At 35.3% G+C, this 139,258-nt stretch overlaps 30 protein-coding genes, 1 non-coding gene and 1 pseudogene across 31 annotated transcripts; 25 read left to right on the top strand and 7 right to left on the bottom strand.

The window, feature by feature from the left end:
* Positions 1-2,032: 2,032 nt before the first annotated feature.
* On the bottom strand, positions 2,033-3,649 carry LOC142973092 (uncharacterized). The gene is made up of 4 exons (XM_076114648.1): positions 3,531-3,649; positions 2,792-3,448; positions 2,467-2,633; positions 2,033-2,214 (listed from the first exon to the last, which is right to left on the bottom strand). Exons 1-4 carry the CDS (start codon positions 3,594-3,596, stop codon positions 2,145-2,147), a joined length of 960 nt encoding a protein of 319 aa, XP_075970763.1. The 5' UTR covers positions 3,597-3,649; the 3' UTR covers positions 2,033-2,144.
* Positions 3,650-9,448: 5,799 nt separating this feature from the next.
* LOC142973288 (uncharacterized) lies at positions 9,449-13,411 on the top strand. The gene is made up of 6 exons (XM_076114925.1): positions 9,449-9,519; positions 9,697-9,879; positions 10,263-10,429; positions 10,710-10,782; positions 12,835-13,095; positions 13,175-13,411. The coding sequence occupies exons 1-6, from the start codon at positions 9,508-9,510 to the stop codon at positions 13,409-13,411; spliced, it is 933 nt and encodes a 310-aa protein (XP_075971040.1). The 5' UTR covers positions 9,449-9,507.
* Positions 13,412-13,891: 480 nt separating this feature from the next.
* On the top strand, positions 13,892-16,367 carry LOC142973103 (uncharacterized). The gene is made up of 5 exons (XM_076114658.1): positions 13,892-13,976; positions 14,327-14,518; positions 15,071-15,204; positions 15,695-15,759; positions 16,235-16,367. The coding sequence occupies exons 1-4, from the start codon at positions 13,965-13,967 to the stop codon at positions 15,735-15,737; spliced, it is 381 nt and encodes a 126-aa protein (XP_075970773.1). The 5' UTR covers positions 13,892-13,964; the 3' UTR covers positions 15,738-15,759; positions 16,235-16,367.
* A 1,174-nt stretch (positions 16,368-17,541) lies between these two features.
* LOC142973287 (uncharacterized) lies at positions 17,542-18,576 on the top strand. Its single transcript, XM_076114924.1, has 5 exons — positions 17,542-17,553; positions 17,728-17,964; positions 18,082-18,096; positions 18,178-18,344; positions 18,504-18,576. Exons 1-5 carry the CDS (start codon positions 17,542-17,544, stop codon positions 18,574-18,576), a joined length of 504 nt encoding a protein of 167 aa, XP_075971039.1.
* An 852-nt stretch (positions 18,577-19,428) lies between these two features.
* LOC142973101 (uncharacterized) lies at positions 19,429-20,839 on the top strand. Its single transcript, XM_076114657.1, has 4 exons — positions 19,429-19,562; positions 19,975-20,205; positions 20,445-20,598; positions 20,676-20,839. The coding sequence occupies exons 1-3, from the start codon at positions 19,551-19,553 to the stop codon at positions 20,586-20,588; spliced, it is 387 nt and encodes a 128-aa protein (XP_075970772.1). The 5' UTR covers positions 19,429-19,550; the 3' UTR covers positions 20,589-20,598; positions 20,676-20,839.
* A 357-nt stretch (positions 20,840-21,196) lies between these two features.
* On the bottom strand, positions 21,197-23,528 carry LOC142973087 (uncharacterized). Its single transcript, XM_076114642.1, has 4 exons — positions 23,445-23,528; positions 21,765-23,360; positions 21,413-21,579; positions 21,197-21,325 (listed from the first exon to the last, which is right to left on the bottom strand). The coding sequence occupies exons 1-4, from the start codon at positions 23,454-23,456 to the stop codon at positions 21,256-21,258; spliced, it is 1,845 nt and encodes a 614-aa protein (XP_075970757.1). The 5' UTR covers positions 23,457-23,528; the 3' UTR covers positions 21,197-21,255.
* A 1,056-nt stretch (positions 23,529-24,584) lies between these two features.
* LOC142973094 (uncharacterized) lies at positions 24,585-25,585 on the top strand. The gene is made up of 4 exons (XM_076114649.1): positions 24,585-24,634; positions 24,721-25,119; positions 25,203-25,369; positions 25,463-25,585. The coding sequence occupies exons 1-4, from the start codon at positions 24,623-24,625 to the stop codon at positions 25,500-25,502; spliced, it is 618 nt and encodes a 205-aa protein (XP_075970764.1). The 5' UTR covers positions 24,585-24,622; the 3' UTR covers positions 25,503-25,585.
* Positions 25,586-27,300: 1,715 nt separating this feature from the next.
* Positions 27,301-28,286, top strand: LOC142973099 (cuticle protein 19-like). Its single transcript, XM_076114655.1, has 3 exons — positions 27,301-27,340; positions 27,646-27,810; positions 28,050-28,286. The coding sequence occupies exons 1-3, from the start codon at positions 27,329-27,331 to the stop codon at positions 28,284-28,286; spliced, it is 414 nt and encodes a 137-aa protein (XP_075970770.1). The 5' UTR covers positions 27,301-27,328.
* Positions 28,287-30,223: 1,937 nt separating this feature from the next.
* LOC142973093 (uncharacterized) lies at positions 30,224-34,548 on the top strand (annotated as a pseudogene).
* A 2,440-nt stretch (positions 34,549-36,988) lies between these two features.
* LOC142973104 (uncharacterized) lies at positions 36,989-37,710 on the bottom strand. The gene is made up of 4 exons (XM_076114659.1): positions 37,674-37,710; positions 37,441-37,578; positions 37,196-37,362; positions 36,989-37,111 (listed from the first exon to the last, which is right to left on the bottom strand). The coding sequence occupies exons 1-4, from the start codon at positions 37,683-37,685 to the stop codon at positions 37,051-37,053; spliced, it is 378 nt and encodes a 125-aa protein (XP_075970774.1). The 5' UTR covers positions 37,686-37,710; the 3' UTR covers positions 36,989-37,050.
* Positions 37,711-38,629: 919 nt separating this feature from the next.
* On the top strand, positions 38,630-42,496 carry LOC142973108 (uncharacterized). The gene is made up of 7 exons (XM_076114664.1): positions 38,630-38,692; positions 38,805-38,942; positions 39,021-39,187; positions 39,272-39,308; positions 41,865-42,005; positions 42,084-42,250; positions 42,341-42,496. The coding sequence occupies exons 1-7, from the start codon at positions 38,681-38,683 to the stop codon at positions 42,399-42,401; spliced, it is 723 nt and encodes a 240-aa protein (XP_075970779.1). The 5' UTR covers positions 38,630-38,680; the 3' UTR covers positions 42,402-42,496.
* A 5,290-nt stretch (positions 42,497-47,786) lies between these two features.
* Positions 47,787-48,336, bottom strand: LOC142973106 (uncharacterized). The gene is made up of 3 exons (XM_076114662.1): positions 48,281-48,336; positions 48,057-48,194; positions 47,787-47,983 (listed from the first exon to the last, which is right to left on the bottom strand). Exons 1-3 carry the CDS (start codon positions 48,290-48,292, stop codon positions 47,837-47,839), a joined length of 297 nt encoding a protein of 98 aa, XP_075970777.1. The 5' UTR covers positions 48,293-48,336; the 3' UTR covers positions 47,787-47,836.
* Positions 48,337-60,830: 12,494 nt separating this feature from the next.
* On the top strand, positions 60,831-61,346 carry LOC142973105 (uncharacterized). Its single transcript, XM_076114660.1, has 3 exons — positions 60,831-60,878; positions 60,968-61,105; positions 61,179-61,346. Exons 1-3 carry the CDS (start codon positions 60,867-60,869, stop codon positions 61,323-61,325), a joined length of 297 nt encoding a protein of 98 aa, XP_075970775.1. The 5' UTR covers positions 60,831-60,866; the 3' UTR covers positions 61,326-61,346.
* A 5,479-nt stretch (positions 61,347-66,825) lies between these two features.
* On the top strand, positions 66,826-71,390 carry LOC142973286 (uncharacterized; the record flags this gene model as incomplete). The annotated part of the gene is made up of 6 exons (XM_076114923.1): positions 66,826-66,972; positions 67,197-67,363; positions 67,632-67,668; positions 70,029-70,196; positions 70,427-70,593; positions 71,318-71,390. Coding segments are annotated over 6 exons (759 nt in total), but the record flags the coding sequence as incomplete, so codon positions are not given.
* Positions 71,391-73,777: 2,387 nt separating this feature from the next.
* LOC142973284 (cuticle protein 19-like) lies at positions 73,778-74,436 on the top strand. The gene is made up of 4 exons (XM_076114922.1): positions 73,778-73,789; positions 73,868-74,008; positions 74,106-74,272; positions 74,367-74,436. The coding sequence occupies exons 1-4, from the start codon at positions 73,778-73,780 to the stop codon at positions 74,434-74,436; spliced, it is 390 nt and encodes a 129-aa protein (XP_075971037.1).
* A 2,242-nt stretch (positions 74,437-76,678) lies between these two features.
* On the bottom strand, positions 76,679-77,338 carry LOC142973283 (cuticle protein 19-like). Its single transcript, XM_076114921.1, has 4 exons — positions 77,327-77,338; positions 77,085-77,225; positions 76,840-77,006; positions 76,679-76,748 (listed from the first exon to the last, which is right to left on the bottom strand). Exons 1-4 carry the CDS (start codon positions 77,336-77,338, stop codon positions 76,679-76,681), a joined length of 390 nt encoding a protein of 129 aa, XP_075971036.1.
* A 670-nt stretch (positions 77,339-78,008) lies between these two features.
* On the top strand, positions 78,009-78,721 carry LOC142973282 (cuticle protein 19-like). Its single transcript, XM_076114920.1, has 4 exons — positions 78,009-78,020; positions 78,174-78,314; positions 78,396-78,562; positions 78,652-78,721. The coding sequence occupies exons 1-4, from the start codon at positions 78,009-78,011 to the stop codon at positions 78,719-78,721; spliced, it is 390 nt and encodes a 129-aa protein (XP_075971035.1).
* Positions 78,722-80,380: 1,659 nt separating this feature from the next.
* On the bottom strand, positions 80,381-80,546 carry LOC142973415 (U1 spliceosomal RNA). The gene has a single exon (XR_012959501.1). It is a non-coding gene; the product is annotated as a U1 spliceosomal RNA (small nuclear RNA).
* A 537-nt stretch (positions 80,547-81,083) lies between these two features.
* LOC142973281 (cuticle protein 19-like) lies at positions 81,084-81,805 on the top strand. Its single transcript, XM_076114919.1, has 4 exons — positions 81,084-81,095; positions 81,257-81,397; positions 81,481-81,647; positions 81,736-81,805. Exons 1-4 carry the CDS (start codon positions 81,084-81,086, stop codon positions 81,803-81,805), a joined length of 390 nt encoding a protein of 129 aa, XP_075971034.1.
* Positions 81,806-84,601: 2,796 nt separating this feature from the next.
* LOC142973280 (cuticle protein 19-like) lies at positions 84,602-85,409 on the top strand. Its single transcript, XM_076114918.1, has 4 exons — positions 84,602-84,613; positions 84,787-84,927; positions 85,039-85,205; positions 85,295-85,409. The coding sequence occupies exons 1-4, from the start codon at positions 84,602-84,604 to the stop codon at positions 85,362-85,364; spliced, it is 390 nt and encodes a 129-aa protein (XP_075971033.1). The 3' UTR covers positions 85,365-85,409.
* A 1,746-nt stretch (positions 85,410-87,155) lies between these two features.
* On the top strand, positions 87,156-90,008 carry LOC142973279 (uncharacterized). The gene is made up of 7 exons (XM_076114917.1): positions 87,156-87,192; positions 87,350-87,490; positions 87,878-88,044; positions 88,423-88,497; positions 89,292-89,343; positions 89,449-89,553; positions 89,772-90,008. The coding sequence occupies exons 1-7, from the start codon at positions 87,181-87,183 to the stop codon at positions 90,006-90,008; spliced, it is 789 nt and encodes a 262-aa protein (XP_075971032.1). The 5' UTR covers positions 87,156-87,180.
* A 3,784-nt stretch (positions 90,009-93,792) lies between these two features.
* LOC142973278 (uncharacterized) lies at positions 93,793-100,418 on the top strand. Its single transcript, XM_076114916.1, has 5 exons — positions 93,793-93,804; positions 93,885-93,989; positions 94,080-94,310; positions 99,995-100,099; positions 100,182-100,418. Exons 1-5 carry the CDS (start codon positions 93,793-93,795, stop codon positions 100,416-100,418), a joined length of 690 nt encoding a protein of 229 aa, XP_075971031.1.
* Positions 100,419-102,233: 1,815 nt separating this feature from the next.
* On the top strand, positions 102,234-105,411 carry LOC142973277 (uncharacterized). The gene is made up of 5 exons (XM_076114914.1): positions 102,234-102,245; positions 102,323-102,427; positions 102,510-102,740; positions 104,985-105,089; positions 105,163-105,411. Exons 1-5 carry the CDS (start codon positions 102,234-102,236, stop codon positions 105,409-105,411), a joined length of 702 nt encoding a protein of 233 aa, XP_075971029.1.
* Positions 105,412-105,916: 505 nt separating this feature from the next.
* On the top strand, positions 105,917-110,782 carry LOC142973276 (uncharacterized). Its single transcript, XM_076114913.1, has 8 exons — positions 105,917-105,973; positions 106,460-106,585; positions 106,668-106,834; positions 106,933-106,993; positions 109,645-109,719; positions 110,178-110,303; positions 110,385-110,551; positions 110,641-110,782. The coding sequence occupies exons 1-8, from the start codon at positions 105,962-105,964 to the stop codon at positions 110,702-110,704; spliced, it is 798 nt and encodes a 265-aa protein (XP_075971028.1). The 5' UTR covers positions 105,917-105,961; the 3' UTR covers positions 110,705-110,782.
* A 3,771-nt stretch (positions 110,783-114,553) lies between these two features.
* LOC142973275 (uncharacterized) lies at positions 114,554-117,628 on the top strand. Its single transcript, XM_076114912.1, has 6 exons — positions 114,554-114,592; positions 114,692-114,817; positions 115,062-115,228; positions 115,845-115,908; positions 116,975-117,177; positions 117,379-117,628. Exons 1-6 carry the CDS (start codon positions 114,581-114,583, stop codon positions 117,626-117,628), a joined length of 822 nt encoding a protein of 273 aa, XP_075971027.1. The 5' UTR covers positions 114,554-114,580.
* A 1,337-nt stretch (positions 117,629-118,965) lies between these two features.
* Positions 118,966-123,415, top strand: LOC142973107 (uncharacterized). The gene is made up of 7 exons (XM_076114663.1): positions 118,966-119,029; positions 119,151-119,276; positions 119,360-119,526; positions 119,686-119,722; positions 122,800-122,925; positions 123,009-123,175; positions 123,256-123,415. The coding sequence occupies exons 1-7, from the start codon at positions 119,018-119,020 to the stop codon at positions 123,332-123,334; spliced, it is 714 nt and encodes a 237-aa protein (XP_075970778.1). The 5' UTR covers positions 118,966-119,017; the 3' UTR covers positions 123,335-123,415.
* Positions 120,502-121,093, top strand: LOC142973231 (cuticle protein 19-like). Its single transcript, XM_076114869.1, has 3 exons — positions 120,502-120,513; positions 120,622-120,771; positions 120,857-121,093. The coding sequence occupies exons 1-3, from the start codon at positions 120,502-120,504 to the stop codon at positions 121,091-121,093; spliced, it is 399 nt and encodes a 132-aa protein (XP_075970984.1).
* A 473-nt stretch (positions 123,416-123,888) lies between the features above and the next one.
* LOC142973273 (cuticle protein 19-like) lies at positions 123,889-125,616 on the top strand. The gene is made up of 3 exons (XM_076114911.1): positions 123,889-123,900; positions 125,144-125,293; positions 125,377-125,616. The coding sequence occupies exons 1-3, from the start codon at positions 123,889-123,891 to the stop codon at positions 125,614-125,616; spliced, it is 402 nt and encodes a 133-aa protein (XP_075971026.1).
* Positions 125,617-127,614: 1,998 nt separating this feature from the next.
* LOC142973272 (uncharacterized) lies at positions 127,615-128,964 on the top strand. Its single transcript, XM_076114910.1, has 3 exons — positions 127,615-127,626; positions 128,234-128,575; positions 128,668-128,964. The coding sequence occupies exons 1-3, from the start codon at positions 127,615-127,617 to the stop codon at positions 128,902-128,904; spliced, it is 591 nt and encodes a 196-aa protein (XP_075971025.1). The 3' UTR covers positions 128,905-128,964.
* A 3,248-nt stretch (positions 128,965-132,212) lies between these two features.
* On the bottom strand, positions 132,213-133,843 carry LOC142973100 (larval cuticle protein A2B-like). The gene is made up of 4 exons (XM_076114656.1): positions 133,809-133,843; positions 133,281-133,433; positions 132,790-132,956; positions 132,213-132,291 (listed from the first exon to the last, which is right to left on the bottom strand). Exons 1-4 carry the CDS (start codon positions 133,818-133,820, stop codon positions 132,228-132,230), a joined length of 396 nt encoding a protein of 131 aa, XP_075970771.1. The 5' UTR covers positions 133,821-133,843; the 3' UTR covers positions 132,213-132,227.
* A 1,489-nt stretch (positions 133,844-135,332) lies between these two features.
* On the top strand, positions 135,333-137,290 carry LOC142973271 (uncharacterized). Its single transcript, XM_076114909.1, has 4 exons — positions 135,333-135,399; positions 135,515-136,279; positions 136,440-136,609; positions 137,186-137,290. Exons 1-4 carry the CDS (start codon positions 135,388-135,390, stop codon positions 137,241-137,243), a joined length of 1,005 nt encoding a protein of 334 aa, XP_075971024.1. The 5' UTR covers positions 135,333-135,387; the 3' UTR covers positions 137,244-137,290.
* A 776-nt stretch (positions 137,291-138,066) lies between these two features.
* LOC142973096 (larval cuticle protein A2B-like) lies at positions 138,067-138,975 on the top strand. The gene is made up of 3 exons (XM_076114652.1): positions 138,067-138,105; positions 138,207-138,494; positions 138,622-138,975. The coding sequence occupies exons 1-3, from the start codon at positions 138,094-138,096 to the stop codon at positions 138,874-138,876; spliced, it is 555 nt and encodes a 184-aa protein (XP_075970767.1). The 5' UTR covers positions 138,067-138,093; the 3' UTR covers positions 138,877-138,975.
* The last annotated feature ends 283 nt before the right edge of the window (positions 138,976-139,258 follow it).

Here is a 139,258-nt window from a genome sequence, read left to right as displayed (position 1 = left end):
TCAGGAGCATTAACTTCTCGTCGTGCTGTGTTGTGTGATACATACTAATAATCAAATCATGCGATGGCCAGGTCGGTCTATTTGTTTTAAAGGTATTTTTTTTAAATTGGCATGATAATAACATACGTAATAACTTAAGACAGAAGGTCCTTTAAGTAGAGACTAAATAGATTAATCGACTTGGTATTATATAGATCTCACAACTTTTTACGGCGAGACTTGAGGTTTTTACAGAATGTTTTTGATCGCATTGTATTTAGCAAGAGAAATTCAGATGCACTTTGTATATAAGTTTAAGTAACTACAGCCGTAGTGTATTTTTATTTTAGTCTTAATGTATAATAGAATACGGTAATGAATTCCTACATTCTATTATACATTAATTTTCGCGTTAATTCCCGTATTTTATTATACATGAGACATGCAACGCGAGAGTTTAAAAGTTATGATTATTTTGGTCTTGATAACGTAACCCGTCATAAAATAGGCTTTAACGTTCGCTTTTAAGATGTCATAGAAAAAAAGACATGGTTTCGTTGTGTAAGAATACAAAATCCTTAGAACTAGAACGAACTTTAATCCAGACACGAACTCTTGAGCAATTAATGCAAAAACACACATAATAAAGAAATTGGTTATTCAACCAACAGTTCGTGATCAAAAGTCGTAAATTAAGAAATGCTAGTATGTAAACAGTTAATTACCTATTTATACAGTATTTTTCTTGGTTCTTAACATGATGACCTCATTTGGTTAGTTAGGTTTAATCATTTCATAAATTTTAAGAAAGATTCAAGCTTTCTATTTTTTATTTTAATGGTGATGTACTGTACATCATTTGCCACCCGTTTCTGAGTACATTTAGCGGTAGTTTATCTATTCAATAGCGTTTTTTTGTATGAGTTTAAACGCTATTAAATAGATAAACAACCGGTAAATGTACCTCAGAGACCGGGGGATCAGAAGCAGTTAATAGAAGCTTTATTTAGCATTAAGTAGTCGGTTTTAAATATCACGCGCACCTGTTATAGTGTAAATGAAAAATTTAGGTATTTAGTAATCCTAACATTCTTTTTTAATATTAATGTAAGTAAGCGTGCGGTGCAATTTCTTTACATATTAAATTTAGGACATCGCATAACAGTGCAGTAAACACAACCAAGAATCAAGTGCTGTATCAGATCGACTTTTAATTATAACTACATTACTTTCATTAAAATTACACCGACTTAAAACAAGCCACTTCCTGCACGAAATAAATACCTTCTCACAGCAATTATATTCATTAGTACCTATCGTATCAAGTATTGTGTAACGATTTTAACAAAACGCAAATCTACTGATTCGTGATCGACATCTAGGCCAGCAATGTCAAAAGTGATTAATCATAAATAATATTATAGTACATAGGTACTTGTATAACAATATTTCGAAACTAGAAACTCTCACTATCACTTGCCGCAATCGTAATAAGTCTATATTGTCTTGATTGACGAACCAAAGCACGGGGCTACTCGTTTATTATTAAAACCGTAGCAGCAATCGACGCCAGAATGTAGGCTTCCCCATAGAATAAGAATGTTGAAATTGATGTAACTGTCGTAATCGTGCGGTTTTCTTACTATGTTAATGGTCGTATTATAACAAATTACTAAGAATTTGTTTAACATCTGTATAGATTATGTTTATGGTTTTGCTTTTTCTTTTATAAATTACTTTTTTTCATCCTACCAGCGTTTTAAATACGAACGTTTGGAATTATGGTTCTATGTGTATGTGTTACTCTTTTACTAATAACGATTTGACCGATTTGTATGAAATTGAGTACATAAATTGTTTATAACCTAGATTAACTCACAGGATACTTTTGACCACGGCAAATCTCTTTACCTTGACGAAGTCGCAAGTGGAAGCTAGTGGTTTATTAAATCAGTTTATTATTCTAGCTGTCAAATCAGTTCATTTGCCTGCTTTTCCAATTACTTTCTATATAAGTGTTTAAATTTAAGTAATAAAATCAAGTGTTATATCATAGAATTAAATAAGTTTTATTATAGTTCAATAAGGGCAAGTACACATCTAGTAACAACATAGCAACCATAAAGACTAAAGATACAACAGGATAAAATGTTCAGTCTTCACATTTAGTTGTGATGATGGCTCTCGATATGTACATGTTGGCCGGGGGCAGAGTGTTTCACGACGGCACTGAACCTGCAAGTGAAAGAACATTAGAACAATACCAATATACATTGAAATAGAAAGCAAGTACTAGTACAAAGACAATGCATGACGAAATGCATCAGGACGGGTAAAATGTTTTGTGCTATTTGTCGTTTAAACTGATAAACATCGGTATTTAGTTTTACTGTATTGTTGTTACAAAAATATCCAGGAACTCTTATTGATTTATTGTTTTCGATAGGCGTTTTTGTAGTTAGTATAATATTGTCTTATTGTTCTTACCCGTTGTGCTTGTCGGAACTATATTCAACAGTCCTCACGGAGCCATCGGCTTCTTGAAGACTGTAGACTCCCTTCACGACATCACCGTCGCGGTACTCATGCTGGAACTTGTTGTCACCGGTGTGGGGGTCCTCTACTTTGTACTCATACTGGTATTTGGGGTACGCCTAGAATAATAAAAGCTCTTAATACTCTACTTTAAATGCGTCTATCCGTCTAACGTGATTTAAACGGTTCAATTTGTGATCTGAATAAATGAATGGAAAGTTAGCTTAAAATGTTAAATATAAAATGTGTGTTTATTATTCTAATGTTGGACACTTACGTAATAGTCAACGGGCTCGTCATGGGAAGCGTGAGCATGAGCTTCCTCATGATGAGCGTGGTGGACGGGGATGGCGTGATGGACAGGGGCAGCGTGATGGACGGGAGCAGCGTGATGGACGGGAGCAGCGTGATGAACGGGCGCCTCATGGTGAGCGGGGGCAGCGTGATGGTAGCTATAATCCTCGTGACCATGAGCATATTGAGGTTGAGCATGAACAACATGAGGCCTAGAAACGTGAATAGCAGCGTGGGGCTGAGGAGCGTGCACAGCCACATGCTCGTGGTGGACTGGAGCAGGTGCTGGGTAGTGAACTGATTGGTAGTGTTTCACAGGAGCAGCGTGGTGAACCGGAGCTTCCTCCTCTTCGTTTACATATTGATACACGGGAGCAACATGTTCTTCATGGGATTCCTGGGATCCCTCCTGACCACCAAGAGCACCGTGATGGATAACACTCTGTGAGGAGTACGCATGTCCGTGACCTTCAGGAGCAACGTTGTAGTGAGCCTCATGAGAAGGTTCTTGTTCCTCGTGAACTCTTACAGGAACGTGCTCGTAATGATGTCTGTATTCCTGGTGTGGTTCATGAACAGCCTTCAGCGTATAGCCGTGATCCTCGCATGACGCAACAGCCACAAAGGCAAGCACTAAAACCTAGAATATAAAATAGCCCAATTACAAACAATGAAACACAAAACAAAATCTATTGTTTACACATATGATAACAAACACCCACTTTAGCTAACATGTTGTTCTTTCTTCTAAGACTTCCGTGGTGGAACTGATGAATTAACATAGTCATTAGCTCAATATATACCGGAGACGTTACGAGAGAGTATTGAATCAATTTGCTGCCGCTCGGGGCGTCATGTTTGTAACCCGCGGCGCGCGCGGATCTATGACGTAACTTACGTAACCAATGTGAAGGTTGTCAATCTGCTAAATTAGATCATTACATATTAAACAATAGTAATTGTTATACATTTTTGCCCTAAGCCTACAAGGTAATTAAATACATTATAAGTTAATAGACATTTGGTACCTTACATTCTGAAGAGAAATCAGTATAGTTAGTATTCTAGTCTAGTGCATTAGTTTCCTTACATAAAATTCGATTAAAAGTACGATTTCACTCTTAAAATAATGGTAAAAATTTGCAAATCTAGCCCATACTTTGGTATTCCGTGACAATCTGTTGGGAAACATCACATTTGAAAATTAGATCGAAACGCAAATCTGAATATGAAGCAAGAAGGATTGAGTTATATTCGCAATATATTACGAATCTATTTGTAATATTATAAAATAAGCTCATCTCATAGATTATTATATAATTTGTATAATTTGAATAGATTATAATAATCAGATAACTTTATTTTGTTTGCCATTTAAGAGACGCAATATTTGTTTTCATAAGTAGCATTTTTATGGCATTGTTTTTGTTTTTGTAAATATGTTACTAGTTCAAATTTTAGCTATTTTTATAGCTAACAATAAACCGATCAATCATAAGAAAATTACAGTCTGCTAAATATACGCATACGCATATTAAATAAAATTGATCATTAAATCTATACTAATATTATAAAGCTGAAGAGTTTGTTTGTTTGTTTGTTTGTTTGTTTGAACGCGCTAATCTCAAGAACTACTGGTCCGATTTGAAAAATTCTTTCAGTGTTAGATAGCCTATTTATCGAGGAAGGCTATAGGCTATATAACATCACGCTACGGTCATTAGGAGCGGAGTAGCAACGAAAAATGATACGAAAACGGGGAAAACTTGACCCATTCACTTCAGTGACGCAAGCGAAGTTGCGCGGGTCGGCTAGTGTGATAATATGACTAATATTACGAAGCGTATCATTACGATTAAATTTATCAATACGGCGATCGAATCTTTTTATACAAAACCAATAACGTTTTTTACACCAAGCTCGTCACTCGTGACAATGGAAAGTGACCTTAACAGTGTCATTGTCATTCATTCTCTATGAAAATTAGGTGAACTCAAACTACTTACGCATTTAATATCTTCATTGTGAAACCATGAACTGAATTCGAATATTATCGTTATTTCACAACTTCCTTTTGCCTTCCCATTAAATAGTTTTTACTTGTTCAAATCATTTTTTTTATCTGTAACCGTCCCAGTGCTGGACAGGGGTCTCCTCTCTCGAGAAAGGAGTTAGGCCTTGAGTCCAACACGCGGGCCAAGTGCAGTTTTGGGACTCTGCATCAAATATGTGCTTAAATCTTTTTTAGGCATCCAAGGTTTCATCGCGATATTTTTCTTTCAATCTATAAATATTCGAATACAATCCAGTTTTACTAAAAACAGGAAGATGATTGAAATGTTTATATATTGACTCAGTTTAAATAGCCACCACATTGGTATTACTTCGGTTTATAGAGATTGATACCTTCCTTATTGCTTTGGTAGGCATGTTTTTGTATGTAATAGCGATGCGAGTAACTTTCTATGATGTAAGCGGTCAGTTTACGGTACTAATACGGATTTCTTTAACTTATCTAAAAATCTGTGTCACGAGTGCATTTTAATTTTTGTCTATTTGTGTTCTATTATATGATGTCACTGTGTGTTTGTATGCTGTGTTGTGTCACATTCTAGACAAAGGTTTATTCTGCTTTGAAATACTTAATCTACACTTGTAGAGGAACCAATACTACAAAAAGACAATATGGTTACAAAGTGATTGGGTATTATAATAGATATATTTCAATCTATTGTTGTAAAAGCTGCAATTAACGTTAATTTTGTTTAGTTAGTTTGATTTTGATTACTTTTTATAACTAAAGTTTTTCTTGTTTCAATCTGAAATTAATGAAAACACAGAATTCTGATTTAAATAAGTGTATATTTAACGACTTAGATTATTGAACACATGTTTATATATAAGCTAACTATTAATGGTGGTAATGGTGAGGTATGATATGTTCCGTGTGGCCCTTGTGTGTGACTTCAGCGTTGAATCTGATGACAAACAAAGAAATTCGTTAGTTGATTAAAATATGTTACTTAGTGAAGTTATTGTGTATCAGAAATAATAGATCAAATAAAATAGTTTCATAAAACAGAATGAATCGTTTCACACTTTTGCATTTTTTGTGAGACATATGTTCTATTTGGGTGGCTTTGCTATGATAACATTGACAGATTTCGAATTGCATTTAGACGAAAACTACACTCTCCTGGTCAAACTGTTAAGTCCTCCCGGGTCTGATATATTTCATATTATACAAGTTTTACTCACCCAGTCTTCTTATCAGAACCATATTTGACAGTTCTGATGGAACCATCAGGCTCATGTAGACTGTAGATTCCTTTCACGACATCACCGTCACGAGTCTCGTGTTGGTACTTCTGGTCATGGGTGTGAGGGTCCTTTACTTCGTACGCGAATTCGTATTTAGGATAAGCCTGTAACACAAATTATAAACACTGAAGAGTGTTTCCAATAGGTTTACTATAGAATTACAACTGTGGTTCTATAGTTTCATAATCAAGTTCAGGTTGAACACTTTGAACAGTTTTTAAAACTTACATAGTAATCTACGTAATGTCCATGATAATGTTTTCCGTGAGATTCTTCATGATGTGATTCTCCATGTGACTCTGTGTGGTAGGATTCTCCATGATGGGATTCTGTGTGATGATCTTCTTCGTGATGAGACTCTGTATGATGAGTTTCCTCATGATGGCTCACAGGTGCATGGGATACTTCAACGAAATGGTGCGGCTCTGGTGCCTTGTAAGACACCGGCGCGTGAGCTACTGATACATGGTTTTGGACAGGAGCAGGTTGGGATACTTGGACTGTATGGTCTTGAACAGCAGCGTGGTATCTGATCACAGGAGCGATAGCTGCTTGGTGGATTACAGGCGCTATAGCAGGTTGGTGGTTAACAGGACCTATACCAGAATGATGAATCACTGGAGAGATAGCAGCTTGGTGAATAATTGGGGTAACTGAAGCAACATGTAGGACTGGAGCTTTTATAGGGACCTGGTGAACGACTTGAACCACACGATGCTGAGCAGGAGCATGGGCAGCACCGGGCTGTTCAACAATTTTTAGCTGGACAGGAGCTCGGACGGGCTCAGAAGACTCGTAAACAGGGGCAGGTTCATGTGGGATAAAATAAACCCTCTTGGGGTCTTCTTGGTAGATAGTGCCTACTTGAGCACGTAAATCTTTGTCAGAAAGGCTTTCAGATGATACCGATTGGCTCTGCTTGGGAACAACACGAACTTCATGTACAACATTGTGAACTGGAGCTGCTTTGGGTGCGGGTTCGTGGAAATGGTGTTCTACTTTCTTTGGCACTTCATGCGTCACAAGAGTTTGAAGTGAGAAAGAGTGACCATAATGTTCGTCTTGGCAGTAGGCCGCTGCCATTAACACTATTAATGCGAGTATCTGTAAAAGATGATCATGATGTTAGCACATCAAGTACTACAAATAAAACTTAGCCTTGCATTTTTTTCGAATATTTTAATTAGCCGCAATAGTGAATGGTCCGTATTATGTAATATTTGCCATCAGCAGACAGTTACAATTAAAAACATATCATGATTATAATGATGAGATAGTGTTCTAATAATAAAACAATACGTATCCGCTTAGCTCAATGCAATTCGCGAAACAAAGTATCTAAAATTCCCAGAGGCAATAGTTTCGAAGCACTTACAATATTTTACTTTCACCCGTAAATATTATCACAGTTAATACCTTCGCAAACATATTGCTGTTGTTTTCACAAAAGCTCTCGCAAATCTGGTAGGGTAAATGGGAAGCTTTGAGTTTTATACACAAAAATAAACGATACCAAAACTGGTTTTTTGAAATGTCACACTGATGCAATTTGGATGAACGCAAATTCTTACAAGCCACTGAAAAACTGGTTCATACGAGCAATGTGACCACCGGATGACATCATTATTTGCGCAAGAATTAATTTCTTCAAAACTCAATCAGTCATATTAAACAAAGGTCTAGACAGTTTAAACGGGTTTTTGAAAGCTTTAGTACATTTCAACATTACGACCTTCGTCGAAAGTTGCCCGTAAACTCTTTCGCCGTTTTTTTTATTCAAATATTTTTATTTTTTGTGGAAGCATAATGCTACATTTACATTAGTGACCGTTAAAAAAATGCTAAATGTGAACTATAATAAAAATTTGCTAATAAGGATTTCTCAGTATTTAATAAAACGGTTTTAGCATCGACTAGGATATAATAAAATTTTGATTCGGCTGATTTGGTTTTTTCTCGTAATAAAATCTCATTAAATTAGCAAAACAAAAGATATTGTACCTGAACGTATATTTTTGGTTGTACGAAGTATTAGACCGTAGTAACGGTACGAGTACAAACACAAGGTGATTGTTTTTTGTTGTATTGTATCTACATGTTCTTATACAATGTTTCAGGTCAAGCAAACATCAATAGGTAAACAAGAAGATCTATGTACTAGTTTTACAATACCAACTTTAAAGAAGTGTTTTAGCAGTTTTATTCTAAATAGAAAAGGACATTAGTACCGAAATATCTATTGAAACAGTAAATATTTTAGTCATCCTATTATTGGATCACTAAAAAAATTGATAAAATCGTAAAAAAGTATGTAATAATGTAAGTATGATTCATTTTTAGAAATATGCGGAACATACATACTTAAAATAAATTATTCACATAGCCACCCACTCTGCATCAATTAAAGAGGTTGTTAATATTTTGTTATTAAAATTCCTAGACTGGGAGCTTGAACATTTTTGTTTGAAGTGTAAGCATTTCATCCACTTCAAATCAATTTTACGGAATTTCACGCTTCTTTATCGTAATTTATTATCAAACTATCAGTGACAAAATATTTGTCACGTGGATTGATGTAACACTTGCGGGTCAATGTATTGACTAATGTTTCAACTCATTTAAAACTACTGGTCTGAAATTATGTGAATTCATTTTAGTTTTTTTTTTGTTAATATACATTCGAAGAATTAATTCCACTACACACTTTTTTTCACTTCATTGATGCAGTTTTAAAATACATATTATATGTACATTGGTATCCAAAAAAAAAATTATGGATCTCATGATCTTTTTTTCAAATGACTACTACTAGCAATGGTTTCAGTAGATATTCGTAGGCCTATTGGGCAGCTTATTAGGCATATTTCCTAGTTACGGAAATCTATCTAAGAAAAAGTAACAAGAAAAAATATCGGCCCACATGTGCTAAACACACGTGCATAGAAGTCACCTCACGCGACGCGCGTTCGACAAAAAAGCTGCCGGTTTCAGTAAAATTCGAGAACTTGACTCTCAACCAATCATTTTTTTTTACCATTAGCGAAGCCGCTGCAACTGCGTACCATGTGTTTTTTGCTTATTTAGATTTGTGTCAATATTAAACAGTTCTTGCGAAATTTACCTACAACCAACTGTGGCAATGTCACACTGCAAAGTGTACGTTGACATTCCGAACAAACGCTTTTACGAAATTATTTCTAACGCTGCATACTGAAGTTTGATAATGACTTGGACAGCCTGTACCTTAAAGTGAAATCAATATTACCTTGGCTAGTTTTAATATTGATATAAAAGACGTTGAAACTTATCATAATGTATCAGTTCACTACTGGTGTTAGAAACATTAGTACATCAGCTAATACAAACAAATTACCAAAAATGTTCTCCAAGGTAAATATAGTTAAAAAGTGTTTTGTGACAGTGTTAAGTGAATCAGTGTTTTAAAAATTGACCCTTGGATTATATTGGAGACCCTAGCTCACATCGGAAGTTTTGGACATAACATAACACCCAAAGGGACCATTCTTGCCTTTGCACTAAATGGCTTAATGATCTTTTTATCCTCAGGTTCTCTGCTTCGCCGCTCTGGTAGCTTCATTGGAGGTGGTCTACGGCCATGGCCACGGCTTCTCCTCCCAGTTCATCCACCGTCATGACGGCCCAGCCCATGTTGTGCCCGTCCATGGCGGACACGATGGCTACGGGCATGACGGTCACGGACACGGTCATGGACACGCTGTTGACTATTATGTGAGTATTGAGGTTTTTATGCTGTACTTGAAAGATTGGAAATATTCTGTGGTTTTACTTTACTAGCATTTTGTGCTAATCATTTTGGATTTAGCTAAATTGTCTGCAGGATTTTTGGACCTTATTATCTGTGTTTTAATTTGTGGTACTTACTAACTAATAAATGTCTTGTACTAAAAAAACATTGAAACAACAATACGAAATAGCAACAGATTAACAAATTCCTAATCCCGCCACAAAGGACATAAGCATCCAACTGGATATACAATTTTGCCATAATTAACTGTGGAGTTTTTTAAATATGTTATCAAATCCTTTAGTAACTTCTTTGTATTAACCGCTTCACCATCAATTGTAATGAAAACAATAATACAATTTTCCAGGCTTACCCCAAATACGAGTTCGGCTACAAGGTAGAAGACCCTCACACCGGAGATATCAAGTCCCAGCACGAGCACCGTGATGGTGACCAGGTCCATGGATACTACGCCCTGCACCAGCCCGATGGCTCTGTCAGACATGTCGACTACCACGGTGACAAGCACACCGGGTATGTATATAAATATTTACAATAGGTCTTCTGAAGTAATAATACCTTATACATTTTTGAAGATTGACTCTGCTGAGACTGTGACGCTAAAAAAATAAGGTATATAGTTTCTGTCGGACGTTTTACATTAAAGTATTCAGCTACCCTCAAATTTTGCTAGGACTTCAAAAGAAGGGTACACACAGCCGTAACAAAATGTAGTTTTTTAAAGTCAATCTGAGTTATGTAGTCAATTCACTGAGACACTGGTACATTTTTCAAATATTTTTGTTTTCCACAGTTTCCATGCTGACGTGAAACACAGCACCCACCACATCGTGCCCCACCACAACCCTCACCATGGACACCACTACTGAGCTGACCACCAAAAATTGTTACCTGTTACACATGTACCTTCTGTGATCTAATGTTGTTATTTCTCATTTTTTCATACTTTACAATATATTGAACGATTTTTACGAATTATATGTGAATTTTTATTTAACCAATCAAAATGTGTGACTCAAATTAGCATAGCACCCACAAATATAAACGTTTTATTTCTATTACTAGAAAGTGACTACATCAAGAAAAACCAAGTTTAAAAAAAAACACATTTATATATCTAATAATACCTATGTAGCAAACAAATATAGAGAAAAAAGAAATGAGAATAATTAATTAAATTGAGTCACGTAATAAGATATCAGAAAATAATAAGATACACAAACTTTATTAATAAATAATAAGCTTTACAATTAACACCTTACACCACAAACATAACAAAAATTAAATTATAACACTCAATGAGGTTTCTAACCAAATTATATAAAAAAATTGGGCCATAGTATTGTATGAAAATGAGTTTTACGCCATGTCAATCAGAGCTTAGAACCAAACCAATATTGCACGACCGTGACCGCGCGTCAATGGCTCGTTCATTCTGGAGTAAATACCTTATAGTCAAAACAACAACAACAAGTATTAATTAATTATTTTGTTTTTAAAACCACATACATTTTAAAATCAATTTTTCTTTTTTTAATGGGTTGTTCGAGGTTATACATACAAAAGAAATGGCATTAAGGGACAAAGATTTTAACTACGTGTATGCACACGGTAATAATTGCTTAGATTTTGTTTGGAAGAACAGAATTTTAAAGATGTAAGCATTAATTTCAGAGGTTTTTAGATACTTTCTCAAATTTTCTGCAATATAGATATATTAGTATAAATATTGCAGGTTGATTTGATCTCAAGCGTGGTGAATTGTGACACAATAGTAATAAAAATAGAAAGTAGAAAAGAAAATCTAGTAGACTTCTGGCCTTAGGAGAACTTAGGGCTCCTCTTAAGAAAATAAAGACTGAGAAAACAAGCCAAGTTTTATCTTGTAATTGAGCTAAAGCAATTTCACACAATTCATATTAGAATCATATCGCACGCTATTATAGTATTGCTAAATTTAAAGATCGTAACGAATCATAACAATCTTTACATAAAAATAATCTACCGTAACGATATTAATACGTTGACTAAAGTTTATGCTTGTTTTTCTTTATTTCATCCAATTAAGATTATTTTAGTTACTATTGTTCGACTATTTAGGAACGCCTTTGATGCAAGCTCGGCTCATTGGCTCTATTTTCCGAACTAGTAGTTTAATAACTGTAATGACTATGACGAAGTTATACATGTATACGTCAATATTACAAGAATGTTTTACAGAATCTACGTAGGTACAGCGAACACGTGTATTAAAAAAAATATGTGTGAACCGTAATCAATATTATTTTAGACATTTGTACATGTATTTGACAACCAAAAAACACCAAACTAAGATATATGTGTTAGACTAGCGTAACGACAGGATGATTTTGCAAATATTCTTTGCGTTTAGGAATTTTTTTTTTAATTTCTTTAAAAAGCTACATCAGAACTAAATATACGAATTCAATACCGTATGAAGTCTTAATAATGAAGGGACTTTAATGATCAGCGTACTCGGAGAACGAAAGTGATTTACAATCCTGCCTTTCCCAAGGTCAGATTAAATTGCCAAAACTTGACATATGATCGGAACAGGTTTAACATTTTTGAGATATATTGCGAAAAACTGTCTCACCGTACTTTTAAAGTTGTATAAAAAGAAAAATTGTGTACCTGGAAATTATCAGTTGCTGTTCAGTACTACAGGAGTCAAAGCAAAATATCAAAATGTACAAGGTATTAAACTAATATCAGTTAAACGCAAAATTTCATATCAATACGTTTAAATCCATTTTTAGTAAAAGTAAATCTGTAGCATTAGCTAATACAATACAGATAATTAAAATGATAATACAATAACAATTATTGTCTCAAATAGACACAAACTAACCATTCAGCCACTAGAAATTTGTAAAACCAATATTTTCGATTCGCAGATTTTCTTAATCGCCGCTGTCATCGCGATGGCCGCCGCACGGCCGCAAGAAGGTCACGGACATGAACATCACGGTCACGGCCACGCTTACTCATCGCAGAGCATTGTACTGCATCAATCTCATGAAACCAAGCACGAGCCCCACCACGAACATCACCATGAGCACCATGAGAAGAAACATGAAGTCCACCACGAGAAGGAACACCATAAACAAGAACATCACAAAGAAGAACACCACGGTCATCACCACGTCGACTACTACGTGAGTACTTCAGGTTTATAATACCATTTGAATATTTTATCGAGATAGTACCCATATCTAACGATATTTTTTCCCACAGGCCCACCCTAAATACGAGTTCGCCTATGAAGTCAAGGACCCTCACACTCACGACATGAAGCACCAGCACGAGCACCGCGACGGTGATGTGGTGAAGGGCGAGTACGCCTTGCACCAGCCCGATGGTACCGTCAGGATCGTCAAGTACCACGCCGACAAGAAGACCGGATTCCACGCTGACGTCAAGTACGAGGGACACGCTAAACACATCGTTCCTGAACATCACCACCATCATTGATCTCCTCTTCTAGTCTAATTTGTTACCTTAACTCTAAGCTTGTTGATTGTTGCATGTGTCTGAGATGTAAATATTGAAAATAAAATTTTTACCACTGTATTTTGACTTTGATTCATTACACATTCATTTATTTTAACTAAAAATTTTTAAGCTCATTTTAAAGCAGTAAATCCCTGTCCACAACAAGTACACGTAAGTTGATATTATCTTAACAGCTACATAAGTAACTGTTACATAAAAAAATTTACACATCAGTTCCAGTTTTTCAGAAAAAGTATATTTAAATACCTACTCAAAAAAATACGATCAATATTCTAACGGCATGTAGTCTCGAATTCACAGGTACGTAGTTTTAGTGCTTTTGCGTGTAAAATAACTACTAATCTATTCTTGCTTACTCTTTCGTGAATAATTCTACATACAATAGTAATATAATAAAATCGATTTAGATGCGGTAGTATTTGTTTTTATTATAAAAGAATTCGATTTTACTCTTAGCGAAATAGTAATAACTTGAGTCTTGATTGAACAACTCGTAAATAAGAAGATAGCAATGACGTCACAGGTAAACGAAATAAATATTTTAAAGTAAATTGTTGGATTAACTGAAGACGTCTAAAGTGATCAAAAAATTTTCGTTACTGAGTTAGCCGTGGTAAAATAGAGTGCATTATGTTCAAGTGGAAATAGCTGGGTGTAGTTCTACCCGGGACATGCAAGTTCTTGGACACTTAAATTAATAAAGTATAATCATATTCGTGGTTAACTTTGTTATAAGCATCCAAAAAATCTTACGAGATAATTAACTAATAATTTGATTATGCAACTTTAGTTGTTTCTTCTGAAGTACACTTAGAGAAGAATAGAATATTGTTTTATTGGAACTTTTTGGAAACTAAAATGTTTGTATTTCAGATAGTTTGTTTGGTCATTATGACCCTAGTAGCAGTGTCATACGGGTATAGCCACATTTACCCATACGCATCTCAACCAATAGCACAACAAGTTGATCCTGATCAACTTATGTACTTCCCTAAGCACGACTATAGCGTCAGCCAAAGGGGTCCTCATAATCTTGGCCATGGAAAACACAAGATTCGCTTTTATGTAAGTAACGTGATTTTGCGAGATAGTTGTACTTTTCTAATTTTACCTAGTTTTCCATTTCTTAATCTATGATTGAGTTCATAAAAAGATAGAACAGAAGAATATAAATAATGTGTGCAATTGTGCATAATTGGTAACAATAAGAGCAGTGATAGCTGATTGGTTAAGGTTGCGCCTCCGACGTCAGGGTGCGTACCCGAGGCAACATACCAATGACTTTTCGAAGTTATGTATGTATAAGAAATTATTATCACTTGTTCCAACTGTGAAGGAAAACATCGTGAAGCGTCCTTGCATGCTTGAGAGTTCTTTAGAACAGTTCTTGAAGGTATGTAAAGTCGCCAACTCACACTTGGCCAGCGTGGTAGACTCAACGCCTAACCCCTTCCTAATTTTCGGTAGAAGACCCTTGCTCAGCAGTGGGACATTAATGGGTAAATTCATTCATTTATTTTTAATTGGTAACAAATACTTATGAAAAGCAAACGCAAGGCATTTTAGTTGAGTTCAGTGTCAATATTGTGTGTTTTAAGCATTGTATTTAATTTTCAGAAAGTGCTTCCAAGAAACGACGTTGGTACACAACAAGAAGAGCGTGAGGGAGATGCTTTCAGAGGTTTTTATGACCTGAACCAACCGGACGACGGTGTGATTAGACGGGTAAAGTACCCCGTCAATGGGCCACGGTAAGATTTTGGTGATATTTGATTTTAGGGGTAATTTATTATTCTTGAGGGGGGTACTGACGATAAATAAACTACTTCCATGATAAACGATATATTTCCTGGGACCAGCGGGCTTATCACGTTTCTCAGTTGACAGCTTGTAAATGTCAAATTGATGGTCACTATTCAGTACATCGCTGTTTTGAAGTAACATCATAATCACGATGATCTAAGGGAGAAAACAATGTACAGCGTAGTGGCTCTCAAATAGTTGTCAACTGAGATACGTGATAGCCCCCTAGATTATTATATACGACTACATATTAGTTACTAAATATATGACTTAACTAAATGAGTACGCGGAGACAACTGCCGCGCTGGGCCATCACAGGCGTGCGTCTGACTTCACATTATTGTAGCAGTGTCCCTAGTGTCCCTACATTGATGAAACGTTCATTTATATGAAATAATAAAACCTAAAGTACTAATGATTAATTTATTTCCTATACAGACCCATTCCGTTGCAGTTTTTACAGGGAAGAATGTTCAAGTAAATTATCGTGGAAAGATACAGGGGTAAAAATATATTGTTAATTATTACCATCAACATTGTTACTTTATTTACTCTTTGCTTATTCTTCATCTTATTATCACAATTAATAAATTATATTATTACTAGCTGACCCGCGCAACTTCGCTTGCGTCACATAAGAGAGAATGGGTCAAAATTTTCCCCGTTATTGTAACATTTTTTACTGCTGCTCTGCTCCTATTGGTCGTAGCGTGATGATATATAGCCTATAGCCTTCCTCGATAAATGGGCTATCTAACACTGAAAATTTTTTTCAAATCGGACCAGTAGTTCCTGAGATTAGCGCGTTCAAACAAACAAACAAACTCTTCAGCTTTATAATATTAGTATAGATATTCATAGTTAAAAATTGCTAATGACATTGTTTCGCCAGTCACAAAAACAAAAATATTAATTATCCACAATTAATGACTTATAAAAATATTGGAGGATATTTTCTTATGTCATTTAAATTTTCAGATTCCACGCAACAGTTGAAGTTCGTTAAGGATCACATCGTATAAGGGCATCACCATTTTTGAGCATCTTTCAGAATTGGCTTCGATTCTTCTTCTGTATCTACAATAAAGTAATTAAATGATTGCCATATCAATGTGTTTTTAATTAACAACAATAAAACTATCTACCCTGAACGCTTATTATTCATAAGCATAATAAAGTCTTCAAAAACAGTATCAAAGAACTCTAAGGTATATCACGATGTTTTTTTTTATTGTCCGACTTCAAGTGTGAGAAATTGGGTTTGAAAAATTTATCACTTGCGTCGGAAGCAAATATTTGGAGCATTTGCTTCAACTACATCGCCGCTAATGAACTATTTATAATATTTGATACGACACTGACTGCCTCATAGTATCTTAACGAAGTTTAGTAATATGAGTAAAAATACCTATGTAAACAAAATAAAAGCTAATAATAAACAAACTACACTGCACATAGTGCACATGTTTATGTTTCACTTGGTCACCTTACCACAATAATCGACCTTTGTTGTAAGTTCAAATCCATACTTCTTTGAATTTGTATGATGAGTACGAGTATTTGTTCTGAGGCCGATAGTAAAATTTATACATTATAGGTATGTATAAATTGCTATAAAAAATCTACATACGGTAGAATTTAGATGAAGAGAAAAGCAATAAGAGTTGAAGAAAAATGCAGAAGCGTTAAAAATGTATCGCTTCTGCATTTTCCTACAGAAATTCTATAGAAATCTACACACAGTTACATATAAGTCCATCAGTTAGATGGTTACCATAGTACAAGATCTGTTAAGTTTGGCATCCAATGACTAGAATCAAATGCTTGCCCCGTTGCGTAAATATTAAACAAAAAAATCGCACATAGAAAAAAGACATCTCCTATTGAATGATTTTCTTTATGGAAAGGAGTAATACGTAGATCACATTATAGATATAATTTTTAGCATTTTCCTGACAATATATTATTATAATAAATATTTTTTTATACTATTATGAAATAAACAAAATTTGTTTATTATGCGTTGAAAGGTAACCGTTGGTCGTAACATAACAATTAATACTTTTACTGTATCGCCAGTAAAATTATTTTTCAAGGGCATTTATCTAGATTAAGTACAACAACAGCAAGTTTTCTTAAAACTTGACATTTCATAGTATAATTCAATACTACAATACAACAAACTTGTTTTGTGATCGTAAGTATATAAAAAGTGCGAAAAGTTTAATTGAAATATCATTCAGTGCTCAACCCTTCGAGTTAACGAATTACAAGAAAGGTTCAACATGTTCGCAAAGGTAAAATAAAACAAACTTTAGAAAACAACGGACAAATCCTCTCAACCTACATAAAAGTTAAATAAATTAGTATAACGATAATAATATTCCCTTCCCGTTTAATATTTTTCACGAGATATACAACAACATAAACAAAACACAGCAAATTGGACTTAGCAATTTTTTTCTATTCAGATTCTCCTTGTGGCTGTAGCGCTTGCTGCGGTTGCAGCTCAACATCATCATCATGGTCATGAACATGGCCCCGCATACTCCTCTCAGAGTATAGTACTCCATCACACTCATCACAAGCAAGCTCCGGCCCATCACGAGGAAGATCACCACGGACATTATGAACATCACGGACATCAAGAGCATCACGGACATCATGAGCATCACGGACATCATGAACATCACGGACATCAAGAGCATCACGGACATCATGAGCATCATGGCCATTATGAACAACATGGACATCACGAACATCACGGACATCATGCTCACTCTTCCCAGAACATCAAACAGTATCATGATGGACACGTGACCAAGCACGTTGAATATTATGTATGACGTCACTTTATTGAGTATACTTAATTTCTTTTACGTTTAGTATGATATCCTCACTGTAATTTGTGTATGGTACAGGGTCATCCCAAATACGAGTTCGCGTATGAAGTCAAGGACCCTCACACCCACGACCACAAGTACCAGCGCGAGCACCGTGATGGTGATGTTGTGAAGGGCGAGTACAGACTGGACCAGCCCGACGGTACCGTCAGGATTGTGAAATACTATGCTGACAAGAAGAGCGGGTACGTAATTTGAAAATAATTCTAAGCTATGATTTGAAACTAAAGGAATCATCATATTATTTCAAACCCTCACAAGCCTAGTTAAAGTTTCTTGCAGCATAGGCAGTTATATTTTATACTATTATATTTTTTCTCAATCAATTACATTTTTCTTTGCAGATTCAATGCTGACGTGAAATACGAAGGTCACGCCAAACACATTGTTCCTGAACACCACCACTATCATCACTGATCTCAAACTGCACCACGTTGTTGTCGATTTAGCACTGTTTTTGTTGATCTATTTTTAATTTATTTAAAGCAAATGTGTTAATAAACATAATTACCAGTCAAAGTTTATGTTTTTGTTTGTCATCATTATTTTTAATTAATACCTACCTGGATAGTAATGTATATGGATAGGATACATTAAACTTTGTGTGCCCCAAACCTATTAATATCTCTACCGTATAAATGTATGTTAAAATGGACGAGTGCGTAAATTCCCTAAAAAATACTATTACAACAAGCAAAAACAGACGACAGGTTAAGTTAATTTAAAATAAATTTGATATGGCTATAAATAAATTTATTAATTTATGGCTTAAAACCTCGCTTATACGTAAAGAGTATTATTGTGCCAGGAAATCTAATACAAATGGGAAATCAATAACAGAAAGAAGCAATCTAGTTACTATATTATATAATAAATATAATCAGTCATTAGTTATAAGAAAAAATATTTTCTATAAGAAATCTCTCTAGGTACTACTATTTTAAATGCTAAAGAATAAAATAAAATAAAAATGGGTAATACGACGTCATTCACGATAGGTAAAAACCTATCGTGAATGACGTCGTATTACCCATTTTCTTGGATTTTCTTAGATGTGACGTTTTTCGAGTTAAATAACTACGTCATTGTGAAAAATTGCTGGGAGATTTTCCATGTTACGGTAAATTCCTTTCATTCAACAAGTTTTTAATATATTTTGTATTATCGCAGCGTTTATAATCAGAATCAACTGATTAACTATTGTATTGTCAAATATTTTCCATCGATTTAGTAGCAGGGTAACTAATGAAATGATTAAAAGTAAAGAACAAAATCGCCTGGTTGCCATTCGAACAAGTTAGATTGTTATAAAAAGGTTTCTCGTAGCCCGAAAAAAGTACCTGCGAGTGGAGTCATAATTTTTAAAATACCTTTAGATCTTTCTATCAATCATGATAACAAAGGTAAGCGTAGATTTACGTATTGTTTAATACCATATACTGTTTTAAAATGTTAAAATTTTATTCAACAATATAGTAAATTTATTCCATTGTTGTCCCACTGCTGGGCAAGGGTCTCCTGTAATGAAAGAGGAGTTAGGCCTTGAGTCCAACACGCTGGCCAAGTGGAGAGAGAGATTGGGACCTTGCATACCTTCAAGAACTGTTCTAAAGAACTCTCAAGCATGCAAGGTAGCATCACGATGTTTTCTTTCACGCTTGAAACAAGTGATAATTATTTCTAATACCCATATAACTTCGAAAACTCATTGGTGTGTTGCTTCGGATAGGAACCCCCGACCAATTGCGTGGGAGACGCAACTTAAACCACTCGGTTATCACTAAATATAATTTAGGCATAATTATTTACTTTCAGTTACTCCTAGCAACTGTTGTGATAGCAGCTGTAAGTGCTCAGTACTATATGCACCACCCACACCATGAACACCACGCACACCACCCGCACCACCAGCATCACCCTCATCATCGTCACCACAGACACAGCAGTCACAAACGTCATGAGCGGCGCGGTAAATATTATATTTACCCCCTCCCAGACGGTAGCATCCCGCAAGATGAAAGCTTCGCAAGATTTCTTAACAATCAAGTAAGTGTTCATTATTTTATAAACGTCTAACACTTAAAGCATTTAGAGGCTGAATTTTGCCAAAAATAGGTAGCTTATGTTTGATCAGTCATCAAAATATTAGAATCAATTTGGTTGTTCAAAGATACAGGCAAAAAGACTGAAGGACAATTTTTTACACAAAGATTAATATAGTTCGGATCTTTGTTTGATTGGGATTTGATCCCAAGCTATCACTCACTTTTTTAAATATTTTTCAGGGATATCCAGGTTACATGCCTGAATTTATGAACCCTGCAGCCCTTGAAAACACGAACCAACCAGATTTAATACCGGGCGATATCGTGCAAGAAGGGTCAGACCCGGGCAGGGCCGAGGGTAAAGACAAAAGCAAGACAGGCTAACGCAAACCAAGTAAGAGATTCTGAAGAACTTTGTAAATTACTTTGTAATTATTTTTGTGTTGTTCTTACAAGTTCTTTTCTTTGCAGATAAGTCTGGATAAATTATTAAGGACCATGTCAAGTGTATAGTTTTATTGCGAGTGTAGTTTTTTTTATTATAATATAGATTTTTTTTTATAATCTGTCGTAGATGAATTGCTATTATTGTGATCATTGATTCAATATGTTCATAAAGTGAATATTTTACTTATTATGTTGTGTTTCATTGTTTAATAAGTTACTGTACTGAAGTTACTGTACACTGTTTAAATCTAATGATTAAGCTTGACCTAACTCGTGTTAGCCTGAGGTCTAATTTTCGGCTCTATGATGTTATAATTAACTGTATAAAGCCATTTAATGAATTAGATCAATTTTCTTATGAAATTGCCGTAAGCGTAAGGTTCGTTTTTATATACCCATTAATAAGTGGATGAATATGCTAAACTCTTTCTTAGATGCTTTTAAATGTGTACTTTGATAAATTCTTAGGTTGGATTTCTGAGAATAAAAATAAATATATACTCGGTAATAAGTTTATTTACATTTCATATAAAAATTTAAATAAGAAAAACTTCAAACAATAACAGTTAAAAAACTTCAACAATGAGATGTAACTATTCCGAGATTAGTGATGATGGTGATGTTCGGGAATAATGTGCTTGGCATGTCCCTCGTACTTCACTTCAGCGTTGAAACTGTAACACAGACAAAACGTTTAAGATTACACTCGAAAGTGGGTAAATATCTAGTAACAAATAAATGTTTTTCTGTAAGGCACTTACCCGCTCTTCTTGTCAGCGTGGTACTTGACGATCCTGACGGTGCCATCAGGCTGGTCCAGACCGTACTCGCCCTTCACAACGTATCCATCACGGTGCTCGTGCTGGTACTTGTGGTCGTGGGTGTGAGGGTCCTTGACTTCATACGCGAACTCGTATTTGGGATGGCTCTGCGGTAAAAACAATGGACTTAATAAATGATAGCCAAAAATGCGCTGTATCTTTACAGTATCGAGAGCCAATGTAACAGCTTAGGTATAGGAGTCGGATAACCTAATGTATTAAAAGATATACAAAGTTGATCATGGTATTACGAATAAAAGGTTAGATTAATCGTATAATACTTGTAACTTACGTAGTATTCAACGTGCTTGGTCAAGTGTCCATCATGGTGCTGGTGGATGTTTTGAGAGGAATAAGCGTGTTCATAGTGGCCGTGGTGTTCGCTCTGGTGTTCATGATGACCATAATGTTCTTCGTGGTGGCCGTGCTGGCTGGCTGCCTCCTCATGTCCATGAGCTTGAACAAGCACGATATTCTGAGCGGAATGAGCGTGACCATGGTTTTCATGGTGACCATGGCTTTGTACTTGATGTCCATAGTGGCTATTTTCTTGTTGTTCTTGATGATGTTCTTCGTGATGGTTAGCTGCCTGTTCATGTCCGTGAGCCTGGTGAAGTACAATGTTTTGAGAGGAATAAGCATGACCGTGGTTTTCTTGGTGTCCGTGCTGTTCAGCGTGGTGTCCGTGGCTGGCAGCCTGTTCGTGTTCTTGAGCGTGGTGGAGCACGACATTTTGGGAGGAATAAGCATGACCATGGTTTTCCTGGTGTCCGTGGTGCTCAGCCTGGTGTCCGTTGTAGTGGCTCTCGTGAATATTAGCTGCTTGCTCGTGTCCATGGCCTTGGTGAAGAACAATATTTTGGGAAGAATAAGCGTGACCGTGATTTTCCTGATGGCCGTGTTGTTCTACGTGGTGGTTATCCTCGTGATGGGCGGACGCCTGTTCGTGTCCATGGGCTTGGTGAAGTACAACATTCTGAGAGGAATAAGCATGACCATGGTTTTCTTGGTGGCCATGTTGTTCTTCATGGTGTCCGTGGCTGGCAGCCTGGTTGTGTCCCTGAGCGTGATGGAGCACGATGTTTTGGGAGGAATAAGCATGACCATGGTTTTCTTGATGTCCGTGATGACTGGCGGCCTGTTTGTGTTCCTGTGCATGGTGGAGTACAATATTCTGAGAGGAATGAGCGTGGCCGTAGTTTTCCTGGTGACCATGGCTTTCTTCATGAGAGTGTCCATGAGATTCCTGCTGGTGGTTAGCAGACTGTTCGTGTCCGTGAGCAAGTTGGAGTACGATGTTCTGAGAAGAATAAGCATGACCATGATTTTCCTGATGTCCATGTTGTTCTTCATGGTGTCCGTGATGGGCAGACGCCTGCTCATGTCCATGACCTTGGTGAAGTACAATATTTTGAGAAGAGTAAGCATGACCGTGGCTCTCCTGATGGCCACTCTGTTCTACATTGTTTCCATGGCTATTTTCTTTGTGTTGTTCGACGTAATGTACCTCATGATGTACAGGTGCCTCGTGTTGTTGGGCGTGGTGGAGCACGATGTTCTGAGAAGAGTAAGCATGTCCGTGGTTTTCTTCGTGACCGTGATGTTCTTCGTGGTGGCCGTGGTTGTTGGCGGACTGCTCATGACCGTGGGCGTGATGAAGAACGATGTTCTGGGAGGAATAAGCGTGACCATGGCCGTGTTCCTCGTGACCGTGTTCCTCATGGCCTTGTTCTACGATTTTTCCATAATGATAGTCTTCGTGGTGAGCCTCCGCTTGCTTGTGGCCGCCGGTGTGATGAAGCACGATACTTTGAGAAGAGTAAGCATGGCCATGATGATGGTCTTGAGCGTACACCGCTGCTGCGACCGCAACGGTAACAAAGAAAATCTGCAATAATAATACAAAACAGTTTAAATTGTATTTCTTCGTAAAATAACTTTATTATTTATTAAATTTTATTAATGAATATACCTTTGTAAACATGATTTCTTTAATCTTTCCTTATTAAAAGTTAAACGTTAACTGATGCTTTCATAAGAAACTCGCAGGTTTTATATACTACAAAGAACAAGTTTAAAAATACCTATAATGTGAATGCGTGGTTTTGGTGATAAAGCAAGTTTTTATTTTAAACCTGCTGATCTCATTTAGCGCACTGACCTTTCCGTACTAACTGAATGTATGTTCATGACCCTAATGATTTTAGGTCTAAATACAAAAATAGGCATAATTAAATTGAACCAATGACATATTTTTATAGATTCTTTTGAAGCGATTTTTATAAGTTTCTTAATTAATTTTGCACCCAATGAATAATTCTCAGAATAAACAGCTTTTATCAAAACTTACTAACCTTTGAAATATATACATAGCACTAAAATAAATGATGGTTTAAGATACCGTTTCTACATAGCTAAATAGAAGTTAGTTAGTTTCCCGTTTCATATAAATTCACCTTTTAGTACACTTTTTCCGTTTCGGTTATTTACTAGTTGCTTAACTGCACGCTTGGTGCAGCGGTTAAAGTGGTCACCTTGCCGCAATAACCGTAGCGCCGCGTGTGGCGGGTTCAAATCCCACCCGGGACAAATGTTTGTGTGATGAGCACGAGTATTTGTTCTGAGCCTAGTTGTAAATGTATCTATATAGTTATGACCTATTAATAAGTTTATAAGTTTGTTTATCAGTTGCCTTGTTACATAAATACCTAGTACAAGCTCTGCTTAATTAGGAATCAGATGACTATCAGTGAGATATCTGTAAAAATATTTAATATTTGTCCAAAAAAAAAAAAAATTACTAATATTCTGTATATTATTATGCGTTAAGTAACTTAACTCATACTACAAAATTATATGATGTGAAGTGATGTGACAAAACTTTTTTTAACCATAAATTTACTCAGAACAACCATAAAATACAATATTTACTATATTAATGTGTATTATGTAATACTATGCATTAAACTGATCAATGAGAATAGGTGTGAAATAATCCGGTTAAAAACTTGATTTTCTTAATATAAAGTTCAATTTTATCCACTTGTTACTTACAAACTTGTTCTTTGGCTTGTATATAAAAATCTGAATTTCTTTTTCGAGTTATCAGTCAGCAGTCTACTTTTGTAAAGAAAACAAATAAACAGCAATATGTTTACCAAGGTATAATCTAATAAAAAAAAATACGATACATTATTAAATACTCTACGTGAAAAATATTAAATCACCATCTTTTTTTACTTTCACAGATCCTCTTAGTCACTGTTGCTCTTGCGGCAGCCGCCGCTCAACACCACCACGGTCACGGTCATGACCATGCTTACTCCTCTCAAAGCATTGTCCTCCACCATACCACGGAACACAAACACGAGCCTACCCATCATCACGAACACCATGAATCCCATGGATATCATGAGCACCACGGTCATAATGAGCATCACGGTCATATTGAGCATCACGGACATGAAGAGCATCACGGACATAGTGTGCATCACGAACATCACGGACATCAGGAACATCACGGACATCAGGAACATCACGGACATCAGGAACATCACGGACATCATGAACACCACGGTCATGCCTCCTCTTCCCAAAGCTTCAGTCAGCACCATGATGGACATGTGACCAAGCACATTGAATACTATGTATGATCATTCGTCAGTACTTCTTTCAATCGAACTATAAGGCATAAGTTCTTCATCTAATGTTATTGCTTTGTAATCTACAGGGTCATCCCAAATACGAGTTCGCTTATGAAGTCAAGGACCCTCACACCCACGACCACAAGTACCAGCATGAGCACCGCGACGGATACGTTGTGAAGGGCGAGTACGGTCTGGACCAGCCTGATGGCTCCGTCAGGATCGTCAAGTACTACGCTGACAAGAAGAATGGGTAAGGGTCTACGATACTATTGAAATAAATTCTAGAGTTTGTATAAATTTATCTAATTGAAAAGTGTCTCATAAAATTTTGTTTTGATTACAGATTCAACGCTGAAGTGAAATACGCGCACCACCATCATTGATCGAGTTCTGTCTAGTCTGTTGAAACTTTGTTACCGTTATTGAAATTGTTGAACCTAGTTTGTAAATAATGTGAATAAACAAGAAAGAAAAATATTTGACAAGTTTTAATTACTTTATTTTAGATCCTAAATGAAAATGTAGTAGACTTGATCCTTGTGACTGAATATTTTTTGCCCAGTTTGAAATATTCTGACTGATTAATAAATTGCCAGCTCCAAGCTGCAAGTTAGTTAATTAAATGACAATTCAATATATATTTTTTTATTCTACCTATGGCGTATACCGAATGCCAGGTGAATCACGAGGCAAAATAACAAAAAATGGTACACCAATTGGGAGATTGCAGCAAGATAGGTCCCGTGAAAATATGTAAACTCAAACTGGTAACTACCATTTAGGGTGTACGTGTTCACCACCAGAGGCATGCTATATATAAAATATAGGGGGAAGGTTTTTGCCCAGCTGTGGTTCCATAGAGGCCAGTAATAATAAATTATAGCAACCAACAACCTCATAACATAATTAACTAATAGATCTAGGACCTCATAAAATAATTGGACTATTCTAAAATACTTTTTACTAAGATAGTAGTTCCAACAAAATTGATAAATTTGTTCTTCGTAAACATCATGCTATTACCATTTTTTTTAACAGGAACAGTACAACTATTTTGTACAAAGAAACGTGATAATTGTAAATCAATAGTCGTTGAAAATACAAACAATAACATTTTCAAGCTTGTGTAATATTGAACTGAATTCAAGATTAGAGTATTTTAATGTTTATTTAAAAAATAGAACTTGTTTCATTCACAATTTACTCAAAATAAAAACAGATGAACACGACTACTAAAAGATGAAGATGCTGTTTGCTGATAACTTTAACGCCGAGTTCACAATTAACGTTTAAATGTCAGATAAGCTAACAGCTAAATGGAGTAAACGGCTGTCAATTCCTTCTCTGATACTATGTAACAGAAATTTAGAAGTGCCTTAGTGGCGCCAATCAAAATGAAAAAAAAAAATCAGTTTCTCCGTTTCCGATACTGCCAATGGGGTTATTCGTTTTATCAAATTTATAAACACTATACACCCTTTCGACTTTACTCATCAGCTTAAAGTGATCACTGTGCTGCTGCTTCGGCACTAAGAGAACATGAATTAGGTAACAGACGGAAAAATATACAAAGAAATCATGTTGGGACGAATTTCGTTTATTCATAAAGAGTTTCAGTGCCACAAGTCATTTGCCTATATTGCAAATAGTAGTAAAGACTTTAGTAAAGACGTTCTTTTGTATCCGTGATGATGGAAATGCACCGTCCAGGTACCAGAATTTATCACATCATAGCAATTTTATGCTTAAATCCTTAAATAAAATTGGCTACATTACGAGTCAATAACGTCTATCCAGTCTTAATTGTTCTTTGATGATTTTATGAAAAAAAGCATGTATACTGTATGATACAAAATCGTTCGTAAAGTAATACAACAATAAAAGTTCGATATTGATAAAGATATTAATATTCAATGACCTTAAATCGTACTACTTTTAAGGGATTTTACAATTGTACACGTAATTCGCGCACGTGCTGCACCGGTTGCTCCAAATAAAGTCGGTGACGCGTAAGTTATGTGAACTCGCACCTTACACAAGGTCGGCAAGCCTTCAACACTAATTTTACTTAATCGACTGGTTTAAAATAACACTCTTTAGGGACTTAATCAACTTGTTTTTTCGTTGTATATAAAAACGACGAAATTGTTTACTTAAATATCAGTTAGCTCAAAGCTTAACACGAAAGCACAACTTAAAATCAGTCATTATGTTCACAAAGGTAAATTTAATAAACAAAATCTCAAAAGCGGTCCTTGTAAATTGTTATCGTATCAATTTATATTCAAAAGTATACAAATAGTCGAAGCTTAATTTGACCGACTTCAGGGCAACAGCATCTATTAGCACGCATACCAAATTTTTGGTTAGCCCTTACCACCGTTCTATGGAATTTGAGACTGGATCTCGGCTATGTGCCGATAGATCCAAATTATAACACGTCTCGGCAACTTAGAATCAGTAATTGCAGCTTATATTTTTACAGGAGTTAATCATTTTAAACAAACTAATAAGTTCTTTGCACAGGTAATTCTGCTCGCGGTCGCCCTCACAGCGGTGGCAGCCATTCCTCAAGACTACCATCACGTCCATGGACACGCCTCCGGACACATTGAACATCACAAGGAACACGTGGAACACAAACATGAGGAGCACAAAGGACATCATGAACATCATCACGTTGATTATTATGTAAGATCTACAAATTATACTAGTTGCGAATTCAAATAAAGCAACGCAATAAGTTAGATGAAACTCATACAACTCTAGACAACTCAATTAGTAAGCTTAGAACCCAAGCCTAGCTTCAATAATAGTCATGCAATTTTCGATTTCGATCTATATATAGCTTAAACAATATTTAATTCCATTACCCTGATAAATCTAAATCAGCCTGTTTCTTTTGCTTAATATTGTTCTTTATTTTAAAGGCCCATCCCAAATACGAATTCGCGTACGAGATCAAGGACCCTCACACTCACGACATGAAGCACCAGCACGAGCACCGCGACGGTGATGTGGTGAAGGGCGAGTACGCCTTGCACCAGCCCGACGGTACCGTCAGGATCGTCAAGTACCACGCCGACAAGAAGACCGGATTCCACGCTGACGTCAAGTACGAGGGTCACGCCAAGCACATCGTTCCTGAACATCACCACCATCACTAAACGTTAACGAACTCGCTCTTTAGAAATTAATCATGAAAACCTCATTGTTGATTTTGTTGTTGACTATTTTGTAAAATAAAATGATTGTACTGCAGTTTACGTTCTTCATTTCATCGTTTTATTAATATTAATCGAAGAGCACTTTGAAAAACGTAAATCAAATCAAAAAGTAACAGAAGTTTCTGTCTTCTTCAATTAACTTTTTATCAAGAAGTGGATCAATCTCCCAAATCTAATAAAGATTTGGTATAAATGCAAAATATGTGGCGACATTATAGCTCAATACCTCTTACCCTATTCCTAATTAACCGAACTATACATCCAGGTCATATAAAATATAAGAATAATATGGCTGTATATGAGAAAAGTCATTGCAGCATCGAAATAAAAAAAATCGTAATACTGTTTCAAGAACAAGTAAAATATTCGAATCAGTCCTCAACTACAAAATCTAAATATTTTTTTAGAAGACTATTCACAAGCAAAATATGCTGTCACCTACATAATGTGTGATATTTAGATAGTGGTGTTAATATCGATCCGTATATTTGACGTCAATGAATTACGCTTGAAAATATTGTTCTGGAATTGCCAAGTACAGATTTTATGAAAAAAGTTACGTAGACTGGTTTGTGTTCGTCGTGACATTTATGTCCAGACTCACTTCACTTAAAAAATATCATTTCTGCAGGATAAAAAATACTCTTACGATAAATAAGCAATAATTTCTAATGTAGCGTGAATCTCTACTGTCGATACTTTTATAGTAGAGAGAGAGTTTGATTTTTGAAATACTGCAAAAATCGTTCCTACGGCGCCCGCTAGAGGCGCCGATAGCTAACTAGTTGTCGATAGTCCATACTTGATAGTAGCAGAGAATCACGTTACAGATAACATGGTCAAATAAAATATATTTATGAATACAGCTTTTTTGTAAACAAGTAAATCTGTAATTTGCATTGCATGCAAAGTTCACGACGGCTTGTTGCATTTACCTTCACAAAATTATGAGATGGGAGCCGGTTACTTCATTACAGAAAATACAGACGAGCCGAGCCCTTGACAATGAATGAGAGTCAACGATCGTAAAACCTACGTCACTAGCAGCATTCCGTTCCGGTTAAAGGTGAAACATCTTTATTATGAAGGAGTGATAAATAAGGTAGCGTAGGTCATGTGCTGTATTTACAAGTCGATAGTACTGACTTTCTTGGTTTGTGTATGACATACTGTAGACTTTTTTACTAGATTTTTCGATGTGCTTTTTAATGTAAAGGTGATTTCAACGTTCTAAATAGGCTGGATCAGTTTATTTGTTTTACGTGTACCTGACGGCATCTACAATAGTCAGGTATGGCAAGAAGTATTATTTAGCAGTAAAAGACAAAAAATATCATGAAGTTAAGGGCTCTAACGGATTAGCAGTTAGTTGTGGAAACGGCTAGCTTCACGGCGAATCCTTTCTACAGTTTTATATGCAACCGCCTGAGATTTCATGACGTTTAAATGCGTACTATCACATGCCGTTATATATTAAACTAAAAAAGTGTAAGCCGCAACTGCGGCTAACCACTGGTGCGTTAAGTAAAGTCACATACGTGTCTTACCTACATATTGATAGTGTGTACAATGAAGACTAAAAGACCCTACCGGTCTGAAAAAATTCTAACAACTGTTCTAAGCAAAGTTGATTACCTCTTATAACAAGATCATTACGCTATCACCACGTTACGTAGACAACCGTTGTACCGCGATTACAAAAGTAAACTGTCACAAAGGCAATTACAGACGCCTGTTTAAAAGTAGATAATGACTTTACGACATTATTACAAATACAATATATTAAATATTTAACTGCCTGTCGTTTGATTGAATCAATGTTACCTTGATCACTTTTGTTTTCTATATAAAAGACATGCTCGAGACTGCTAGATATCAGTTTTCTGACAAACGTGGTTTAGTGTCAAACAAAATGTGTTCTAAGGTAAAGCATTATTTGGAAAAAAAGATTAGTTTTAAAAAATAAATGTGATAAAAATTAAACACTTTTGATGTAGGAGATAAGGATAAAGTCATCCTTCCATATATACGCATTTTATTAAGCTGAAAATGTCAAATAATTTACCTTATCAAAAATATTCTCAAACACCGTAAAACTATTTTCAAATACCAAGCAACTGCTTGCTTCTAGAAATAAATGTCTGACATACTTATAACATTTTGTCTTTACAGGTACTTTGTGTTTTGGCTGTGGTAGTCGCAGTGGTGGCGGCTGAATACGCTCACTCGTCGCAACATATCCACAGGCACGATGGCCACCCTCAGGAAGTAACCGTCCACGACAAACTTGGTCACCATCGCGTTGATTACTATGTAAGTAACAGTGTTACTATATCAAAGTTAGAAATTAGCAGGAACTCCCTGGATCTTTATCTTTTTTTAGATTATTATATTGTAGCATCAAAAAGAATCTGAAAAGTTAAATATTGTCGATTAAGAGGTTCTCAATGGAAGTGGAACTGAAAATGTACTTAATTAAATTTTGGATTAGAAGTCAATAGAACATTTACATTCTATTGTATAGTGTTGGTGAAGGACGCAACTATGTATGTAAAAAGGAATCCCCAACTTTTTGTATAATTAACACTACAATAATCGCTATCACTTCCTCCCAGGCCCATCCTAAATACGACTTCAAATATGAAGTGAAGGACCCGCACACCCACGACCAAAAGACCCATCATGAGGAGCGCGACGGTGACGTCGTCAAGGGATACTACTCCCTGCATGAACCTGATGGCACCGTCAGACACGTGCATTACCATGCTGATAAGCATACCGGGTAAGATAATTTATCAAAACAGTTACAACTTTATTTACGGTTCAGAATAAATTAGTAGAAGAAACAATTAGAGACATAATCTATAAAATTCAATAAGCAGCTCTTGGATATTTAATTTTTAATTTAAATTGGATAAATAAAATTTGCATTTACCAGTCTTGGGCCAATTGCGATTGAATAGTAGACTCCAGTCGCCAACCAATTTTATTGGTGTTTATAAAATTTTGTTTTTTTTTACAGATTCCACGCTGACGTGAAGCACAGCACCCACCATATTGTTCCTCATCACCATCACCACTGAATTGAATGTTAGCTAGATACCTAATGAAATGTTGTTTTCTATTGATTATAATAAATATTTAATTTTGTTATACCTATTGACTTTTATTAATTTCAACATTAGTGAAAAAAACAATTAATCCGATTCTCCAAACACAAGAACATACTATAACCTACTTATTTGTATTTACCCAATATTGTTTAGAAAACCACTGTAGTCTAACATAATAATATTGACATAACAATGCAAAATAGATTCTTAAAATAGGTTTCAAATGACATCTTCTTCATAGATGTTATTTCAACTTAGCCAAAACTACAAACAATTTTGGCTCTACGAAAGACTTTCTTATGATTTTTATGTAAAGATTCCCCGTCACGTTTATTAGTGAGCTAGGTAATGGTTTATTGTCGCATTGTTTACTTAGATAACTAAGAAAATAAAATATAAAGGTACATCTAAAACACAAATTATTACTTCCCAATGCTTGCAAGGATCTCTTCCCGGAACGACAGAGTTAGTCTATGAGTCCACCACGCATGCTAAGTGCGAGTCGATAACTTTACATTCCTCAAGTTTTTGCAACGTTAGAACAAATGATGATTATTTCTCATGCACGCATAATTTTGATAAGTTTTTGGTGTTGCCTTGGATTCCAATTATCTTGTGGGAGACAAACGCTTAGACTATTCAGGTACCACTACTGTGGAAGAATCTATAAATAAAAAAAAACAAATCGATATTTTTTTAAATGATAACATTGAAACTGTTATTCATCAAATGTTACAAAATTTGCATATCGGACAAAAAGTAAAATCCGAAAATTAAACACAAGTCACAAAATTTTTTGATGCTTTTCAAATCGAACCCAAGATGATAAAGTTGGTTTGAAATATTGCTTAAAAAAGTATATTGATAGATTCGATCAAGATAAATTCAATGCAGATTCAGCAAGCCCTATATTGTTTTTAAAAGCACCACTAATCAAAAGACTTATTCACTTGACCTGCTTATAGTAAATGTGAATTTTATTAATTGTACTTAAGAAAACAAGAAAAATAACTGAATAAAATTTATTTTAAACCACATCTTTTCATGCAAACGTTTTCCTTCCTTGAAATAAATAGTATTATCAGTATGACGTTATTGTGCTACTAACCGATACGCTAGAAGTCGATACCGTCCTCGAACCCGAGACCTCGTGTTCATCAGTCGGATACACCGCACATTAGAATTTTAAATGAACAAATAAGAAGAGATAATCTATTAAAATCAAAACTGAAAATTTATTTATTTAAAGTCTGTAGGTCTGTCTAAACTGTAGGTCAAATATGACACTTAAGATAGTCATCTTAAGTGTCATATTTGACCTACAGTTACAGTTACTGAATCTACCTCTACCTCGAAAAGGGGGTAGAGCCTTATGAGAAGAGCTAGCAAGAAACTCACGGCCACTCCTTTCAATCGCCAAAAGATTTACAATGTGGTTGATACAATAATTAACCATGCGAGGAGCTGCCAACAATCAGCGATACAGACTAAACGTCAATTATGTGTAATGAAAACAAGTGCACACGTAAATGTGTGGATTTGCGAAAATATAGCCAAGTTACTTATTCTACCTACTAACATGACAATGTGGCTTTAGTTACAGTATACAAAACGCACCGCCCAAACCACTGGATGGATCGAGCTGAAATTTGGCACGCATATTATGACGTAGGCACCACCCTTAAGGGAATCAAATAGGGGATGAAACTTTGTCAATTTTAAACCGATCGGTCTAAGACTGCAAGCATCGAGTTACTATGACGTAAGCATCCCCTAAGATAGGATTTTGATAAATTTCTTCCCTATAGGGATAAAATAAGGAAGAAAAAAGTGACAGATTTAATTATTATCATCAAGTTATACACAATATCACGTGTATGCATCACTAATTGCCCATATTTATATCAAATAATACGAAAAAAAATGCGTCAGACGTCATATGCAAGTGTTTGACTTCTCCTTAAAAAGTAATTAATTTAACTGAATTTTTAATACCATACTAACACAGTCCAAAAAAATACGTTCTGCCTTTATTAATATCTTTAACACATTATTCAGAAGAAACTCTAGCAAACAGTTTGTAATCTTTTGTAACACAAACATTCGTGTTATCAATATTCCCAAAAATTGGTTAAGAGCACCAAATTGTATAATTTCCAATAACAACAGATAACACATTACGTGCATGCAAGATTTGCATAAACAATATGACGCTTTTGTCGGCATTCCAACCGTTAGTGCAAGTGCACACGTGAATGTGTAGATTTGCGAAATTATTGCAAACGTAATAATATCGTATCGTAAAATTTTAATTTTCTCCGTATCAGGGAGAAATCCATATCACCTTGAAGCTTTACTTTTATTATAAAAGCAGTGTTTTTTTCTAGATAGGTATCAGTACACTCATAGGCTAAGTAACAGCAGTACGAAAGCGAAGCTAAAAAATGTTCACCAAGGTAACAATAAAAAAAATCTCATCTTTTCACGCATTACCTAAGAAACAACGAAACGTATTAGATATGATATGATCGTTTTTCTTGTGCCCTCCAGGTATTGTGCATGGTGGCCGCAGTAGCCGCAGTTGCAGTGTCAGCTGAGCACGCTCACTCGTCGCAGCACATCCACAAACACGACGGACACGCCACAGAAGTAACGTTCAAAGACCATCACGGACATCACCACCACGACTACTATGTAAGTAACATCTACTAAGTGTTGACATCATCACACTATGTTCAACTCAGTACTAACGATGTCGTTGTGTTGTAACAGACTCACCCCAAGTACCACTTCAAGTACGAGGTGAAGGACCCGCACACACACGACCACAAGTCGCAGCACGAGGAGCGCGACGGTGACCACGTCAAGGGATACTACTCCCTGCATGAGCCTGACGGTCATGAGAGACACGTGCACTATCACTCTGACAAACACACCGGGTAAGAATTTCATACAGAAGCATTTATAGTTTTAAGAACTATTTAAAAACCGCAAACAGTTTTATTAATCGTTTTCTGCTTTGTTACAGTTTCCACGCTGACGTGAAACACGGCACTCACCACATCGTACCTCACCATCATCATCATTAAAATATTTTGTGTTGCAAAAGACTACTAGTGTACTGTGATTTACATTTATAATGTTATTTTAAATAAAAATGTGATATTATACTTTTTAAATTTTATTTAACTTCAACCTCATAAGTTTATTTTGTTTATTTTCCATTAAAACAATATGCGGCAAATATGCTTATGAATTAGTAAATAAGCACATTTCCAGCAGTGGCCAGCATGTCGTAAACACAATATTACATGTAGAATACCGTCTTACTCATCATCATAAGCAAAGTGCTATAGAAGTAATATAGTCTTATGTATTTCGCAAAAACAATTTGTTCTATTAAAAAATATGTCAAATGCTCACTAGTTGACAGTATCGACTATAAAAAATTGTGCTACAGCTTTAACTTTTCTATAACCAATAATAATAATAATAATGTCCTTCTGGCCGATATTCAGCTTCGTATAAAGTGAAAAGCACAATAAATAAACAGGTGCACTCCCGACTCCATAAATCTCATAGCGTGATAGACCGGCTGGTGAGAACTCAGGGCCGATTGCTTTACGTGACTCAACTTCCTAACTTCGGGCAATTCCTGAGTGTTTTTAAGTTATTCTGTTAATCCTTAACAGGAAAACTCAGAAAAGACTTTTTATCGCCATTCAGAATTCTAAACCGAGACGCCGAATCATATACATACTAACATGAATGCGATACAGATTGTATTTTAGAGATAAATAATATTTTTTTACCAAAAAGCGGTGCTCACGCATATTTTTTTCAGTTAAAAGTAGTAACGAGGGCTAGCTAAAAACAGTGGCGGGAGCATGTCTTTATCCAAAAAAATTTACACAGCACCGAAAATATGAAAACTATGATAACATCGGCATTTCTTTGTATAAATACAACAAAAACAGGAAAGTAAAGCGAGGATCTCTGTATTCTGTATTTACTTTTAACATGCTGTGTCCCATGTCCCGAGCCCAGTTTTTATTTTTCCGTGGTGTACAACGCAACCTAATAGTTTCGCCACATACATCCGTACGCCTGTATAGCTCATAGCTTTAAGAATAAAAAGCTGGTATTTAGAACGAATTTTGTCACACCGACAAAAATATGTGCATATATTGAAAAACGATATACGATACCTTCACACGTGGGGATACATTTGTTTTTTTTTGCGTCCGCATCATAATATGGTATAATAAATTTAACTCATTAACTGCTGGGCAAGGGTCTCCTCCCGTAATGAGGGAGGGGTTAGACCTTGAGTCTACGCTGGCCAATTCCGGATTGGGGACTTTGCATACCTTCAAGAACTGTTATAATGAACTCTCCGGCATGCAAGAATGCATCACGTTGTATTCCTTCAACGTTGGAAAAAGTGATAATTATTTCTAATACACGTATATCTTTGAAAAGTAATTGTTGTGTTGCCGCGGGTTCGAACCTGCGACCACTTGCGAGGAAGGTACCAACTTATAGCATTCGGCTTTCACTATTCTCTCGGCTATCATGTGGTATACCGTTAAAAAAGTATTTTGAAACTTGACGGCTTTCTGAAACTTTTTTCTGGATACATGAAGAAAATAACGATAGTGGTATACCAATAGCAAAAATAAAAAGGAAAATTAGACAAATAAGCAGGCTTTTTTAATTTATAAATACTAAGCGACAAACTTCAAAAATCTTTACTGTAATTTTGTTGTTTACATTTCAAAATTCTAAGCTCTACAAGTCTTGACCTAAATCAATAAAAATAGGAACTTGGATGAAATAAAATTACTTTTACGTTCTAAAGTAAGTTTATACACCCACTAGCTGACCCGCGCAACTTCGCTTGCGTCACTTAAGAGAATGAGTCAAAATTTTCCCCGTTTTTGTAACATTTTTCGTTGCTACTCCGCTCCTTATGACCGTAGCGTGATGTTATATAGCCTATAGCCTTCCTCGATAAATAGGCTATCTAACACTGAAAGAATTTTTCAAATCGGACCAGTAGTTCCCGAGATTAGCGCGTTCAAACAAACAAACAAACAAACAAACAAACAAACAAACAATCAAACAAACAAACAAACTCTTCAGCTTTATAATATTAGTATAGATTAGTATAGATTTAGAACTATTACTTATGAGACTAGTCATTTAATAGTTTTAAGTCAATTATAGCTGTACTTCATACCTCTCGACACCTAGAAAACTTATTGCTCGATAGAAAAGCAATGGATTTCACAGCAATTAACATTACATTATAGATGTTGTTATAATCATAATTAATGCACCATAAAACTTATGGTGTAATAATATATGGTATGTCATAGTTCATGGTATCATAACAGTCATAATCCATGAAACATTTATGGCATAAAAGTTTTATGGGTAATGAATGACTGTTATTGATGTTATATGTATAAGTATTAGATAATAAAATTATAGTTTTAGGAAATCAAGCTTTTATTTACATTGTAGGTACGTTTACATATTTAAATACAAAATAACAATCACAATGAGAGGGTTAACAATATAACAGTCTAGTGATGATGATGATGAGGCACAATGTGATGAGTGCTGTGCTTCACGTCAGCGTGGAAACTGTAGAACAAACAAAACATGATAAGTACATCATTCAGATAGTACCATAACCTATAATAAAATATACTCAGTATAGATACGCACCCGGTGTGTTTGTCAGAGTGATAGTGCACGTGTCTCTCATGACCGTCAGGCTCATGCAGGGAGTAGTATCCCTTGACGTGGTCACCGTCGCGCTCCTCGTGCTGCGACTTGTGGTCGTGTGTGTGCGGGTCCTTCACCTCGTACTTGAAGTGGTACTTGGGGTGAGTCTGTTACAACACAACGACATCGTTAGTACTGAGTAGAACATAGTGTGATGATGTCAACACTTAGTAGATGTTACTCACATAGTAGTCATGGTGGTGATGTCCGTGATGGTCTTTGAACGTTACTTCTGTGGCGTGTCCGTCGTGTTTGTGGATGTGCTGCGAGGAGTGAGCGTGCTCCGCTGACACTGCTGCCACTAGGGCTAGCATAGCTACTACCTGAAGATGATACATATTATTAATGAGTAAGAAAGTACTTAATTAATTTAGCAATAAGGAATATATTTTATTGGGCAATTATTCATTATTTTTACCTTGATGAACATTTTTGTTTTTGTATATACTTGTTGTACTGAGTGTAGGAATTGAATGATGCATGAACAAAACAATCAAGGCTTTATATATTGATCAAAACAAAACACTCCCAAGGTAAAGCTAATTTCACTTCGCGATTTTTGGCAGTTAGCGCTTTCATTGGAATGTTCTTACTCGTAATAGTTTCGTAAATTCTACACGCAAGAGAAGTTGATAACATTATTATGATTGTTGCATTGTTTGTGTAGGCATATAGAGACAATTGAATGCAATCACTGGAAATTACTAGTTCACTTAGTATCAGTTCATATAATACCGTTACTGCTCTACCGAGGTTTAATAATTGCTTCGAAAGGATGATTGATGAGCACAAGGACTCGGCTAACCGAAATTATTTATTTATTTTAAATTAATTATTTATTTCAATTTGGAGTTCGTTCGTACGTAAAAATACAAATATTTGAAAGCAAAATAAACTAACAAATTCGGAAAGTAAACTAAACTCCAAACAAACAGATTTCCCGTTAGTATAAATAGAAATGGCGACAAAATTCAGTTAATTTATTAAAACTATTAAACCTATCCGTTGAAAGATAAACTGAAAAACCTCTACTAATCAACAACGGTGGTATCAAATATGTACTTATTAAAGCATCGCAGCCATACAAATATATACATATTTCTGAATTTCACATATTATACCCAATTTTAACAATATTATAATACACATAATTCGCAAATTTGCGACGTGCTAAATTATTTAACGTAAGCTGCATAAACGCACATAACAATATTATGTTCACACACAAATCCGTTGCATGCACATTTTTACGAAATAACGGTGCACGACAAAATCGGCCGTTAAAATTTTCAACTACAGAAATTACGAAGTGAAATTTGTGTTACCTTGGTAGTTTTATTTTCAATATAAAAGCCTGGAATTTTATATCCATGTATCATTCAACTTATAAGCGTAGTACGACAAGTACACTAACAAAAAACTAAAATGTTCATCAAGGTAAAATATCAGATTCATAAAATCTTTTAATAATTTAGTCAATCAAATATATTCCTTATCGCCAAATAAATAAAGTACCTTTATACTTATGTATAATATGTATCATCTTCAGGTTGTAGCTATGCTGGCCCTAGTGGCAGCAGTGTCAGCGGAGCACGCTCACTCCTCGCAGCACATCCACAAACACGACGGACACGCCACAGAAGTAACGTTCAAAGACCATCACGGACATCACCACCATGACTACTATGTAAGTAACATCTACTAAGTGTTGACATCATCACGCTATGTTCTACTCAGTACTAACGATGTCGTTGTGTTGTAACAGACTCACCCCAAGTACCACTTCAAGTACGAGGTGAAGGACCCGCACACACACGACCACAAGTCGCAGCACGAGGAGCGCGACGGTGACCACGTCAAGGGATACTACTCCCTGCATGAGCCTGACGGTCATGAGAGACACGTGCACTATCACTCTGACAAACACACCGGGTACGTATCTATACTGAGTATATTTTATTATAGGTTATGGTACTATCTGAATGATGTACTTATCATGTTTTGTTTGTTCTACAGTTTCCACGCTGACGTGAAACACAGCACTCATCACATCGTACCTCATCATCATCATCACTAGACTGTTATATTGTTAACCCTCTTATTGTGATTGTTATTTTGTATTTAAAACTTGATGTACTATGTAAATAAATGCTTTATGATGGATGTCTGTCTTTTTGTGTCAATTTCGTCTTGATAACGAAAAATCAGTTCTGTAAGGCATCGATACTGAGGTTGATTGCAAACCACATATTTTCCTTAAGAAATTTTCTTCTCGTCGTCAAGTCGATCAAAAGGAGAAAGCAACTGAGTAAAAACGTTCCTCCCGTTTGCAGCTGTTATGCGGTAGATAAGAATTGATATAGACTCCATAGCGCGATTCTATACAGTCGGTACTGACGAGTATTGAGAATATGACATTTAAAATGTATAAAAAAAATAGTTCCTATGGCACCCGCTAAAGGCACTGAAAAGATTTTCAATCAAATTTTCTTGACAGCTTGCCGGACCGAATCGCTCTACAGCCGACAGAATAAAAACGAGGACTGGTCGTAGCGTGGCCCTGACGCTACGACAAGTCGACGCTTTTACGAGAAGGAAAATCGCCACACCTACTGATCATCTTAATTTTCGATTCTAACTCGTATTAAACGAATAATGAAATCAAAATACTATGACACAAAACATGAATATTTAAGTCCCATTCTGATATAATTAATCAATTTTCCACACTTTCAGTCTTCAGTTCGCCTTAGATTCCTGCAAATTGGACATCATAAAAAGACGTAGTTATTATAACATCTTTTAAGCGTCATAATTTTACAAAGAGAAGACTATACGATGAAGCTGTCGGCTGCGGCTCAATCAAGGTCACATTAATAATAATTATCGCAGTTAAAAATATTTACAAAAACATTATTTTATATCCTCCCAACATTATAGACGTAAGAAGTTTGTCAGGATGGATGTACATGTGAGTTTGCATGTTTGGTATTATTCATACAAAAACTACAGAATAGATTTTAATGAAATTCACATAATATAGTTTATAACCAGCATTTACATAAAATATTGTTATATAATCTTTTCACGCAGTCCAAGGCACGAGCTAAAGTTATAACTACACATACTAATATTATATATTCGAAAGTAACTCTGTCTTTCTGTCTGTCTGTTACTCAATCACGCCTAAACTACTGAACCAATTTGCATGAAATTTGGTATGGAGATATTTTGATACCTGAGAAAGGACATATGCTACTTTTTACCCCTGGAAAAATCTCATTACCATGGGACAATTCAGGTGGCGGGCGAAGTCGCGGGTAAAAGCTAGTCTAAAAATAATTATACCGATGTTGTTTTGTCAAAAAATATTCATGACAAAATTATTTCTGCTTGATTCATTCATCAAACTTCTGTGATGTGCAGTTGAATCAATACTATCGAATAATTATTATTAAGCTTGACATAATTAAAAATCAATACCAATTTCGACTTTACTATGCAATGATTGCCATGGAACTAAACAATACATCCATATTGGTAGATAATCGCCACCGAGCCGGTGACAAAATACAAGAGACATTTTTTTTTTAAATATCGTGGGTGGAATAAGGCTTTTGAATTGGAATGTTAAGTTACCATAATTATCATTAAAGCAAAACACATACTAATATCCAAAAATATTCTCCTCCATTCACTATTCGACAAATTTAATAACAATTACAGGACTGGCCTTAGTGAACTCAATTTTAGTTGTTCTTAACATTATTTTAGCGAAAATATAATCCAATAGCATAGGCATTTGAAACAAAATAAAGCATGTCTACATGCCATGGTAGATGAACCATGACTAACTGTTATCATCTAGCGTATTCTATTAATATATTGCTGTGCTGTTTAATTCCCTAGTGATTTATAAACATGACATATTGGCATTGTTAATGGCTGTTATAAGGCTTGTAATATTCCCTGCGCACTTAATCTGCATGTGGATTGTGTATCTTAGTTGACAACTAATGTATGTTCATTTGATAACTACAATTTATTAGATCGCTGTTTTGTCATAACATATTTCTTACAGACATTCTAGAAAAGAAAATAATCTTCGGAATTGTGTCTATTACACAATTGTCAAAAGATAAAGACAATAGCCCCCTATAATTCGGATCGATAGACTAGGACAATCGAAGCCTGGCTTTAATCCAGGGTCTGGCGATTAACTGTTGCCATGGGCAGCACCGATAAACATTTTACACAACATTCCTTTTGTCGTTACATTCACAATCGTTATCCAAATATAACTTCACAAACGCAACTTGAACCATAAAATTGCAATTTTACGAAACAATGACAATCAACACATATCAGTCTGTTGCAAACGTATTAATTACTAAAAATATAAGAGAAATCAGTTTTACCTTGATAACTGTACTTTATACTATAAAAGAGCTGATTCTTTTTAGAAATGTATCAGAACACTCATTGGGTTTGTACGATAAGCACAAGCAAAAATGATCAGCAAGGTACATATTTCTCGAAAAGTTTTAACACTTTTTTTTCTAGCAGAGTAAATAAATATCTATATCTTATTATGTATTGACCATTTCAGGTTCTATGTGTGCTAGCTGTGGTGGCTGTCGTTGTTACAGCGGAGCACGCTCACTCCTCGCAGCACATCCACAAACACGACGGACACGCCACAGAAGTAACGTTCAAAGACCATCACGGACATCACCACCATGACTACTATGTAAGTGACATCTACTAAGTGTTGACATCATCACGCTATGTTCAACTCAGTACTAACGATGTCGTTGTGTTGTAACAGACTCACCCCAAGTACCACTTCAAGTACGAGGTGAAGGACCCGCACACACACGACCACAAGTCGCAGCACGAGGAGCGCGACGGTGACCACGTCAAGGGATACTACTCCCTGCATGAGCCTGACGGTCATGAGAGACACGTGCACTATCACTCTGACAAACACACCGGGTACGTATCTATACTGACTACTGAGTATATTTTATTATAGGTTATGGTATATCTAAATGATGTACTTATAATATTTTGTTTGTTCTACAGTTTCCACGCTGACGTGAAACACAGCACTCATCACATCGTACCTCACCATCATCATCACTAGACTGCTACTGTACAAGATTTTTTAATAATTATATGATTGTTGATTATTTATAACTTATTGTATCATTTATGTAAATAAAGAATCTATGAATATAATTTTAGTTGGTTTTCTTCGTGAAATCTAAATAATACTTACATGCATTTTCAAAAATAGATACCTTTAAAAACTGTAGAAACCTTCAATTATAAGTGGAACCAGAAAGAACGAAAATTATGTTGGTAATCTCATAATCATCTGAATAATTTCATCTTATCGAAGTACAGATACCAAAACAGTTACCAAAATAATTCTAAATTGAAGAAACAATTTGTGAAAGAAAAGAAAACTTGAGACACCTTGATTGAATTGATAAGTCTGAGCAGTTTTTTTTTTAAACTACACCCATGGCGTATTAATAGTGACAATTCCGTTTAACTTGTTGAACATCAAAACCGCTGAAATAAAGGAAAACCTGTACTAACATTTTTCCCATTATGCCAATTACACAAAAAACAATAACAAATGCCTTGTTTTAAAGTAAACGTAAGTATTTTTACGTCGTATATTTCTTTTTTGTAAGAGTTACTCTATCTCCAGAACGACTTTGCAACTAACCCACAGAATTAAGCTTAGCTTGAATTAAATATTATATCCTGGGTAAAGAACTTTTTACTTTTTTCATACTAAAATCTTGGACTTGAATTCTCGAGCAAAAGCTGGTCAAACTAGTGAAGTACAGCGCAGAATAAAAAATCAAATGGAAACAGTAGCACCGCACTAAAAGTGTTATATGATTACAATAACAACGACAAAATTCTCTTATTTATCTAATCATTTATACACTTTCAGCATTGAATCACTTGTAAAAAGTTTATGATTTTTCTATTGATTACGTCAATATTTATTTTAAAAATCTAGCATCAATGATAAACACTAATATATATTTTTTAATTTCTAGTTTCAAGAGATTCACTGGTGTTGTAAACGGTCTTTTGTAAATGATCTTTATTTATCAATACTGAGTTTGATATGAAAATAAAACTTACGATGTGGCAGTCAATTGAATAGGTAACTGCAACTTTGACAATCATAAAGTGGCAATGTCAATATAGGTATGTACCTCGATTCTCTACCACTATCGATTACCGACAGCTGGCTAGCTATGGAGAAATTTTGTATGAAAATCTGATCAGCGCCTCTAACGGGCGTCGTAGGAACTATTTTGGCAATAAATTTTAAATGTCAAACTTTCGATACCCTACAGCACCGACGGTAGAGAATCGCGCTACAGTGCCTCGATTCTCTTCTACTATCGACTACCGACAACCGAACTGTCATCGAGAAATTTTGTATGAAAATCTGATCAGCGCCTCTGACGGGTGTCATAGGAAACATTTTGGCAGTACATTCTAAATGTCAAAATTCGATAGCTTCCCGGTTGTCGGTAGTCGATAGTGGTAGAGAATCGAGGTACTGATGTAAATGAATAAATGATTTGATTATGATTTCGTGCGTAAAGTAATTTTAACTGTATTAATTGAAATGAGAATCTATTAAAAATGTTCTTATAATAATTTTATATTTTTAGAAATATGTTATAATATTTTACTTTGGCTGTGGTACTTGTTTTAATTAATTACTGCCATTACTGGTAACTAGGTCTGATTTTACGATTAACGTGATTTATGTTTCCTTAGAGCAGTTATAAATTCACGAGTTTTTTTTGTTAATAATAACGAAAACAACATTATTATTGTACTAAAAATATGCTTATTTAAAAAAAAACATTAAATTATTTTAAAAAATGTGCGTATTAGATGTATATTCCTAATTTTCTATTATTTTTTCATCATTAGTTTCTTCCTTTATAGTCATACATAATTCCTTTACTTCAGCTTCGTCATCTAGAATATAATATCGTAATTGGTTGTAAATAACCTTAAACATATACCTATGATAAGGGGCATAATTGTTAGGTAGGGTAGGTTAGGGGCATATTAAATGGAAAAATATAATATTATAAAGCTGAAGAGTTTGTTTGTTTGTTTGTTTGAACGCGCTAATCTCAGGAACTACTAGTTCGATTTGAAAAATTCTTTCGTAGTTAGACAGCCCATTTATTAAGGAAGGCTAGAAGCTATTTATCATCGCGCTACAACTAATAGGGGCAACCACCAGTAAGAAATGTTACAAAAACGGTGACGTGACGCAAGAGAAGTTGCGCGGGTCAGCTTGTTAAAAAAATATGTGAGTTTTAGATTTATATTCCTATGTTACTATTATATTCATTCATCATAAGTTTCTTCATTTAAAGTCGTTTATAATTCCTTTTACTCGGCTTCGTAATCTAGAATATGATATCGTTATTGACTGTAAATAACCTTAAACATGTGATAAGGGACATAATTGTGTCAGTCTCAAGTATTTACAATAATTTTATTGTTAATTAAAACATGCAATCAGCTATAAAACAGTTATAAAATGTACTTTTCCGTAATGAGCGTAGGTGGCCTGAGAAAAGTATGCATTTGCGAAATAATCATTTACAAACGAATCCTATCAAAATATCTTAAGTGAGTGTAAGTGGCGCATTATAATTATTACAAATATCGATATCGCCTTGGATTTGGAATTAAATATAAAAGTCCTGCTTTTTTTTCAAACAGTATCAGTTCACTTAGTGGCATCAGTACAGCAACAGTGACTAGGAATACATTCAATATGTTTCTTAAGGTAATTTACACTATTGTCTTCTTATTACAACTCACAACGCCTTAAAAATCAAATTTACTTCAGAAATCTTAATATTTTCAGGCATTATGTTTGCTCGCTTTGGCGGCTGTAGTGTCATCAAAGCACGCTTACTCGTCTCAGCATATCCATCGACATGACGGGCATCACCAAGCTGTGTACATTCATGAACACAAAGAACATCATGAAGAAACTAAACATGAAAAGAAAGAAGAACATCACGAACACAAGGAACATCACGAGCATCATGAGCATAAAGAGCATCACCATGAACATCATGAACATGAACAACATCATCACGGACATCACGAACATGAACAACATCATCATGGACATCACGAACATGAACAACATCATCACGGACATCACGAACATGAACAACATCATCATGGACATCACGAACATGAACAACATCATCAGTCACATCATCAGGAACATAAAGAACATCATGAACACAAAGAGTCCCACCACGAAAAGCCAAAGCATGAGCCAGGTCACTCTTCGCAATACATCCACAGACATGATGGACATGCTCAAGAAGTGTACATCCATAAGGAAGAACACCATAAGAAAGAGGAACATCATGGTGAAGCCAAACACCATAAAGAATCAGGACACAAAAAAGAAGAAGGCCACGGTCATCTCGTTGATTATTTTGTGAGTCATTTATTGTCAATCATGAATTTCAACTAGATAAGATTAGTAATGATAGAGAGAAAGAAAAAACAACACATTAGATCTGAAGTTAGTCGCATTAACTTTTTGAGCTATCTTTTTGAGATTCGCTCTCATGGAATTCAAAATAATTATTCTTATTGATTTAAATTGTAGCGCCATAAACACGACAAAAAGACAAAATTCTATGTAAATGTAACTTATAGATGTGAGGGTTTAGTTTTTGAAACCTGAAAGATAGGAAGCAATCAAAACTAACCTGTGTGCCCGGAATTCTCTAATTCTTATTTTTATCTTTTCAGGCGGAATCTAAGTACGATTTTGGATACAAGGTAGACGACAAGCACACTGGCGACCATAAGGAGCAGCACGAGCATTACGACGGAAAAGAAACCAAGAGCGACTACTCACTGCACGTCGAACACATCGTGCCTAAACACGAAGAACACAAAAAGCATTAGGTCTTTAAATAACATTGTTATTATTTCGTTATAATGTTGTTAATTATTTCGCTTATGTGCAATAAAATTCACTACTAAATACATTTTTACTTTTTATTTTTCCTTTATTATTGATAAAGGCAAGATGGCACTTAACGTTTCACTCGTGTGAAATTTTCAACATACTTATGTATGTATACGTAGCATGGAATTTTAACCAATGTGATTGTTTTTTTTTAACTTGATCTACCAAATTTTATTCTAAAAAATTCTACACCAAGGTAAGATATAGATTAACATTATTTTATGCAATGAAATGTTCATTGCGTAAAATAATGTTAACAAATTTATTAACCCATATTTGTAAAATAAAATCATCTTATCTTAAATAAAAGGAAACATTAATTTACATTAACATACATTTAAATTTTGACAAAAGGATGAAAACAGTAGAAATTACAATATTTGCAAAATTTACTTGACTAGTCCTAGAATTCCTTAACACCTTATTTCACGGGTCAAAACAATTTAATAAAGAAATGGAATGCAAAGCACAATACGATATATAGTTACTAAAGAATACATAAAAAGCTCGATAATGTTGTCATTATCTATTTAATTGTTTACGGTTCTTATCTGAGAATATTTAACCTGTATAACTTGGCTGTACTTATGTAATTTTGTGCGTATTTTGTGGATGTTAAAAACTCATTTTACGAAAAACAGTCACAAAGATGTATGTAACTCAAACGTTATATATGTATTAAATTCGTCATTATCATAACAAATGCTAAAAGAAGGACGAGTTTAAGTAAAGCTAGCCTTAAGTAATAAAATCTGTTGTAGAATTATATCGTAGAGCATATTTCAGGATCTTTTGAGCTTATGTCAAGACACTTTTGATGCTTCTACGATTATATGTAAGTAATGTTTTACTTTTTCTATTAAATTATTAACGTCTCCTAATTATAAAATTAGAAAAGTCCTGTGAAAGCAGTTTTGTATAAGTCATATACTTTGTACCTTTGAAATATAATATCGACTATGCTGTCAGTTTAGGCTTTCGTTTATCGAAAGGAAAACCTTGAGTTGTTCTTCAATTAGGTGTGTCTTTTTATTAAACTATTATAAACAAATTGATAAAATCGACAAATCATTCATTTTCGGTTCATGATTAGAACCATCAATTTATGTCGATAAATCATGACCAGGGGGGCTATCACGTATCTCAATGGACAACCATTTGAAAGCCACTATCCTGTCCATTGTTTTCTCCCTTAGTCTATAGTGATTAATACGTTACGTTAAAGCAGCAATGTACTGAATAGTGACCATAAATTTGACGTATACTAACTGTCAACTGAGATTCGTGATAAGCCCGCAGAGCTACTATAATTTTAATTAAACATCCCGTTACTATTTTTATACGTCAGGATTTACCATTAGCTCCTTTCTGTCAGGAGCATTTTTCCACAGCAGACAAACATGTGTTAGGTAATGTAAAGGTAAGACTATAAAAAAATATGTATTTAATAAAGCATTCATTTATTTCATAAAATTAATCAACCGTATTATTATCCTAAGTTCTTATTAGTGATGGTGATGAGGAACGATGTGGTCGACGTGCCAGGAGTACTTGCTCTCAGACTTGTGTCCGTCACGATGTTCGTGTTGTATCTTGTGGTCACCGGTGTGGTCATCATCTACTTTGTACTCAAACTTGTACTTAGGGTAGGCCTGGAGAAATAACCAGTCATTAGTTTATATTCAACACTGGTAATAGTAATCATGTAGTGTTAGTGTAACTTACATAGTAGTCGACGTGGTGATGTCCATGTTTGTCGTGAATGGATACTTCCTGATGATGTCCGTCGTGTCGCTCGATGTGTTGGGACGAGTACCCGTGACCGGACACAACCGCTACTGCTACAGCCAGTACGCAGAATACCTGAACCAATTAAAGATTTCTTTTAGTGAGATTTATCTTCCACAACTTGTTTTTTTTTTCCTTTATCCATGTTTTATTTTTTTTACCTTAAATATCATTTTGATGAGTAGAATTGGTTGTTGTTGTAGGAACTAAGAGATTTAGTTAACTGATACATTGTGACAAAAATCGGTTTCTTTTATATTCAAAGCAAAAGCTATCAAGGTAATATTGACATCATAAAAATTTTTGGCAGTTAAAAATTATTTACGATTTAATATAAATGGTTTCTACAAGTTACGCAAATGTACATTTTTACGTGCAAACCTACACTAATTGCTTAAGTGACAACAGAAAGGCAAATCGTTGGTAGACGAACGTTCACAACGCATGTAACATACTATAATGTGTTATGTGCATGACAGAGAAAAAAAAATTGTATCGAAACTTATCAATTCTTTTTTTTAAATATGTGTATGGTTTGTCTAAATCTATATTTCCTCTTTAACTAATTTTAAATGAATAGTAATTGATATGTTTACTTGGTTTTGATATCCCGTACAAAAATTCCACATCATCCTTTTCGAGACAAAAAAAAAAGATTTCATAATCAAATCTGAAAGAAACTTAACTTCCTGAAATTGAGGGTGCAATACAACAATTACGGTGCTTTTACTATTTTATACGATGGAATGTCCATAACCTAAATTAGATTAGCGTTTTTCAAATATCACTAAAAGTAACATACTAATTAACAACATAATAATTAAAAGTCAATAAAGACATCACAATGCAGTATAACATGTTTTATTAGACGGACCTACGCAAAGCATATATGATTCCATATTGCATGTCAAATGTTTATTCTACACAAACATTTCGTGATACAGCGTTATACTTTTTCACCGAGTTTCATTTCATAAGTGTCACAAATTAAGAACATTTACAAATCAACAGTTCGGTTATTAAAACAATGATAAATATAAATCATATCAACTAATTAGCGTAAGTGGGCTGTGAAAATGTTTTATGAAACATTATTTACAAACGAATACTATTAAAATATCGTAAATCAGAATAAGTGCGCCAAAATAATGTCATTATGAGTGAAATGATTATTACATCGATTTTGCCTTTCTATATAAAAGTGTGTTGTATTTTGAAAAATATATCAGTTGTCAAATAAACTTATACAGAATAACAACAAACAAACAAAATGGTTTTTAAGGTAAAAAGATTATAAAAAAAAAACAACCTACCAAATAACCTTTGTTTCAAAATTTCAAATCTTTTAAAAACAATAGACAGTAATAATTTAAAAATTGTTCGTACTTTACAGGTATTATGTGGACTATTTCTATTAGGAATAGCAACAACATCTTACGCTCACGTTGCTCACTCGTCTCAATACATCCATCGCCACGACGGACATCCACAACTTGTATACATACATGAAGCCAGCCATGGTCACCATGAAAAGAAAGAACACCATGAGCAACAAACACATCACCATGAACATAAAGAGCATCATCAGGAACAACACGGACATCACGAAGTAGCTCATTCATCCCAATACATTCATAGACATGATGGACATCCTCAACTTGTGTATATTCATGAGCCAACTCACAGCCACCATGAAAGTACGGGACACCATCATGAGCATCATGAACACCATGGACATGAGGAACATCACCAGAAACATGAAACGCATCATGGACATCATGAAGTTGCACATTCCTCGCAATACATCCACAGGCATGATGGTCCCCATCAACTCGTTTATATAAAAAAGCATGGACATGAACACGAACATCATGAACACAAGGAACATCACCATGAGCAATCCCAACATGAACACAAAGAGCATGGTCACCATGAAGTAGCGCATTCATCGCAGTACATTCACAGACACGATGGACCTCACCAACCAGTATACATACATAAACACGGAGATGAACATCATCATGAGCATAAAGAACATCATCAAACTCAACATGACCATCACGAACATCATCATGGTCATCATGAACATCATGGTCATAAAGAAGTAGCTCATTCTTCGCAGTACATTCACCGTCATGACAGTCATGTGCAGCCTGTGTACATTCACAAGCATGGACATGATCATCATGAACATCATGGAAAGAAGGAACACCATGTTGTTGACTATTATGTAAGTAATCGATATATTTGATACTGTGTAAATTTGAGGAAATTTATATTGCTAGCCTATGACATCGTACTGCTAGGTAAAGATCTCCTCGTAATTTCTAGAACTTCTCCTTTTGCTATCACGATTCTATCAATTTTTACTCTGTCTAACTTGTCCGTTCTCCATAGCTTTCGAAGTCTGCCGCGGTCATTGTTTCATTATTTTGGAATAACATATTGTACTAACTCTATCACAATGTTCTACATGTAATCTTATAAAATGAAAACTTATACATTATGTTCTTTTATAGGCGCATCCTAAGTACGAGTTCGAGTATAAAGTAGATGACCACCACACCGGCGACCACAAGGAACATCATGAACACCGTTCTGGACATGAAACCAAGAGCGACTACTCCCTTCACATAGAACACATTGTCCCGGAGAAACATCATCACCACTAACTTAAGCATTGTTATCATAGTTGTGTACGAATAAACGTTGTATTCTTTTGTTATAATAAAATGAATGATTTAATAAATAGAATGTGAAACAATATTTTCTGATTTTCTTTTCTTACTACAACTAGAAACCCATTCATTGTCGCGATTGCATTGTAAAATCAAAGAATGGAGATAGTAAATGAAATTGTCTGGATCCAAAATAACTGTTGTAATACTATTTATATTCTGGAATAGTTAAAAAAATACATGACGAAATAATCTCTGCTAACCAATCAATACTTATCAAATATGTGATCAGTGCATGAGACACATACATCGTGCTTTCAAATTGCTGAAATAATTGTAATTTGCGCTCGTTGATTACATCACATAAAATCCTCACAAATGGTGAAATCTTTTTCCAGTTGCAATTTAATAGACATGACATATTTCACTCAGATTTATTCAAATTTATAAGTGAAGGAGTCTTAATGCATTTTATATATTCTTTACCAGGGTACTGGCAATAGCTATCCAAGGAACGCATTTACCGTCCATGTTATACCTTTTACGAGCTTCTATATGTAAGTCAATTAGTTTAAAAAACAATAACAAAACGGATGTGATAAAATACGAAGGGAAATGAGAGAAATAAATGTCATATATTTTTAAGTTCTGTCATACATTTGGTTAAATAATATTGAATAAAAGTATACTTTAGATCATTGTTCTATTTTTTTAACCCAGATTTTTATTGATACGCTAATTATTTATGTGTTTCTATCCTGATATGGACTTACTACGTCTACATTCATAGTACAAACAATACTCTGAGCAGTATAACACATATTTAGTGCCAGTTGACAATATATGCATAAACTATCCAGCAGTAACAATAAATGTATGAAAAAAAAACTGATACTGGTGACGAAGAAAACGGGTTTCAATATTGTAGAAAAAATTAATCGTTGGTCATGATTTATTAGGTCTTGAAAAGCGATTACAAATAAAAAAAATTGAATATTTTTACCAATGTCATGGTTTATTCCAAAATACTAACAGTTTTTTTATAAAAAAATATTTTACATAGGGTCAACATTAGGTATGGTTTGGAGATAAGTGCCGGATAACCTATCTAATAGGTATATGTTACCTATCTAATTGGTGTGTGTGCAAATGTATGTAAATATCTGTCAAAATTCAGCCTGGTTCGCACACCGGTACTCAATTAAGGTCCATGAAATATTTCAAAAACTGATTGTAGTGGTATAATAATGGTAACATAGACTAATGATCGACTGAAAAAGATTTGAAAGAACAATAAAAAATGTAATTTATGAAAAAAAATGATGTTCGTTATTTCTACTATATTCTACGAGGTTCACGTATTAAAGTATATAGCGAAAAATTAGTTGAAAGCCCTGCGCCCTGTTACGCTCGATTTATCTATATTATAATATTAATAACTCTACGTTTTTCCAGGCTCTACGGGCTACCATCAGTTGCATAAGCCTTGCAGGTCACTGATGTTCTAATTTCCGAATTTTGTATATCTTCGCCGGCGGCGAACTTTCTTTACAAGGCCCTCTACTAAGTTGCTGAACAAGTATCATAAAATATATTTGACAGTAATATTTTCATATTTTTGTTTAATTGCCACGCAAATAACTGCCTATAGCCTATGGCTATATAAAATCTTTATGGTACTTTAAACATAAAATGTACGGAGGTGTAACATTAAGTGAACTAATTCTCATGTAATGCTTGCCAAATATATTGTGCATTTCCTTTTTAGTTAAGAAATTTGTGTACTTTTACAAAAAGTACATATTTTATGTAATATTGCATTCTCAAACAATCGTATTATATTGCCATAAATACTTTTGGTTACTGATTTATCCAAAGATATAATTTATGTTATTTTAATTGCTTAATTGACATGATATAAGGGAGGTTTTTTTCTGAAAATGTATCAGTCAACTTACTAAGCTGGGGGCGTTAGGACAACATAATTATCAGAAACATGCTAATTCAGGTAACATTTTAAAAACAATTTTACAAATATTTACTAACAACGCGACTATAATAAGCCAATATCCTTACTCATTGCAGGTATTGAGTATGTCACTGGCTGTGACCATGGTGGTTGCAACGCCCCATGGTTACTCATCACAGCACATCCATCGTCATGATGGACATCACCAGGAAGGCACCATATATGATAAACATGGACATCATCACGTGGATTATTATGTAAGTAGGAAAAAAATAAAAATAGTCACATGTCCATGGTGTTTTACTAAGTATGAAACTAGTTTTATCCTTGGTCTAATAGAATCACTTTGTGATAATAATTTATATGCTCATAATAGAAATTATAGTCAAAATATATAAGAAGAATAAATAAATATAAATGTTACATGCTATAGGCTCATCCTAAGTACGAATTTGAGTACAAAGTGGATGACGACCATACTGGAGACCACAAAAAGCAACACGAACACCGCGACGGCCACGACACCGAGAGTAAATACTCTGCACACGTTGAACATATAGTGCCAAAACATCACCATGAGAAGAAAGAGCACAAAGAAGAAAAGTCGAAACATCATGAAGGACATAAACATCAACATAAAGAAGTAGAAGAACACCATCACGAAATAAAACACGAGAAGAAAGAACATCACGAGAAAACAGAAGAGCATCACGAAAAGAATGAACATCATCATGAAGAAACCAAACATAAAGAAGTAAAACATGAAAAGAAGGAACACCATGAGAAAAAAGAGCATCATCATGTGATCGTTGACTATTATGTAAGTACTTTAATCATAATTTATTGATACAAAAATTTCAAAGATTTATTTGTACTATTGATTTGTTTTTGTCTTCATGCTTGAATTAAGGCTGGTTTTGTAAAATTCTTACTGTAAAACTTCATGTAAGAGACAACATTTAATCGTTCATTTTTCAGGCGCATCCAAAGTACGAGTTTGGTTACAAAGTAGATGACCACCACACCGGCGACCACAAGGAGCAACATGAACACCGTGATGGACATGACACCGATAGCAAATACTCCACTCATATAAAACACATCGTTCCTAAGAAACATCATCATGAGAAGAAAGAGCATAAAGAAGAAAAACCGAAACATCAAGAGAAACATAAAGAAGTAAAAGAACAGCACCACGAAGTAAAATATGAGAAGAAAGAACATCACGAGAAAAAAGTAGAGCATCACGAAAAGAAGGAACATCATCACGAAGAAACCAAACATAAAGAAGAAATGAAAGAACAGCATAAGAAAGAAGAACATAAGCATGTACTGGTTGACTACTATGTAAGTAAGACCGGGATAAATAATTGGGAGTTTATATTTATTTTGAATTATGAGTTGTCAAAATTTATTCATATTGTTTGACTATTAACCTTTGGAAGCAAAAATGAGATTAGTAAAAAACTCTTAAAAACGTAGATAATTTATTAGTTTCGAATAAGTTACAGAGAAAATTGTTGATGAAAACATTCTTTGGTAATAAATTTTGTCTTGTTCTAGGCGTACCCGAAGTATGAGTTTGGCTACAAAGTGGACGACCATCACACCGGTGATCACAAAGAACAACATGAACATCGCGACGGCCACGACACTGAGAGCAAGTATTCGACCCACATAAAGCACATTGTTCCTAAAAAACATCATGAAAAGAAGGAACATCATGAAGAAAAATCTAAACACGAAGTAAAACATGAGACAACAGAACACCATGAAGTAAAGGTTGAACACAAGAAAGAGGAGAAACATGAGGTTAAAGAACATCATGAAAAGAAAGAAGAACACAAACACCACGTTGAACAGAAACATGAAAAGACAGAACATCACGAAAAGAAGGAACATCATGAGAAAAAGGAACAACATCATGTCTTAGTTGACTACTATGTAAGTAATGTAATTTAATTATTCCGATAAAACGTAAACTATTACTTCACATAGGCAGTTGTTTTAGGATTCTACAGATTAATATTCATCAATGTTTTTTTTCGCAGAGTAAGCTATACTCTTTAACATTATTCATCTGACGTTTCATGTAGCTACATCTCCTTACTGATTACCGAACTGAACCCTTGAATTACGGATTTTTTTAAAGAAAATATGAACAATGTTCTAATAGCATCGTACTCTAATGTTATTAATTTTTCCTCTTTCCCAGGCGTACCCCAAGTACGAGTTCGGTTACAAGGTAGATGACAACCACACCGGTGACCACAAGCAGCAGCACGAGCACCGCGACGGCCATGACACTAAGAGCGACTACTCACTGGACGTAAAACACATCGTTCCTGAAAAACACCACGGCCATCATTGATTACGTTGTTTATTGTTGTTAGATTTTTAAAGTTAATAAATGTTCCTAAAAACTACAATACAATGCTGTTATTTATGTATATCAATGTTAAAGAAGGTAGCTGGAAAAAAAGACAGCAATTGCATAGATTGATCTTATGGATTCCTAATTACCTATTCATCTGTTTGTATCCACAAAAGTCAAATGAATATATTTATCACCTATCCAACCAATATTATAAAAAACATGAATTGCTATCTAATCATCCATTAAATGTGAAAAAGAACTTTCCAACTCGGGCATGAAAAGGAAGTTCACTTTTTTATAAAATTTATTGGTTTTCATTATGTTGTTTATCCTCACTTTCGTGTAAATCATAATTTATTACCTTGTCTAGGTATATAAGTGTAGCATCGTTTTAGTTATGAATTAGTATTTAAATCAACGTAGTCAGTACAGTAAAATTTGTTCAAGCAAAATGTTATTTGAGGTAATTATTGTAATTATAACATATTTTGTAACATATTCTTGAAACAAATATGTTTAAAATAAATTGTTTTCTTTGAATTACCAAGAACTCATTTTTACTAAATCTGATCCAAATATTATAGAATTATTTTGAACTTATACTTCAAGAATTATTTTGTTTAATCCTTTTTCAGTTATTCAAAACCAGTTTATTTTTCTCCATGTATAGGTATTCTATGTAATTGGATTAACAGCAGCATCGAAGGCTCTCCCATCTCAGCAAATCAGACGTGATGTTCAATTTCATAAAGTGACTTCCGATCAAAGACCTTCATCATATATGTACGACTACTATATCAAATACGTAAGTGATACTACGGTTTGATGATTATGATATGGAAGTGAATAATAGACTACTGCGTTAGCAGATTATCATTTTGAAACCCTCGTGACCCTATGTCATAAAATAAGCAGCACCCAAGGGTCATCAACCGCATTTTTATAACAAAGTATTCGTGTGTGAACATTTTTTGTCCTTAGCAGGACAGACTACCAGATGATTGTACAGATGTATATCTAATATCGTTTTTTGAATGAAAGTGTACTTATACAAAAGTTTTGTTGTTCCCCCTCCTATACAGAGATTGGAGCCAAAAAAACATAATTATATACAAATGTTAAAGTTTTTCCACAGCTCTATCCAAAGCGCAACTACCAAGACGAGATAAAGAACACTGTTATATTCAACTTAGTGCCACACATTGATGAACGAATCGACAGCGTGCACTCAGAACTTGACCCCCAAGAGAACCGTGTTAATTACTATTTTGACCAAAATACAGGGTAAGCAACTATTATTGGTAATCGGTATGTTATATCTTTGCATTCGCTCTCAGCAAGATGCCAGCAAAGTCACTGTTGTACAATAAAAATGCTATAACCGTTTTAGCGCTAAGACACTGTCACGACTGTATACTACCTTACAAATAGACTACCTTAATTTAGTCACTACTTATAAATTGTATGTGAAAAGAATAGAGCGTAAAATTTGGTCATACTTATTTGCATCTTAATTAATAATATGTTTGACGAGTAACTTTATAAATTAAAACTTTTCCATTTTTTCAACAAACTGTTCACCGTTTTCACTTTTCAGTTCCAAAATCGTTGAAGTGCAATATGACATCTGGACCAAGATCCCAGAGCTGCCAGACCTACGTCATTTTAGCAAAGCTGAAACTTTGAGGATTGTTAGTATAAAGGGTCTGTTAAGAGGTATGCACATCCACTACCTTGAAAGCGGGGCCGTTTCTGAGGAAGCGCGGAGTGAAGGTGCGTAAAAAACGACCCAACCTACGTTATAGTAGCAAAGTTGGTTTTCAGATATGTTATTAATGATATTATGTAGAATTAAAATTGACTATTGCCAGACCGTTTCCCGGGGCCATTACTTCTGCCAGACGCCTTAAATGTTATAAAAAAATGAGGTCAACTACGTCATAGTAGCAAGCCTACATTTTATATATGTTATTAAAGGTACAATTTTAAGACCCCCTGTATGCGGACAGACCATTCCGCGGGGCCCTTCGTCCCCTAGACGCCATTAAACTTTCCCTATGAGTGCGAGAGTAAGAGCATTATTCATACGCATAAATGAAAAACAATTGAATTAAAAAAATAAAATTGCAAAATTATTGAATACTAACTGACCCGCGCATCTTTGCTTGCATCACTTAAGAGAAATAGGTCAAAATGTTACATAAACGGGTTATGTAACATTTTTCACTGGTACTCTGCTCCTATTGGTCGAAGCGTGATGATATATAGCTTATGGCTTTTCTCAATAAATAGGCTATCCAACAGTTAAATATTTTTTTATTCGCACCAGTAGTTCCTGAGATTAGCGCGTTCACGCAAACAAACAAACTTCTCAGCTTTATAAAATTAGTATAGATTAAAAGTACTTGGAATGTTTACGAAGATAAGTAACATTATTTTGGGAATTATTTTAAAAATAGATATGGTTTAAACTATTCACAAAAATTAGGAAAAACAAATTGTAGTCATTCATCATCATCATCATTATCTGAGCTCTTACTTCCCTCATCAAATTGAATATTTAAATCATCTCCACCATGGTCTTCATTGTTACTTGAATTCTCTGTAAAAAAAAATGTAGGTAATGATGTTGAAAACAGTTACAAGTAGGTATATTGAAATAATAAAATAATGAAATAAAATAATATAATAATATAATATATAATATAATATTAATAATTGAAATAATGTTACTTATCTTCCTAAACATTCCAAGTACTTTTAATCTATACTAATTTTATAAAGCTGAGAAGTTTGTTTGTTTGCGTGAACGCGCTAATCTCAGGAACTACTGGTGCGAATAAAAAAATATTTAACTGTTGGATAGCCTATTTATTGAGAAAAGCCATAAGCTATATATCATCACGCTACGACCAATAGGAGCAGAGTACCAGTGAAAAATGTTACATAACCCGTTTATGTAACATTTTGACCTATTTCTCTTAAGTGACGCAAGCAAAGATGCGCGGGTCAGTTAGTATTCAATAATTTTTCAATTTTTATTTTTTTAATTCAATTGTTTTTCATTTATGCGTATGAATAATGCTCTTACTCTCGCACTCATAGGGAAAGTTTAATGGCGTCTAGGGGACGAAGGGCCCCGCGGAATGGTCTGTCCGCATACAGGGGGTCTTAAAATTGTACCTTTAATAACATATATAAAATGTAGGCTTGCTACTATGACGTAGTTGACCTCATTTTTTTATAACATTTAAGGCGTCTGGCAGAAGTAATGGCCCCGGGAAACGGTCTGGCAATAGTCAATTTTAATTCTACATAATATCATTAATAACATATCTGAAAACCAACTTTGCTACTATAACGTAGGTTGGGTCGTTTTTTACGCACCTTCACTCCGCGCTACCTCAGAAACGGCCCCGCTTTCAAGGTAGTGGATGTGCATACCTCTTAACAGACCCTTTATACTAACAATCTTCAAAGTTTCAGCTTTGCTAAAATGACGTAGGTCTGGCAGCTCTGGGATCTTACTCTAATCCTTCACGGTACGCCACATCATTATCATCGTCGTCGCTCGACTCCAAGATTATGAAAATTGTATTGGCGTTGGAACTTAGAACAATGCCGTACCAAATCGAAAAGCTTTTGTAACCATCAGAGGTTGAAGACGGCTGAATATAGCCGAGTTCAGAACTAGGCCTGGTTATTAAATTTTTTTAATTTAACTAGAAAATTCTACTAATTTTACAGTTTTTGTAAATATCAAAATTATATAAAATTGGCCAGAATTATGGAATGTATAATTGAGTACAATTCATAAGTGTCAGTTTGGTAAAGTGAAATAAAAAGTATTTTTATTAAACATCCATATTTATTTCATTCAAAAACAAAACAAACATAACAACATAATATTATTTAACAAATTCATCAAAACGAAACGTTCAGCACTTCATATCATTGCCATAAACACGATCCCTCTTATTCAGAAAAATATATGAAATTATGAAAGGCTTACAAAGAATTTTGTTCCTTTCACTCCTTAGCGAAATGAAAAAGAGAAAACATATTGTAGTAGTTTTTTAACTAAAATAGGTTTATGGTTTGTTTATGAATAAGAGGGCATGACTCTAGTTTCAATAATGTTCATGCTTGTGAATGTAAACGGGCTGAGCATGACCGTCATATCTGTGAATATACTGGGATGAGTGAGCAACTTCTTTGTGGCCGTGATGTTCATTCTTTTCTGAATGCTTATGTTCTTCATGATGATGATGGTCTACCTTTTTGTGATGATGTTCCTCATGATGATGATGATGATGTTCATCAGTTTCAGTTCAGTTCTTCTTTCTTATGTTCTTTCTTGTGCTCATGATGTTCGTGGATGTAGACAGGGTGCACGTGTCCATCGTGCCGATGGACGTATTGTGATGAGTGAGCATGCTCTGATAGAGCTACTCCAGCCAAAGCTAAGAGGCATAGTACCTGTAATAGAAATAAATTTTATTATGATTCAATTTTTTCTTGTTTGGATATAAATATATTATATTTTAGAAATAAGGACCCACTTGATATTTAAAGTTTTTTTACTAAATTTTAATTAATGTTCGGATCAGTTCAACACTCTTTCTAAAATATTTGTGAAGTTAATTATGTTGACTTAAGTCCCAATTTGAAACGATTAATTGATTTATGACTTACCTTGAAAAACATTTTTGATATTTGTGTTGTTGTTGTGGCAAAATTAATAACACTGATACATTCGTCACAAAACAAGCCACTTTTATATAAAAAGGAAATTTATTTCGAGTGCAATTGCATTTTAATGTTATCGTAATGTGACAGTTACACTACTTTACGATATTTTAATAACTTACGTTTGTAAATAATTATTTTGCAATCGTTCGATTTGGTTTACTTTTGACAATCAACCTACGCTTATTAAAATGGGTGACGAAGTTTTATTTACGAATTTATTGCCACAATTGTTTATGTTTATGGTATTCTAGAGTAATTAATGTCGTGGGCCTAATATTATTGTTAGATTTAATAGACAGTAATTTCAATCTTTACCGCTAGTAGTAGCAATTAGTTTCATTAGTTTTAGAACCGTAGACAATATTTCATTTCGCGGAAAAGGCTGACAATTGACTTTACTGGTTTTATCCTACACAATTATCGGCTTATGTACTTATAATTTTCATAATTTTCCGATGAGTTTTTACAACAAATTTAAAATAGCATTCGTACTGGTCTTACGTATTTCTAGTACCTTACCTTTATGAGAAAATGGTATGACTTCATGTATAATGTATGTATGTACGCAAAGGTTATCAAGACGGTTCAGAAAAATCATAGAATAGGAATATAATAGTTTAAAAAGATGTTATAGAACTATTATCTGTAAAGATTTGCTACTTTCCTATAATTTAATATTTTGTTACGTTGTGAACATTCTCATGCATGTTTTGTGAGTTTGTGCTTTTCAGCTGTCACTAAGCCTTGAGCAATTAGTGTAGGCTTGCGCGTAAAAATGTGTTTTTACGTAACGCTCATATACCATTCATATTAAATTATCGTAAATAATTTTTAACTACCAAACATTTTTATGATATCGATATTGCATCAACTGCTATAGCTTTGAATATAAAAGACACGATTGTCTCTCAAAATGTATCAGTTAACTAATTGTCTTAGTTACAATAACAACAACCAATCAACTCTTCAAAATGTTCTTCAAGGTAAAGTAAAAATAAACAAGAAAAAAGAAAGTCGAAAAGAAGTGAAACAAGGTTGTAGAGAGATTCTAATCAAATCTTTCATTGTTCAGGTGTTCTGCGTACTGGCTGTAGCAGTAGCGGTTGTGTCCGGTCACGGGTACTCGTCCCAACACATCGAGCGACACGACGGACATCATCAGGAAGTATCTATTCACGACAAACATGGACATCACCACGTCGACTACTATGTAAGTTACACTAACACTACATGATTATTATTACGAGTGATAAGTATAAACGAATGAATGGTTATTTCTCCAGGCCTACCCTAAGTACAAGTTCGAGTACAAAGTAGATGACGACCACACCGGCGACCACAAGATACAACACGAACATCGTGACGGACACAAATCTGAGAGCAAGTACTCCTGGCACGTCGACCACATCGTACCTCATCACCATCACTAATGACTTAAGAACGTTATATTAGTTAAGGATGCTACTCTGTGATGATTTTTTGCAAATATAGTACTTGTTTTTATAAAACAATGTTTTTCTTTTTTATCGTCCCACTTAAGATTGATATAACAAAACTTAAGTATTCGGCTGTTTTCAATATCATAACTTCCGATAGGGCTCCACCTGCCTAGATAGATATAATATAATCAATTTAATGTATTGCTTGATAAGGAGGGATACTCATAAATATATTTATCGGTAAAATATGGGTCAAAGTAACAATGACAAAACAACACGAGACTAATGTGTTATTTAAATCTTATTATTTTTTTAGGCCATTAGCTCAGAAAATAAATGATCCTCTCCCAAACCCTTCTTGTACTCATAAAATTAGGTTAAACTTTCGGACTAAATTACTAAAGAAAATAATTAACAATCCATAATAATAACATGGAGCAAATAAAAAACCTAGAGAGAATAACTATTCTCTTTAGCAACTGCTATGGTAAAGTGAAAACTAGTAGTGAATGCTAAATAAAACATACATAAAGTCACGTCCCTTTTCCCATAGGGGTAGGCAAAGACTAAAGAACGCCATTTCGTACGATCCTTACAAACTTTCCTTGTCTCATTCACACCCATACATCTTGTCATACAGAAGCACCGGTTACAAGTACTACACATCTGACATTTTCGCAAAACATCGGCCATTACGATCCGTGTACGTCTTTATGCTTTGCTAGACTGACTTGACTTTATGATAACAAATAGTAAAACCAGGATGTTTATTTTTTTAAACACAGCCGCAAATTGTGCATTCATAAAGCATTTTTTTGATGTTAACTATTTGTTGTACGATGCTCTAGGAAGTTAATAAATAAACACTCATTAGAATAATAACGAAATAAATCTAAAGTAAACACGACTATAAACAAGTAGCGGTATTTTTTGTGAAAAACTACTCGCAGCTACTATAACTGCTCTATAAATCGGAAAGTGAGAATAGACAAATTAAGCATTGTGTATTTTTTGGGTAAACTAATGACCATTGAAGTATCTGGGGGCACGGAAGTGCCCCCGCAAGTCGGGCAAAAAAAAAGCGGCACGGCCGTAACATCCTTTTCTCGAAGCAATTCGGGCTATTTTTGACACCCCTATAATTTCGTTGTGGATAAAACAAGAAGCCTGGATTTTCAGCAACTAATCAGTCATTGTATAAACACGGTATATTTAAAATTTCAGTCAATTTGAACCAGTAGTTTAAGAATGACAACTTGTTAAAATTTTGAATTTTGTCACTCACTGATTCACTGACTCACTGACTCACCGATCATCAAAAGTCTAAGGTACTTCTAGCAGACTTAGAAGCTTAAAATTTAGAATACAAATAGGATTTAGTGTCTTAATCATGGGAAAAATTTATTTTTTTCTAATTTCGGTCCAGTTTTCTAAATACACCAACTGTAACAATAACTTTGTAATCCCATATAAATGTATAAGATTACAAGGTTACATTTGCAGTTAATGAATTTTTATTACTGTAGAAAATAAAATAAATAGGTACCTACTATATGAGGCATAACGGGAGGGGGTATAGGGTGGGGTGGTGGTCTCTCGATAACTAGCCAGTTGTCGATAGTCAATAGTAATCCCATCAAAAACATTCTGTAAAAACCTCAAGTCTCGCCGTAAAAAGTTGTGAGATCTATATAATACCAAGTCGATTAATCTATTTAGTCTCTACTTAAAGGACCTTCTGTCTTAAATTATTACGTATGTTATTATCATGCCAATTTAAAAAAAAACCTTTAAAACAAATAGATCGACTTGGTCATCGCAAGAAAACACAAATTCGCCATTAACATTTCAGGAGCATTAACTTCTCGTCGTGCTGTGTAGTGTGATACATACTAATAATCAAATCATGCGATGGCCAGGTCGGTCTATTTGTTTTAAAGGTATTTTTTTTTAAATTGGCCTGATAATAACATACGTAATAACTTAAGACAGAAGGTCCTTTAAGTAGAGACTAAATAGATTAATCGACTTGGTATTATATAGATCTCACAACTTTTTACGGCGAGACTTGAGGTTTTTACAGAATGTTTTTGATGGGATTACTATTGACTATCGACAACTGGCTAGTTATCGAGAGATTTCGTATGAAAATCTGAAAGGCGCCTCTAGCGGGCGCCGTACGAGCTACCGATACCCAGTAGTATCGACTGTAATGGACCAAGATCCCAGAGCTGCCAGACCTACGTCATTTTAGCAAAGCTGAAATTTTGAGGATTGTTAGTATAAAGGGTCTGTTAAGAGGTATGCACATCCACTACCTTGAAAGCGGGGCCGTTTCTGAGGTAGCGCGGAGTGAAGGTGCGTAAAAAACGACCCAACCTACGTTATAGTAGCAAAGTTGGTTTTCAGATATGTTATTAATGATATTATGTAGAATTAAAATTGACTATTGCCAGACCGTTTCCCGGGGCCATTACTTCTGCCAGACGCCTTAAATGTCGTTAAAAAATGAGGTCAACTACGTCATAGTAGCAAGCCTAAATTTTATATATGTTATTAAAGGTACAATTTTAAGACCCCCTGTATGCGGACAGACCATTCCGCAGGGCCCTTTGTCCCCTAGACGCCATTAAACTTTCCCTATGAGTGCGAGAGTAAGAGCATTATTCATACGCATAAATGAAAAACAATTGAATTAAAAAAATAAAAATTGAAAAATTATTGAATACTAGCTGACCCGCGCATCTTTGCTTGCGTCACTTAAGAGAGATAGGTCAAAATGTTACATAAACGGGTTATGTAACATTTTTCACTGGTACTCTGCTCCTATTGGTCGTAGCGTGATGATATATAGCTTATAGCTTTTCTCAATAAATAGGCTATCCAACAGTAAAATATTTTTTATTCGCACCAGTAGTTCCTGAGACTAGCGCGTTCACACAAACAAACAAACTTCTCAGCTTTATAAAATTAGTATAGATTAAAAGTACTTGGAATGTTTAGGTATCTTCTTAAACATTCCAAGTACTTTTAATCCGGGAACATTATATAACTCACAGATAAATTTTTGAATTACATCAAATATATTTTGTTCCTTCGCTTTATCAATAGATAATTCAACTTCTCCGAATTGAACAAAAGCTTCTTGATATTCTGGCGATTTCTTCAAAATTTTAAATGGTCTGAGCTGAATTGATGTAGATGCTGCACGGCTACAACTTTTCATTAACACGTATACAGTCGGCGATGTGAATGAGAAATTCCACCGGCAAAATGTTAAAAAATTCGACGCAAGTAATTTACCTCCTTGTAAATCTGAATTGCTTCAACAATTTCGACGAGCAAATTATATTGCGGGTGTCTGGAGTAATGCTCATATAAAGCGTCCTAGCATTTTAAGCCCAGCAAATAAAGGGTGGGTTCTAAAGGATAACCATTATCATTTTAAGTGGTTTGATGGTGACCAATTGCCAAGTTTCGTAAGCGAATCACTTGAAAACGAATTAGGTATTTTATTTTAACTATAAATTATTTCAATATACCTACTTGTAACTGTTTTCAACATCATTACCTACATTTTTTTTTACAGAGAATTCAAGTAACAATGAAGACGATGGTGGAGATGATTTAAATATTCAATTGGATGAGGGAAGTAAGAGCACAGATAATGATGATGATGATGAATGACTACAATTTTTTTTTTCATAATTTTTGTGAATAGTGTAAACCATATCTATTTTTAAAATAATTCCCAAAATAATGTTACTTATCTTCCTAAACACTCCAAGTACTTTTAATCTATACTAATTTTATAAAGCTGAGAAGTTTGTTTGTTTGTGTGAACGCGCTAATCTCAGGAACTACTGGTGCGAATAAAAAATATTTTACTGTTGGATAGCCTATTTATTGAGAAAAGCTATAAGCTATATATCATCACGCTACGACCAATAGGAGCAGAGTACCAGTGAAAAATGTTACATAACCCGTTTATGTAACATTTTGACCTATCTCTCTTAAGTGACGCAAGCAAAGATGCGCGGGTCAGCTAGTATTCAATAATTTTTCAATTTTTATTTTTTTAATTCAATTGTTTTTCATTTATGCGTATGAATAATGCTCTTACTCTCGCACTCATAGGGAAAGTTTAATGGCGTCTAGGGGACAAAGGGCCCTGCGGAATGGTCTGTCCGCATACAGGGGGTCTTAAAATTGTACCTTTAATAACATATATAAAATTTAGGCTTGCTACTATGACGTAGTTGACCTCATTTTTTAACGACATTTAAGGCGTCTGGCAGAAGTAATGGCCCCGGGAAACGGTCTGGCAATAGTCAATTTTAATTCTACATAATATCATTAATAACATATCTGAAAACCAACTTTGCTACTATAACGTAGGTTGGGTCGTTTTTTACGCACCTTCACTCCGCGCTACCTCAGAAACGGCCCCGCTTTCAAGGTAGTGGATGTGCATACCTCTTAACAGACCCTTTATACTAACAATCCTCAAAATTTCAGCTTTGCTAAAATGACGTAGGTCTGGCAGCTCTGGGATCTTACTCTATAAGGCATTGCGCTGCTGTCTGTTGTGTTATTCTAGAAAAAAATATTTTTGTAAGTCAAATGACAGATGCTCATTGTTTATAATAATTAAGTGTATTAAGCTTATCTTTATTTTGCAAAATGAATATATTATAATAAACGTTTAGCAACTAGCCTAACACACTCAGGCTCAGCTGTAAAATAAAACTCAAACTATACAACCTTACAGTAAGTTCAGAGTCGGAACACCCATTATCAAATTGTTACCATTTTTTGATATTTGTAAGCAATTTCCTACTGAAAATGTAACGTGATTTCGTAAGCCCAACTTTAGATTGATGGTTCGATATCTGACTATTATTGGTCTGACGATTCATTCTCACACTATTAGTAGACTTGACAAATTTGTTTAATTTGGTGCTGTTAGTTGAATGCGTAAATACAGGAAAAATGGAATGCATTGACGATCCGTTAGCGAGTTGGTTCTACGAACCTAAACGTACCTACTGTATTAATTTTATCTTTGGACACCCGTCTGCTCGTAATAAAAGCTCATAAGTAAATGGAACAGATCTCGTTATCGTCCTTCTTATATTAACTCGCTGCAATAACTTTTATCATTAATTTCAAAATACTCCAATCTGCATGCAACAAGTACAAAAATGCGTCTTACTCAACAATTACAATACGTAAGTAGGTAAGTATTAATATCGTAAACAATGTTAATTATCAATATAAGGAGTGAAAACTGCATTACCTTGATTATACTTAAAACTATAAAAGCTGGGTTTAATTTTGAATATGCATCAGTCTCATTCAGTTCCACTTTCAGTAACAAACATCCAACCATACACCATGTTCTTTAAGGTGATCATTGAAAACCGTCTTATAACAACTGTCGTCACAATATTTTCTATTTCTACGGTATTTTAATCAAATAATTTCATTGTTTCAGGTGTTATGTGTATTGGCTTTGGCCGCAGTAGCGATGGCTAAGGAGCACGCTCACTCATCGCAGCACATCAGCCGTCACGACGGTCACGCAACTGAAGTTAAAATTCAGGACAAACATGGACATCATCACATCGACTACTATGTAAGTTTTGCAATCCTCTAGGTGTTATAATTGCAGTAGTGAAGCTTGCAGCTATTAGCAGTGAAACCTGCTAGATGGAAGCGATAACTAGCACAAAAAAATTACAGTCAATAAAACTATGCCGCATCGGTCTTAATTTGACACTTAGCTTAACTAGATTAACAATGAAATAAAATTACTAGTTCCAGTAATGATAAAAAAATATATATTTTTATGTATTTCAGGCGTATCCTAAATACGAGTTCGAATATAAGGTGAAGGACCCTCACACCCACGACCACAAGGCGCAGCACGAGCACCGCGATGGCGACAAAGTTAAGGGATACTACGTTCTCGACCAGCCTGATGGCTCCGAGAGACACGTTGACTACCATGCCGACAAACACACTGGGTACGATTAAATTCAAATTGGTATTCTAATATATTGATAGCAAAATTAGAAACTAGTATTTCATTAGCAATCTGTAATGATTATAAAATATGTATAACAGTGTATTGACGTAGTAAAAAGGACAAAATTAAGACGTTGGAGTCTAAGCCTTAGATTAACTTAGATTCCATCGACTTTTGGCATTAGATCGACAGCAATTCGATACTACCATTATTATGAAATTTTTAGTCCAATATATTATTATGATGTTTTTTTTTTCTCTCCACAGATTCCAGGCTAACGTGAAATACGGTACCCACCATCACGTACCTCATCATCATCATCACTAAGATCTTGCCAACTTGAAGATTCTGAAGTCACCACCGTTAAAAATAATACTCTTTCTTAAAACCTCATCCTGTGATTAATTGTTATTAACTATTTTTATCTTTTAACTAATAAAGTTTATAAAAAATATTATTACTTTTTTATTTACTGATTCAAACCCTCTCAAGATGAACGTGATGTAAGAATACTACCTATACCCACATATTTCGGAGAATAAAATTGTTCTCTAAAAATCTTAACAGGTGAATTTTGAGAAAGGGAATTGCTCAAGAAGCTCTTTTTAAAGCATTGAACGACAATATGAGCCAAATTCGCTACCTATAGTATCCTATAGACTAACCCATACGATAAAGTGACAGCAAATGTGAAATTAATGAAAATGGCTATAAAAGCCCACCCTTTCAGCTTACCGATACTTATACAGAAGTATTGAATACGAAGCTTAGCATGCTAAAACTAGAATATGATTTAAATTCTTTATTTTAATAATGCCGCTGGGCTATGTAGAGGTAGAAGTAGTTGTGTCTCGTCTTTGGTATAATATTTATGATAGCATCGTCTGCTTTTACTATAATATAATTTTTAATGCAATTTTTTAGTATTTCCACAACGATTTTGCAATTCAAAGGTTAAAAAATGGACGGATATTTTTGTATCACATTAAAGACAACAAGAGTTTCAACCTTACCAAGGTACTAGTGGAGACGGAAATGACTGTTGATCAGCTTCTATGTTTTCAAAGCTAAGATTAAAGTTAATATCCCTCCATTTTCCATTTAACAATAAAAGATGATGTCGATCTGAAAGAAAAGGAGAAATAAAAGGTTTCTCAAGAATATAGGTACCTCACCTTAAATACAATGTAACGTTTTCTAATAAATAACACAGAAAACTGCATACAATAATACTCCTGTAGCTTTGTTTATATTTATCGGTAAAATACCCATGAGTATAAATATCGATACCTAAAAATAAAAATCCGTAGTGAATTTTATTTGTATCATTTTTTCATTACTTCATTAACACTACAGTGAGTTTGTTCTCACATATACAGTATTATTCATTACTTAAAATTACTCGTATTTTAAATAAGCATTAAAAGGCAGGACATGCCTAATAAAAATGTAATGCAAGAGTCTAGAGCAATCGATCGAAAACTTCAGTACCAAAGAAAAGAACCGACATTAAACAAAGAATGACAGTTGTTTCTTAAAATGAGTATTGTCTACTCTCAGAGTGATCTTACTGTTTTTATGGTTTTCGAATAGATCATTCGTTTGTTCAGCAATTGTTACCAAGGATGATTAATGATTCTTACTTTTGAAGAGGTAAAAAGTGGCCAAACTTAGAGGCGTTCTTATTTTTGAACTTAGGCGTGGAGATTTGTTGCCCGAACCCATTGCTTATTCTGAGAGAAGGTATACATTGACCTAGCCAAGCAGGAGAGAGAATGTAATGGATTTATTTTTAAGATACATTGATCATACATATATATACACAGAGCATCACGCCTGTTATAACCGAAGGGATATCCATCCATGTTACACCATTAACAATGTTAGACCCATTACAAAGCGAGCCTATTGCCATAAACCCTATAGCAGTAAGTTTTCCGCATTACGTCGCAATAAACTACCACAGAGGGTGGTTTTAACCCTCTGCGGAAATAAAAACCCTACACGATACCAATTTCCGGGCTACTATTGCGAAAATATTATTCTATACTGATATATACTTTTTGTTCATACTTATACCAGAAGACACAGAAAGCTTACCACGCCTTAATAGAGCAGCTAGAGTCAAACTAAAACTTTGTTAGCTATTTTTCTATAAACTCGTACATGCAGTAGCAACTTAAGTATCGCTAATTACTCTAATTAGTATCTGCATACAGGTTTTTCCCTTCACCAGATTAGGGTTGACAAACAACCACCTCTTACTCGTACATGTTACATCATAAGAGTGTGAAAGGATTTTGACGAAATCTGAAAAAACACTTAAACGTTGCCGAATATTGTCAACGTAATAAGTTTAGGGTAAAGTTTTGTAGATTTGATTACGTTTGTTTTTAATATAAATATGGTATGTTCTTGTTAATTTGTATCAGTTGTGTATTGAGCATCGTTCGATAAACACTAAATATGTTCACCAAGGTACTTTAATACAGTAATTTTTATGTGGCGGAATTAACTAGTAAAAAACATAAAATTTCTTTAGTTACTAATCTATCAAAATTGTTTCTGTATTTGAAACATTAATAGCAATAATTTGTAGCTTTCTTTTTAAGATCTCTAAACTAACTAACAAAAATTGGCGCATAGTGTAAAAATCAACTAAGATAAATATATTTTATATTTTTGTCCAGGTATTGTGTCTGGTTGCCATGGCAGCGGCAGTGATGTCGGCTGAGCACGCTCACTCATCGCAGCACATCCACCGACACGACGGACACGCTCAAGAAATATCGGTACACGACAAACATGGACATCATCACGTTGACTACTATGTAAGTAACAGTCGCACAACTAAAAAATATCTGCGAATAACAATTAGCTGTGTTTAATTAGAGAACTTACCTTAAAACTTTACATTATTCTATTTGCTATATTGGAAGATCAAAATCCTTATTACTATTTTAAACACCTGTACTTATAGATACAAATAAAAACGTAAAGCTATTGTTACAAGAACTTCTGAAAAAGCTCATTTTTGATATTCTGCTATTTTATCTTACAGGCTCACCCCAAATACGACTTCAAATACGAGGTGAAGGACCCTCACACCCACGACCACAAGTCGCAGCACGAGCACCGCGACGGTGATGAAGTCAAGGGTCATTACTCCCTGCACCAACCTGATGGCACCCAGAGAGACGTGCACTACCACTCTGACAAGAAAACTGGGTACAGTTTTGTTTTATGATACTACTAGAGACCGCCCACGATTTCGTCCGCGTGGAAACCCTTCCCGTGTAAATCCCGTCTCGGGAACTCAGAGATAAAAAGTAGTCTATGTGTTTTTCTGAGTCTTCGGCTACCTATATACCCAATTTTATCGTAATCGCTTGAGTAGTATTTACGTGAAAGAGTAACAAACATCCGCACATATTTATACGAATTTTCGCTTTTATGATAAAAGTAGGATTACAATATGGCCACCTGGCATTTAATGATATTTCGAAGCGTGAATATGCATTGTCAATGATTATTGAATCTAGTTTTCACATTATCCAGAATTGTAAGTATATTAGCCGTTTTAAAAACGTTTAATTATTATTTTGATGAAATTATGCTATGATATTGCGTAAAGTTGTAATAAGAAACCATGTGCAAATTCAACTTAGCATGGAATAAGGTCAGTAAATTATGATGGATGCTAACGGATGCGCTATGCGATTCGTCATAAAAATATCGTTGATAATCACGCAATTATCAGACGTAAATAACTCACCAGGATTTATTTATGATTGTTATTGTTGAGAATGATGCAAGAGATATTTGTAAGGATCGTACTAAATGGTCTCTGTCTATCCCGATTGGAAAAGGGGGTAATTTGATGTTTGTATGTATTTTTGTCTGTATGTATGTATGTTATTATAGTTTATTTATAAACTATGAATTCTTCCAGATTCCAGGCAGAGGTGAAGCACAGCACCCACCATGTTGTTCCTGAGAAACATGAACATCATCACCACCACTAGTCATTGTTATAATATTATTATGTCTTTAAGATAAGCTGTTATATTTGTTTGTTGTTATTTTTTACAATTTTATAGAAATAAAGTCAATTGTTTACTCTATATATTAGTCATTATTTTAAAAGTTCCCATTCGAGTGTTCACTGATAAATTGAATTTGTTTGTTAATATTTGAATGACATATTGACGAAAATATAAACATATAAAAAAACTGTAGACATAAGTTTAACAAATTAGAACATACGTGTTTGTAAAAGAGTCCAATGAGTCCAATCAAAGGAAGGAGATTTCTTTTCAAAGAAGCTCTACTATTCAAATTTAGCATTTAAAAATAAAATAGTTGAGAGTTGTTTTTATAAAACAGTAATATTAATAACTGCCTATCCAATGTAGGTACTTTTGATTTCCTTTTACTATTTGTTTCACCCACCGATAGCTATACGGCCGCTGGCTAAGTTTTTTCAACAACAATTTAATGTATGCACGATAAATAGAAACTGTTACTATTTCAGTTTTAAAATGCGATATACCAGTGGCTGAATTTTCTATTTCTATCGATTACCGACAATTGATCTGTCATCAAGAAATTTCGTATGAAAATCTGATCAGCGCCTCTGACGGGCGTCGTAGAAACAGTACATTCTAAGTGTCAAAATGTCGATAGCTAGCCGGTTGTCGGTAGTCGATAATGGCAGAGAATGGTTATAGGTCATAAGTGACAAATTACAGTACAATACAGATACAGTGCCTCGATTCTCTTCTACTATCGACTACCGACAACCGAACTGTCATCGAGAAATTTTGTATGAAAATCTGATCAGCGCCTCTGACGGGTGTCGTAGGAAACATTTTGGCAGTACATTCTAAATGTCAAATTTCGATAGCTAGCCGGTTGTCGGTAGTCGATAGTGGTAGAGAATCGAGGTGCAGTACAGTACCTCGATTCTGTACAACTATCGAGTACCGACAACCGGCTAGCTATCGAAATTTTTTTTTCATACGAAATTTCTCGATGACAGTTCGGTTGTCGGTAGTCGATAGTAGTAGAGAATCGAGGCACAGTAGAGATACCATTTGATACGTATCTAAAACGGAGATTTCAACCCTTTCGTGCCCTTCAAACCATTAACTACCATGCTGATGGCAGTAAGGATGCTATTTTTGCACCCAAAGAAGAGCAGGTTTGCAAAATAACATGCAACTAGGGCTCACTGAAAAAGTACTATAATTTACGGACGTGGCGGAATCTATGAATCAAACTGCTTATTGTGAAATATTATTATAATCACATGTAACACAATTCCCTGCACCCCACTGCTTATTATCGGAAAACCAGTACGATTGGCTCTATAGAGCTACGGACGTAAAAGCAACCATAAGTACAGAGTTTTAAATCTAGGATCCAATCTTAGTCTTGTCCTTGAGGTTGTCTGCTTGTTGAGAAATCGTGTAACCTTCAATCAGTAAATTATGATTAAGTATGCTTATAAATTCTTTAGTGTACAGAGAACTAATATCTAGAATATTTTTTTAATAATTTGATGTTACTTTAAAAACAAGCACAAAGAAATTTTGAATGAATTTTCGTCCAAAATTAGCATCTCTACGAAAATGAAGTTTAAAAAATGCTGATGCTACTTAATTAACATTAAGACGCCTGTTTAATGTTACACCGAAGGTATGGACGAAATGCACCCAGGTTTTGTCTATCATTAAGAAATATTCTAAAATTTGAAAAGTACAATAGATACCTTGCCGTACCGGGAGCTAAGACTCGAGCGCTCCGCCCAGACCAACGAGACAAGCACCTAAGACTTTGAAAAAGTAAGTAATGGGTATTTAGTTACCGTTTATTATTTTAAGAAAAAATATTTACATAATAATAAAAAGATAAGTATATTAATATTTACCCGCCTAGCATAGTACTCGGCTGCCCTGTATGACCTTCTCGGGATGTGTTTAAGGATCGTGCCCAATGGCGTTCTTTGGTATCTGCCTACCCATATGGGAAAATATATGTATGTATAAATATTTAGAGTGTCATCGATTTTTAACCGGGCTAAGATACTATTGCGAGAATCAAGAGAAATAAATATAATACTATGACTAATAACAGTAAAGTTAAAAAGTTCATGTAAACGTCTATAAACAACGCGAGAGCTTAATATAGACCTATGACCTATTTAGGTTGATACAGTTCGGTACAGACAACTTTCTCTGTCAAGGCCAGCATTGTCCTAGCAGAACGAATTCGGGTTGTTAAACTGGTAATTTTCAGGTTGTTACGAAAAAACCCGTCCGAAATATGATACCTGTGTATAAAAGCAGTATTGAAAATTTAAGGGCTATCAGTTCTCTCACTGTAGCAACAGACTAAAGAAACCACAGCTATGTACGCCAAAGTAAGTAATGCAATAAAAAAATACGAAAAAAATACTTCACCTAACACACTTTCTAATTTTATATTTTATGTTCAATAGATCTTCCTCGTCGTAGTCGTGTTGGCTGCTGTGAGCGCGATGCCTCAACATGGTCACAAACATGAACATCATCACGAGCCTGCCTACTCTTCACAGAAACTTATCCAGCACCACGGACACGCTAAGAAAATCCTTGTCGATGTATGTTGATTGCAAATATTACCCTTGCCGAATATCAATAAGCATCTTACTCATTGGATACCGTTTTTCACCGACGCTTTTCTTCTTTATAACTTAGGGTCACGCTAAGTACGAGTTCGCGTATGAAGTGAAGGACCCTCACACTCACGACATCAAGCGTCACCACGAGTCACGTCACGGTGATGTCGTGAAGGGCGAGTACAGTCTGCATCAGCCCGATGGCACCATCAGGGTCGTCGAGTACAGCTCTGACAAGAAGACCGGGTGAGTTGAAGAACACAATTTGTAGAAGAGTTTATTATCTCATTGTACCAAAATATTCGTTCATCTATTAATTCGTACTTTATATTGTTTATAGATTCAACGCTAACGTGCATCAGAAGGGTCACGCTAAACACATTGTTCCTGAACATCATCATCATCACTAAAGATCTCATTTAATTCTAGGACGATATTTGTATTATACCTAAGCTGTTATTGTTTTTTTGTTGCTAGTTATAAGCTCACCCATGTGATTGTGTTCATTATGTGCTTGTATGTATATAATAATAAATGCTTATGAAGCATAAAAAGCTATGTTTGGTTCTTATTATCTTGATAAAACGTAGATATTTAATAACACTTAACTAGATTTGAAACAAGTGTATTCAAAAGTTTAGAATAGTTATAGTAACATAGTTAAAAAATCTGAAATAAAATGTCCGATTAAATTATTTTTTTTTAATTGCTAGACATAATAATATTACCATAATTTGAAAATTTCAGTTTGGTAGATATAATTATATGGACTAGTGGTCGCCCAGTAGTCGAAATTCGACTATAATTAAATTCAAATAAATCAAAATCAAATCAAATCATTTATTAATTTAGGTCAAATATTGACACTTATGATAGTCGTTACAATTACTGAATCTACCACTAGCTTGGAAAGGGGGTAGAGCCTTATGAGAAGAGCTAGCGAGAAACTCACGGCCACTCTTTCCAATCGCCAAGTTTTACAATGTGGTTGATACAATAATTAGTAGTAGTAGTTAGATAATAATAAAGCAAAAATTAAAGTCAAAATTTTTGCTTTACGTATTAATATATAGATTAAGCTGCTATTTTTACTCACATACAATTTTAATAATACATTTGCTTCACTGAAGTTCAACAACATATTATTATTATTATTGAACATTGACTATTAAAGTGTTTCAGTAAGAAAAACCTAAAGGCCTAACATAAATGTACATTGACAAGTATACCTTTGTGCAACTGCAATAAATTGAGCCAAAAACACTAGACACATCTTTATATATCTATCTAATCACTCTTTGAGCTGTCTTAAAATACTACTGTAAAGACGTACAACATAAAAAAGTAAAAGTAGACAAGTCCATTATATGGTGCAGGAAAAGTTACAATATTATTTTAAAATGATTGGAAAAATCTTCGTTGATATATTACTTCCTTTGTATTTCAATAACGTTTTGTTTTTTTTGAGAAGAAAGAGACACTTAATTTTTTTTACATCATAAAGGAAAGAAAATATATTATTGAAAACATTAATTATGGGCTATGTAGATGATGGGGTGGAGGATATGGACTTTTACCACTAATCGCAAAAAATATAGAGTAAGATTGCAGAATATAAACGCAGGATCGTAAAAATGGCGTACTGAGGGGAAGGCCTATACTCAACCGCTGGTAAAAATGGACTGAATGGATAGACAGAAGATTACATGTAATAAGCAGGTCTATTTTGTATAATATATTTTGACATAACCACAACATTTCAAATAAACAAGAAAAATGCGTTTTAGTTTTATCCCTTACAGAAGAAATTTAAATTCCTCGAATTTTTATGAAAGCTTTTTTTCCTTTTGCTCCAAGCACTGTTTGTTTTTCTAGTCAAAATATTTGTATTTTATCTCTTATTTCGTTAAGAAAACCAAAGAAAATTAAAAACAAAAACGAATATTACACGCCTCAAGCAAAATAAAATACTTGAACTTAGCTGTTGCACATACGACTACGTTTTCATATACGTATGTGAAAAAACCCAAATCCAAATAGTTTTTTCTTCTTACAAATGGATTATCATCATCAGCTTATTTTATCGTATTCCTTCATATAGTAGTTTTAATATAATCATAATAATCAAATTATTGATAACAGTCGTGAATTCATTGCCGACTGACACGTTTTTAATAAAAAACATTGTTACGCCTGCTATATTCTCTGAAATACGCACTAGTTTCACAGTTTACTGTGGTAGTTCCATGCAATATAGTGTGGACCTATTACCATAAAGCATCATAAACATATTATTAAACTGCGGATAGCTATGGAGATTAATCTGACATAAAATATGTCATTAGAATTATACCACTCGCTTTATCCTATCGGGGAATCCTGGCCGGGACCTCGTTCCACCGGGGCAGTCTTATATTAATATTGTTTATTTTTGAAAAATCTAGAAATTTATAAAATTAAGAGAATAAAATCTACAAAAAAACTATTTATTCCAGTTTAGTTTCTTTATTAAATGGATAATATATACTTATTATAATGTATTTACATCTTTAACACACAAACATCGAAAACAATAATATAACAAATTATATTTAGTCCGTACTTATTATTGCACTTAACCGCACGAAATAACAAACGATATAGATTTAACATTTAGTGATGATGATGATGTTCAGGAACGATGTGTTTGGCGTGACCCTTCTGATGCACGTTAGCGTTGAATCTGTTAACAATATAAGAACGGATTAAAAAATGAACAAACAACAACAAATGAGAGAATAAACTCTTCTACATATTTTTTTTCTTCAACTCACCCGGTCTTCTTGTCAGAGCTGTACTCGACGACCCTGATGGTGCCATCGGGCTGATGCAGACTGTACTCGCCCTTCACGACATCACCGTGACGTGACTCGTGGTGACGCTTGATGTCGTGAGTGTGAGGGTCCTTCACTTCATACGCGAACTCGTACTTGGCGTGGCCCTGTATCATACAAATTATTAGTTAGCGGATAAGGCAGCTTTGTACTAAATACATTAGCATATCTGTTGCTGGACTTACGTCAACAAGGATTTTCTTGGCATGTCCGTGGTGCTGGATAAGTTTCTGTGAAGAGTAGGCAGGCTCGTGATGATGTTCATGTTTGTGACCATGTTGAGGCATCGCGCTCACTGCAGCCAACACGACCACGACGAGGAAGATCTGTTGAAAGAAAATGGAAAATGTAATAATTTTAAATTCTAATTTATTTGAACTGTAATAATAAATAAAAAACAGTGATTATTATTCTTTGTTGTACTTACTTTGGCGTACATTTTGTTTTTGCTTTGCTCGGTTAGTTCAATGAGATAACTGATAATGATACTGAAATTAATTTCTCTTTTATATACGTGTTCTGAACATTATGGAACTGAAGTCTGGTATTTTTCGTAATAAGTTATCCCAAAATGTTGAACCAGTTATGCTTGTTTTACTCGATGTTATCATATAACTTTGTACTTTTTACTCTTATCGTGTATTTTGGCTATGCTGAAAACTGATTATTACTTAAGTTTCTTCCTTATTCGTTAAAGCCTCACGAATTCCGCATTGTAAATAAATCATGACTTTTAGTAACAAAATGTTAAAACATCCTTTAAATGGAGCAATACGATAAAAGAATAGTAGGAGTAATATTTTAACACATTACTTTTTCGAGGATGCTTTGCTGAAAAAAAAGTTAACAACAAAACCTAGACTTATGTTTACAAGTAAAAATATTCACGAAAAATCACCAGCTGGTTAAACGTAAGTCCAGGGGTCAAAGTCAAAGGCGCGCAATATAATTTTAAACAATAATGTATGAAACAGGTTATACCTACGTTTGAGTTCAGTATTACGCAAAACATCAGCCTGAACATAAAGTACACGTATATAAAGAGAAATTAACTTTTAAGGGTTATCAGTTGTCTCTTTGCATTCATTGAATTAACTAACTATTACAAAATGTACGCCAAAGTAAGTGAATTGATTTTAAACTTCTAAGAAACCATAATATGCCTACTTCTATTAAACGTTATTCACATTATTATTCTCCATTACTAATTAAGTAAGAAAACTTTAAATTATATTTTAATTACTTATTAATAAATGCAATTTTATTTTTAACAGATCTTCCTGGTCGTAGTCGTGTTGGCTGCAGTGAGCGCGATGCCTCAACATGGTCACAAACATGAACATCATCACGAGCCTGCCTACTCTTCACAGAAACTTATCCAACACCACGGACACGCTGAGAAAATCCTTGTCGATGTATGTTTACCTTCATTTGAAGTATAAGTGCACTTCAGTCTCTATTGTAATTGTTACTAACCCGTTACTTGTATGTCACAGGGCCACGCTAAGTACGAGTTCGCGTATGAGGTAAAGGACCCTCACACTCACGACATCAAGCGTCACCACGAGTCACGTCACGGTGATGTCGTGAAGGGCGAGTACAGTCTGCATCAGCCCGATGGCACCATCAGGGTCGTCGAGTACAGCTCTGACAAGAAGACCGGGTGAGTTCAAGAACACAATTTATAGGAAAGTTTATTTTATTATTATATTTGTCTGATCATTTATTAAGACGTTCTTATATTGTTAACAGATTCAACGCTAACGTGCATCAGAAGGGTCACGCCAAACACATCGTTCCTGAACATCATCATCACCACTAAATCATTTCGTTTAAATCGTGTTCACTGTTCTAGTTATAGTTTTAAGATTGTTGACGTTGATTTGTTAAAGATGTAAATATTTCTAAGAATAAATTAAAATTTTAAAAATTATGCCATGTTTCTGTTTTTGCTTTTACCATTATTTTATTTCTTCTTGTTTCAACAAACATATTTCTGTAGGTATAAGATATTGATAATATATCTACTTATTTTGGAAAAATAACTATGAGCGTAACATTTTTCTCTTATAAATATAGTTTCAATAATTTTTGGTGGTCTGTTTGTAAAGAAAAGGCCCTGAAAACTTGCTGGAAATTCTAAAACCTGTAACGTCACCGTTATCTTCAACCCAACGTTATCTGCGAGTGACATAGTCTTTACTTATAAAATATAAGTAAGTTTATACATTATTATACAAAAAACAACGATAACAAAAAGCATTAAAAAAACTGTAATGAAATAAAAGATTTCATTTGTTTTGAGGGTTGAGCACTTGAAAGTATTATTTTTAAATCTTATACTTGCAGAAGTGTTTGTTTATTTATCAAATCAATTAAACAAGCTCTCTAGGGGTCACTGTTTACTGCGAAGCTTCCTACGACGTAGCTCAATGGCTTATGGATTTACCAACTATATGTCCAGTCACAGTGATAGTTAGATACTAAAATTTCATACGAGTGTTGTCAGCAGGTCAGTACGTAACATTTAAAAAAATATATAAACCTTGAATCAAACAGGCAGGATACGTACCTACGGCTGAATATTAGTACGAATTAACTCAAGGGGAAAGTAAAATTCATCCAAAAAAAAAGAAAAATGGAGAGTATCAATGGTCAGAAATTTGCAATTTAAACCTCACAACTGGACGTAGCCGCGTAGTTAAGCAAAAAGGACTCAATCCACATTTTGACCACAATGGAGTTAAGTATTTCATCATTCTCCTGAGGGTCAAATCTATGATGTAGTGAAATCCCTTTTCTTTAAATGTACACTACTACCTCGAGTCAACCCACAGTATCAAGAGTGTCAAAATTTACCCTTAGGAGAATCCAAAGAAAAGATCCAGAGAAAAGTCAAAGTGTGGATTGAGTCCTTTCTGCTTAACTACGACCAATTGTTTTAGTTATCACAAAGATAGTAGTTACAGTATCGTGCGATCCGTGTTAAGGATTATAGCAATCATGTTCAACTGAATAGCGCTCTATGATTTACTGCATGTATGTCGATCATGTCTACTCATGCCATTCACGTTGATAATTGAGAACTTCGGCTCCTACTTAAGCTTTAATTTTTAGATCCCTTTATTATCTTAACTAATACTCAAGCAGATCCGCACCAGGTAGCTCGTTGTAATAGACTGTGAAGCAAAACCGCTGGTGAGACTGTTAGGCGCGGAACTTTCGACTCGAGGTAAACAGCTAGTATCGTCTACATCACCGCGCATTACCGCGCGTCGCACTCCGACCCGCGCGCTTGTTCTTGAACCGCGAGTAACCGCGCGGTTTCTCGGTTCTGTTAGCGGTAATGTAGATAATACTAGCTGTTTACTCCGACCTTGTACCGCGCGGTCATATGAACATAGCCTAACACATTTGGGCCATCAGCGATTAAGACTATCTTCAAAGAGAATCAATGATATAATTTTCATTGTACTTATGAGGGGGACGGCGCGCACGCAGTCCCCACTACCAAAAATTAAGCATACGAGCCATCCTCCTTATGGACAGTCACAGGGGTCAACCGAAAACCGCATGCAACAACGGGTAGGTCTCACCCCGGGAGAACCACCTTCATGATCATGGTATCTCCTACGCCAGGTAAGTATGACTGTGAGATTGGGGCTCGGGGTAGTCATTCAGTTGCGGAGAATCTTAACACCGAATTTTAATTTTTCCTGTGATGCCATCTTTGTATTTGGCGCAGCAGTACATCCCTTGCACTGTGATTAAATTTAAGGGTAGCTAACCCTCAGCGAGTAACAGTGCATGTGCCAACAGATGGCGTTAGTTATAAGGGTGCTAAAAATGTGGTCGTTGTAGTGGCTTGCTAATTCATTTTTAAATATTATTATATGTAATTTGGCATGCTTTAACCTGCTTCTATGCTATAACTAAACGTTAATAGCAATTTTATGAATGAAAACTTTTTGAAAGTTCACCGAGTAATGGGTGAAATGAGGGTTCGAGTTTGAGGCCACTGTCAAAACGAGTTGAATTAAACTTGTTATGCATTTTTCGCTACACATTGCGAAATAGAACCAGCTTCAACCTAAAGTCCTTTTGTATAAAAAGAAAATGCAATTCTTAAGGGATATCAGTTGTCTCTTTGTACTTACAAAGCAAACACAAGCAACTTTAGCAAAATGTACGCCAAAGTAAGTATTTAAATTACGATAAATTCAATATTATTCATTTCAATATCTTGGTCATCACCACCTGGCTCTTATCTCCACTGATTTTAATGTGCCATTTTTTAATAGTTTTCACTGCTACTGTCTTATTCAAAACGTTGCTGATACACTTTCATCTTTTATAGATCTTCCTCGTCGTAGTCGTGTTGGCTGCAGTGAGCGCGATGCCTCAACATGGTCACAAACATGAACATCATCACGAGCCTGCCTACTTCTCACAGAAACTTATCCAGCACCACGGACACGCTGAGAAAATCCTTGTTGACGTAAGTCCAACAATAGAAATGCAAAGGGTATATTTAGTATACTAAAATGTCTTTTTCGCTAACTAATTATTTGTATGATACAGGGCCACGCTAAGTACGAGTTCGCGTATGAAGTGAAGGACCCTCACACTCACGACATCAAGCGTCACCACGAGTCACGTCACGGTGATGTCGTGAAGGGCGAGTACAGTCTGCATCAGCCCGATGGCACCATCAGGGTCGTCGAGTACAGCTCTGACAAGAAGACCGGGTAAGTTCAAGAAAAGCATTGGTAGCCCAGTTAACTGGCATATTGCAGTCGTTTGTTCTTAACTAATTCGTTATTTTATTGTTAACAGATTCAACGCTAACGTGCATCAGAAGGGTCACGCCAAACACATCGTTCCTGAACACCACCACCATCACTAAAAGTGTTATATGAAACCGTTTTACCTCTCTTGTCATAGATTTAAGATTGTTATTGTCTATTTGTTGAATGTAAATATCCCAAATAAATAGTTAAATGTTTGAAAATTATCTAATTCGTATTATTTCAACCTGAAATATTTGAATACTAATGTATGTTAAAACAAACATTTTTAATAAATATATAGGGACATTTGTACAGTAACTTATATGATAGATTAAAGCAAATATAAGAATTCGGAGTCTTTCACGTCGTAGAATTCCTTCATGTATCGATCGCTGGTAGATTGAATGACTGTCCGACAAAATTAACCCAATTTCATTCGGAAAAACAAGAAACAAAGTGGAAAGTAGTCACCTATTTTTCGGTCCACGAAACTGTAAATAGAGATGTTATAATGATATTGAATGTTACGATACAAAAATTGGTTATCACTAGCCCAACCACTAGAACTGGGTCTTACGAGAATTATGCTCTTGATCATAACAACTTATATTATTAGACAAGCAAGTATAAGGCATTATTTGCTTTTAACTGTACAATGCAGCACGGAGCAAAACGCATCGAGAAATCTTGGCTTAGATATGCTTACTCATATTCATGATTTACAGGAGGAGGACACACTATAAATATGAATAATAAATACACATTTCAGAACATACACTGTAAAAGACTAAAGGAGTTAAAAATGTAATTTTAAAGAACGCCCATATTGTTTTTTTCTTCCATTATTAAACTGTCTCGTTTATATATCAGCTTAGCCTTTCTTCCAAGCTATGTTGGAGTCGGCTTCCAGTCTCACCGGATGCAGCTGAATATCAGTGTTTCACATGGAGCGACTGCCTATCTGACCTCCAACCGCGCAACCCAGTTACCTGGGATAACACGATACCATTCGGTGAGACTGGTTGTCAGACTTTCAAGCTTCTAACTACTGTTAACGACTGTCAAAGATCTTCGAAAATGACAGCCGGGACCCACAATTTAACGTGCCTTCCGAAACACGGAGGAACTCGATATGTATAAGATGGTCACCCATCCACAAATTAACCACGGCAAACATGGCTTAACCTGAGAGATCGATCCGCGCGGCTGTTGTTAACTAAGCCACGAGCTCGTCTGTCTCGTTTAAATGGTGAAATTTAAAAAAAAACATTTATTGTGAGTAAGTTCAATTTATTAACTTCAATTCATCCATCAAACTGTGCACGCACTATTTTTTTTTGTTTTTTTTTTTTTTTTTTTTTTTTTTTAATAACCCATATCTGTCCCACTGCAGGGCAAGGGTCTCCTCCCAAACGAGGGGGAGGGGTTAGGCCTTGAGTCCACCACGCTGGCCAAGTGCGGGTTGGGGACTTTGCATGCCCTCAATAATGTATTAAACAAATTTTAGGCATGCAAGGTTTCCTCACGATGTTTTCCTTCACCGTTAGAGCAAGTGATAATTATTTATAATACACACATAACTTCGAAAAGTCATTGGTGTGTTGCCTCGGATTTGAACCTGCGACCACTTGCGTGGGAGGTGCCAACTTAAACCACTCGGCTATCACTACTATTTATTGATATATATAACTTAAACCACACGACTATTTATTGATATCAATAAGTCTAAGTCTGCAAGTTTGGGGCGGTTCAACTTGATTGTTAGAAACTTGTTACAATCCCAAACAGGACGAATACATAATAATATGTGATTAGCATAAAGTATCCGTACGTCGTTTCTCTACCACTATCGACTACCGACAACCGGCTAGCTATCGAAATGTTGACATTTAGAATGTACTGCCAAAATATATCCTTCGATACCCGTCAGAGGCGCTGATGACATTTTAATACATCAATTCTCGATGATAGGTCGATTGCCGGTAGTCGATAGTAGTAGAGAATTGAACTACCAATCTGAATGTAGGCGTATCGATATATTTCTAACATTGTAGTTCAAAAATTAGACTGTATCAACACACCGATTATTTTCTAGATGCTATGCAAAGTTCGAGGAGTTTGTTTTTATTTTTTGCCTGACATATTAAAAAAAATCTATACACATTTACAAAAAAAACACAATGAATTCAAAATATAACTTAAAAGCGTTTCCAGGGACGACTTTACATTTTCTCAAAACCCTAAAGAGCATTTTCCAAGTTAGTTTTAACCGCAGTTATGAATGTTTGTATGACTTGAAGCTATAAAGTTTAAGTTATAAAGGGTCGAGCACCACATTGAGTCGTATGTTAGACAAAATAATATAGCACTCATAATGTAGCCAAATTATGTTTTGTAATGTAACAAAATAGTTATAAATTCTTCTAATATTATAAACACGAAAGTTTAAGCGACGGTTATATGTATCATTGTTTTTATGTCTGCCACTCTTTCACACAAGAACTACTAAACCGATTTTAAGAAATTTGGTACACTGATGGTGCATAACCTCGACGATAAAAAACGAGCACAATACTTCTGAAAGTTCCAAATCATTTTAAAAAGATAATTAAATTAGAAACGTTAAATATCGGGTCATTTAAGTAATAATACAACGAACACCATAGTGCTCTTATGCTTTCGGTAGAAGGACCTAAATCGAACGTAATGAATTATACCCAAATTCAGGGTTCGAGGTCAGAGTAAGCTACATTAATCAAGTAGCCAGTTACAAACTGGTTAAGCGTTTTTACTTTACAAGTTACGAAAGTAGCCAGATTAAAACTGAAGCATTTTTGTATTTAAAGCAAATAATATTCTGAAAGGTTATCAGTTGTCTCCCTGTATTAACAGAACAAACAATCATTTACAAAATGTACGCCAAAGTAAGTGAATAAAAAAATGTATATTATGTTTATTTTAATTATTTGGATTTGATCTCGAAGAAATCTTCATCTAGATGAGCACGCAGTTCTTTGGGTCCTTTTACTCAGTAAATTCAGGACAGGTACTTGTATTTTGTAATGAGATTCTAAAAACAATATGACTTTCCACTTAGATCTTCCTCGTCGTAGTCGTGTTGGCTGCAGTGAGCGCGATGCCTCAACATGGTCACAAACATGAACATCATCACGAGCCTGCCTACTCTTCACAGAAACTTATCCAGCACCACGGACACGCTAAGAAAATCCTTGTTGACGTAAGTTAACAAACATTTAGAATTTCCAAGACCAGAAGTATCCACTTCATTTGTTTTCTGCTTTAATTACTTGGATTTGCCATCTTACCAACTGTAACTGATATTATACAGGGCCACGCTAAGTACGAGTTCGCGTATGAAGTGAAGGACCCTCACACTCACGACATCAAGCGTCACCACGAGTCACGTCACGGTGATGTCGTGAAGGGCGAGTACAGTCTGCATCAGCCCGATGGCACCATCAGGGTCGTCGAGTACAGCTCTGACAAGAAGACCGGGTAAATTAAAGAAAACGATTTAAAGAAAAGATTATTCTCTTATTATATTTGTTTGATCATTTATTAAGACGTTGTTATATTGTTAACAGATTCAACGCTAACGTGCATCAGAAGGGTCACGCCAAACACATTGTTCCTGAACATCATCGTCATCACTAATTATTTAGTTCATTTTGATTTAATGTTTTGTTTTATACATAGCCGCTATAATACATGTTCCGTTATAATATAGTTTTAAATTGTTAATTATGTAAATAAAAATAAAAAATATTCCAATAATAAAATATTTGTATCATTCTATTCTACATTGTAATGCTTAAACAAAAGTTTAAATAAATGAGAAAGTAAATAATTTAAGAAAAGACAATTGAACTATAAATAAAAGCACACTGGAATAATGCGTGCTATCCTGAAGTTTGAACGTGGTTCATGAACCTTTTCATAGGTTATTTAGAAAATTGAGTAATTTTGTTACTACTGAAAAGTGTTTATTACATAAAAGTTTGAAAACTTTTATGTAATAAACACTTTTATGTACTTTCACTCGTAATGTGTAAACCCGTTTATATACTTTCAAGGTATTTTAAAGAAAAAAATTAACTTATTTTCAGTTTCATATTATTATAAATTATTTATAACATTGACAAAAGCTATAAAGGACTGAAAACGTAGCTTTGTAATACTTCAACCTAGACTGTTTGATTAACTCTTTATTACGTAACTTAGGCCATCATTGACGTTCAGTTACATATAATTTGCTAGTAAGGTAAGTTAAAAAAGGCCACAAATATTTAACTCTAGATTCCATATGACACATTGAACTAAAGTTAAAGGAGAATGGGCACTCCTGGGCGGTCGGCGGCCATTAATGAAAGTAGTGTCAAATTAAAGTAATGATAACTAGGAACAACTTTTACTAAGAACGTTTCGCTGCAATCCTTTCAGGAAACAATATATTGACATGTAAATATAATGGAATTTCATAGAACAAATACAATTATTTCGTGTCTGTAATGCATTTAATGTTGTGTAATAACGTTACATCTTCTTATAACGATTGCAATGCCATCAAAATGAACAATAATCGTAACTCGTATCTATCTATCATATGGTTCACCTAGTTTCAAAGTTGTTCAAGCCGCCCGAATGTTATCTTAGTTGACAACAACCGGGACCGACTTTTTACGTGCCTTCGGAAGCACGGAGAAGCTCAGTTCAAATACCACAATGCGGTCACCCATCTATAGAATGACCGCGCCAACGGTTGCTTAACCAACAGATCGTTTACCGACATGTGAGCGCAACTGGCTATGAACGCCTCGTTTTTAAGCTGAGCATTCAAGACAGAAAAGTCGTCTCAGTGAATATATTATAGAAGAGCAAGATGTTTACTTGTTACGATATTTATATATTTACTTGTTAAGATTGTTCGAATATTAATAATGTCTACATTTGTATGCAATAATATAAATAGTACTTTTTATTTAATCTGCGAATATAAGCCAAAAATATGTTTTTATACTATTAAAAGTGCTCAAAAACAAAAATGTATTTTGTTCATCATATAAGTGCGTCGCGGCAATAAAACTTCTACATGGTGATTATAGGACCAAACTACAGTAAAAAAACAAAAAATCTAGTTTGGCCGCGGATCGCCCAGGCTCCATACTATTTTGCCCATTCTCCTTTATTTAACTGGTGAAATATGAGTACAGTAGCAAGTAACACGTAATATGTTCTCAAATGTACCAGTAAAACGTAGGCTCTAAAAATCGGAATCACACACGCAAATATATTTTACGAAATCGTTTGAATTACGCATACACAAAACGGTCATAAATAATTTTTACGGTAGTTATACGGTCATTGAGAAAGATATCAATATATCTTAATTGCTTTTGTTTTCAATATAAAAAGACATGGACATTTGAAAATATGTATCAGTCTACTGACTTAGTTCAATCAAAGCAACAAAATGGTTTCTAAGGTAAAAATCGTAAAAAAGTTTTAGCGTGTTCTGAAAAGTGTTGAAATACAATTTTGTGTCAAACCGTGTACCTAGTAGTGTTCTTAACAAAGTGTATCTGTGAGTGAAAATGATTCTTCTCTGCATCAATTTTCTAATGATAAATTGGTTGCCATAGGTCCTGTGCGTTTTGGCCTTGGCAGCGGCTGTAGTGTCAGCGGACCACGCTCACTCGTCGCAGCACATCCACCGACACGATGGACATCCACATGAAGTTATCATACACGACCATCACGGACATCATCATATTGATTTCTATGTAAGTTTAAGTCGATGATGAGCGATGGATGTTTTACCTTTCCTTTATAGCGCAGTATTATATTGAAATATTTTGTCGGTCCCCTTTAGACTGTGTATTATTTAAAAACATTATACTATCGTGCATATTTTAGTTATAATAGTATAATTTATATTATTTGACTAACAGTACGCCCTCAAAAATGGGTGTAAGTTAAGTGCTTCATAAATGTATTTCGTGTTTTCTTTCCTCTTGTTCTCGCTGTCGCAAGTTCTCCAATCGTCATTCAATCGCTTTCTTTAAATGGTTAATGGATACAAGTCAAAAGGAAACAGAAATGCGACATTAAGTTTGTTCACTGTTATCACTCGTAATCATCATGTTGTTATAAACGTATTATTATCGCAGGCGCATCCTAAATACCACTACAAGTACGAGGTGAAAGACCCGCACACGCACGACCTCCACACGCAACACGAGGAGCGCGACGGTGACGTCGTCAAGGGATACTACTCGCTTCACGAGCCCGATGGTACTGTCAGACATGTGCATTACCACGCTGACAAACACACCGGGTAAGCAAATAAACATTACTGCTATAGCATTTGTGTACAAATGTTTTATTCGTTATATCTTTCTTCTTGCCTGTATCTTTATTTCCGTTTTACCTAGACTAGAAGCTAATTGGTCTAACCATCAATGCTTTTAAAAGATGAAATAAGTATCTATTGAAAATATTTTTTAGTCTCAGGTCTCGCTAGACGTTAATATTTCAGTAATATACAGAGGTTTTATATTTCGTGTAGAGGCAATCACATTAGATTCTGATTTCCTGACTATACCTTCTAATTGGAGCGGCTTGAACAACTTTGACACTAAAATTGAATACTTACCATACGATATGAAGAACTGTAAGTAAGAGTTAACTAATGTTCGTTTTTTCTTTTCCTCAGTTTCCACGCAGACGTGAAGCATATTCCTCACTTGCACAAGCATCCTCATCATCATCACCATCACCATCATCATTAAGGAAATGATTCACCACAAAACGCCTCTTCGTTAATGTTGACACTGTTATACTATTATTAAATACCTCCTGTTGTTGTATTATAAATAAATATTCTTTTACTCATAGTATTATTTTTATTTACAACCTAATAGAATACCTAATTATTATAAAAAAATATTTTATTCATTTACATAATGAATATGTGACGGTTTCAAAAAATAACATCGGTTTATATTTACGTAGTGACGCCAATATTTATTGAAATTACTTAAAAAATGAAGTAAATTAAACAAACTTGATGATTAGATTTCGTTATCAAAATTTAATTTATATTGATTACTGACCGCATAAAAACGTAATCGCGATTACAAACTCATCTGTTGCATCTATACCAAGCTTAAAAAATACCTCTTGAAAAATACTTTTAACAAGGGTCAGTGACCTATTTCAAAATTACGCTCATGTAAGTAGTAAAGAATTTCATCTCAAAGTAAACTATATTAACACCTACTGCGTTTCAAAACATTATTAAGTTTTTTTTAACAAGATCTATTTATGACTACAATGCTATCTTGTTTTTTTTACATTACTTCATTATCAGCAAAAGTATAATTATGTCGGTGAAAAATGATTTCATGCTACTATCTTAACACTCAAAACCTCAATATGGAGAAATGTAAAAGTACGAAGGTCGATGACACTCATTTCGTCCAAAAATGCAGGTTCACATAATAAACTAGTTATAACTTAATTACGAGCCGGTAAGTATCGCATGCGTATAAATAGCCTATACTTACATTTTCGAATTATCAGTTCACTTTCTTCTTTCGAACAGTTAACAACAAAATTCAAAATGTTCACTAAAGTAAGACTACTCTCAAGCAGCATCATACAATTTATACGTACAAGTATTTATAGCTGTGATTATTTTATCACTTCTTGAACTAAACTGGTGGTTCTCATTTTGCAGATCTTCCTAGTCGCCGCCATCATCGCCGCTGTGAGCGCTCAGGATCATCACCACGGTCATGAACATCATCACAAACACGAAGAACACAAACATGTTGACTACTATGTAAGTTATGCAACCATGAGCTAATGACTTTAGGTTGTAGGTAATTTTGATGACAAACTTACCTATGTGTCACAGATCCACACAAAAAATACTTTTTACAACGGGAAACCTTTTCACACGGACGAAGTCGCGGGTGGAAGCTAGTCGACTATATAATAGCAAATTATATAATAGCTCTATCTTTGGTATAGGAATAACCTTTGACAATTATATCCCAGGCTCACCCCAAATACGAGTACGCGTACGAGATCAAGGACCCTCACACCCACGACATGAAGCACCAGCACGAGCACCGCGACGGTGATGTGGTGAAGGGCGAGTACGCCTTGCACCAGCCCGACGGTACCGTCAGGATCGTCAAGTACCACGCCGACAAGAAGACCGGATTCCACGCTGACGTCAAGTACGAGGGACACGCCAAGCACATCGTTCCTGAACATCACCACCACCACTAACCTAATATATTCTGTGATATCGCTTTGTTAAATAGTTATAAAATGTTGTTAATTTTAGAGACACAATAAATTATATCAAAAAACATACTCTACCTATCATTACTACATTTATCGTCATCGTTATTCATGTCTGAATCCTAACCACTGCCGGGTAAAGACGTCGCTTCTCTAATCCCACTGTGCTAATTTGATCCCATAACCGTTAATTTTTATTAGCGAATATTAGATACCTACATAAACAAGGTTTTAAGACAATCTTGCTTCCTATCGTCGTACGAGCTATAGACCGAGATATATAGATCAGTGATCACACTACACGATGATTAGTGGCGCGATTCTGAACCACTATCAAATATCGACAACCGGCTAGCTATAGATAATTTTTGTATTACCACTGAAGAGCGCCTTTAGCGGGGGCCGTAGGAACAATGTTTGCAGTAAATTTAAAATGTCACATGTCATAGTCTTGACACCTTACCCCCTTCTTACCACTATCGACTATCGGCAACCGGTTAGCTATCGAGAGATTTTGGCATGGCTTTAGTTCACAAAACGCGCCAAGCTTATAGTGAGATACGGTGATCCTTTAAGAAAACAGATCTGGAAAGCACTTTGATTAGAGTGGTTTTAAAATGTATGTTTGTTTGTATGCCATAGTTGTAAAACGCACATATCTATACTAATATTATAAAGCTGAAGAGTTTGTTTGTTTGTTTGTTTGTTTGAACGCGCTCATCTCGGGAACTACTGGTCCGATTTGAAAAATTATTTCAGTGTTAGATAGCCCATTTATCGAGGAAGGCTATAGGCTATATAACATCACGCTACGACCAATAGGAGCAGAGTACCAGTGACAAATTTTACAAAAACGGGGAAAATTATGATTCTCTTATGTGACGCAAGCGAAGTTGCGCGGGTCAGCTAGTAAAATATAAAACTATAATAATAACTTTAGGTGCAGCTGCCATACCGATTACAGTGACTTTTATTACAGGGACGGAAGTCATCAAAATGTTTAAGTATCAGGCAATTAACACTTTACATAGGGTGGAACTTTCAGGCACTATTACTACATTCAAAATCTTGATACAAATGAATATTCAAACTTTTTTATTCCGAAAATAAAATTACAACATGAAATAATAACAGATCTAGACAATTGTTGTCCGGAAAGTAATAAAATGAAATAGTGTTCATTAATCTATTCAATTTAAATAAATTGCATTAGTGTGTTGTACAGCATGATGTTTGTTTGATGAGTTTACATTACAAATTAAGATGTACGTATGTGCACTAAGAGCATAATGTTTCCTAGAACGAGGGATCCATGTTTAGTAGTTAAGCAGTCACAGTTAAGAGTATTTTATATTATTCTGATATGTGAAAGAAATTTAATTAAAAAAACAACTAACGATGCTTTCAATTAAATGATTTATTTTCATATAAAACATTTTTATATAGAAATATGTAGCAATAATTTATTTTATAGTTCTGTTAGTGGTTATATTTTGATGGCGTGGTCCTTAGTGCGTCCAACGCAATCAAAGAAGAAGAAGAAGAAGAATAGAATGTTAAGCTTGAACTCAAGAAATTGAGTGTTTCATTCTTACTCATTGTACCACTGACCCTATAAGACCCTTGACAAGGCAATTGTTATACAGCCCCCTAATATTTCTTAAATTAGATATGTTATTGGAAGGTACTAGTCAACTAGGTACTAGTATTCACTAAACTGGCACTTCGCTTAACTCGGATCGTGACCAAAAATATTATGCTGTCAGAAAATGAGTTCTCTGTCAAAGTGCTTGTTCACGTTGGAACTCGCGGGCGCGGTGGCGGGCGCGGTCGCGGGGACGTGGCGATTTGTGTTCACGTTGGCCGCCAGGCGGGCGTTTGGCTTAAACTGGCTCAAACTGGTTGATCTTACTTGACATCGCGCCCGCCACCGCTAGTTCGACGTGAACACACACGAACATCTTCACTTGTTTGATATTGGCGCGAGCGCGCCACGCGGGCCGCGCGCGACGCCGCTAGCTCGCCCGCGACTTAGACCGCGCGAACGGTTTGTACGTGAACACTTCGGTACATCGCCATATGTTTGATATTTCGCGACCGCGCCCGCCACCGCGCCCGCGAGTCAACGTGAATGAGCACTAATGCTTTCGGGAAAACGCTAGAACATGAATGAAATCTAGATGACGTTAATGGAAAATGAATACTATAACAAAAAAAGATTGTTATCATGTGAGAATTAAAAGTGCAGTCAATTAAGCTTAAATTAGGTAAGAATCTCGGAATTCGAGATACCCAGCTGTAAGTCTGTAAATACTTGTATATTGACACCCTAATAGTTGTCTCAAAACTACATATGGTAGGGTGTACGCAACTATAAAATTTCAAGGTCCAAAGTCCCAAAAACCGGTTTTTTGAGCTTTTTTTGTAAATATCTCATTTCCTATGGAATTTTTGCATTCGTATTCATTACCAATATTGTACAGTATAAAATTCTCTACAAATTTTGTTTGAATTTTTTTTTTACGGTGTACCGTTTTCGAGATAGAGGGGGGAGAGCGCGCGGTCACAGGATCATTTCAAGTCAACCGGTGCCTCCGGTCGAAGATGCGCCATATATATTATAGTTGATGAACTATCGATAAATCAATGATTAATAAATATTTGTCAATTTCTATTAACTATTACATTATTTTTTGTCATTTTTTTCATAACCTATCCACTTTTTATTCAGTATTAATTAACTTATCAACACTTACCTGCCCATGTAATTGCAGAATTTTTCATGAAAATATAGGCACTATATTTGAATTTTAACCTAATTAATATTAATAACTTCTTACATGATGAAAAAAAAACAAATAAATCAGTATTATTGAAAAGATATAGATTTAATATAATTATGAAGAAAATGATGACACCAATGACTTTTCGAAGTTATGTGTGTATTAGAAATAATTGTCACATGCTCCAACGGTGAAGGAAAACATCGTGAGGAAACCTTGCATGAATAAAATTTGTTAAATACATTTATTGAGGGCATGCAAAGTCCCCAACCCGCACTTGGCCAGCGTGGTAGACTCAAGGCCTAACCCCTCCCTCGTTACGGGAGAAGACCCTTGCTCAGCAGTAGGACAGTAATGGGTTAAATTTATTTATTATTATAATCATTGATTTATCGATAGTTCATCAACTATATATGGCGCATCTTCGACCGGAGGCACCGGTTGACTTGAAATGATCCTGTGACCGCGCGCTCTCCCACCCTCTATCTCGAAAACGGTTCACCGTAAAAAAAAAAATTCAAACAAAATTTGTAGAGAATTTTATACTGTACAATATTGGTACTGAATACGAATGCAAAAATTCCATAGGAAATGAGATATTTACAAAAAAAGCTCAAAAAACCGGTTTTTGGGACTTTGGACCTTGAAATTTTATAGTTGCGTACACCCTACCATATGTAGGTTTTGAGACAACTATTAGGGTGTCAATATACAAGTATTTACAGATTTACAGCTGGGTATCTCGAATTCCGAGGTGAACTTACTATAATGACTGGACTATAAGAAAGGTAGAGTAAAAGCTTAACAAGGTCGACCATATCTCCTTATTGTACCGACATCGTTAAAACTAACAGGTTATAACTTAAGTCTTGCATAAACTTTCTTGATTGTAATTTACTTCATTTTATATAAAAGGACTTTACATTCGTCTTTTCAGTATCAGTTCACCTTCATCAATCGAACAACCAACAACAAAATTATTCAAAATGTTCACTAAAGTAAGTATTGCTCTTTAAGCAATAACCAATTCTTCACAATAAGCCCATTGGACTTCATTAACAATATTTTCACATTACAGATCTTCCTAGTCGCCGCCATCATCGCCGCTGTCTACGCTCAGGATCATCACCACGGTCATGAACATCATCACAAACATGAAGAACACAAGCATGTTGACTATTATGTAAGTACCTACATATAAGTAAATAATCACACGGTCATGAACTTGTATTTCGATACTAGAAACACAGGCTGACTTTGTTCTATTTGCCAGGCTCACCCCAAGTACGAGTACGCGTACGAGATCAAGGACCCTCACACTCACGACATGAAGCACCAGCACGAGCACCGCGACGGTGATGTGGTGAAGGGCGAGTACGCCTTGCACCAGCCCGACGGTACCGTCAGGATCGTCAAGTACCACGCCGACAAGAAGACCGGATTCCACGCTGACGTCAAGTACGAGGGACACGCTAAACATATCGTTCCTGAACATCACCACCATCACTAAACCAATAATACTGTGATACGACTTTGTTAAATAGTTTAATAATATTGTTATTATATTGTTAGGAATAAATACGAATTTCACCTTACCTTTCTAGTTTTAATCTACAACCCGACATAGATATCGTCCCCGTAGAACGAAAAGTCATTAAGTAACAAAATGTTCAAAATCGACTTATAAATACCAATAAAATCAGTAATTTTTTCTCCATATTTCTGTCTTACTCTCGTATTCATAACGTAATTATTTAGAAAAATGTAAATCGCGAGACTTAATTAAGTACATTATTTGATTTGTGACAGTTGAGTTACAAGTAACTAAGTCACCTGATTACTTTTTCTCTTCTTTGTTGAAAAAGATACTTACGCATTAAAGTTCCTTATCTACTTTTTCCGCATTACTCCCTATAGGCATGTCTTAAAAAATAGTAATGCGAAAACTCATCAAAGTGACTTAGTAATTTTATTGTATGTGATATTTTGTGCGAAAAGTAACTAACTACCATTAATTATTTTTCGAGCTATATTATTTAAGACCAGACGTTTAAAAGAAAAAACGACAACTTACTATAGTATTCTGGTTAATATTTTCCCTGACTGTAGATGACATAACACATTAGAGTATTATAATTAAAATGTTTTGGCTACTTTTCACTCAGCAAAAACACTACTAGATGAAAGGTTGGTAACTATGTCCCGTGATACGATGCTACTTAGTGATATTACGCCCTTTGACCTTAGGACTCTCGCCGCGCCCGCGCATTATTGCAGTCATTCGCAGAGGCGTATTTTAAGATGGCGCGCCCTGGGCTCCGCTAGCTTTCCGCCCCATCAAGGAATGAAAAAACTAAACTTTATTTTCATTTTTAACAAATTAGTTTTTGACATTGTCCTGATCAATTTTATTTATTAAATCGGCTTTAATCAACCTTCACCTCCTCTGGGCAGGCTGAGTCGTCCAGATCTGTAATGCTCAGTTCCGCGGTCTTTGTGGGCCTGGACACTCGGAAGGTGTCCTCCCCGATAACTTCCCTCAATTTAGAGGCCAGGACATCCGCTTTTCCGGTCCCTGACCCCTGGGAGCTCAATATTCGAGCTCCCGTAGCCGCAACCCCGAAGCGGACTATTTCATTGGCGGCTTGGTTTATTTTGTCCTTTGCGTCCCTAATAACGTCTCTATATGTCGCACTGCTTTTTGCCCCCTTCTGCTGCAGCTGGAGCCCGAAGATTGGGCGCCTTCTTCTTCCTTCTTCTTTTATTACAGAATTGATGAGTATCTAAACGACAATAGCTCTTGGGATTAGTCGCTCGCTTGATTAGGATTCTTTGAAATTAGAGAACTTTGCCATAAATCGTATAAACTCAGTAGCAGTAGGTCTAAATATTGTAAATACATATATATTGTTACATACAATTTGATGTTAATCATAAAACTGTCATGTTCTTTTATATTGTTTACAACCAATTTGGTCACTTGCTGCCCATATTCTTATTATCACATGCTAGTAGGTGCTCCCAACATACGGTATGATCAGAGACTAATAAATAACCTAACTATATTAATTTTCCTTAATTGACGTTTAGTCTATATCGCTGATTGTTGGCAGCTCCTCGCATGATCAATTATTGTATCAACCACATTGTAAAACTTTTGGCGATTGAAAAGAGTGGCCGTGAGTTTCTTGCTAGCTCTTCTCATAAGGCACCACCCCCTTTCCGAGCTAGTGGTAGATTCAGTAATTGTAACGATTATCATAAGTGTCAATATTTAACCTAAATGAATAAATGATTTGATTTTGATTTTCTTGCCCTTTTTGTCGGCTTCCGTAGCCTTGGGCGCCTTGCTATTTTTCCCGACGAACTGCTACTCTTTGGCAGCCGTCGGTTTAGTGAACGGCGGTTTGGAAGCCACTGCACTGTAAGACGCGGCTGTTTACCCTGCTTCTCCTTGGTCCGGAGACCTGTGAGCTGCAGTGCCTGTGACATGTGATCGACCTCCTCTTGCAAGCGATAATTTTGGGCCTGACGCGCCAAATTCTCCTTCGTGGCATACTGCCTGCTCGACTCCGACACTGCCAGTTTGATGTTCCTGGCAGTGTCTTTGAGGGACTTTATAAGGGTCACCCTTGAGGTGACCGGATTTGAAGGCCACCTCCACCACTGCCTAGTAGTGAGTGAGGATAGCGTCCGCCAGCTGGATGGTGAATTTGTCCTTAGGATCATTGTCTGACACTTGCTAAAACTGGGCGTGCTCCGACCCTCCGCAACTATGCTATGCAGTCAATACTGCTGGGCTTCTTGCCCCTGATCTCCTCGGGTTTGAGCTTCTCACCTCTCCCACTTACATCATTTGGGTCGTTTTCAAATTTATATTATCCAAACAGTTCCCGCGAGTGTGGTGGCAAGTATCGTTCCACCGAGGTAGAGGCCCCATAATCCGGTGACCCTTATACTACTGGAGGGCGGGAGGTGCCCCAGTGGCCGCTTGCGTCTGGTTTTTCTGGCGCGGGGGTCCCCGCAAAGCGAATGAACTCTGACCACGCAAGGCCCCTAAAGGGGGCGCCACTGCTGGAGTTACTCGGGATTTTCACAGAGGTGGTCTCCTCGCGACCCAGCCGGTTAAGGCAAGGCCCTCGGTCACGGATGGACGGATTTACGATAGCCGACGGTTGACGAGGGCGGCAGCGGCCTGGCTCTTCGTCAGCTCGGGGCAGTGTGAGTGCCTACTGAGCCCGTCCTCCCACTGACGGCTCACCTGTCCCGCACCTGTGTCCTCAGCAAACAGAGGGACACGCACAGTAATTTTTTGTTACTCGCGATTACTGTTTCCCCAACCTTTCAATTCTACTAAGCCTCCTCACCACGACAAGATGCAGACCCAAGAGAGGAAACCGGCCCGGGCTATAGCCCTTCTAGCCCTAGGGTAAATACACCCCTGCAAGGAAAGATTTGTTAAATCTTTGTGTCAAAGGTGCCATACCAAGCGAACTTTATCCTTGGTATGAATCTTTACCTGTTAGTAACGATGTGGTGGATAGGCTATGTGAGCCTGACGTCACTTAGCTCGAGGAAGAAGAGGAAAATGATGTGGCTACATCATTAATGCTGTTCTGTTGATGATTTTGTAACGTGTTCTTGTTCGTTATGTTTTAATTAGGTTTTGTATGCTTAAAGACAGTTTTTTTTTCAAGAAATGTTGCCTAAGAATGTTGTTTTACTTTTAAACTTTTCAACTGATAGGACACTAGTTTTAAATTAGGCAATTAATTAATAAATAAGCAAAGTCTATTTAGTTGGGTATTTTATTTAGACATAGTTATGTAAAATATGTTTTACTCCTAAAATAACTAACTGATCTTAGTTACTAGTATAATATTTAAATGCTGATGCGAAAACTAACTAACTACATGTGAAAAGTAACTAAGTGACAGATAAATAGGAAAACCTTGGGGTAAAACAAATTATCCTTTACAGTTAATAATTTATATACTATTTTCGTGGTTTAATACATATAACATATACTTAATTAATATATCTTCAAAAATAAACCTTTCATACATCGATAACTAATCTCCGAAAAAAGTTATATTTTTTTTTGTCATTTAAGACATAAAACACCTCGTATCTCAAAATCACTTAAGTGTTAGTTAGTGATTTTTCGCTCTACAGGGACGATATATATGTATTGTTAAGAGAGAAACGAGAAGTGGCTCTTATGAACTTGTCCAGAGTGTCGGTTGTTTGGTTATCTATACATATAATTTTATTATTGAATAACTTAGATGAAACAATTTAACAGAATAGTCTATAAAATACCTAAAACGTAGTCTTGTAGCAAAAATACCTAAACAATAAAGAAAATTTAATATTCATTACAAAATAATATAAGTAAACAAGGTGTTCAAAAAACTATACGTTAAAAGTAAACCGTCACAAACAGACATTTTAAAAAAATGCTTAAGTATACTTATTTCTTTGTATAATAATTTAACATGTTAAAGAATATACTGATACCGGAACACATTTTTATAATGAATTCAGCAAAACGTAAAATTTCATCGATATCAAAATATTAGTATCAAAATTCCATTCTGACGAGATTGAAATAAAACTTAACTCTTAACTCTAAAAACTACAATCAAAATAAGAAGGGGTCTCTTCTTACAATTATTTTGCGATCTTAATACACTATAAATAATTGAAAAAGTATCAGAAAACATAAATAAAAAAAATATCTCATGTTCCTAGAGCATGAACGACTTTGTTAGAAATCATGCCAAAACTAAATAAGCATTGTATTTTGAGGTTAGTCATTTAACCAAAGCTAAGCTACGGGAATGTTAGAGCTTTGTATCTCGCAAAACTGACCATCTAAAGAAAAAAAAAAGGTTTGTTCGTTCTACAGCATAAACAAATAATGAATAAATCGACATTGCCTATGCGGGAGTGACGAACGCCACCACATTTTTGGCAGACAAACGAGCTTGTGGTCAGTGGAGAATTTGAGGATGTTAGTGTTGTAGAGCCCATTTTTGTCACGCATAGGTCTTTTTCGCCACATACTAAGGGGATAATTTCATAAAAATTTACTTCTATACGACGCCACCTTAATCATATGCAATATATGGACCCAGGTCAATGGCGTGTAGTCTAGAAATCGTTAGGGTATCGTCTTTTTTAGTATTCTAGTTTTACCACAATCCTACTTTATCTTTTAGAATGTTCATGATATAAAAAGTATAATTATATTTACCTCATCTCTGCCAGGCAAAGATATCGCCTTGGAAAGATAGAGATTTTATGACGTTTTACGACTGTGGACAAAGTTAGCAACACTGTGCTCGATCCGTGAAACGAGCAAGACAACCCATTCAGTTATGAACACTACTATTTTGATGATAGATGTAGGCATATCGTAACACGGCCTATCTGACCACCACAACCCTATACCTGGGTTATAACACGATACCCTTCGGTAAGACTGGTTGTCAGACTTTCAAGCTTCAGACTACTGTTAACGACCATCAAAGATCTTCAAAAATGACAGCTGGGACCCACAATTTAACGTGCCTTGCGAAACACGGAGGAACTCGATATGTATAAGATGGTCACCCATTCACAGAACAACATTAGCAAGCGTAGCTTAACCTCAGAGATCAATCCGCGCAGCTGTTGTTAACGAGCCCCTTAATGTTATAAAAGCTATGTGTAAACGGCTTTTGAAGACTTAATACTTTTTAAGCCGGAAATTTCTGCTATGAGAAAATCTATCCACAGGGTTTAAAGCAAAACAGATAGTATCTTATAAAAACAATAGCAGGAATAGAATTTCTTAATGGATCTGCCATTAAGAAATTGTTGTGTGAATTATTGATTTATAATTATGAAAAGTAGAGTAAAAGCTTTTCTCAAGGTCGATAATTATCTCAATACTTAAAACGGGTTTACAATAAGCAAGCTGTAATGTAAACTCTTGCACAAACTTTCTTACTCATATGCTCAATGAGTGCGTACACGTATAAAAGGACAATTGACTCTTTTTAATTTATCAGTTTTCATTCACAAACCTTACGGTAAACTACTAAAAACACTCAAAATGTACACTAAAGTAAGCACTACAATTTTTTTTTTTATCCGAGCTAATATTATCAGATTTTTTTAATAAAGAAATACTCTTAACAGGTTCTTCTAGTCGCCGCTATCATCGCCGCAGTCGGCGCTCAGGACCACCACCACGGTCATGAACATCATCATAAACATGAAGAACACAAGCATGTTGACTATTATGTACGTATAACGAAATATTCCAACGATCATAAATTTGAATCACTATCTAAGAAACACAAACTAACTTTTTTCTATGTTCTAGGCTCACCCCAAGTACGAGTACGCGTACGAGATCAAGGACCCTCACACTCACGACATGAAGCACCAGCACGAGCACCGCGACGGTGATGTGGTGAAGGGCGAGTACGCCTTGCACCAGCCCGACGGTACCGTCAGGATCGTCAAGTACCACGCCGACAAGAAGACCGGATTCCACGCTGACGTCAAGTACGAGGGACACGCTAAACATATCGTTCCTGAACATCACCACCATCACTAAACCAATAATACTGTGATAATAATATGAACTTGTTAAATAGTTATAACGTTGTTATATTTAAGAATAAATAAAATGTAATCAAAACAAGACTATTTTATGTCCAAGGCTTCACTTTTAAAGCGAGTCAGCAAGATTCTTGAAAATTTCCTAGCATGTCAATGGATAGGTTTTGGTTCCGCTAATGTCTAAATCTATGTCTTCTATGTACCACGTCTTTTTTGGGCACATAAGAAAAATAAATGGCACATTCAGATGTTGTGGCCATCGGGTTCTTATGTCTGTTAAAATGCAGGAGACGATTACAAAACAAAACTTTTCTTTAGCGGCAATCTCAGTGGTTATTTTTGGTAAGAAAATAAAGTTTACATAATGTATAAAATAATATTAAGAATAAAGATCAAAACAATTAACAGTGTGCAGTGTGCACAGCAAAGCTGACGGGTGCGGCATATTTTCTATGTAGTTCCTGCGGAATAAATATGGTTAGTACCTATTACGCAATTGACGGTGCGCTCTGTTGACGCAAACGTTTCAGCGTTTCAGGAAAGAAAGCCTAAGTTAGTTTTAACTATGATTACTATTGAGTACGGCTATCGAGTATCTTGTTTGTATTTTAACCCTTTGACCACTATTGTCGGCTATACTCGACAAATCAGAACGGGCTCACGACGCCATATTTTTGTCGACATTTGCCGACGAAAGTATTGGAGCGCGTTTTGATTTGTCGAGTATAGCCGACCGTGGCGGTCATAGGGTTAAATGTCATACAAAAATAGTTTCGGAAAAAGGAAAGTCTGCGTATTGACTAAACTCTGGCAGTTCCTTTTTAGCGTAATGATGAAGATATAACAATGGTTTTACTGCTATATACAGAAAAAACGCTTAAGAAAAGCGTATTTTGTTTTCTATCGCAGCCGCAGAAATAAGTAGTTTCTTATTTGAGCAATTGATTATTAAAACTAATGTTTCAGGATAATATATTTAATATGCATATTTCCTTCGACTAGCAGGATGAAATTTAGTTGACAGAAGAGATAAACGGAACCCATTGAGTAAATAGTCTCTTTACTAAGTTTTTAAAAGTAAATAAATGTAAATTCAAGAAAGTTTTTAAATAAAAATACAAAGTCTTATTACGGAATATTGTTATTACGTATGGACACAGTGGTGTCTCGTAGCTCGAAGTGTTTTTTAGATTATTGGCGTGATGGGTTGGTAACTTTATAAAAGTTACCGACCCATCACGCAAAAAGTTTATCGCGGAGAATTAGACAAAAGTTATATAAAAATTGACATAACTGTCGTTAATCTCAAGGTGTTTGGCAATGCCTTTCTTCGGAGAAAAGTATGCTTGCGAAGATGATGCATGCAGACAGTAAAAAAAATATTGCTGATCTACAACTTCCAAACTGTTTAGACGTGGTAGAAATAGCTTAAGCCAGGAAGTTATTCTCGGTATATTGTCTTAATGAAAATAACTGTGGCACTTTATGATTTTATTAAAACTTACGAAAGTTATTATTATCAAACACAGAATGTACGAAATCAATGTTCAATTATTAATGATAACGTGATTATGTGCTAAATATAGAACTTGATTTATATTTTTAAAGTGTAAGTAAAGTAAAAGTTCCCAAGGTCGAACATCTTATTATTGTCGCAATAAAAGTACAAAACAAACAGGTTATTAAGGTATTACCGAAGCTTTTATAAAGCTTGCGTTAAAAGAACGAAACGAGTATAAAAGAACAACGTAACGATTTCAGATTATCAGTTTACTTCCATTTACTGAACGACCAACAACATTAAAACAAAATGTTCACTAAAGTAAGGATTTCAATAAATATTTGATAATATTGTTGACCAATGAGGATGGGATAAATAAATAAATTGTACCTTTTCAGATCTTCCTAGTCGCCGCCATCATCGCCGCTGTGAGCGCTCAGGACCACCACCACGGTCATGAACATCATCACAAACACGAAGAACACAAGCACGTTGACTATTATGTATGTATAACGAAATATTCCAACGATCATAAATTTGAATCACTATCTAAGAAACACAAACTAACTTTGTTCTATGCTCCAGGCTCACCCCAAGTACGAGTACGCGTACGAGATCAAGGACCCTCACACTCACGACATGAAGCACCAGCACGAGCACCGCGACGGTGATGTGGTGAAGGGCGAGTACGCCTTGCACCAGCCCGACGGTACCGTCAGGATCGTCAAGTACCACGCCGACAAGAAGACCGGATTCCACGCTGATGTCAAGTACGAGGGACACGCCAAACACATCGTTCCTGAACATCACCACCATCACTAATTATTGTATACTTAAAGTTTATTGTTATGACTGTTGAACTGTGTTATATTATTTATAAGATTAAATGTGAACCAAAACGTTAAAAAATATTGTCTTTACTCTATCGTATCAATTACTTTATTGCTATTAGGTACATATTAATGATATAAAAACAATTTTAAATTTTCATGACATGACCCAGAGATGTCATAATAACTTTGTTTTAATGGCAGCGGTAAACAATATTAGCTACAACCTGAAACCATAGTGAATGAACAATTGATGTTGAATCCTCTATGATTTCATACACTACCTTGAACAGCATATAATAACTTACCTAATGCAGCCAGTCAAGACCGATGTTTTGGGCTGTACACTAGATTTAAATCGTCATGCTTAGCTGCAGATAGGGCACTCAAGATATAAATCAAATCAGATCAAATCAAATCATTTATTGGTATGATTTTGGGTACAGCAAGGTCTTACAAGGTATTTAGTCTCTCCAAGAACCTGCCAATGGGCACATAGAAGATACAGAAAGAAAATTAGCAGCTGAAACATGCGGTGTGGTAGACTTAGCAAGTAGCATGGAAAGCATAGATTTTATAAGTTTGATACAAAAACTAATCATAATGGCAATTTTAACAGCACCAAAAAATAATTAAGTTTCTGTTGAAAACAGTTAAAAAAGATAAAGCTGTTCATTCAGGGAATGACAAACAGGAACAGGAGCAATAACAATTTACTCCTACAAAAAAAACTAGTATGGAGTTCAGAGATGCTTTTTAACATGAAAAATTAGTTGACAGAAAAAAAATTCTCGATGCAAAAATGAATATGCAAGGAAAAAAGTAGCAAATTAGGAACTCGGTCGTATTGCGTTAAATAAATTTAAATCGATCCTGTTCATAGCATATTTACAGCTCTTTTAACAACATGCGTCAGGTTTGAAGCCCTAGTCTCAATGTTATTTCTTCTTACTAGTAGGTCCAAAGGTTTTGAGCCTTCCTTGTAAATGTTGATATAATTTATATACAAAATTGGATTTTTTATCTGACTGCTAGTTCCAGACAACATGTTTTTTTAAATTTCTATTAATAACATTGTTATTCTTAAATATATGAGTGTTGCAAACACAGTTGATGAACGTGGAATTGTATATAGCCTCTGTACTACAAACCCGTAAATTTCTAAAGATTTAAATTTGTAGATGCATTTTGTGGTCCTTTTAGTCAAAAAACACATGAGCTCATAAACTGATAAGAAATACAAAATGCTATGCATGCCAACGACTCTATCCACGCGAATAAGGACCAAATAAAATCTAAAATAAACTTACTCATACTAATTGTGTCGTAGTGCTGGGAATGAGTCTTCTTTTATAAAGCATCATTAACTTATGCCTTTATTACACCATGCAGGCAAAATAAGAAAAGTAAACTTTGCATTCATTAATTAAATTTATAGTAGTTCATGTAAGGTTGGATCATGCCGTTTTTGTTCGTTCTTAAGTAAGAAACATATGCTTATGTACACACTTTGTAAAGAGATTAGCGCGTCAAGTTTGAATCCTCGATCAATTGCAAGAGGAGGCTAAAACGTAGAAAGAAGAAAACGTAGGAACCTACTAGGTTATTACAGCTTTTAGTAGATAGGTAACTACCGTCTGTCTGGTATCGCCAATTCTAAATATTATGTCTATCAGGTAGTTTATCCTATGAAATGTTTGTAGTTGCTTTCATTCATTTGCTGTCCCTATATTTAGCAAATAGATTATCCGACACTTAAATATGTAGATAAAAACTGTGAAACTGGCCCTAAAACTTATATTGATGGATAAATATATTGCGTTGGCAAACACTGATCATACTTATTAATTGGCATTATAGCAATTAATTAATCGGTGTTGATAATATAATACTTTATCGTTCAAAAGTTACAGAGAATGAAGAAATGTAGAGTAAAAGCACCTGATTTAATCAAGGTCGGTTATATCTCATTTCGTTCCAAAAATCTGTAGGTACATAATGAACTTGTTGTAACTCATTAAAAATTCTTGCAAAATTTTCTTGATTTACTCGAGCGAGTAAGTATAAAAGGACAACTTATCAACTTTTGAATTATCAGTATCCCTTCATTCTTTTAACAGAAAACAACCAATCTTATACAAAATGTTCACTAAAGTAAGAATTGTTTTCAAAAAATATATTTTAATCAAATTTTGTGAGACTGGTTTATTGATCTCGGTTTTGATTGCAGGTTCTTCTAGTCGCCGCTATCATCGCCGCTGTCTACGCTCAGGATCACCACCACGGTCATGAACATCATCACAAACACGAGGAACACAAGCATGTTGACTACTATGTACGTTCTAACGATTACATATTATAACAGCAAATCTTTAGCTTTAACTCAGGCAGAGCAATAACTTTTTACAATCATCTTCCAGGCCCACCCTAAATACGAATTCGCTTACGAAATCAAGGACCCCCACACCCATGACCTGAAGCACCAGCACGAGCACCGCGACGGTGATGTGGTGAAGGGCGAGTACGCCTTGCACCAGCCCGACGGTACCGTCAGGATCGTCAAGTACCACGCCGACAAGAAGACCGGATTCCACGCTGACGTCAAGTACGAGGGACACGCTAAACACATCGTTCCTGAACATCACCACCATCATTGATTCCGTGATAAAGAAGATATTGTGCCTCTAATGTTAAGTTTCGTTGTTGATTTGTTGTAAATGTGATGTGTTGTTAATTAGAATATACCATTTTTTAAACAAAACACATTTTATTTCCCGACCATTTACCCAATAAGGATCCTTAATAGAGTAATATAATGGATCCTTAGCGTTTTGCTAAGAGTAACCGTCAATAATGAGATTTCAAAAACGCACTTTAGATAAATTATAATAACATTAAAGATTTGCAATCGACAAGACAGATAGATATACAAGATATTTTAGTTTCCCTCAAATTATTTTGCCCTTAATAGATAATAAATTGATCAGTGATTAATTATATAAACCTATAGACAAAACGCTTGTAATAGTTACAGTATCTAATGACTATGTCGTGTTTAATGACACTACAAACACAATAACAGTGAAACTAACGTTACCTTGACTAACTTTTTTCAAACCATATAAAAGACGTGAGCTTTGCGAATTATTTATCAGTTTTTGTTCAGATTTAGTTCCGTTGTGACAATTGCAGAAACAATTGGACAAAATGTTTTTCAAGGTATTAGAAACAAATTATTGTTTAAAAATATTATGACATTAGTACAAATTTTTACATAGAAAATTACCTATAACGCATATCTTTTAAAGAAAGGTAGAAAGTGTATTTTATAGAACTACAACTACCTATTTAATTTAGGCTACTAACGAGTTCTTTATCATTTTTTTCTACTCTCCTTGTTGAAATGGTCATTGTTTTAACAATTAATAACAAAACCTGTATTATGTTGTAAATAAAGTAATTTTCATAAATATTTTAGGTATGATGTTTGAACGTAAATCAATTAACGTGTTAACAATACCGTTAACTACATCGTGGGATATTAGCTCACATTCTAATATAAAAGAGAGTCTTCAATTTAGTAGCATCAGTTCACTCATAACTTAGATATCAGAATTAACTAAAAAGACATGTATTTCAAGGTAGCGAGGCAGTTTTGAGAATTACTGAAAATAGAGAAAATTATTAATACATTTTTCATTTCAGGTGCTGTGCGTGTTGTCAGTGGGTGTAGCGGTGGTGGCAGGTCACGCTCACTCGTCTCAGTACATACACAAGTACGACGGACACCACGAGCCTGTACATCACGGACATGATCATCATGACTACTATGTTAGTACCTAACCATGTTCAAAACTACATGTGTGTAGTTATGCACGTGTACAGTGTTGTTTAAATAATGTTTGTGTTGCAGACGCACCCGAAGTACGAGTTCGAGTACAAGGTAGAGGACGCGCACACCGGCGACCACAAGTCGCAGCACGAGCACCGCGACGGTGACGTCGTCAAGGGATACTACTCGCTGCATGAGCCTGACGGTTCCGTCAGACATGTTGAGTACCACGGCGATCATCACACCGGGTAAGCGGTTTATTTATATGACTGCCATTGTGTTATTGTTTCCCTTATTGTTTACAATTTGATGAAAATTATCAATTCAATTCTATTTTCTATTACAGTTTCCACGCGGATGTGAAACACAGCGTTCACCACATCGTGCCTCATCATCACCACGATTATCATCACTACTGAAAATACAGAAACCAAACGTGTCAACTTCTGGACCAACCGCTAGTTTGTTTTTGTTAGTTTTATATTTTTGTAGAAAATGCTGTGAATAAATGAATTTAATAAAAATTTTAACGTTTTATTTTATGAATGCATTGTTTATTTTCCTAACCATTTAAAACCTTGAATTAATACATGACAACTTTAACAAAAAATTGCCAGCCCAACCAACCATTAAATATAAACTCTCTATTTTATAACCAACAATAATTGTGATAATTATAACTTTAAAGATTTTTAAGTACAGTATCTATACTAATATTATAAAGCTGAAGAGTTTGTTTGTTCCATTGTTTGTTTGTTTGTTTGAACGCGCTAATCTCGGGAACTACTGGTCCGATTTGAAAAAATCTTTCAGTGTTAGATAGCCCATTTATCAAGGAAGGCTATAGGCTATATATTATCACGCTACGATCAATAGGAGCAGAGTAACAGTGAAAAATTTTACAAAAACGAGGAAAATTATGATTATCTTAAGTGACGCAAGCGAAGTTGCGCGGGTCAGCTAGTGCTTAATAAAATCATTGATAAACTTTGTTTAGTTTCTTCTTTGCGTTTTGCTAACTCACACTGACTCGTAGATTGCACCAGCATTGAAATTCTTCTTTCTATGTATCACACACCCACAAGATTCTCATTTTGTCTTTAAACAATACATAACATCGAAACTAGATAATATAATGATTTCTTTGTATTTTTTTTTGTTTGATCACTAAAAATGGTTCAGTGCAAAACGCTTATTGAATAAAGTAAAGCTAACAGGGGAAGTTTAAAAGGTGAGCTAGTAAAAGAAATAGAGGAGAGTTATAGGTGTTCACGTATGTATATATGTATGTTAGGAGAAAAGAAGGAAGCAATATTAGAGGCGACGACAAATAAAGGTTAGTGAAAGAAGAAAACGTGCTGGGCCAAAGCCAACTTTTGTAGGTCAAGGGCATATAAAATGCCGATTTAAACTTATAGCAGTACACTGCCATCTGCCATAACAAGTACAATAGTATTTAATTATCAATATGCCTAATAATTCCATGAGTATCTGGGGGCACGGCAGTGCCCCCGGACGTCGAACAAAAAAGAGCGCAACGGCCGTACCATCCTTTTTTCGAAACATTTCAGGCCATTTTCAACCCCATATAGTGATAATATTTTCATGAATAAAGTACTTTTCAAGTCTCAGATCTTGGAACACCTAATCAAAGCAAGGAAAAGGCTACAAACATTTTATAATTATCCATCTATTAATAAGTTTAACAAATTAGCCCCTTTTATGCTCTACTCTAAGAATATTGGTTGTCATCATAATACATACATTCAACATATAAGATCACATAAATAGCACTTAAAGAAAACTTACATACATACATAAACTTACCTTTCTCTCAACTCCACTGCAGCCAGAGAAAGGAAAACTCATTGACATTTTACGATTCATTCATGGCACAAGGTCGTTATAATCGTATAATCAATTACATGTTACTCGGTGCGTGAAACAGGTTTACATTACATAAATATTCAAGTTTACGATTCAGGCACGTAGCTGTGGTTAAATTTAGTATTTTTATAGGATGAATGACCTGAATCATATTTAGTGGTTAATTGTTAAAAGAGACAATAATAATATCTTCTGAGAATTATGTAGACTAACATTAATTATTGGATAAAAAAAATCTGTCTCTTTGGTGCGGTCAGTACCTAGTGTATGCGACTGCTGTCACGAGGTATTGGGTGCTATTCCCGGTTCATCCTCTGGGACTATTGTAATTTACATTTTATAATTAGTCATCATATTTCTTAGGAGTAGCTCGGAGTTTAATAACTGTAAGTATAGCAGGCCGATATATGAAAATAGGCTCACCCCTATTACATGGAAGCAACAATATTAATGGCGAACCGTGGATTCATATATTAGGCGGGTGTGTATGGAAAATAATTAAAGTAAATTATTTAGTGCTTAGTGAGGAATAGTTTGTGCAATCCTTTGAAAGATAAATGGATGAATAATAAATTAAATTAAAAAAACACCCACTGCTTGCTTTTCCCCCCATAATGGGGAGGGTTTAGGCCTTAAGTCCACCACGCTAGCCGAGTGCGGGGACTTTGCACTCTTTTAAAAACTATTATAAGGAACTCTTAGACATTCAAGGTTGCATCACGATGATTTCCTTCACCGTTGGAACAAGTGATCGTTATTTCTAATACACAGAAATTCGAAAAGTAATTGATGTGAACCATCAACCACTCGTGTGGAACCAACCTAAACCACTTGGTTATTAGTAACTTAACAGGTTGAAAATATGCGTAAATTTTTATAATCGATACACGTAATCTCCCTCACCGATTAATAAATCGTAACTGAATATTGTCACACAATCATTAAAATCTAGAGCACACGACTGACATTTCTCGAAAGACTGACCTTTGTGGCCTGTGGCATGCAAACGAACATTGCTTACAAGTAAATAATAACATAACGGTTACAAAATCGTTATCACTGTGCAATAACCATATCGTGAATATTAATAATTATAGAGAAATCAATATCACCTTGGTTACCTTTTTTTAAACCATATAAAAGTGTCGAGAGTTAGAAATAATGGTATCAGTTCATATTTGGAGTTAGATCTCAACCAGATACTTCGTTAACCCAAGGAAATTATTTTTCCAAAATGTTCTTTAAGGTATTTATTTCATTTTTAAAGGTATTTGTACCACGCAAAGCCATATCCTAAAGCTTCAAATATTCTCTAAATTCTATTAACCCTTCTCGTATGATATTCCCAAGTTTTTTACGTTCCACTTACAATAACGCTTTCTTACATCAAAATCATTAACAATATGCATTGAAACGTAACGGTTGCAGCATCGTTGTAATATTAGTAAATTTATCATAATTATTAAGAGGAATTTGATTTCAACGTAAAATAATTATCGCGGTGTCTAAGCCGTAGCTGAATGAGCTCATATTTGGACTATAAAACAGCTAGCTAAGTTCCGTGGAGTATCAGTTTCCTTTGGGCTTAACAAACTTGTCTGACTTCTAAAATATTAAAAATGTACTTCAAGGTACAAAAGTTTTTTCCAAATGCCTAAAAAACTCAGATTAATTCAGTGTTATTAATATCTTTTATTGTTTTAGGTATTGTGCGTGTTGTCAGTGGGTGTAGCGGTGGTGGCAGGTCACGCTCACTCGTCTCAGTACATACACAAGTACGACGGACACCACGAGCCTGTACATCACGGACATGATCATCATGACTACTATGTTAGTACCTGACGATGTTCACAACTAGTGTACCGTGTATATGTGTGTGAAGGTGTTGTTTAAACAATGTTTGTGTTGCAGACGCACCCGAAGTACGAGTTCGAGTACAAGGTAGAGGACGCGCACACCGGCGACCACAAGTCGCAGCACGAGCACCGCGACGGTGACGTCGTCAAGGGATACTACTCGCTGCATGAACCCGACGGCTCCGTCAGACATGTCGAGTACCACGGCGATCATCACACCGGGTGAGCTTTATTTTCGTATAACGTCAAATACCAAGAAAGTACAATTACCAACAATTAAAACTAACTTATTTTAATATTTTGTTCTGCAGCTTCCACGCGGACGTGAAACACAGCATTCATCACATCGTGCCTCATCATCATCATCATTATTGAAACTCTTATTTCAATGACCGTTGACTGAAATTACTCTTTCATGTTAAAAGTTTTTTATATTTTTAAATACATGTTTAATGGAAATTTGTTTTTTTTTTACTTGATACGCTTAAATTTATATGTATTTCTAAAACAACACATCTATGCAAGTAAATTACTGACATTGAACATTCTACTTCATTCAACTTTGACTTGAAATCATACACACTTGATATGAAATTATTAAATAAATACTAGAAAATTTTAATTGTGACCCAACAAACATACAAAATAGTACTTATTTAAAATGATTTTTGAGAAGATAATTCATATTCAAATGCGAAGCCAGTGTTTGCAACACGTTAACAGTTAAGCCGATTCTAATGTAATTGTAAGAATCTGGGGGCACGGAAGTGCCCCCGCAAGTCGAGCAAAAAAAAAGCGGCACGGCCGTAACATCCTTTTCTCGAAGCAATTCGGGCTATTTTTGACACCCCTATAATTTCGTTGTGGATAAAACAAGAAGCCTGGATTTTCAGCAAATAATCAGTCATTGTATAAACACGGTATATTTAAAATTTCAGTCAATTTGAACCAGTACTTTAAGAATGACAACTTGTTAAAATTTTGAATTTTGTCACTCACTGATTCACTGACTCACTGACTCACCGATCATCAAAAGTCTAAGGTACTTCTAGCAGACTTAGAAGCTTAAAATTTAGAATACAAATAGGGTTTAGTGTTTTAATCATGGGAAAAATTCAATATTTTCTAATTTCGGTCCAGTTTTCTAAATACACCAACTGCAACAATAACTTTGTAATCCCATATAAATGTATAAGATTACAAGGTTACATTTGCAGTTAATGAAATCAAAATCAAATCATTTATTCATTTAGGTCAAGTGCTGATGAATTAATGAATTATTATTACTGTAGAAAATAAAATAAATAGGTGTAAATAGGTACCTACTATATGAGGCATAACGGGAGGGGATATAGGGTGGGTAAGAGTAGGTTTAGCCCATGAAACTGAACAACATTCCCATAGGAAAATATGTTGAATTATGAAAAAAAAACGTCTTTCCATACAAATTGGACTTATGTTCGCTCTACAAAAAGAAGTGAGATGCCATCAAAAACATTCTGTAAAAACCTCAAGTCTCGCCGTAAAAAGTTGTGAGATCAATATAATACCAAGTCGATTAATCTATTTAGTCTCTACTTAAAGGACCTTCTGTCTTAAGTTATTAAGTATGTTATTATCATGCCAATTTAAAAAAAATACCTTTAAAACAAATAGATCGACTTGGTCATCGCAAGTAAACACAAATTCGCCATTAACATTTCAGAAGCATTAACTAATCAAATCATGCGATGACCAGGTCGGTCTATTTGTATTAGAGGTATTTTTTTTTAAATTGGCATGATAATAACATACGTAATAACTTAAGACAGAAGGTCCTTTAAGTAGAGACTAAATAGATTAATCGACTTGGTATTATATTGATCTCACAACTTTTTACGGCGAGACTTGAGGTTTTTACAGAATGTTTTTGATGGCATAATAATATAGTTCAAGACTTTTCAAAAATTTTAACTATTTTAAAAACTGGTATTGCTAGCAACTTGATGTCACTATTAAGCTAAACACTAGTGAAACCATCTTGGTCAATTAACAAAATAAAGATCATCAGATAAAAATCATCATCGATATCTCAATATTTCGCAAAAATTTCACTTACAGTACCTCGATTCTCTACCACTATCGACTACCGACAACCGGCTAGCTATCGAAATTTTGACATTTAGAATGTACTGCCAAAATGTTTCCTACGACACCCGTCAGAGGCGCTGATCAGATTTTCATACAAAATTACTCGATGACAGTTCGGTTGTCGGTAGTCGATAGTAGTAGAGAATCAAGGTACCGGTAAGAAAAAATAGGTAACTAATTGTCTACTATTACTATCGATTATTGTCAATTTTTGTTTGAAAATCCGATCAACGCCGATTTGTTCATTTTGAACATCAAAGTCTCGATACTCGTTAAGACTGACTGTAGAGAATCGCACTACTGGTGGCCGTTACTCACGAACGCCTTTATTTAACGATAGAAGAGCAATTAATTTATTACTTTATTTAAGGAAATTGAACTGTTTTATTACTTAAGTAACGATTGTTTTTACGTTTACACTTAACATTCCTAGTTAAGATTTCTATTTGTTCAATGTAAGATTTGCTTTAAGTATCCGAAAATTCTGCATAGAGTATGTTTAAGTTGAAAATGTATAAATACGAATGAAGCGAAGGAAGTTTGTAGAGATCGTATCGATTTTCATTCTTTTTTCTGTATGTATGTATTATAAATGCGAATATTGCCCTGCGGTAGCGTCAACACACATTTTTAAAATAAACACACCGTCCAAATTTTGATGCATGGTAGGGACCTCTCTAAGACCCCTCTAAGACTTTAATAATAAAAAACGTTTCGTTTTTTATTTTTGAAGCCGACAAAAAACGGAAACGTTTTCCAGTAGTAATGCAGAAATGGATGTTTAAGTCCGTATACCTTTAGTTTTTCACAAAAAAATACCTCCAAAAAATATGAGAAGGAAAAAATTCAAAATTTAAAATTAACTGAGCTCCGAATCTTAAGGAAAATTTTAATATTGCTATTTTGAGTTGGCACCAAACAAATATTATATTTCTCTCTCTCTCTTTCTTTCTTACATTCAAACATAAGTTCAGATTAGTGTTGCTTCGTAATCCACGGATGCGGATGCGAATGTCTTAATGAATGCATATGTTCCGCGTTTTTGGATGCGCAAGTAATACTTACACGTATCCACAACACCCCTGGGTTATCACGTATTTTAGTTGACAACTAGTGAATGTCAAATTGATGGTACTTTGCTGCTTTGACGTAACGGAAGTACGACGTGACGTTTGACGTATCTAAGGGAGAAAACAATGTACAGTTTAGTGGCTTTTAAATAATTGTCAACTGAAATACATGAATACCTGTTTGTTACCTATACACATCCGCAAATGCTGGACATGACGGACACTTGTTTTATCCGAAAACAGAAGTGTATGAAATGTACACGTCTTCCAAATAACAATCGTGGTCCCATGTAACAGGAGGCGAGTTCATCGACATTTACCGGTGACGCTACCAAACTCTAGGCTAGTATTGAGAAATATTCAAATATAATTAGATTCAACCATTAGTATTTTACCCGATCCGATTTATTTTAATAGTGGCTACAGAGGCAGTCTTTCATAATTTGTATTTTCTTTTATTTATTTCCGGCACGCAAGCAATTATAGCATCGGAATGCGAATATAAACCTTTTTTAGCTTATTATAAATACTTAAATTAAAACTGAGGGCAAGCAAAGTCCCCAACCCGCACTTGGCCAGCGTGGTGGACTAAAAGCCTAACCCCTCCCCCTCGTTTGAGAGGAGGCCCTTGGCTTGCAGTGGGACAGTAATGGGTTAAGAAAAAAAAACATAATTCATAGCCAATTTTTACATCGCCGAAATTATTTTGTATTTTTTTTATAAAGTTTGTTATTTAGAATATTCTTAAAATAAATAAACAATTGATTTGAGTCGAAACTAATAACCAGAGTTCAATAACTTAATTCGTAATTTTCCTTTACTTTAATTTTTATATAATTTTAACCAGCACGCGAACGGATCATATTTTATAACATTTAGGAATTCTATGTCACAACAAAACTTCCACATCGTTTTAATCTAACGAGCAATTGGTAATTATAGTGAAATCTATATTACCTTGGCTACCTTTTTTAAAGTATATAAGACGTGAGATTTTCACGTTATATATTAGTAACCTCTTGGACTTGGTTTCGTACATATAATAAACAATATGTACTTCAAGGTAAAATACATATAATAAAATGATAATCATGTGCATTTTTGAATTAATTAAAGTATTTTTTATAAGTATCTAACCCGTGACCCTTACGTTTTCTTTCAGATACTGTGTTTGTTGTCAGTGGGCGTAGCAGTTACGGCAGATCACGCTTATTCGTCTCAGTACATTCACAAGTACGACGGACACCACGAGCATGCACATCACGGACATGATCATCATGATCACTATGTTAGTAACTGACCACGTACATAACTAGTGTATTGAGCATGCTAGAGCGATTGTTTATAGTCGGTACTGTCAAGTATCGAAAGTTTGGCGTTTAAAATTTACTGCCAAAATACTTCCTAGGACGCCCGCTAGAGGCACTGATCAGATTAACAGATTTTTCAATGATTGGCCGGGTGTCGGTAATCGATAATGGTAGAGGATGGAGGTAACTACAGACGTTGTTTTAATAATGTTTATGTTGCAGACGCACCCAAAGTACGAGTTCGAGTACAAGGTAGATGACGAGCACACCGGCGACCACAAGTCGCAGCACGAGCACCGCGACGGTGACGTCGTCAAGGGATACTACTCGCTGCACGAGCCCGACGGCTCCGTCAGACATGTCGACTACCACGGCGATCATAAAACCGGGTAAACAATATTATATCATTTGGACGTTAATGGTCCCACTTCTTGCCTATGCAATAACTATATTAGATGTAATGTAGAATATACAATAGAAGCATACAAAATTTTCGCCCGATTCCGCCACTTCTGAATAACTATCATAAGGAATGTTGATAGTTACTTTTATATATTTGCTGTCACTTAACTTAGTCTGTGGGTTAAGCAACCATTGGCGCGGTCATTCCATAGATGGGTGACCGCGTAGTGGTATTTGAACTGGGCATCTCCGTGCTTCGGAGGGCACGTTAAAAGTCGGTCCCGGTTGTTGTCTACTAAGATAACAGTCGTTAAGTCACGTCAAAAGCCTCTCGGGCGGCTTGAACAACTTTGACACTAGGTTGACCACTAACCATACGATAAACAAACAAACAAACAAAACTTAACTTAGCAAGTAGGTTATCTGGCAATCGTTCTTATCTGGCTCTCAATAAAACTAATTAGTATTATGATGATATGTTAGCTATTATATTCTTAGAAGATTTTTTTTCTTTAGTCCATGCCTGCACCTCTGCGAGAAAGACTTTATATCTGGCATGAATGTATGTAATTTTACTAACCACATATTTTAATTGCTCCACAGTTTCCACGCAAACGTCAAGCACAGCACTCACCACATCGTGCCTCATCATCATCATCATGATCATCATTATTGAACTTAACCTACAAGATTCAAAATGACTTGACTGATTTCTATTCAAATTACTATATTTTACAAGCAATCTCACAAATTTTGTAAATTATTGAATAATAAATAGATATTAAGTGATACTTGTAAAGCCTTTTATTGTTCCTCTGCGTGATCGTATAATTTTACTTTTTTTTTTCTCTATTTTTTCAACACTGTTTTTATCATCAAGCCGCTTTAATAAAAATGCCAATAAATCATTTTTCTTCTTGACGACGAAATTTGTGATTTCAAATAAGTGGAATGGTATTTATTTATGTGTTCTTTGCTGGTAGTATGGTGTCATAAGGAAGGAATCATTAAATTCGAACATTTATTATGTAATTTCTGATCTAAAAGTAGTTAAACTTAGTACATGATAATAAAAACGATAATGTAGGCGACATATTATACAATAACTTTATTATTTTCTAAACCTAATGAGTAATTTTAATACTTAATAGGCAATTATTTTGAAATAACTCTGAATATTTATTTAGATCTACGAAAATATGCTCGTATAGAAATCGGAGAAAGATTGCAAGTTCATAATTAAATTATCCAAGGTGCTTTCAAAAGAAATTATTTCGTTGAGTAAAACAGGTTCACACTTGAATATATAAAAAGCACGCCCTCAGCCTTTACTTTATCAGTTACAAAGTAGTTCTTTGATAATTAACTACTCCATCATGACTTTCAAGGTATTTAATTTGTTTTCTTATCATTTGGTTAAACCCAGTGTCAATATAGTTCAAGCCACTCGAAAGGCCTATTTTATAGCTAAACGACTGTTATCTTAATGGACAACAACTGGAACCGACATTCAACGTGCCCTCTAAAGGATGAGGATACTCAGTTCAAATTTCACTTATTTGTCACCCATCTATGAAATAACCGTGCCAAGGGTTATTTAACCCAGATGTGGTTTACCGAGGCAACACAACAATGCCATTTCGAAGTTTAAGTGTTCAAGAAATAATTATCAATTGTTAACAAATGATAAGTATAGGATAGTCAATCTCATTTAAACATTTTACTCTATTTAGGTACTCCTGATAGCAGCTGTCGTCGCAGTAGCAGCAGCGCGGCCACAAGAAGGTCACGGACACGATCATGGTCATGCTTACTCATCTCAGAGCATCGTGCTGCACCAGAGCCACGAGCACAAGCACGAGCCTGAGCATCACCACGAACATCATGAACATCACGGACATGATGAGCATCATGAGCATCATGAACATCACCACGAACATGAACACAAACACGAGACCAAACATGAGCACAAACAAGAACACCACGAACATCATGAACACCACGGTCACGCTCACTCCTCCCAGAACATTCATTTACACCACGACGGACATGTGACCAAGCACGTTGAGTACTATGTAAGTAGAAATCTTGTTCATCTGTATCATTTTGGTAAAGAATTTTGATAATTCTTGTATTTTTATTTTTCTCAGGGTCATCCTAAATATGAGTTCGCCTATGAAGTGAAGGACCCTCACACTCACGACATGAAGCACCAGCACGAGCAGCGCGACGGTGAGGTGGTGAAGGGCGAGTACGCCTTGCACCAGCCCGACGGTACCGTCAGGATCGTCAAGTACCACGCCGACAAGAAGACCGGATTCCACGCTGACGTCAAGTACGAGGGACACGCCAAACACATCGTACCTGAACATCACCACCATCACTAAACCAAAGCAGACAAAATGTTATTCAACTATTTATTTGTTAATTCTTAAACGTGTTACTTATTGATATAAGATTTCTATAAAGTAAAAGTATTCCGACATAAAAACAAATATATTATTTCATTCATAAGACCCATTTGAAGTAACCTTTGACAAAGATAATTTTAGCATATCGAAGAAGAAAAAGCCTTTTTCTAAACTACTGTAATATAAATTGTTATACCAAATGAATGCTCGTATAACATAAAAATATTTTTGATACAATGGAGGCTATTGTTGTATTGAGACCTAAAAGTATTGACGCTAAAATTTTCTCTACTTACTTGTTGTACTACAAAGTTGATATCTGGGCAATGTATAAATATAAATAATTATTATAAAACATACGGTAAGTTATTTTTTGTAAGATCTTGTAATTTTATAAGCAATTAAAAAAAAGGAGTATGAGTACCAAAAGAATATTAAACAGTAGCGCGATTCTTTACAGTCGGTACTGTCAAGTATTGAAAGTTTGACATATAAAATAGTCTATGTAGTAGTAATGCCCACAATAGATCCTTCTTCTTCTTCTTCTTATCGTATGGTTAATGGTCAAGCTAGTGTCAAAGTTGTTCAAGCCGCCCGAAGGTCTTTGACATGGCTTCACGACTGTTATCTTAATTGATAACAACCGGGACCGACTTTTCACGTGCCCTCCGAAGCACGGAGACGCCTTGTTCAAATGCGGTCATCCATCTATGGAATGACCACGCCAAGGTTTGCTTAACCCATAGATCGTTTACCGACCGGTGAGCGCACCTGGCTACGGGCCTACGACGGCCGTTAGAGGTGAAGACCAGATTTTCATACAAAATGTCTTTTGGTAGGTGTCGATTGTAGGAGAGAATTGAATTACAGTTCAGCACCTAATCAGCCATTGACTTCAAAATCAAATCAATTCATACATGTCAAGTATTGACACTTATGAAAATTAATGATACAGAGGGTGAATTTACCGGCAGTTCAGATAGTAATGCTATGGAAAAAAAATCTTGGCCACTCTTTTTAATGGCCAACATTTGATTGTACCATCCAGCCCGCATATAACATTCTTGCACGGAGTGTGGCTTAAAAAATCGCTGCATTTTCAACAATCTTATCTAACTCTGACATAATTTTAAATGTATACCTGACACGCGATCAAAACATTTTATAATATTTAAGAATTTTATGTCACAACCAAACGTATCTATCGTGATAATCTAACAAGCAATTTGTAATTACAGTGAAATCAATATTACCTTGGCTACCTTTTTTAACTATATAAGACGTGAGATTCGGACGTCATGTATCAGTTACCACTTGGTCTCACTTTTAAACCAGTCTCAAGGGTTCTAACAGCAACTTAACAAAATGTTCTTCAAGGTAAAAGGCACATTACCAGTAAAAAAGAAGGAAGATTATTTACTCTCAAAAACAGAATTTGATAAATTTGTGTCGCGATCAAAATTGACTGTTACAAATTAATTCGTAATATTTTTTTCAGGTGTTGTGCGTGTTGTCAGTGGGTGTAGCGGTGGTGGCAGGACACGCTCACTCGTCTCAGTACATACACAAGTACGACGGACACCACGAGCCTGTACATCACGGACATGATCATCATGACTACTATGTTAGTAACTAACAATGTTTTCAAGTCTACATATTATTATATGTGTGTGTGAATGTGTTGTTTAAATAATGTTTGTATTGTAGACGCACCCGAAGTACGAGTTCGAGTACAAGGTAGAGGACGCGCACACCGGCGACCACAAGTCGCAGCACGAGCACCGCGACGGTGACGTCGTCAAGGGATACTACTCGCTGCACGAGCCCGACGGCTCCGTCAGACATGTTGAGTACCACGGCGATCACCACACAGGGTAAGAAAACATTTTTTGTTGACATCGTCTTTATTGATTTTGTACATAAAACTCATTTTCAACTAATTTTCCTTTCCAATATACCAGAAAGCTATTTGAAAGTGGTCATTATAAATAATTAGTACTTAGTTACTAATTAACACACGTTTTCTTTTACAGTTTCCACGCTGATGTCAAGCACAGTGTCCACCACATCGTGCCTCATCACCATCATCACTACTGAACACAGACTACTTGAAACATCCATTTTGTTATACCTAATGGAATACTAAATGCATATAAATAAATATATATGAATTGATTTTTAAGACATTTTAATTATACGTTCTCCCTATAAATCATAGTGTATATGTTACTGTAAAAGCCCGAATTGTAGTAAATCCTAAGATTTTCTGAATACAGTCTAATTCAACCAAAGGTTATAAGTCATTATATGATCATTAATGGTAAAAAGCTCTATAAGCACTTTAGTAAACTTCTTAGTTATAATTAAACAGTATGAATAATTAAATGCCAACCTGAAATCCTAAATCCTGAAAGCCTGCCATCAAAGAAATTATGACATAGTACAAATTCATAAATCAATAAAATTATATTCCCCACGACCTGAGGCGTCTGTCAGTATCTTACTAATGCAGTAGCTAAGAATTCAGAATCGTCAATTCACCAACCATATTACCGTTGTACCATAAAAGATGCAAGAGTATCGTCCGACTCATTCATTGATAATAAAATGTATGAAAGAAATTTTGGATATTTTTGGAGAAAGGAAATTCATTGACACAAATTTATTCAAGGTCAGCTTTATGCTGTCATAAAAAGGATCATATTCATGCATAAAACAGGTTTGGAGACATTTACGAGTTTATACCAAATTAAAGCAAGTATTTATATAAAAAGGTCCAGTAAAACCCTTACATTTATCAGTCAGTTTAAGACTTTCTACCAAACAACATCATAACATAATAACTTATTATGTCTCTGAAGGTACAAAAAAATTTAACTGAAAATTCAAAATACAAGAAAAAATAATGCTAATTAGATACCTTATCAACATAATATGTAAATATTTAATATAAAAACTCTTTCTCGTAGGTATTCCTGGTTCTAGCTATCTTCGCAGCAGTAAGCGCGCGGCCACAAGGTCACGGGCACGATGACCACCACGGACACGAACACGCGTACTCATCTCAGAGCATCAAACAACACCATGATGGACACTTGACCAAGCACGTTGAATACTATGTACGAAAGTCTTTTTAATTTTACATTCAATATTATTTTCAGTTTTTTTAGAGTACGCCTTAATCATTGATATTTCATTCAACAGGGCCATCCTAAATACGAGTTCGCCTACGAAGTGAAGGACCCTCACACTCACGACATGAAGCACCAGCACGAGCACCGCGACGGTGATGTGGTGAAGGGCGAGTACGCCTTGCACCAGCCCGACGGTACCGTCAGGATCGTCAAGTACCACGCCGACAAGAAGACCGGATTCCACGCTGACGTCAAGTACGAGGGACACTCTAAACACATCGTTCCTGAACATCACCACCATCACTAAACCAAACAAACCTCAATGTTGTTATAATTATATTTAAGGAATTGCTCAAAAATGTTGATGTAAATTGTTACAAAACATAAATAAAACACTTACAAATATAAAAGTCTATTTTTTTGTTTTACTTACCCTGAAAGTTGTTAAGGAAAGATGGAAGAAATTTCGGGTATATTCCCGGTGTCCACCCCCTGCTTGTCCACCCCGAGTGGACCGAGACACAAATCTTTTAAAAAGTTCTCGATGTCCACCGCTGGGGGACAGTGAGAATTAATTTTAAATTATTCCCGCTGGCCACCCCGGGTGGACAAAGACACGAGTTTCATATTACTACTCTCGATGTTCACCGCCGGTGGACAAAGGCACTGCTTAAATAAACATTCTCAATGTCCACGCTTGCTGGAATTACGTAGGTAATTACGTACCTTTATAAGTCCTTAGTACCAATATAAGATTTTTTTAAATACAGAGAGGAGCGAATTTGCGTAGGTGTCGCCAATATTAGTATTTAAACAAACAGATGCAGAAGTATCGACGAAAAGAGAAGCGAGAAGCCTATTAAAATAAGTACCTGGATAGTAATATGAAATTTCCAACTGCAAGCTTTAAGCTCAAGAGGTCATTACGATGTAAATTAGTTCATAGCACTGCATGGTTTTATAAAACTGCGCTCATTCATAAGACAATACTGATTATTTTGGATGCTTATTAATGCGTTTAAAATGGGGTATAAATGTAGATCATCTTGCTATAGATACGTTATCTAAGTTAGCCTTTTGATAAAGCGCAAAATAAATGAAAGAATCTATGTCATAATTAAATGAAAAATTTGCGCAAATTTGGAACACTCGATAAATCAGTCCAAAGTCTGATTTGTATCAGGTATTTCATGATATTGAATCCCGAACATTATAGTAACTTCATACCCTGCATGACTCCCTTCATCACCCTACATCATAATATTAAATCTCCTTTGCATGTCTACTTTTTACGTTTTTGTTCGTCAATATTGCCATACTTGTTATCACGTAAAAACTATAACACGTAAATTACCCTAACAACACGCAAACAAAAACTGTTTTATAACATTTAGAAACTTTATGTCACAACAGAACGTCCATATCGTGATAATCTAACGAGCAATTATAATTATAGTGAAATCAATATTACCTTGGCTACCTTTTTTGAACTATATAAGACGTGAGATTTTCACGTCATGTATCAGTCACCTCTTGGACTTAGTTTCACTCAAGCAGTAACAGTTCTAACAACAAGTCAGCAAGATGTTCTTTAAGGTATTTGGATTGATTTAATTTTACTGGTAACACACAAGTTAGAAATTGTAGTCCAATTTGAAGAAAAAAGGAGGGGTCATTTTTACACCTAGACAATGTGATTTTTGATTTCTTGCCTAAGTAATTTTTTGGGTATTACAATGAAACGTACTCGTAATAAAACGATAAAGGGTGCATACTAAACTTGCATACATCCAACGACTAATATAATTTAAAAACATTTCTCATTATCTCTACAAAAATAATCATTGCAAAGTCCGCTACAGTAATGCCCTATGCATTTAAGTAAAATTATCTTGCTTTAAATGTATTGTAATCGTAATTTCCTTCCACCAATAAATAACAACAATGATTGAATTAAGAATAAAAGTATTTTTTAGCATATATCAACGATTCAATTAACGTTTTCGATTTCAGGTGTTATGCGTGTTGTCTGTGGGTGTAGCGGTGGTGGCAGGTCACGCTCACTCGTCTCAGTACATACACAAGTACGACGGACACCACGAGCCTGTACATCACGGACATGATCATCATGACTACTATGTTAGTACCTAACAATGTTTTCAAGTCTATGTCTGTGTGTGTGTGTGTGTGAAGGTGTTGTTTAAATAATGTTTGTGTTGTAGACGCACCCGAAGTACGAGTTCGAGTACAAGGTAGATGACGAGCACACCGGCGACCACAAGTCGCAGCACGAGCACCGCGACGGTGACGTTGTCAAGGGATACTACTCGCTGCATGAGCCCGACGGCTCCGTCAGACATGTCGAGTACCACGGCGATCACCACACCGGGTAAGCAAATAAGAAATAATTAATCAGACTATGCTGATTCTAAACCAATAAAATAAACCTTTTCCTGACTTTTGCCGCAGGTTCCACGCAGACGTGAAACACAGCACTCACCACATCGTGCCCCATCATCATCACCATCATCACCATGATCATTACTGAAGCCTTTAATATTGTTATACTCTGATTACGTTACCACGAAAACTGTTACATTTTGTACTAAAGCTATTTCATAAATATTTTTTTTAAAAAGAACACAAACCTGTTTTATTAAAATATTTAGGTCTTATACAAGTAATGATAGTCATTTTCAGTTTTAAAGTTTTTCAAATTATGTTTAACACATCGCTGTTTGACTCTTTGAATCGAATCTTTATTTAAAAATTAACCATTTTTTTCGTTACTAAGTTAAATACTCAAATATGTTAGACTAAGCTTACACTCATAAGAAGGAGGTATTTCCGAAAGAATATCAGAGAAAAGGCAACCATACACTTTCTTGAAATATTTGGAGAAAGGAAACACAATGACATGTCGGCCCGAAATATTCACGGTCAAAAATAATTAAGTTGGAACTTAAGACATACACACATTACAGGTTTTTGGAACTTTGTCACACGCCGACTAGTTTTGTATATAAACGATACCAAGAGCTCTTATTAGCATCAGTCACATTCCGAATTTCTTCAAAAGAACACAAAGCACAATTTTAAATCATGTCTCTCAAGGTAAAATAGCTTAATGCAAAAAATCGAATACACTAATTTCATTACTTGTATCAAAATCTGGGGGCACGGAAGTGCCCCCGCAAGTCGAGCAAAAAAAAGTGGCACGGCCGTAACATCCTTTTCTCGAAGCAATTCGGGCTATTTTTGACACCCCTATAATTTCGTTGTGGATAAAACAAGAAGCCTGGATTTTCAGCAACTAATCAGTCATTGTATAAACACGGTATATTTAAAATTTCAGCCAATTTGAACCAGTAGTTTAAGAATGACAACTTGTTAAAATTTTGAATTTTGTCACTCACTGATTCACTGATTCACTGACTCACTGACTCACTGACTCACCGATCATCAAAAGTCTAAGGTACTTCTAGCAGACTTAGAAGCTTAAAATTTAGAATACAAATAGGGTTTAGTGTCTTAATCATGGGAAAAATTTAATATTTTCAAATTTCGGTCCAGTTTTCTAAATACATCAACTGCAACAATAACTTTGTAATCCCCTATAAATGTATAAGATTACAAGGTTACATTTGCAGTTAATGAATTATTATTACTGTAGAAAATAAAATAAATAGGTGTAAATAAGTACCTACTATATGAGGCATAACGGGAGGTAGTATAGGGTGGGTAAGGGTGTTTAGCCCATGAAACTGAACAACATTCCCATTGGAAAATATGTTGAATTATGAAAAAAAAACGTCTTTCCATACAAATTGGACTTATGTTCGCTCTACAAAAAGAAGTGAGATGCCACCAAAAACATTCTGTAAAAACCTCAAGTCTCGCCGTAAAAAGTTGTGAGATCTATGTAATACCAAGTCGATTAATCTATTTAGTCCCTACTTAAAGGACCTTCTGTCTTAAGTTATTACGTATGTTATTATCATGCCAATTTAACAAAAATACCTTTAAAACAAATAGATCGACTTGGTCATCGCAAGAAAACACAAATTCGCCATTAATATTTCAGGAGCATTAACTTCTTGTCGTGCTGTGATACATACTAATAATCAAATCATGCGATGGCCAAGTCGGTCAATTTGTTTTAGAGGTATATTTTTTAAATTGGCATGATAATAACATACGTAATAACTTAAGACAGAAGGTCCTTTAAGTAGGGACTAAATAGATTAATCGACTTGGTATTACATAGATCTCACAACTTTTTACGGCGAGACTTGAGGTTTTTACAGAATGTTTTTGGTGGCATAATATTATTACAAAACACATATCTTCCTTACAGGTTATCCTGGTTCTAGCTGTCTTCGCAGCAGTAAGCGCGCGGCCACAAGGTCACGGGCACGATGACCACCACGGTCACGAACACGCGTACTCATCTCAGAGCATCAAACAACACCATGATGGACACTTGACCAAACACGTTGAATATTATGTACGATTATCACACTAAATATTGTTTTAACTCTTCAAATTTTTATGCAAACCCTTTTTAAGTACATATGTATTATTCAACAGGGTCATCCTAAATACGAGTTCGCCTATGAAGTGAAGGACCCTCACACTCACGACATGAAGCACCAGCACGAGCACCGCGACGGTGATGTGGTGAAGGGCGAGTACGCCTTGCACCAGCCCGACGGTACCGTCAGGATCGTCAAGTACCACGCCGACAAGAAGACCGGATTCCACGCTGACGTCAAGTACGAGGGACACGCTAAACACATCGTTCCTGAACATCACCACCACCACCACTGATTCCTTCCTTGTTAAGATTATTTTTGTTTAGCTGTTGTTAAAACGTTGTTTAAGTTATTGCCTAATACAAAATAAACATATATTTTTACACGTACTTCCGTTTTTGCATTTGTAAGATACTCAGACAGAGGAATGAATTTGTACTGCTATCAACTATCGACAAATGAGCAACTATTGAAAAACAGATCAACACTTACGTAATTTGCAAGAACTATTTTTATATTTTTTTTTAAATGTCAAACGCTCCTTGGTATTTACTGAGGGAAATTGGGCTTCCGGTTTATACTTTAGTATTATGAATAGTATAGTTATTATGGACATTTTTATAATAATACACATTGTTGAAGTCATTGCACTTATAACTATAGGGTTAATTAACCAGTAGCTCGATTCTCTGCTACTATCAACTACCGACAACCGATCTGTCATCGAGAAATTTTGTATGAAAACCTGTGCCTCGATTCTGTACTACTATCGACTACCGACAACCGAACTGTCATCGAGAAATTTTGCATGAAAATATGATCAGCGCCTCTGGCGGGTGTCGTAGGAAACATTTTGGCAGTACATTCTAAATGTCAAAATTTCGATAGCTAGCCGGTTGTCGTTACTCGATAGTGGTACAGAATCGAGGTACTGATCAGCGCTCGTACAGCGCTCGTACAGCGCTCTGACAGGGCTCGTAGGAACTATTTTGGCAGTACATTCTAAATGTCAAAATTTCGATACTAGACAGTACCGACTGTATGTACAGAATCGCGCTATAGAAGCTCGATTCTTCTACTATTGACTACCGGCAACCGGCTTGTCATGGAGAAATTTTGTATGAAAATCTGATCAGCGCCTTTGATGGGCGTCGTAGAAACTATTTTGGTAGTACATGCTAAATGTCAAAATTTCGATACTCGACAGTACCGACTGTACAGAATCGCGCTACAGCAGCTCGTTTCTTTACTACTATTGACTACCGAGAACCGGCTTGTCATCCAGAAATTTTGTATGAAAATCTGATCAGTGCCCCTGTTGGGCGTCGTATTAACTATTTTGGCAATACGGTCCAGATGTAGAACTTTCGATACTCGACAGTACCGACTGTACAGAATCGCGCTACAGAAGTCGCAGGCTGACTGACTCTGTGCAGATTGATAGAAATATATAACTCAGCTAAATACACAATAAGCAATAAGACAGATAAGCACATTTCTATTTTGTTATAATTATCATTCCTTACCTACTTTTATTAGAAACGTGCCTAGTGGCATAGTAAAATTAAAATTTGACTGTGCCACTAGGCAATTTTCTCCTCCCGAACGAAAGAGGGGAGCACTTGAGTCCAGCACGCTGGTCAAGTGCGAGTTAAGGACTTTTGAATGCCCTCAAGAAAATACAGAAGTGAAGTTAAATTTCATTGGTATAATGCCTCGGGTTCGAACCGTCGATTACTTAGACCACACGATCATAGTTTTTCGCATATGATAAATATTGAATGTAAAATGAACCAAACAAACGCAAGTAATATCTGTTGAAAATTGTTTTAATAGAATCAATTATTTAAGATTTAATGTCATAGGTTTTAAATAACAATTATTTTTATACGAACATTCATGAATATTTTCAATGCACCTTAAACTTACCTCCAAAAATTGAATTTTTCATTCTTAGTTAATCTAACATTTGATAGTTAGGTTGGATGTGAGAGAAATAATGAGCACGATTAAAGTAATAATTCATTATACTTTCCTTTCTTCATACTTTGGAGAAAGGCAGGTAAATCATTGACACCGAAAATTCAAGGATTCAGTTATGCGACCGTCATTGTCAATATAATAATGCTGGTTTTTAAAACTGGTTCAAGTGGTTTTAATTTACCAAGTGTAAGTTATATTTCAGGCTTTTAATTGGTTCATTTTGTTTGTATAAAAGGACTTACTTAGACTTTGCATGTATCAGTTATTAACTTTTATTGTTTAACAGAGCAACAACAAAAAATAATTCACCATGTTGTTTAAGGTACTTTAGTAATATTTTTGAGTTTCTTAAGTGAAGTGAACTGTACTGTGTTTAGTTGAATTGAAAAAAAACAGAACAAAATAATAATAATTCAGTTAAACACGTTTTTCTTCAGTGTTGTTGACGTGTTCTATGGATTTTGACAATTTAATTATATTTAGATAAACATTCTCAGTAATCAAGAGTAATCTATACTAATATAATAAAGCTGAAGAGTTTGTTTGTTTGTTTGATTGTTTGTTTGTTTGTTTGTTTGTTTGTTTGTTTGAACGCGCTAATCTCAGGAACTACTGGTCAGATTTGAAAAATTCTTTCAGTGTTAGGTAGTCCATTTATCGAGGAAGGCTATAGGCTATATAACATCACGCTACGGTCATTAGGAGCGGAGTAGCAACGAAAAATGTTACAAAAACGGGGAAAATTTTGACCCATTCTCTTAGGTGACGCAAGCGAAGTTGCGCGGGTCAGCTAGTAAATAATATTATGACAAAAATATAGCGCGAATCAGAAATAAACTATCATATTTGAAAATAATTGTAGAAAATACTTCGACATCACCATCAATCATCGTATCAATAAAATTGAAGGTAAAATTTATTTGTTTCAGGTATTCGCAGCCGTAGCCATCATCGCAGCAGTAGCCGCGCGGCCACAAGAAGGTCACGGGCACGATCATGGTCACGCTTACTCATCTCAGAGCATCGTGCTGCACCACACTCACGAGCACAAGCATGAGCCGGAGCATCACCACGAACATCATGAACATCACGGACATGATGAGCATCATGAGCATCATGAACATCACCACGAACATGAACACAAACACGAGACCAAACATGAGCACAAACAAGAGCACCACGAACATCACGAGCATCACGGACACGCTCACTCCTCCCAGAACATCCATTTACACCACGACGGACATGTGACCAAGCACGTTGAGTACTATGTAAGATGCAAACATATTCAAATTCAATCATAATTACCTATTATGTTTTTTTTATTTACTGGCCTTTGCTAAATTATATTTCTGTCTTACAGGGTCATCCCAAATACGAGTTCGCCTATGAAGTCAAGGACCCTCACACCCACGACCACAAGTACCAGCACGAGCACCGTGACGGTGATGTTGTAAAGGGCGAGTACGGTCTGGACCAGCCCGACGGTACCGTCAGGATCGTCAAGTACCACGCCGACAAGAAGTCTGGATTCAACGCTGACGTGCACTACAAGGGTCACGCAAAGCACATCATTCCTGAACACCATCACCACCACTGATTCTAACGCTGTGATAAATTATTTGTTGGCTCCTATTAATTTAAATTGTTGATTGTCTGTTTCTTGTTACCCACTATGTGATAAGGACTAATAAATACCTATAATTTAATTTACTTATTTAATTCTGTCTGTGCCCAATAAAAGATGGCGAGCGGTGCCTTCTGAATATTAGGTGATTTTTCATTAGAGCTACTTCTTATCCCTTTATAACTCAAAAACTATTCAATATAAACACACCTAAACTATGTTTATTGTTGTCAAATTACGTTGAGATTTTATGTATTGTGAAACCATTAAATGAAAAACTCCTATGATAAGCTTAAACATAAATTTGTGTCAAGTGCCAAAGGAAATTCAATATGCAGACACATTCTTTTGATAATGTTCTAAGCAATCAGATCCTAAAATCAGTAACCAAAATCAAAAGTCAAACTTTAATAACAACATATTCATGCAGTAAAAAAATATTTGAAAAGTTAATAAATCGATATGAATACGGCTTCCAGCTAAATGATTAGTACCTTATAATAATTCAAAGAGGATGTAATCATCTTACAATCACTCCCCTGGTATTTCAAACAATTTCGAAAATAGTTAGACTGTGGTAAATTATACCTACTATGCCACTTCGGAAGAATAACACGTTGTTATAATCTCATTGTCTAATGTCTTAATTTCACTTTGTTACTTTTAGAGAAAATAAAATATTCAATTTTAGAAAGGCAATTATTTATACCAAAAGAAACAACTATTATAACGTATTATTTATATCAACCGCGAATCAAAACAACCCATAAGCTGGAACTCTTCAATTCAAAATTGTGTTTAAGATAGATTTGAGAACCTATTCCACGTCATTAGTTCGACATAATGATGAAGAATGATGATAACTAATCGAAAGATGGATGACACAAAAAGTTGCATTAAAAGCTGTACCATTTTCACCCGACTGTGTGACGCTAGGACTCTAGAGGATAATTTGTTGGTGTCTATGTCTATTGTTCCTGTATGACATTGTAGAGACCAGATAGATGGTTTGCAATAACATATTAGAAATCAAAATTCACCATAGTAACGACCAAAAAACTCTTCTGTGACAAGTGGGGCTATCGACTAATTGATGACGATGGTTTTTTATTAATTTCTTCCAAAGTATATAAATATTAGCAATACATTCCTATTTAATTCCCTGAATGGGTTCAAATAGATCCTGACTATGTACTGTTAATTCTTCTATTCTGCTTCTTATTCTTTTCCAAACTGCTGGGCTTGTTTTATCTCGTTTTAGTTTTTATTTAATTTTATAAGTTATTTATGACTAGCCTTTTACTGCTTTCAGAAACAAATTTTAAGCTCATCCATTGAGATAATCAGCCATCTAAAAATTTTGGAATGAGCAAAACAATGAGGCAGTATACAAAATTCCAGCGAAACAAAATAATGTAATGTCGACAGGCGTTTTTTTAGATAAAAATTGGACAGCATTACGTTTTTTTTTCATCTTTTTCTCCTGAACTTACATAACGACTTTTTAGGTAAGGTCATCAAGTCAATTATCACGTTACAATTTTGCTAAAACTTGTGTAATTACGACGATCCTCGTCCGTATTCCTCTATAATTTTTGTACAAAAAATTAAAGTATAACGCCTACGCTTAAAATCCGTTTCGACATTTAACGCAGTCACACGCATAGCAGCGTATTGCAGTACTTCTCGTGAGAGAAATACGCAAAAGGTTTTCAACAAGTTTATACAAAATAAATTTGAACTTCCATTTAGGTACGTGAAAATAGAATTATACATACTAATATTATAAATGCGAAAGTAACTCTGTCTGTCTGTCTGTCTGTCTGTCTGTTTGTCTGCTACTCAATCACGTCTAAACTACTGAACCAATTTGCATGAAATTTGGTATGGAGATATTTTGATACCCGAGAAAGGACATAGGCTACTTTTTACCCCGGGAAAATGACGCATTTCCCGGAAAAATTCAGAAAATTCAACTAATTCGCGAAAAATCAACAAACTTCGGTTGCCATGGCAACTGTTTTAATGGCGGATATGTCTTAGCGCGACTTCGTTATAGTAAGAGATATAAATAATTTTGAGAATATTTTTCGTGAAAAAAAAGCATATTTAATATCATCACGCTACGACCAACAGTAGCAGAGTAGGTAACAGTAAAAAGTGTTACAAAAACATGGAAAATTCTGACCCATTCTCTCTTATGTGACGCAAGCGAAGTTGCGCGGGTCAGCTAGTATTATATATTTCTATATTCACGACGTCAACGACAGAAATTAGATTGATTGATGTTTTACTAAATTTATATATTGTATTAAGTATGCGAATAATGTATTTTTAATTGGTTTCTTTAAGGGTCTTTAGGCGTTTCGCACCGCAAGTGATTCGCCCCGCGGTGCGAATCGCCTAATTCTTATTTCTGAATGGGTCGTTTCATACCGCGGTGCGAATCGCCCAATAACTCGTTACAATGGGTCGATTCGGACCACAAGTTTTTATCGACTTTGAAAATTTAACTAGTTATGAGGAAATTGTAATGGACATCATAGTCTGTGATTATCAAAATTTAGTTCAAAGTAAAGCGTCAAATGTTAATCGAACTGTGATTTTAGACCATTGCCATATTACTAATACTTGTGTTATTTTTTTTATGATGATTTCTCTTTTTGTAGTTTGTATGATTATTTATAAAATCGATATGACTATGCCATCTTTACATTGTGTTTAAACATAATACTGTAACATTATTTTGTCAACAATCACTTTTCTTCTCACCTGTACTAATTCTCGATTGGATTTTTTTATGAGTCTAAATTAGACCTACCAAAGGGATATTGACTCATTTTATCATCGGTCCGAATCGACCTATTCCAAAATATACCATAGGCCATTCGCCCCGCTCCAAACACTGCGGTGCGAAAGGACCTATTCAGAAACAGTACTTGGGCGATTCGCACCGCGGGGCGAATAGCTTGTGGTGCGAAATGACTAAAGACCCTCTTTAAATGCTAAGTTTTGATAAGACTAGGTACATTTTTGTAGGAGGCCTAAGTTAACCATTCTTATAATATGCATTGTTGTACGTAGTTGAGAAACATATTCTCACAGGGTTGCATTCAATTACAGATAACAGTATAAAGGATATAACAGCAGAAGCAAAAATTAACTTCAATTACTTGAATTTTATTTATTAACATTATTAAACAAAATAACAAACAACAACAAAAAATCTTAAACGAATATCACAATATCTTAATATATCATTAAATAAGAATAAAAACTGACTAGACACAATAATTTTAGTGTTGATGTTCAGGAACAACGTGAGCTGCGTGACCCTCATATTTCACATTGGCATTGAATCTGCAACAACAATTATGGCTGTTAATAATTTACTAAAGATTTTATACAATAGATCGTGATTGTTGAAGAAAACAAAGTTAAAAAAGTGTTTTTTTTTGTAAATACTACACTTTCTGATTATGAACAACAAAATAATGTTAGTAATGTCTTTTATCCTCAAGACAATAACAATGTATTTATATCTAAACACAACTTGTAATCACGGAACAGCTATATTCGTATATCATTCAATTTTTATATATATATTAGGTAAATCTTAGGTTTTACCGGATAATCTTAGGATTTACCACAGTTCGGGCTTTGACAGTAACATATACAAAACACTACATATCACATCACAGTTAAGTATTTTACCGAATTTTCCATGTTTCAACAACACAATATTTTATTTATTTACACTTACAGTACCACTATTATACTACGAGTACCACAAACTACTAGTATTTAACTACAAATAGTACTAGTATGTAGTTACATTAAATAGTCCTGAAGTCTTACCCGATTTTTTTATCAGCATAGTACTCCACAATCCTGAGGGTGCCATCGGGTTGTTGTACACTGTATATGCCCTTCACAGCATCACCTTCGCGTGCTTCGTGCTGGAACTTATGGTCGTGGGTCTGCTGGTCTACAACCTCATAAGCGTATTCGTATTTAGGATGAGCCTGGAACATTAAGTTAGTTTTATATTTTTTTTTATCAACATAGATACTTAACTAACATTTAAGCCGGCTTATAAAAATAAAAGTTTATGAGGCAGTTTGACGTCTGATACATAAACGTTGGATAACCTATCTAATAATCCCTTCCCCTCATTTCGAATGAGACTTGCCCTGCAGTGGGACAGAAATGGGTTAAATAAAAACCTATCCAATAGATTGACAGATAATGTATGGCTACAACTGTTAATGTTACAGCTGATTATCTAACCGATACTTAATCAGAGTTGCTAAACATTATAATCAACATAAGTTTATAGTTATTCTTACATAATAGTCGGTGTCATGCTTATGATGCGCCTTATGGTGTTGCAACTGAATCTTTTGATGGACTTCGTTCTTCGATGACAGAGACGCGTGACCTTGATCATGACCTTGCGGCCTTGCACTCACGACAGCCAGCGTCATAGCAAGGCAGACGACCTGTAAATTTTATGTCCTTGTTTAAAAATTGTTAATAAATAATATATAAGTACAAGTTTATTTTAATACTTCATCGATGCCAGTGCATTTATTGATACGGAAATACCAGATAATAACCTTTTATGAAGTAGGCAATAAAGTTTGCCTCTAAGAGGAACGAAGAATTGAGTGGAACTCTGGGTAAATCTGTATGATTTTGGTGATTTTAAAATTGCTGTAAGAATGTGCTTACAAGCAATTTACATATTTGTAACATGCTCGTTAGTTAGGTAACGTTTTATTCCGAAATGTTTTAAATTAGCCCTTTAAAGGCACACCAAATAAAAGCAAAAGGTACATAAGGATGACACTTGAATATATTTTAAAAGACTATACCTTCAGAATCATGTCAATGTATGTGGTGTACGGAATTTGCAATTAATGCAAGGAGTGTAGTGGTACAACGCTGGTATACCTTTTTATAATAATTTTTCTTTGGTTTAAACATTTCGCAAGGATTGGACTTGATTCCAAGTGAATGACTAAGCCACTCAGAGGAAAATTGTTGGAAGGATAACATAGTGAAAGTTGTTCATACGTAAACCAATTGCTTGTTACTATGGACCCCAATTACACTACTCGCACGTAACGAAATCAGTTCTAAGAGCAGATGTTCGATCATTTCATAAGAGATATGTTATAGAATACAATCGACAAACATGACACTACCTTAAAGGTTTAATAAAAAACAATTAAACACCGATCAACAAAGCTGACAAAATGAAACCCGCTCTAGAATTCCTATTACATGATGGTGGTTGTAGAAGTGACCAACTGTATTTATTACAGTACACTGGACAATTAAATAACTTGGGTACAACATTGTATGATCAGTATTAGAACCGCAAAAGGTCAGCGGCCGCTGCCAAGGAAGGGGTATGGATCAACATAGTAACCACAGTTGGTTACTACGTTGATAGTCGATCACAAATATAACCTCAGACCTTACGGCCTTAATTTCTATAAGTACCAAAAAGTCCTTAATTTTTAGGGCAAGGTTTGTTTCCGATAGCATTGGTATTTCCGTATAAATTATAATGGATTTACATACTGTAAATTGTTAATCCACTTTTGATTAAAACAAGTTTTTAATGATCTAAATGCAGGCTGGATTGAGATTTTAATTAGGTTATTAAAACTGAGATGAATTCCTAATTATGCATTTATTTACCGAAATATGAAGTCCATGTGATATTATCAGATTGTCTAGGAAAATTTACATCAATTTTTTTCCTTGATATATTCACATCGAGGTACAGATATAAAATCTAATTTTAAATAATCTTGTTTCTTATTTTTCTGAGACAGATTTAAAACGCCTACATAAATAATGTCTCATTGACATTGTGCGTACTGACCGAATACCGTAACCGGTTATGACGTATTCGGCTGCAGTTTAAGTTATTTCTTTGAACAACTAAGCTTTTGCTCGTGGCTCCGTTTATATATTTTATCATTTTCCTCAATGCTTTTATAAGCTTTTGATGGAATATCTTATGTCTTTTCAGTCAGTCCGATTTTTTTTGTCATAGACCTGTAAATTTTATTTGAAAGAACGAAAATTTACTTTATATTAGGATACTAATTTATTCAGTAAGAAACAGCTATCTACAGAAATATATTAACGTGGTTGATTATCGCACAAACAAACTAACAATCTTTTGTTACATTCATATATTATTATGAAGTGCGTTACTGAGTCAAATCACTCATTTCCAAAAATATTACCGAGACGAAAGTGACTGTCCTTCATTAACTGAAACGCCAATTTCTGGAGCAAAATCCATGAAAACCGGCTTCTCAAAGTCTCGATCCGGTAACAAATTAAACAGTATAAAATGAACAATCAACATTAACTCGACATCAGTTGACCAAGTGCATTCAATCACTCATAAGAAAAACTTGACAATTTAAAATGTTAATAAAAGTAAGGCATAAATAAAACAATAGTTCTTATAGATTATATTTCTTTATATGAAAATTACGATTACCTGACAATGACAGACAAGTTTTTAAAATCTTTTTATTTGTTTGATTCACAGGTTATCGCTGTTATCGCCTTCATAGGCGCCTGTCACGCTGCGGAGCACGCCTACTCGTCGCAGACCATCACTCGCTACGACAATCACCATGATCATCATGACAGCCACCACGATGAACACCACGGACACGAGGAACACAAACATGAACATCACGACGAACACAAGCACGAAGAACACGCTCATGAGCATAAAGTAGAACATAAAGTGGAACACAAAGTTGAACAAAAAATCGAGCATCCTGTAGAACACCACGCCAAAGTTGAACATAAGCCAGCTGAGCACAAAGTTGAACACAAGCCCGACCATCATGAACACAAAGTTGAGCACAAAGTTGAGCATAAGGTAGAGCACAAAGTCGAGCCTAAACAAGAAAAGAAGGAGGAACATAAACCAGTTGAGCATAAAGCTGAACATCATGAACACAAAGTTGAACACGAACACAAGGTCGAGCACAAAATCGAGCACGTGATTGAGCACAAAGTTGAACACAAGAAGGAAGAACCCAAGAAGGAAAGTCATGAGAAGAAGCACGAAGAAAAGAAACATGACGAGAAAAAGCAAGAACTTCACGTAAAAGTTATTCCCGCTGTTGAAAAGAAAGAAGAGCACCACCCCGTTGTTGCTGCACCAGTGAAGGTTGTGCCCATCGCTGAATACGTGCACAAGAGCGCTGAGAAACATCACCATGAGCCTGCTACCTCCTCTCAGCATATCTCGCGTCATGACGTACCTGCTCCCCCTCCCAAGGGCTTCACTGATCACTCTGTAAGTATAACATTGATTTTTTTAAGATAACTAATATCTCCTACTACTACCTCAGTTCACTACAATTTTAATGTATGGCTCTTTATTTGATGTACAAGTTTGTAACAATCCTAACAGTAGTAGCTTTGGTAAAATTTGCAGTAAAAATTATATATTTTAGCAGGGCCCCGCTAAGTACGAGTTCGCGTATGAGGTTAAAGACCCCCACACCGGTGACCACAAGTACCAGCACGAGGCTCGCGACGGTCACAACGTGAAGGGAGTCTACAGCCTGCATGAAGCTGACGGTTCCGTGCGCACTGTGGAGTATGCCGCTGACAAACACGTCGGGTAAGAGCAAACAATAAAATCCCAAACAGAGTTAATAGAATAAAAAGTAATGGAAAACCTTAACGTTGTAGCTTTCACAAAAAAAAAAATATATATTTTCCACACAGCTCTGGTTATAAAAACTAGTTTTTATCCAATTATAGTAATGGTTAACATATTTCTCTATATGTATTCTGACAGTGGAAGTGTGGTTGAAGTCGCGAGTAGAATCTAGTCAAAACACAATTAGCCATTGTGCCGCAGAACGGCACATAATTACCAAGAACTACTATTTTACAATGAGACTGACATCGTTAAACTTTTGTGACCTTTGCAAAATACGTTTATTTTTTTTATGTGGTCGATCGAAACATTGTTACATCAACAACAATAACCTACATTATAGTTTAAAAAATAAGAACGTAGCGTGATTCTCTACTTCTATCGAGTATTGACAATTGGCTAACTATCGAAAAATGTTATTTTGAAAACTGATCAACGCCTCTAGCGCGCATCGTTGACACTATGTTTGCAGACCATGGTTCCAATTGCAGAGAATTACGCTACAGATCTTAACCGTGTTGTGTTTTGTTGCAGATTTTCCGCTGCCGTAAAGCAGACCACCAAGCATGTAGAAGAAAAAAAACATCATTGATTTCTCACAAACTTTAAGATGTATTGAACGATGACATATTCATGCATTGTTAGTTTTGTTGTTAACGTGCACTTAACTTTAATAACTATTTATTCTCAATAAATTATTTGATGAAAATTATTCAGTTGTTTGTAATTCTCCCTTGTGAAAACAAGGTCAATCGAGCTAAGTTTTAAACCTTTAATATATGTATTTCCAAAAGCTTAATATTGTAATGCTCGCTTACAGATAATATTGTCAAAGCAATTGAATAAGCTACCTTCATTATGTATATTATTATTTTTACATGACTAATTAACATTGCAGTCCATACTAGGTAAACTTGTTGCTGAAACCCAAAATAAATTTCGTAACCTAAATAGATTACAATAATGTTCATGAATAGGGTTATTCGAAATGCTGACATGAATAAGTAATGATAATCACTACCTGCACAAAATTTATGGCAGCTTAATTTTAAAGGCATCAAAACGTTTCCGAATTAACCTGCATACATGCAAATCAAAGTTCACGCATTTAATCAACTCAAGCTTTTGCTAAGTTGAAACGTCAATGGAAACGCTACCGTTATATAACCCACAAAACTGGTTAAGTTTAGCTCTTTTTTCTATCTATAAAAAGTATTAAGTATGTCATGCATGATACAGTTATTGTATAACTATACATACGATATGTATTATAATCCAATTAGTCATCGTATTACATCCAACGTTCAAGAGTTTAAACTTTAAGCAACTTTGGCCTGTCGACCTTGTGCCTGACTCGCCCAATGTGCTTCGTGCCTCTACTATATAAGCGGCTCTTTACACATACAATGCATCAGTTGTGCACTTCTCATAATCACATCAATATGTTCTCCAAAGTAAGTCATCGTGCAGTACTTATTCTAATACATATAACTTTTAACAATACAGCAAACAGTGTAAGGTGCAATGTTATATTTTTACTATTTTTGTTCCATAGATCGTAGCTTTGAGCGCGGTGTTGGCTGTGTCCGCGGCGGGTCTCCTGCCGGCGGCGCACTACTCCCCGGCCGCGGCTGTCTCCTCTCAGAGCATCGTGCGTCACGACGAGGCCCACCCTGCTGCCCACGTCGCCCACGTTGCCGCCGCCCCTGTCGCTCACGTCGCTCATGTAGCCGCTCCCGTCACTCACTACGCCGCCGCTCCCGTCGCCCACTACGCCGCCGCTCCCGTCCACTACGCCGCTCCCGTCGCTAAGGTTCTCGCTCCCGCTCATGTTGAGGAATACGTAAGTTAACCAAATATGTAACAACACCAACTTCTTTATTATTCTAGCATACCAGTTTTAACTCATGATACTTAATTTTTTTTACATTTACATCGATGGTGCTCATTACTTTTATATTCTGTGCCAGGCTCACCCTAAATACGACTACTCCTACTCTGTGGCTGACGGACACACCGGCGACAACAAGTCCCAGCACGAGTCCCGCGACGGTGACGCCGTGCACGGCGAGTACTCTCTGGTGGAGGCTGACGGCTCTGTGCGTCGCGTGCAGTACACCGCTGACGACCACAACGGCTTCAACGCGGTCGTCTCCAACTCCGCTCCCGCTCACGCTCACGCCCACGCCGCTCCCCACGCCCCCGTCCTCCTCGCTCACCACTAAGTGCTAGTCGAATTCAATGGAACTAGAAAAATATCTAGTACACATTGCTAGGAATTTGTAAATAGTGTAATTATTTATTAATAAACGAAGCAAAATATATATTGAAATTTTATTGACAATGATTAATATATAGAGAGAATAATGGACGCAAAAAACTGATCCTGCATTGCTTTAGTTATAATGTTTCATTATACATATATAACTTTTTCATAATATAACAAGAGGATATATTTTTTTCATAAGCAAATATTATATACGTTACCAATAAGTAACCGTTATATTTAAAACTTAGCTCATAGTTGAAAATACAGCTTATATACGCAAAAAAATATACTTCACTCGTAAACGGCAATTAACATTATGCTATAATTCCTATCATTGG

The sequence above is a fragment of the Anticarsia gemmatalis genome, chromosome 5 (genome assembly GCF_050436995.1).
Source record: "Anticarsia gemmatalis isolate Benzon Research Colony breed Stoneville strain chromosome 5, ilAntGemm2 primary, whole genome shotgun sequence".
Taxonomy (NCBI): Eukaryota; Metazoa; Arthropoda; class Insecta; order Lepidoptera; family Erebidae; genus Anticarsia; species Anticarsia gemmatalis.
Note: the sequence above shows the minus strand (reverse complement) of the source record. Positions and strands in the feature narration are given on the sequence as shown.

Coding starts and splice junctions, on each gene's coding strand:
- LOC142973101 (XM_076114657.1), top strand. Junction 20,206..20,444: donor CAAGATTTCTTAACAATCAA/GTAAGTGTTCAT, acceptor AATATTTTTCAG/GGATATCCAGGTTACATGCC.
- LOC142973271 (XM_076114909.1), top strand. Junction 136,280..136,439: donor AGGGCTTCACTGATCACTCT/GTAAGTATAACA, acceptor TATATATTTTAG/CAGGGCCCCGCTAAGTACGA. Junction 136,610..137,185: donor GCCGCTGACAAACACGTCGG/GTAAGAGCAAAC, acceptor GTTTTGTTGCAG/ATTTTCCGCTGCCGTAAAGC.
- LOC142973092 (XM_076114648.1), bottom strand. CDS start 3,596: ATGACTATGTTAATTCATCAGTTCCACCACGGAAGTCTTAGAAGAAAG. Junction 3,449..3,530: donor AGAACAACATGTTAGCTAAA/GTGGGTGTTTGT, acceptor TTTATATTCTAG/GTTTTAGTGCTTGCCTTTGT. Junction 2,215..2,466: donor AGTTCCGACAAGCACAACGG/GTAAGAACAATA, acceptor TTTCACTTGCAG/GTTCAGTGCCGTCGTGAAAC.
- LOC142973276 (XM_076114913.1), top strand. Junction 106,586..106,667: donor ATGATCATCATGACTACTAT/GTTAGTACCTAA, acceptor TTTGTGTTGCAG/ACGCACCCGAAGTACGAGTT. Junction 110,304..110,384: donor ATGATCATCATGACTACTAT/GTTAGTACCTGA, acceptor TTTGTGTTGCAG/ACGCACCCGAAGTACGAGTT.
- LOC142973100 (XM_076114656.1), bottom strand. Junction 132,957..133,280: donor AGCATGACACCGACTATTAT/GTAAGAATAACT, acceptor TTAATGTTCCAG/GCTCATCCTAAATACGAATA. Junction 132,292..132,789: donor TATGCTGATAAAAAAATCGG/GTAAGACTTCAG, acceptor TTGTTGTTGCAG/ATTCAATGCCAATGTGAAAT.
- LOC142973284 (XM_076114922.1), top strand. Junction 74,009..74,105: donor CTAAGAAAATCCTTGTCGAT/GTATGTTGATTG, acceptor TTTATAACTTAG/GGTCACGCTAAGTACGAGTT. Junction 74,273..74,366: donor AGCTCTGACAAGAAGACCGG/GTGAGTTGAAGA, acceptor TATTGTTTATAG/ATTCAACGCTAACGTGCATC.
- LOC142973099 (XM_076114655.1), top strand. Junction 27,811..28,049: donor ATCATCACGTTGATTATTAT/GTAAGATCTACA, acceptor TTTATTTTAAAG/GCCCATCCCAAATACGAATT.
- LOC142973273 (XM_076114911.1), top strand. Junction 125,294..125,376: donor CCAAACACGTTGAATATTAT/GTACGATTATCA, acceptor ATTATTCAACAG/GGTCATCCTAAATACGAGTT.
- LOC142973094 (XM_076114649.1), top strand. Junction 25,120..25,202: donor CCAAGCACATTGAATACTAT/GTATGATCATTC, acceptor TGTAATCTACAG/GGTCATCCCAAATACGAGTT. Junction 25,370..25,462: donor TACGCTGACAAGAAGAATGG/GTAAGGGTCTAC, acceptor TTTTGATTACAG/ATTCAACGCTGAAGTGAAAT.
- LOC142973283 (XM_076114921.1), bottom strand. Junction 77,007..77,084: donor CCAAGAAAATCCTTGTTGAC/GTAAGTCCAGCA, acceptor TGTATGATACAG/GGCCACGCCAAGTACGAGTT. Junction 76,749..76,839: donor AGCTCTGACAAGAAGACCGG/GTGAGTTGAAGA, acceptor TATTGTTAACAG/ATTCAACGCTAACGTGCATC.
- LOC142973096 (XM_076114652.1), top strand. Junction 138,495..138,621: donor CCGCTCATGTTGAGGAATAC/GTAAGTTAACCA, acceptor ATTCTGTGCCAG/GCTCACCCTAAATACGACTA.
- LOC142973103 (XM_076114658.1), top strand. Junction 14,519..15,070: donor AACACAAGATTCGCTTTTAT/GTAAGTAACGTG, acceptor TTTAATTTTCAG/AAAGTGCTTCCAAGAAACGA. Junction 15,205..15,694: donor TACCCCGTCAATGGGCCACG/GTAAGATTTTGG, acceptor TTTCCTATACAG/ACCCATTCCGTTGCAGTTTT.
- LOC142973272 (XM_076114910.1), top strand. Junction 128,576..128,667: donor CCAAGCACGTTGAGTACTAT/GTAAGATGCAAA, acceptor TCTGTCTTACAG/GGTCATCCCAAATACGAGTT.
- LOC142973279 (XM_076114917.1), top strand. Junction 87,491..87,877: donor ATCATCATATTGATTTCTAT/GTAAGTTTAAGT, acceptor TTATTATCGCAG/GCGCATCCTAAATACCACTA. Junction 88,498..89,291: donor CACCATCACCATCATCATTA/AGGAAATGATTC, acceptor TCGAATTATCAG/TTCACTTTCTTCTTTCGAAC.
- LOC142973231 (XM_076114869.1), top strand. Junction 120,772..120,856: donor CCAAGCACGTTGAATACTAT/GTACGAAAGTCT, acceptor TTCATTCAACAG/GGCCATCCTAAATACGAGTT.
- LOC142973277 (XM_076114914.1), top strand. Junction 102,428..102,509: donor ACAAGCACGTTGACTATTAT/GTATGTATAACG, acceptor TCTATGCTCCAG/GCTCACCCCAAGTACGAGTA. Junction 102,741..104,984: donor TTCCTGAACATCACCACCAT/CACTAATTATTG, acceptor TTTTGATTGCAG/GTTCTTCTAGTCGCCGCTAT.
- LOC142973105 (XM_076114660.1), top strand. Junction 61,106..61,178: donor ATCACCACGTCGACTACTAT/GTAAGTTACACT, acceptor TTATTTCTCCAG/GCCTACCCTAAGTACAAGTT.
- LOC142973108 (XM_076114664.1), top strand. Junction 38,943..39,020: donor ATCACCACCATGACTACTAT/GTAAGTAACATC, acceptor GTGTTGTAACAG/ACTCACCCCAAGTACCACTT. Junction 42,006..42,083: donor ATCACCACCATGACTACTAT/GTAAGTGACATC, acceptor GTGTTGTAACAG/ACTCACCCCAAGTACCACTT.
- LOC142973275 (XM_076114912.1), top strand. Junction 115,229..115,844: donor CACGGCGATCATAAAACCGG/GTAAACAATATT, acceptor ATTGCTCCACAG/TTTCCACGCAAACGTCAAGC. Junction 115,909..116,974: donor ATCATCATCATCATGATCAT/CATTATTGAACT, acceptor TACTCTATTTAG/GTACTCCTGATAGCAGCTGT.
- LOC142973087 (XM_076114642.1), bottom strand. Junction 21,580..21,764: donor CCAAGCACGTTGAATACTAC/GTAAGTTACAAG, acceptor TTTTTACCGCAG/AGCCATCCCAAATACGAGTT. Junction 21,326..21,412: donor CACGCTGACAAGAAGAGCGG/GTAAGTGCCTTA, acceptor TCTGTGTTACAG/TTTCAACGCTGAAGTGAAGT.
- LOC142973106 (XM_076114662.1), bottom strand. Junction 47,984..48,056: donor ATCACCACGTCGACTACTAT/GTAAGTTACACT, acceptor TTATTTCTCCAG/GCCTACCCTAAGTACAAGTT.
- LOC142973281 (XM_076114919.1), top strand. Junction 81,398..81,480: donor CTGAGAAAATCCTTGTTGAC/GTAAGTCCAACA, acceptor TGTATGATACAG/GGCCACGCTAAGTACGAGTT. Junction 81,648..81,735: donor AGCTCTGACAAGAAGACCGG/GTAAGTTCAAGA, acceptor TATTGTTAACAG/ATTCAACGCTAACGTGCATC.
- LOC142973104 (XM_076114659.1), bottom strand. Junction 37,363..37,440: donor ATCACCACCATGACTACTAT/GTGAGTAACATC, acceptor GTGTTGTAACAG/ACTCACCCCAAGTACCACTT. Junction 37,112..37,195: donor CACTCTGACAAACACACCGG/GTGCGTATCTAT, acceptor TTTGTTCTACAG/TTTCCACGCTGACGTGAAGC.
- LOC142973278 (XM_076114916.1), top strand. Junction 93,990..94,079: donor ACAAGCATGTTGACTATTAT/GTAAGTACCTAC, acceptor TCTATTTGCCAG/GCTCACCCCAAGTACGAGTA. Junction 100,100..100,181: donor ACAAGCATGTTGACTATTAT/GTACGTATAACG, acceptor TCTATGTTCTAG/GCTCACCCCAAGTACGAGTA.
- LOC142973280 (XM_076114918.1), top strand. Junction 84,928..85,038: donor CTAAGAAAATCCTTGTTGAC/GTAAGTTAACAA, acceptor GATATTATACAG/GGCCACGCTAAGTACGAGTT. Junction 85,206..85,294: donor AGCTCTGACAAGAAGACCGG/GTAAATTAAAGA, acceptor TATTGTTAACAG/ATTCAACGCTAACGTGCATC.
- LOC142973288 (XM_076114925.1), top strand. Junction 9,880..10,262: donor GACACGCTGTTGACTATTAT/GTGAGTATTGAG, acceptor ACAATTTTCCAG/GCTTACCCCAAATACGAGTT. Junction 10,783..12,834: donor CTCACCATGGACACCACTAC/TGAGCTGACCAC, acceptor TTCGATTCGCAG/ATTTTCTTAATCGCCGCTGT.
- LOC142973287 (XM_076114924.1), top strand. Junction 18,345..18,503: donor TATGCTGACAAGAAGAGCGG/GTACGTAATTTG, acceptor TTTTCTTTGCAG/ATTCAATGCTGACGTGAAAT.
- LOC142973282 (XM_076114920.1), top strand. Junction 78,315..78,395: donor CTGAGAAAATCCTTGTCGAT/GTATGTTTACCT, acceptor TGTATGTCACAG/GGCCACGCTAAGTACGAGTT. Junction 78,563..78,651: donor AGCTCTGACAAGAAGACCGG/GTGAGTTCAAGA, acceptor TATTGTTAACAG/ATTCAACGCTAACGTGCATC.
- LOC142973107 (XM_076114663.1), top strand. Junction 119,527..119,685: donor CACGGCGATCACCACACAGG/GTAAGAAAACAT, acceptor TTTCTTTTACAG/TTTCCACGCTGATGTCAAGC. Junction 119,723..122,799: donor AGCACAGTGTCCACCACATC/GTGCCTCATCAC, acceptor TTTCGATTTCAG/GTGTTATGCGTGTTGTCTGT.